Source organism: Cupressus sempervirens, chromosome 5 (genome assembly GCF_028749045.1).
Source record: "Cupressus sempervirens isolate cs-2001-9-10 chromosome 5, ASM2874904v1, whole genome shotgun sequence".
Lineage (NCBI taxonomy): Eukaryota > Viridiplantae > Streptophyta > Pinopsida > Cupressales > Cupressaceae > Cupressus > Cupressus sempervirens.
The window spans coordinates 544,883,102-545,027,280 of record NC_143122.1 but is presented as its reverse complement, the minus strand read 5'-3'; positions in this window follow the sequence as shown (position 1 = coordinate 545,027,280).

Below are 144,179 nucleotides of genomic sequence, written 5' to 3'. Positions count from 1 at the left end.
TCAATGTTTACCCAACTGTTATGAACTTTATTGGATTTTCCAAGCCTTTGGCATAGATTGAATTGTTATTTTAGTAGGAAAAGACAATTTGTTCACTAATAAGTAAATATATATTTTGTAATAGAAATATAATCCATTACTTTTCATTATACATATAATTTTTTCAAGTAATACAAATTGCATGAAATATTCAAGACATTGTATCTAACTCTTCTATAGTATATTTGGAAAATATTAGTCACATTTATATCTAGCAAATACAAAGTTTATAATAGAGGCTTTTTTCTTTTAACAATTGCTAGATGAGATAGCTGAAATGTTTAATGGAATACATTGGAGAAGTCATTTGTAATCCATTCTAGGGGATATATTCAAGGTAATCCCTTTTTTTCCCTTGCTAAAGTCACTTGGTCTTGTTGACATTTAGTAATGACAAGATAACATAAATATGCTTTATTTTACAACAAATAGAAATATTGAGACTCAATTATCCATTTTACAATAATGCTATCAAAACATAGTAAATAATGAACAAATAACCCTAACCACAATGTAAACAAAACATAGGAAATAATGAACATGTTACCCTAACTAGGGTTTGATTTAAGAAATGAGATCCCAACAAAGAATATTACTAAATGTATTTAGAGTAACATAATATGTTACGTAGTTGTTAAAAAGTGATACCTTTGACACAAAACACATAATTGAAACTAGGATCAAAGCATAAACTATAAAATAGATTGAAAATCATGAATGAAGGTACAACTTAATTAAATCAATCTCAAAATGTTATTTCACAAGTATAATAAATTAAACAATATGAATTAGTAGTGACAAAAAAAACTAAAAACAAACTTAATGTAAAGATTAAGAACAAATACAAAAGGAAAATACTATTAGTAGACACCTATGATTCCTAAAAAGAGATCTTCAAAACCTAATCTTGCAAACTATCCTCGCCAATTCCTCAAAACTATTCTACAACTATTAAGACAAAAATTACCTTCCAGTATTGTGCCTACCTTCTTTGACATAGGCTTTCAAATGAAACCCAAACTCTTTACCAAGTGATCATAAGACTAGATGTGACAAAATGAAGCTCTTGACAAAGATTTACATATCATGATTAAAGGCATGTCTCAATAGCCTTTAATTTCATATAATGCACTTTGGTGTTTATGATATATACAACACAAACTTAGCACAAAGTGATAAGTTTTGTCCTAATCAAAACATCAAACCTCATAACATAGCCAACCCAAATGAATATTTATTTTATGAACATAATCAAGTTATCAAATTCCTAAGTCACCTTAGTGACTTAATCAATTACAATGTTGATACAAACCCATATAACACCTTCAATGATGCTACTTACACAATGACTCACTTTGTATGTTTATGATTTGTCAACTTCAAGTGAATTGCAGGCATGTACTCTGAAAGTTTTGTTCATTTTTGCAACAATAGATATAAAATGAAATTTTGGCTCATTTTTGCATTATCTAGAATGATGATATGTGCATGTACTGAATGATGATTGTCTATATAGAGTACTCCAAAATCATCCCTTTCATACCTTTATCTATACACATGATGGGGACACAACCAAAGAACAGAATGGACACAACAAAAAAGGGAAATTGTATTAACTGAAAAATAAGCTAGTACATTCAGTACAGAGAGAATAAACTTCAACAAATGCCCTAAGGGCTTACAATAGCATAAATGTGGAGATAATTTCTCCTTTTAGTACCTCCTCTCAAACTCCACTCTGAACTGCCTTTTACAATGCCAAAAATCTCCTTAAATAGACCTCGAAGGGTTAAGGACTAGGAGGACATTCTAGAAAGTGCTAGTAGGCATCCACCAACCAAATAGAAGGCTCCAGAAGCTGCGTTAGAAGTCAATGCAAATCTAGAAGAATCCAGAAACGGTAACCAAACTTTCGGGAGGCATAACTTTTGAACTGTAGCTCCGATTGACGAACCGTTTACATTTTCGAAAAGCTCTCAAAGTGCTCTATAGCCTTATGACAAGCTTTTCTTGTCCCCCATTTTTTGGCCCTTTTTGAGGTCATTTAATGCCCCTAACCTGACTTTGAAGCATTCTTAGGAGGTCTCCAAAACCCAAAAATTTGCAATAACTTTCAAACCGTGGGGCCTTTTGACCTGATTCTTTTTCTGGAATGCTCTAAATTACAATTACATTCATCTAGCCAATTTACACCTCCTAGTTCACCAAAATGATGGCTCATTTACATACTCCTATTTTTTTGGGATTTACACGAACACTGATAGTGGAACTGTGAGAGTTGGAACCTTTATTTGACCCAAATGGGTATCCAAAAATGAAAACACATGAAATAGAAACTAAGTCTAAGTATATTTTTTTGGGTGACACAAGATTGCCCTTATACCTCTAGATGCTCTTGCATCAGACACCCAGGGTAGATTGAAAAGTGACCCTGTCACTTTATGAATGGTAGAGGAAATCCCAAATGGGAAACCTCAGCTGCTGAAGTCCAAGTTGAGTCCTCAATCGGTCGTCCTTTCCATTTGACCAAATACTCTTCATACTGCCTGTTTCTGGTACTCCTACCCACACGATGATCTAGAATGTCTTCTATCTCCTCCTTCTTAGAAGCAGGAATTGGACATGGCTCTAACACCAGCTCCTCATCTGCACCATCATCATGATACTCTGTTAAATCTGCAATGTTGAAAATGGGAGAAATGTGAATACCATCTGGCAGCTCCACCTCATATGCATTTCCTGAGTCATGTTTCTTCAAAATTTTGCAAGGGCCAAATTTCTTCATTTTCAGCTTGTTGTAAGTACCGGCTGGAAATCTTTCTTTTCGTAAGTGCACCATGACTAGATCCCCTACTTGGAATTCCTTATATCTTCTCCTTCGATCAGCCCTAGCTTTATACTCTTGATTCATCTTGGTAATGTGTGCTTGAACCTCCTCATGTAGTCACTTGATATGTTCAGCAAATTCCTTAGCTTCAACACTTGTCCTCTCCCCTTGTTCTATCTTCCTCAATTCTGTTGCAATCCTTGGGCTATTCCCATATACAATTTGGAATGGTGATTTTCCAGTACTCCTATTTGTAGAGTTATTGTAAGCAAACTCTGCTTGTTGTAGAATCAAATCCCATCCCTTGAGCTTATCCCCAACTAAACATCTCAGCAAATTGCCCAGACTTCTATTTACCACTTCTGTTTGGCCGTCAGTCTGTGGGTGATGCGTGGAACTAAATTTTAGGTCTGTTCTCAACTTCTTCCACAATGTCCTCCAGAAATACCCCACAAATTTAGTATCTCTGTCAGAAACTATACTCCTTGGAAGACCATGTAGTCTTACCACCTCTTTGAAAAACAAGTCTGCAATATGGACAGCATCATGAGTTTTGTGGCATGAAATGAAATGTGCCATTTTGGAGAACCTATCAACCACCACAAATACTGAGTCATTACCCCTTTGTGTCCTTGGCAATCCAAGAACAAAATCCATACTTATGTCCTCCCATGGCCTTGATGGAATAGGTAATGGTTGATATAGGCCAGTATTGTGACTAAATCCCTTGGCAACTTGACAAACCTGGTAACTCTGTACAAAATTTTTCACATCCTATGAAATTTGAGGCCAAAAATAATGTTCTCTAAGAATGGCAATGGTCTTATCTCGACCAAATGTCCTGTCATCCCTTCACTGTGTTTCTCCTTAATCAGATTTTCCCTCATGGAACTCCTTGGAATGCACAATTAACTACCCTTGAACAACATGCCATCCTAAATCAAATAGTCTAACCACTTGGTTCTATCTACAGCAACAGGTTCTTTACAAGCTTTCCATGCTTCAGCAAAATCAGGATCCTCGGGGTACAATTTCTTGAGTTCATCAAACCCAACTACTTCAACCTGCATTACTGTAAGCAACAACTGTCTCCTACTTAGTGCATCTGCAACCCTGTTAGATTTTCCACACAAATGTATAGCTCTACAAGAACTCTACCCACTTCATATGCCTCTAATTCAATTTACCTTGGCTATTTAGGTACTGTAATGCCTGATGATCAGTATACAAAACAAATTCCTTTGACAATAAATAATGTCTCCATTTCTTTAAGGCCTGAACTATTGCATAGAACTCTTGATCATAAACATAATACTTCTTCTTTGCATCATTCAATTTTTCACTAAAATATGCAATAGGCTTACCTTCTTAGCTTAATACAGCCCCAATAGCGCTGCCACTGGCATCACAATCCACCTGGAAAACCTTTCTAAAATCTAGAAGTGCCAACACAGGTTGTTCTATCACCTTCTTCTTCAGCAATTCAAAACTTCTCGCAACTGTTGCAGTCCATTTGAACTCTTTTCTATCCCCTCTTATTGTATCAGTTAGGGGTGCACATATGCCACTGAAATTCTTAATAAACTTCCTGTAAAAACTAACCAGACCATGAAATGATCTTACCTCAGTAGCAGACCTTGGAGTAGGCCATTCCAAGATGGCTTTTACCTTCTTTGGATCCATTTTGAGACATTCAGGTGATATAACAAACCCCAAATAGACTAACTCCCTTTTTGCAAAGATACACTTCTTCAGATTAATTAACAGTTTCTCTTCCCTTAGCCTTTCAAGGACACTATGAATATGTAGTAAATGTTCTTCCAAAGTCTTGCTGAAAATTAAAATATCATCCAAATAGACAATAACAAATTTTCCCAAGAACTTCTTAAGTACCTCATTCATGAAGCGCATGAAGGTGCTTGGGGCGTTCGTCAATCCAAAGGGCATGACTAACCACTCATAAAGACCCTCCTTGGTCTTGAAGGCTATTTTCCACTCATCTCCTTCTTGAATCTATATTTGATGATAACCACTCTTGAGATCTATCTTTTTGAAGTACTGAGCTCCACTCAAGCAGTCCATAAGATCATCCATCCTTGGCAAAGGAAACCGGTAGTTGATGGTTATCCTATTTATAGCTCAAGAATCTGTACACATCCTCCACTCTCCATCTTTCTTTGGTGCGAGTACTGCAGGTACTGCACATGGACTCAAGCTCTCTTGAATCAAGCCCTTCCTCAATAGCTCCTGAACCTGTCTATTTAGCTCCTTTGTTTCAGTAGGAGTCATCCTGTGAGTAGCCTTGTTAGGCAAACTAGCTCCTGGAATCAGATCTATCTGATGACTGATTTGCCTTACTGGTGGCAATCCATTTGGAACATTATCAGAGATAATATCTCCAAATTCCCCTAGTAAATTTTAAACTTCAAGTGGCATTTCACTACTACCTTCTTTATCTTTCCTAGGAATCAAAGCATAGCACATATGCTGATGTTTCATGCCATCTAAAAACTTCCTTTCATCAACAAGAAAAATCCTAGCACTGCTACATACCTTTTCACCTTCCTTTTTCATGGGCTTCAATTTGTGGCGAAGTCCATCCTTTGTCAGAGAGTATGTGTTTGCATGTCCATCATGTACTGCATGTTTATCAAACTGCCATGGTCTACCCAGCAATAGATGGCAAACATCCATCGAAATAACATCAGAGAGAACTTCATCATGGTAACTCCCAATTTTGAATTTCACTAAACATTGTTCACTTACCAGGACCTTATGATCATCTTTTACCCAAGCAATCTGATAGGGCTGGGGATATTTCTCCCTCTTGAGCTTCAACTTAGAGACCATCTCTTTTGATACCAAGTTATCAATGCTACCACCATCAATGATCACATCACAACATTTATCTTCACACTTGCATCTGCTACAGAACAAACTCCTCCGTTTTCCTGGTTCAATCTCACCACTTAGCAGGACTCTTTCATTTACCAAGGTCTCTCCTCTTTTTGCATCCTCTGAATGTGATGATTGTGCATCCTCATCCACATGAGAAACCCTAGCTTGGCCCTCAGCTCTCCTATCTGTCCTTCCTTGTTGTTGAGGGCATTCAAAGGCATGATGACCTTCTTCATTGCAATGGAAACAGCTACCACGGAAGCCTCCTCTTCCTTGTCCATGTCCTCTACCTCTTCCTCTCTGATTTCCAAAGTCTTGATCATGGGAGCGGTTGAAACTCTCATTCCTCTGATTCTTGCTAGTACCCACATCTTCATTTTTCTTTTGGGTTTCATTGCGTCCTCCAGATGATCTACTGCTTCCCCTTCCTCCTTGACCGCACCCTCTTTGTCTTCCTTCAAACCTTTTATTTAGCTTCTCTTCAACTCATAGGGCAAACTGGTATGCCTCTTCAACGTTGGTCATTCTTACCAGACTTAATTCATCCTAGATGCTAGGTCGCAACCCGCTGATATAACGAGCAACCTTCTCCTTATTTGCTTCTGCATGCCCCGCTCTAGTCAAGAGTCGGTAAAATTCCTCTGTATATTCTTGGACTGATCTTCCTACTTGCTTTAACCCATGCATCTTCTTAAACAAATCGAGCTTGTAGTCCACAGGGATGAACTGCTTCTTCAATTTGTCCACCATGCGATCCCATCTTGTGATCTTCTCTTTTCCTTTTCTGTTTCTTTCCAATTGGACCTTTTGCCACCAAATTTTGGCATGGCCTTTCAGTTTGGCCTTTGAAAACTTAACCCTATCTAGGTCCCTGATATCTTCATACTCAAAGTATTCTTCCAGTTCATTGATCTAATCGATCAACTCATCTGGTTTCAGACTTCCTGAAAGTACACCCACTTCAATTGTGGGTCTTTTCTCGAACTTAGTAATGGCCCTAAAAAGCCTTTCCTTTGCATGATTTAGAACTTCCCCTTCTAGTCCAACTTCATCTTCTTCATTGTCATCTTCACTTTCATCACCTACGGCCACAGTTGCTCCTCTACGGAGCTCCTCCTGCAATGCTTGTGCCTACCTTTGGAGGGCTCTAACCTCCTCAAGATTAATATCTCTAGCCCTTTCACCACACTCTCTTTGTGGAGGCATCTTTTTAACTCAAACCCACAACCACACAGTCCTGGTGCAAACTGCCTCACAGTCGGCGCTCTGTCTACACACTCAGGAAAACTAGCTCTAATACCACTTGATGGGGACACAACCCAAGAACAGAATGGACACAACAGAAAAGGGAAATTGTATTAACTGAAAAATAAGCTAGTACATTCAGTACAGATAAAATAAACTTCAAAACATGCCCTAAGGGCTTACAATAGCATAAATGTGGAGATAATTTCTCCTTTCAGTACCTCCTCTCAAACTCCACTCCGAACTGCCTTTTACAATGCCAGAAATCTCCTTAAATAGACCCTGGAGGGTTAAGGACTAGGAGTACATTCTAGAAAGTGCTAGTAGGCATCCACCGACCAAATAGAAGGCTCCAAAAGTTGCGTTAGAAGTCGGTGCAAATCTAGAAGAATCCAAAAATGGTAACCGAACTTTCAGGAGGCATAACTTTTGAACCGTAGCTCTGATTGATGAACCATTTACATTTTCAAAAAGCTCTCGAAGTGCTCTATAGACCTTTGAAGAGCTTTGCTTGTCCCTAGTTTTTTGACCCTTTTCGAGGTCATTTAATACCTCTAACCTGACTTTGAAGCATTCTTAGGAGGTCTCCAAAACCCAAAAAATTGCAATAACTTTCAAACCGTGGGGCCTTTTGACCTGTTTCTTTTTCTGGAATGCTCTAAATTACAATTACATTCATCTAGCCAATTTACACCTCCTAGTTCACCAAAATGATGGCTCATTTACATACTTTTATTTTTTCAAGATTTACACGAACACTGATAGTGGAACTGTGAGAGTTGGAACCTTTATTTGACCCAAATGGGTATCCAAAAATGAAAACACATGAAACAGAAACTAAGTCTAAGTATATTTTTTTGGGTGACACAGGATTGCCCTTATACCTCTGGATGCTCCTGCATCAACACAAGATCTTTCTAGTTTCTTTCTACTCACATGCCCATTTCATTTCATATGATAATTTAAAAATTGTGTCACATTGTGCCATCATATGATATTTCCTTACCTATTTTTTTAATTCTTTCATTCATTTAGGATTCATGAGTGAATATATATTTTTTCTTTTTCTATGCTCTTGTGATCTATGTTTCTATAGTGATTTTTTTTCAATGGAGAAAGAAGAAAGAGAGAATAAAAAGAAAGGGTCTTGTTGGCTATGTGTACAATCCTACACACCCATTTGATCTCAAATGATGATGTGTGCATATTGAATGCTGAGTGTCTATATAGAGTACTAAAAAAAATCCATTTCATACCTTCATCTATACACAATGTTATTCTAGTTTCTTTCTACTCACATCCGCATTTCATTTCATATGATCATCTGAAAGTTGTGTCAATCTAAGATAATTCATTTTTATGCATCATTGGTTTCATTGGCTTACACACTCAAAATTGTCCCTATTTTCCTTGAATTGTCTTCATTTCTCATCACCATGATAAGGAAAATTGAACATCAGGCTTATTATGTAACAAGGGTTTGATACTATCTTCTTTTATAATAGTTTTTTTTTTTGAAATTATGGAAGATTAGAGTACATTAACATGAATTTTAAATGAATATAGTTTGGTATTGAGTTTCATTGTATTTTTATAGAAAATTGATGCCCTAGCATGCATTTTCCTATGAAATCTCAGTATGTTTAATTCTATAGTACAAGGTTTTGATTTATATGGATGTATAAATGATTCCTAATTGTATGGATGTTTGAATGATTCTTGGTTTCATGTAATGATGGAAACATGTTTAAAAATCTGGATACAAACTTTTAAATGGTTGGAATGAGGCCCCATAAGGGATTTGAAGATATGATCAAAAGTAATTTGAGGTATAGTAAATTGCCAAAGGAAGATAGTCTAGAAAATTATTTATGACATCTTGTTGGATGGTTACCAATAAAGTTTGGGTTTAAGAGGTGGTATGTTTCCAATATAAGGAGAGTAGGGAAATAATTAGATTATATATGTGCAATGTTGTTGACTACCATAAAGGGAATATTAACAATTCCAAGTTGCAAAAATTATCATTAAAGTAGATTAATTGTGATATTTGGTGTTAAGAGAAACTTGAATATTACTAGCTGAATAAAGATGAATTAGTGGTCCATTGATTATGATATATGCTATAGAAATTTATGAACACGAGGAATAGGATAGAGATAGTCCTAAGATTTTGTGACAATTACATCTAGGAAGTGAGTAGTTTTGGAAAATTTAGTTGTCTTTACAGTTGGAAATGAAAGTGTAATTATAGTTACTATATGTATAAAATTGAGTTGTGGGGTTTTTATTTATAAAGATAAGTGAGATTTGATGAGAAATAGCTGGAATTTTTATGCCTCCACCTAGTTTTTCAATTCATTCATCCATTTAGGATTCAACAATGAATATATATTTTGTCTCTTTTTGTGCCCTTATGATCTGTCTTTGTAGTGATCTTTTTAAAATTGAGAAGGAAGAAAGGGAAACAAAAAAAGGAATGGTATTGCATAAATAATGTTATTTAAGCATTTTTAGATCAAGTTGATTGGTAGTGACACATGACATTCTGAGGGTTTAAATGAGGTTTGATATTATTATGTAGGTCAACCTTGGAGGCATTTTCTTATAACTAAGTGGAGTATATTTGTAATTCATTAATGACTTGTATTAGGATATGTTGTACTCTTCTTGATGTATGATCTCAATCCATGTAGTCATTTTTAGTTAGAATTATCCAAATGCACTTAATTACACCATTTAGAAGACAAGTTTGCAATTGTGGGCCATAGAAAAGAATTACAACATCTAAATGAGGATAGATGTCACACTTAGCAGGGAGAATGGAAATTGAAGACTATTGTTTGAAATTCTCAAGAAGAAGAAACTATCAAAGAAAAAGAGATATATGTATAGATCTAAATTGGTAAAGAGCTAATATTTTTGAGTATGTACAAATGATATAAGGGTTGTTTTTCAATAGATAAAATGTTGATTTATATAAGTTATCTTCATTTTAATTAGGTAGTTCCACATATTTACTATCTAGCACACATGTTTCCTTAATTGAGATCCATTCATTGATTTGGAATTTAGAAGTGGATGTCTATTTTGTCTCTTGATATGCCCTTGTGATCTATGTCTTTATATTAGTCTTTTTTCAGTAGAGAAGGAAGGGTCTCGTTACTCAACACACCTATTGCCTTCATTGAGACCGTTTAAGGTTTGAACATATAATATGTCTTAATCCTAAGATAAATTCTTATTTTCATTAGTGTTAGATATTTCAAAAGACAACTGATGAGATAGAATTCATTGATCAGTGAATGAAGTCACTGAGTCACGATATTCAACGAATTACAATATAGTGCTCGAGAAAAGAAGAGCTAAGAATTATAATTATGAAAAGTTATAATTGAGTCACAATTGTCACCGAGTATAAAAAGGTTAACCGAACATAGACATCACTGAGATTCACAAGTATTATCAAGTATTTAGGACAATAAGTGACAACATAAGTATCAAGCTAGAATAAAGTGTACATCAAGTTGGATAAAGGATACTTAAAAATTTGAAATGACACATAAGTTTATGTAGCAATCATATTGAATAGGAAATATGATTTATGGAGATTGAGGCAAAGATATGGAAAGATTTATTAGTAATTGTGAATTGACTATTTATTATTTCAAGGAAGAGAAGGCCAATAGAATGATAGAAAGGAAATCATGGAATAAGGACTATTTTGCATGATTGATTTCAATCTATGATACATTGTAGATAATTATAAAACCCTAATTAGGTCAAAGATTGTAAGAGATAAAATAAGGCAATTCAAGGACCTACATGGAACAATTTATTGTTGTTGTGGTTAGTGTGATGATGATGAGGGCTTAATACAAAAGGAAAAGAAGAGATTCAAGAAGAATAAGGATTTTTTTTTTTATTAGTCAGAAGATGTGATATATTAGTGAGTAGACGAGGGATCTGAACTAGAAAATTAAGTTGCATTATACAAATCAATTTGCTACTATTCTCTAATCATTCTAGTATATTAAATCCTTTTGCAAGGTAGACTTAATAGTCATTTGTAAAAAAAAATATTGAGTACACACTAGTACATTATTGTAAAATATTTGAAGAAGGAATATCCTAATAGATCTATTTGTATTACTCCTAGCAAAGTAAGTCACTAGAAGTGAGACCACATATTAGCCCTAACAAGGGACCCTCTTACTATGGTAGTGATGGATTTTTGGGTACCATCCCCACCATAATTTTCCCTCTAACCAAAGGTTTGTGTGTGACCAAATACTTGTGTTATGTGTGATGATTTTATGGCATATGTTTCATGGTTTATGAAAATTAGATTAGTCAAAGTTACTTTCATTTTCAAGTATTATGGTTAATGTTATATGCTTTTTGAGATGCAAAAAGAGACAAGGGCATTGGTAGATTTAGTTTAAGAGTTAACATTTTAGAGGATACTGATCTCAACATCCTACCTTAATTTTCATAATAATCCAACAATTGGTATCAGAGAAAGTTCTCTTATTAAGGGGTTTTACTACCTCAATGAAAAGATCTAAATCATGGAGAGGTATAAGCTTGATAAGACTACTGAGAATTAGAAACTTGAACTTTGGATGGCTCTGAATCAAATCAATGAATGATATGAAGGAGAAATGAAACTAATCACTACGTAAAAGGAAGGAAATTTTCCAAAAAAAGAATGACACAACATATCAAGAAGTGATTGAGGATTTATCTAATGGAAACATTTTTGATGAATCTGATGCTAGCATAGCTAATCTACTAGAGAAAAATCACAATCTTAAGAAGTAAATGAAATCAATGAAAAGAGAACAAGAGTTACAATCTACTAGGATGTGTCAAGTTTTAGGACAAAAGAGACAAGATAAATATGAGAAGTGAATAGTTGAAGAAGATAAGAGATAGATTACTGCAAGACTAGATGCTAAGGATGAAGAAATCATGAGGTTGACTCAAAATCACTATGATGTGGTAAGCCAACTCATCTATAAAAATCATGAGATTGCTAGAAAGATTGAATAAATTTTTGAACTAAGACTTGAGAATGAAAATCTAAAAAGTGAAATGCCATTAGAGAAAGAAATCATTAAAATGCTAAAGAGATAAGAAGAAATCATTAAAAATACTGGATGAACAACTAAGAGGACAAAGGTTACTGAGAGACACATCTATACTAGGTTATATCAAGAATTCCAATACCAAGAAAGGTGAATTGTCTAAGAAATATAAACAAAGGAATGTGTATACCAATCCCAAACCTAAGAAGCCTACCTATTATCATTATGGAAAACCTAGTCACAACAAATATTTGCAAGAGAAAAACTGGTAAGTCTAATGTTACCCCTAAATTTGATGGTTATTAGTATAATTGCAGTAAGTATGATCATCGAGCATATGAATGTAGATCCAATTTCCATTAGTCCCCTAAGTAGTATGAATTCAATGGTTATGCTATACTTATAATAAGTTGGGCCACAAGTCACAAGACTACTCATAGAAGGAGTCCAATTAGACACCAAGAAAGAGTGGTAATATAATCATTTCAGACTATAATACATGGTATAGTTGTACCACATGTGAAAAATATGGTCACATTATTTATAATTGTATGAGGTTAAGCTTTTGATGTAGATGACATGAATACATATAATGAACTATGTGCTAGAAAAATTAAGCAAGAATGTTTGATGAAAGAGCACAAGAAAAAGAAAGTTCTTTATGATGTGAAAGGCATTCTATTAGAAGTTGAGTAAGATATTACCTGGAATGAGAAAACTCTAGTCTTGGAGAAAATAATTCAAATTTTTGAGAAGGTAAATGAACCTGATGTGGACACTGAATCAAAGTTAATAGAGAGAGTTTAGAAGAAATTAAAAAATAAAGTGTTGGAAAGGATAGTATAGACACTTAAAACCATCCCAAATGCTATATTAATTCATTTAATATTTCCTTTGACATTATAGTTAATTATTAATTAATAAATTATATTTTTTCATATTCTTCTACTTATTTAATTAAATTTATTTGATTAAATAGGTTCATTTTCACCAATGTATTTAAATTTAATTCAAATACTCCCCCCTCCCCCAATGTGTTAAATTTATTTAATGCATAGTGTTCCATAAATCCCCTTTTAAATAAATTCCATTTATTCAAATCCCTCCATTCCATTAGATTCTCTAATTCTATGATTAAATTAAATCCTATTTAATTTAGTCTTAAACCTAGTCTACACCCATCACTTACATCCTTCTAAGCCTACCCACTACTTAATCCCACTTATTTATCCTAAACACCTTGCTAAATCCCTTTTATCTCCTAAGTGTGTGCTCACACATATGTGAGAAACCCTTCACACCTTTCACACCTCTTACACCTTTGTCCCCCACTCCTTCCCTTAAGGTTGCTCACACATGTATGAGAAAACTTTGAATGTTGACCTTTGCATGACTTGTCTCCTTAGCCCATGTGTCTCCCTTGTGCTATCTATGTGGATGCCACATGGATGCCACCTCCCCAAAGCCTCTCTCAAACCTATAAATAGAGACCTTGTCTCAAGCATTTGTTAATCTCCCTCATTTGCGTTGTTATCATGCTAGTATGATTCTAGAGTTTTTTAGAGATTTTATGCTTAGAACTAACCTTTGGTAGTTGTTTGCATTACTTAGATTTCTAGTTTGCATTAGCTTTCATGGTAGTATGATATTGGAGGTTTCTTTCTTGGATTGCATTTCTATCTCACTTCTAGAATCCTTGGAGAATTAGTTTAGTCATAGCCATTTCTTGATGGTATTTTTCATTCCTTTAGTCTTAGATTCACTCATCTCATTTTGCATATCATTTATCATTTGAGGGATTCAATAGTTGTGTTTGGGAGAGCATATCTACATCCCTCACACTTGAGCACACCAATATGGCCTCTTATGGGCACCCTTGTTGAGCTACTTTGAGGTTATGTGAGGACTTTTATTTGTGGTTGCATAAGTTGTTAAAATCAAGTTGATTTTAGTTGTAATTTTTATTCGTTTCTATGTTTTTATATGCACATGTTACAACTAACATTTTCTTGTTTATGCGTGCTCCCAACAGATTAGGTTTTTGCATATACATTTTGGCACACCCAATGGGATCCATGTCCCTATTTTACCTTCAAAAAACCATAACCCAGTATTAAAATCTATGCATAGTCATCTTCACTAGGACACAATATCGTCTGTAGAGACAATCTATCATCTCCATTGATCAACGTCTCTGTAGATCAGCGTCTACACATACCATCATCTGCATAGATTAGTATTTCCATCATTATTGCTTTAAATCCACCTGTCACTGCATTAAGCCTAAGTTTTAGCATCTCCAATTTTTTTTTGTCATTTGCGTGGTGGGCAACCATTGATGCTTGATATTTAAACCAAATTATCATCTATGATTTTTATAGATCAGTACTCTCGTGTACGATCCATATTTTGTCATCTGTTTTGTGTGTTAGTACTTTGTCATCTCCAAGTTTTAGCATTTGTGATTCTATTCTGTCGTCTGTGATTGACAACTTACCACGGAACTACTAATTGTACATGCCTATTTTCAGTCATCTACGAGTTTTGGTGTCTGGAGAACTTTGCCATCTGTGAGTTTTGACATCTGCATAGTTTTGTCATCTGCACCTGACATCTATTGTCTCTAGTTTTGGCAAATTAAATTAATTTTTAAACACTTAATTTGTTGACTGGTTGATTGGCAAAGATTTCTAACAAGTGTGTACTATAAGAAACAAGCTTTGAAAAACTTCTTTTTTAGTGATTTTGATCATTTAAAGGTTTATAGTGATTTTAATCACTTTGAAAATTTTATAGTGATTTTGATCACTTGTAGGATTAAATGGTGAATAAAATTGTATGAGATAATCACTTGTTTTTAAAATGTATGTTGCAAACTAATACCTTAAGACCAAATACGCTCTTGAATGCAATAAAGGTAAAAACATTACACACACTCTTGAATGACTTAAAGAAAATTTACACACATTTCATTGGAATGGATGATGCTCAAACACACTCTTGAATGAATTAAAAGAAATTTACACACATTTTATTGGAATGGATGATGCTCGAACACACTCTTGAATGCTATTGAGGAATAAACAAGCTTTTTGTTGGAATGCATGTTTAGACTAGATTGTGCCTTAAGAAAAATTGGCATGCTTTCATTGGAATGAATGTGTAGATAGCAAATGCACTCTTGAATGCCTAAGGTCAATGAAGCTTGCTATGAAACATTTGGACTTGGTGCTTAAAATCAATTCACTCAATTTTTAATTACTTAATGGAACTGATTTCATTTTTAGCAATTTGCTTATGCTCACGATTGATTTACTTTTGTTGATGAATCCTTTCTTTTTATTATGTTGTTGACATTGTCAAGTTGGAAAGAACAATGCATGCTTAAACACGAGTGTATTCAAAAGTATATTACAAAACCTAAAGCTACATTGGGAAAGAACAGGTGTCTTTTAACCCTGAGGCCACTTATATATTCTCTCCTCTCACGCCTTTAGGTGATCTTGAGTGCACAAGAAATAAGTGGTCTTGTTTATTTTTTTAGGAGGCTTGCTTGGGGATTTCATCACCCCTTAAGATGACCTCAACTCTAGTGTTCTAGTAGAGTATAAATATCGGGAGGTGAATTGAAAGACACCTCTCTTGGAAGTAAAATATTGTCACTCTTGGCTAAGACCCAAAGAACTTTATACCTTTGGGAAGTGAAGGTGAAGATTTGGGTTACCGTCTCCCCCCAGCTATGTGGCATTATTTTCTTTCATTTATAGATTTGGGCCTCACATACCTTGTGTATATTGAGTATGCCCTCTAGATAATTCTTGTACATCTTAGTGGTAGCCTTATTAGGATTTTTTATGTGTTCAGCGTGCTTGATTGTTTAAACATCCAAAACCAACACCAAACATCAAACAAGTTCAAAAATGAGTGAAATGGTGAGCTAAACTTTTAGTGAGTAAAATAGTGGTAAGTGGGTCTTCTTGACTCATGATTATTTTCAAGAGTTTCTATATTTGGTCTAACATTTGAAATTTGTTGAGTCTTCTAGTTACAATCTGTTCTAGGTTTGTTTTATTCCTGCCATGACCGAAAAAGTCAAGCCTAAGAAGGTGAAATTATCCAAACCATTTTCCTACAAGGGAAGGAAAAACCTAGCACATAGTGATAAACAATTCTAATATGCACATAGTGATAAACAATTCTTTGGAGTGAACCCAAGGTTTTTGTTCCCAGTGAGAGAAGATTGAGTTAACCACATAGTGATCATAACACTCCCATTCTCCACACCAATTCATCTTGGAAATCTCTAGTCTTTCATTTGCAAGATTCCTCTAAGAGAGCTTGATCATTTGAACCTTAATCTTTTGGCATAAGAACTTCTTTCGAGATTACAACTCTAGGCCTTTGTCCATAAGCAAACCATTTATCATAGTTACAATCATTTGTTTGGGATCACAACTCCATCTCCAAATAGTGGGTAATCAATTTGGTGTCTCATCTTGCCTAAAGATCACTTGTCCATCTTTGGTAGGAGAAATATACTCTATTATACTTGGTTTTCCAAATCAACAAGGTCTCTTGTCTATGTCTAGGTGATTGGCCACTTTATCATATAAGGTTTAGTTGCTATTTAACAGATCCTATTTTCTTCCACAACCTTCTACCCTCATTTTGGTCACAATTGTATGATACAAACACGATCTAACAAACTCACTTTTAATCCTATGTCTCATTTATTGGAATCACTAAGACAACAAGAGATGGAGAATACTTTTCCTCCATGATCAACCTCATTGGGGAATACATTTCCCCCTAGTATAAACTTTGGTATGCCTAGTTCCACATCCACACAAGAACCAAAGAATCCTTTCAGAAACACCACTCTAGGGAGTAATTCACATGAGGAAGAAGAAGTGTACCAAGAGGAAGATCCCATTGATAACAATAACATCCCTAGTGACATCCAAACATTTCTTTTAGATCCATACAACTTGGAAATGATGGAGAAGTCTATTAAGGAAAACAAGACTGAGATCTTCCTAAACTTGGTTAAATATGGTGTTAATGTCCCTATGAGTTTTGATGAGAACACTTTGTTTAGACAAATTACCAAGGGTGATGCTCCCGTATTACCAACTTCAAACACAGTCCAAACATCTGGCAAAGGAAAGGAACCCACAGTGATAAATAGTGCCATTCCTACATCTAGTGTTTCAACAAAACCAACGTTCTAATTGAGTGTAGAACATATTCAACAAATCATTAGTGCTATGCCCAACACTTCTATGCATGCTAGTATTCTGTAGTCCACCTTGACAAGTCCAATTGTAGGATGCTTAAACATTGGGCAAGTACCTACACAACAAATGGCAATTCCAACACAATCGATATATTCTTCTTATTTGCAAATTCCAACAAGTATGGTGAAAACATCTATGCCAATTCCAACAACTACATATCAATAAATTGGCCAATGTAGCATACCACTACCTCCACCACCTCATAACACATTTGGGAATCCATATAAATTTTGAGGTGGGGTTCATAAATTCCCAAAAATCACAAATGCAACCAAACCAAGATCTAGCCCAACAATTGCATGAACTTCAAAATTTGGTCCACACCATGAGCAAAAAAGGGGTGAAGTATTTCTCTTTTGAAGAAATTTTCCCCTTCCCATTTGATAGATCCATTAACATGATACTGTTTCCACCAAACTTTGAGATTCCTAAATTTGACAAATACATGGGAGAAACATGTCTTGTCACACATCTCAAAGAATTTTCCATCTTAGGTCAAGAAGTAGCCTATAGTGAGAATTATCTCAAGAGGCTCTTCACACAAAGTCTTGGAGGCCATGCACTTGAATGGTTACTGAACTTAGCCAAGGGTTCCATCACTTCCTTCAATGATATGATAGTAAAATTTGTAGCACAATACTCTTACGACATTGAACAAAATGCCTCATTAAGTGATTTGTGTAACACAGAACAAAGAAATGATGAAACATTTGCCAACTTTCTACAATAGTGGAGGCACCTTGCTAACTGCATACCCTACAAAATTGAGGATTCCCACCTTGTGGATATATTTATCAAAAATTTGATACTAGAGATGTCTTTCTACATGAAGATGGCTAGTCCTAAATACTTTATTACATTAGTCAAGAGAGGCAAGAACATTGAAAATTGACTTTTAGAAAAAGGTGCCATTAAATATTATAGCTTGTCATCCTCAAACAATGACACAAACAAAAATAGAAAACCCAAATTTTGGTCCAAAAACAAAGGTGTCACACATGATGGTGTCACCAATGTTAAAAGTGTACAAATGCTCCAAGGTAGAAATAGCAACAACAAAAACAACTATCGTAACCAAAACAACAACAATTCAAACCATGACAATCAAAATCAAAACAACAATCAGAATAATCAATAATCTCACAATCAAACATAGTTTTTTCCTTGCAACAACAACAATACCAACAATAATTACAACCATGACTATGATTGCAATAGGAAATTCACTAACTTTCGTGAACCCTTGAATGCCATATTCCAAAAAATAGTGGATCATAATTTGATGATGTGCCCCAAAACATGACCCTTTGATGAAAATCAATCCAAATCAAAATGGTATGGGGAAAATGAATATTGCAAATACCACCACATCAAGGGACATGACACAAACAAGTGTATAAAACTCAAAGTCTTCATTCAAAATCTTGTTGATGGTGGAGAAATTGAGGTAGAAGGAGGACCAACCTCTAAAAATGCTAAACTAAAGATATTTCAAAAGCCATTTCTTGACCACAATAATGACAATAACAACAATGGAAAAAATAATATGAACAATGTAAATCGAGCTTCTACATCAAATGCATTACACTATGACTATTCTACTAATCACATATCAAGATTTGACTCCTTGTGTGGTAAAATAGAAACCAATGATATATGTGGTTTTGAATCCATGTGTGGTTGCATCGAAGAAGTAGACACACATGTGAATACCCTTTTCCTACAAGTAGTTGATTATGGTGCAACCACTTAACAGGGAAAAATTACTTTGCAAGCTGCCACTCCCAACCCCACTAATCCATCAGTTCCACATGTGCCTACTACACCGTCCACTTCACAAAGACCCACTTCTCACTATGATGTGTTTTCCTTGTTAGGAAAGACTCCTACACAAATATCCATTCTAGAGCTCCTTACCACCTCACCCATCCATAAGGATATCTTAGAAACTGCTCTTTTAGAGTTTCGTGTGCCTAAAAACATTAATGCATCCCAATTCACTACCATGATTGGAAATCTTGCCGCAAAAAAACATCTTGTCTTTATAGATAAAAATTTCCAAGGTCCTTGTATAGTGACATAAGATAAAAAGAGTCCTTATAGATAATGGATCCGGTTTGAACCTTTGTACATTGAAGATGATTCATTTCTTGGGGCTTCCAGAAGACCTCTTAGATATCAATAAAAGGATAACAATCAAAGCGTATGATGAAAGAGAAAGAAAATCAAAAGGGGTTATCATGTTACCACTAAAGGTTGGGCCAACTATAATAAATATTGAATGCCATGTTTTAGATCTGGACTTGCCATATAACATTTTGCTTGGCCAACCATAGATACACACACTCAAAGCAGTACCATCTAGATATCATCAATGCTTGAAATTTCCCCACTAAGGAAGGGAGGTCACAATTCTAGGCAATGCTTTTCCTTTTGTCTTTTGTAAGAGATTGGAAGGTGCCTGAGCAAATTTTTGTGCAGTTAGTGAGATTGCTAAGGTTATACCTAGATCTCTCACCATAATAGAATCACCTTCCACAACACTACTAGAGTTATCCAATAATGATTCCAGTTCTTGCAAAGGAAAAGAGAAGGTTGATGATGTTAAGATTAATAATACAGTGAAGAAGGTTACTTTTGCTGACCAAGGAATGGGGGAGTATAAGCTCAAAAATGCCCTGTGTGTTGGACAACTACCACTCTCCCCTTGATCCTTTGGAAAACCTTCCCAAATACCACCTTTTACAAATAAGGATATTATGCATGTTAATAAGACCACATTTGAACATTGGGGTTCACTTAGTGATGAACACTTGGAGTCCAATATCATAGATTGGCTGTATTTTGATTGCAAAGATGAACCTATGGAATTCCCTAAAGACAAATATGTTAAGGCTCCTCCCATTATTAAAAATATGGGATATCATGGTATTGGCCTTGGGCCTAAGGAAGATGGAATTAGACAACCCCTTGAGGCTAATAGCTATCCTAAAGGACCTAGTTTGGGTTCCATTAAACTCAAGGTATCCTTTGCTGACAACTATTGTATGGTTGAACCTGATTCTCTTTGAAGTCCCCTTCCAATACATTGAGAATGACCTAGATAACCATGTCCATTCCAGTACCATAGCTGACCTTTCATCCCCCGACTTACCCCTCACCAACCTTGACATGATAGGTTGGGACCTTCAAGAAAAACCACAAGCTCTTGATAAATGTAACTCTAACGAAGCAGTAATAGAACTCTTTGGCCTTAAGAATCTCCCAAATTATGAACATGAGATCCAATATAGTGCGGAAGCCTACTTTGGTAGCCAAGTCAACTCTCTTAGTCACAAAAGTGAAAAAGAAAATAAAAATGAAAAAATAGAAGAAATATCCTCTAGTGAAAACTCTTTTGGAGCACTTTTGGATGATGAGAAAGATAAAATAAAGGATGCATCTTCTGGTGAAAAGCTCCTAGAGGCACCAGAAGAGGGAAAGGTTGACTTTCCATTTAGATCTTTACCACTAGAAAAGTCATCTATATTGAATGAGGACACAATTCTTGTCAATTTGGGTACAAAGGATAATCCACAAATCACCTACATTGCAGCTACCCTAAGTCCCAAAGAAAAAAAGGCAATGACTGCATTCTTACAAAAAGGTAAAGTCAATTTTGCATGGACATACAAAGACATGCCTAGTTTACACATAGATTTGGTTGTGCATCACGTAATAGTAGATCCCAAGATTAAACTTATGAAGAAAAAGTTGCGCAAGATGCATCCTGGGTAGCACTTTTGGTCAAAGTAGAATTATAGAAAATGTTAGAGGAAAAATTTATCTAACCTATTGATTATCTTGAGTAGGTTTAGAACATTGTTCCTGTAGGAAAAGCATCTGGAGGCATCTGCATCTATTTAGATTTTCAAGATTTAAATCTCGATTTTCCTAAGGATGATTTTCCACTTCGTAACATAGACATAATAGTGGATTTGACTGCTAGACATGAAATGATGTCTTTAATGGATGGTTTCTCCAGTTACAATAAAATCAAAATTGTAGCAGAAGATCAACATAACATGACATTCACTACCCCATGGGGGACCTTTTGTTACCAAGTCATGCTTTTTGTCTTGAAGAATGTTGACGCCACCTATCAATATGCTATGACTACAATATTCCATGACCTTCTACATGTCATAATGGAGGAATATGTTGATGACATCCTGGGAAAATCAAAGACATGTGATTCCCACATTGATGTGCTCACCACTATTTTGTAAAGGTTGGAGAAATATAAAGTGCACCTTAATCCAAAGAAGTGTGTTTTTGGGGTCAAATCAAGCAAGTTATTAGGCTACATCATGTCAAGAAGAGGAATTGAGGTAGATCTCACCAAAGTAAAAGCCATCATGGGAATGCCTCCCCATACCACATTGAAACAACTTTTTAGTTTTCAAGGAAGGCTACAATCCATCAGATCTTTTGTGTCCCAATTATCAGATAAGGTTCGCCCACTCCAACATTTGCTTCAAAAAGACACTAAGTTTCAATGGGATTGCCTATGTCAGAAAGCATTTGAGTGAGTTAAAGTCTACTTGGCTAATCCACCAGTTCTAGTCCCTCCAATTGTAGGCTAATCGTTGATCCTATACATTTTTGCCATTTCAGTTACCTTAGGCACTCTATTGGCATAGCTAGATGACAGAGATAATGAGCAAGCCATATACTATCTTAGTTGAACATTAGTTGGCTATGAACTAAATTACATTGCTATTGAGTGAGCTTGTTTGGTGGTAGTCTTTTACACACAAAAACTACACCATTATATGCTTAATCACACTAAGTATCTCATTGCCAAAATAGATCCACTCAAGTATTTGTTGTCAAAAGCTTCCCTCACAGGGCGAGCTGCAAAATGGGTCTTGATTTTAAGTGAGTTTGACATTGTCTATATGGATTGCAAAGCCATCAAGGGACAAGTAATTGTAGACCAACTTGCTAAAGCTCCTCTTGAAGAAGACCATCTTCTTATAGAAGATTTTCCAGATGACACCATTATGACTATTACCCCTAATACACAATGGAAACTATATTTTGATGGTTCCAACATGCAAAAGGGATCAAGGGTAGGAATCTTATTTATTACACCTCAAGGAGACCTTATTCCTAAGTCTTATAAAATTTCATTCCCTTGCACAAACAACATTGCTGAGTATAAAGGATTAGTCACAGGACTCTATCAAGCTATCAAGTGGAATATCAAGAGCCTTTTTGTCTTTGGGGATTCTTAATTGGTCATTAAACAAGTCATAGATGAATACCAAACAAAGTATGAAAAGTTGTTGCATATCACCAGATAGTTGAAGATCTTAAAAAAACACTTCATAGAGATAGTCTTTCAGCAAATACCAAGGACTAATAACAAAGTAGCAGATGTTATGGCTACAATTGCCTCCATGATTGCTATGCCTGCATATAGTCCTAAGTGTGAGTTTCTAGTTGAGAATCTTTTTCTTCTTACATATGAGCAACCCAATTCAGAGCTGGTGTGTGAGATTGTTGGTCCTGAGTCTCTATGGTATACCAACATTTTTGCCTATATTCATCACAAAATGATTCCCATCGCCCTCTACCCAAATCAAAGAAAAAACTTCATCTGTCGCATTGGCTGATATACTATCCTAGGTGATACGCTTTTCTCAAAACACTTTGATGGAACCCTCCTCTAATGTCTCAATTTAGATGAAGCTAGAATGGCATTAGAAGAAGTCCACCAAGGAATTTGTGGCACCCATTCCAATGGCCTTATGTTAGCAAAAAAGCCCCTTAGAATGGGTTACTATTGGCCTACTATGGAAGTGTATACTTACCATTTTGTGAAAAGATGTGTTCCTTGTCAATGGCATGAAAATTTGATACACACTTCCACCCAAGACCTTTAACCCACCATCACACCATGGCCCTTTTCCTGTTGGGGATTTGATCTTGTTGGTCAAGTATACCCAAATTTTGTAAATGGCCACAAGTATATTATTGCCACCACTGAGTTCTTCACAAAGTGGGTCAAGGCTATCCCATTAACCTACACCACTATAAAATAGGTTTTGAAGTTCATCTTGAACTACATTATTTGTCATTTTGGTATACCTCAAGACATCACGACTGATAATGGAACACCTTTCAAAAATCAAGAAGTTTCCACTTTGTGTAGGAAATTTGGAATCACCTAGAATTTTTCCACCAAATACTATTCCCAGGGAAATGGCCAAGCTGAAGCTACCAATAAAACCATTTTGAAAATCCTAAAGAAAACCATTGATGCAATTGGCCATGACTGGCACCTCCAAATTTCTCTCACCCTTTGGGCCTACCATACCTCCATCCATACCCCCACAGAAGCCACTCCATTTTCCCTTTTTTATGGTTCTGAAGTTGTCTTACCCATTGCAATTGAGCTCCCTTCCCTCAGAATCTCTCTCAAGAATCTAATGTCTGAAGAAGAATACTAAGTTGCTCACTTCCAAGAACTATAACTCCTCAATGAAAGATGCATCAATGCTCTAAACCACCTCTGCATGTATCAAAATAACCTTCAACTTCAGTTTCACAAAAAATTAGGCCTCAAGAATTTGAGGTGGGTGACATAGTTTTGTAGCATAACATGAGGAATCTCTAGAAATATGAAAAGAAAGGAAAATTTGAAGCTAATTGGCTTAGTCTATTTATCATTATAGCCAAATATGGTTCTAGGGCATATTAGATTGCCACTTTAGAGGGAGATCCGATCCCTAAACTTGTAAATATCTAACACCTCGAGTGGTTTTATGCTTGAGTCTTGTAGTTCCTGTACAATGTTGTTATAATTCCACAAAATACAAAAAAATCAAAAAATCAAAAAACTCCAAAAACATTCATAAAATGTTCTTGAAGAAAAGACTAAAAAGAAGAAAAAGTTCCTGAAAAAAATATTTTGGTCCGTTATCTATAAGGCTCATCTCACTTCACCCCTTTCCCACTGTTTCATCCCAACTTTGTGCAGAAGTCCTATCTGACATGCACTTTTCATGAACCTAATAAAAGACCTCTTGTTTGCAAGGCATCCATTCACTTACATCTTTCAAAAGATCTCTAGTTTGTAGGGCATTTTTTTGTTGAGTGTTGATCCTACACACCCATTACACTGAGCTTTTTCCCATGACAGTGACTGCAACAACACCTTAAAAAAATCACCTTTGAGACTTAATGATTCAAGAAAATTGTTCTTTTCACAGCCCTTGCCAACAAACATTTGCAATAACCAACATTAGACACACAAAATTTCCTAGGATGAATCCTTCCTTTACGTGGCAGTCAAACACTCACCTTTAAGCCTTAACGTTCTTGGCAAGGACTGCGAACTAAATGACTACTTGGTCATGCAGTTTCTTTTTGGTTGATTTCATTTTGTGTGTTAGGGGAAGCCTTTTATGGTGTGCCTCGATCTTCCATATTTTGGTATCACCTGAATAGCTCTCATTGACTACACGTGTTGTTTGTAGTATGATCTTCTTCTTTTTTTTCTTTAGTATGTATGTGTCAGTTTCAAGTTATGTTGATACCTTGTGCACTGGGGGAAATGGGTTAGTACACTTTCCACCAAAGATCCCTAAAAAGACTTCGGGTGTGCCTAGACCTCTCCAAAGCGTATATGACATTTGTTCCATCATGACTATGCAAACTACACTTATTATGCTAAAGTATCCATTGTGTTAAGAGTCTAGTCCATGCAAAGGAACCATCTCATTTATGCTTCTATAGCATATAATGCATAACTCTTTTTGCAAAATCAAACTAGGGTGTGCTCTCCCACATAAACACAACTAAATCACTATGTGTCATGTAGTTAGGATTCAGGTAGTATAGGATTTCATTGCGGCCTACTTGAGACAAGGGTTCTATTTATTTCCCCCTCCTATGCTATGCTACTTGGTTCTTATGGTCGAGGAGTTTTGACACATGTCCATTCATTAGGTTCATTCATTTTACATTTTCATATTTACATTTTAAGTTCAATCATTTCACTTTGCATTCATTAATGTCTTTTTTTGTTGCTGACATTTTAGGTTACATTCGTTGTCATATTAAATAGGCATTTTATTCATTATTAGATTTCATCATTAGTTCATTACATTAATTCATTAGATGCATACATTATAATCATCCTATTTAGTGGCATATACATCATAATACATTATGCAAAGCATATAGTACATCCATACATGTAATATAACACAATGGATACATCTCATATTTGCCATAAAACTTGCATCATTCACACATTAGGCATCATATATAAATCTTAGGCAACATAACATCACACACATCCTGCATCACAATGTCAGTATCCACATCATAGACATCACATGCATAAGCTATAATCATCCATATACATCAAGGCCCATCGAATCATGTCACATATATATCAAAAGAATAATTAGTATCTATGTATAGTCCATATACAAAAGAATCATGTAGTATCATCATGCATAAATGCATCATCAAAAACTCATTACATATGCACCTCTATGTCAAAATTTCTCACTATAAGAATCATGTCACCGGCTATGAGGGACCTACACCTCCTATATCCCCTCCTCATGGGGGCTTGTGCTATCTAGTTGACTGCTTTGACCTCTCTTAGCTCCCTATGGTCCATGAGCTAGATGCCTCTTAAAATTTTGGCTGCCATTGATCAGCAAGCATGATATCATGATATAGGGACCTATAGTAGGCCACCTCTCACATGATCTATGTCTCCACTCAGTGGGCTACCATAGCCTTCTACATCATAAGCATGGCTACCCTAGGTTGTACTACCTGTCAGGCCATATCACACTGTCAATAGTACCCATCCACATGTGCCTAGTGCATATCCCACTCTACTCATAGCGTGGCCACCTCCGATCATAGAGTCTCTATCTCAGCCAAATTTTCCACCTTCTCCTACATCCCAAAATTGCTAAACTGTTGAACATCTATCCTCACCTACAAGGCTACCAAGGTCTCTTGGGAATTGTCTTCCCTAGCTTGTTGGGTATGTACCTCTTCCTATAATGCCACCAAGGCCTACTAGGCACTATTTGCCTATGCTCGCTCCACCTGTATCTCACACAAGAGATGGAAAACCTCTTTTCGAAGACTATCTCACTCTTCCTTGACCATATCTACATCCTATGCCCCTGGTGGTCCCTATACATATGGCCCCTATACTTGTGGCCCTTGTGGTGGCCCCGTTGGTGTTGGTACCCTCCTTTGGTTGGCTCTGCACCCTCACAAACCCTACTGAGCCCCAATACTAGTAGTGGCACCACTGCTGCCTATCCACCATCCCCTACTCCATCCCCTCACTTGTGCCTGCTCTATTAGTGGTGGTGCTCTAGGTACCATTAATTGTACTAGCTAATGAGCCACCCACCACTGTGTATAGGCCAGTGTCATCCTTGCATCTCCTTTTTCCTGTCTATGCATCTAAGGCACTGGTTGCATCCTCTGCCATGATATCTTGGCCAACCTTAGGGTGGTCCTATGACACCATAGTGTGCCATACTCCTAGAATACCACTGGGTATAAAAATTTGTCTAGAACTGCATCCTGTGTCCTCCCAAACTATTGTTGCACCCTAGAGGGCATGTATCTCATCATGGCATGCATGGTTCACCCGATCAGCCAACAGTCTATTTGCATATATGGGAGGTATCTCTTATCCTTACTATCATCCTCTCGTCTAGCTATTAATACACTACCCCATCACTCCACACTATCATATGGTGTCCAATCGAACATAATGATCTCATCTAGACATCTCCTCTAGAATCTAATTGACTCGATGGAGGTATACTAGATTGATGACCTATATTGACATGCAAATGGCTCACCAAGCTGTCAGGTCTCTAATCTAGTAATGGGGCATGTGACACCTATGTGCTCCCATGACCACACCATAAGTAGTGTCAACCCTAGACCTATAGTTTGTTGTGTCCTAGAGGCACACATGTGCAGGTCATGGTATAGCTCAGCTAAGATGGTTTGACCCCAGCAAAAGACCATGCCATCATCTTGTAATAATGTGCTCAGCACCTATGTCCACCCAATCAAAAATCCATGTCCAACATGGTCTGGTATCATCCTACATATGAGTGAAGTGATGTACAAGGAAATTTGTGGCAATCTCTACTCCAATGCCTCTCTCCATGTCAGCCATGACCTCTATATAGTCAACCTCTACCTTTAGTGCCTAAAGCACTCTGAAAGATAGGGATTGAAACCCTCTAGAACATACTTAGAGTACATCTCGTGGATCGACACTCATAGAATCTTCTATACATCAAGCAAGGTAACTATCACCTCTCTAGTAGGTAGATGGAAACTAGATGTCAGTTTATGCCACTGCTCTATCAATGTTGAAAGCTATGTTGAATGTGCTCTCAAATTTAGCCACTCATGGACATGCTCTAGCCCACATAGTCTCACATGTCCCCACTCTACCTTTTTTAGTCTCTCACCTAGTACCATGGCCATCAGATAGTGCTCCTGTGACCGAAATACCACTGTTTCCATCTGTAGCATAGACATGCACATAGTTAGTATCCTCTATCTTATGTTGCCCTCAGTATCGGGCATCCTCCCCTATCCACCCCCAATCATCCCTACCTTCACTGTCCATCAATTTGTCCCAATTGACATAGATGTGAATCAACGTAGACACTGATTAGCATAGATGTTGGTTTGTAGAGATGTTAATCCATGCAGATGTGGATCAGCAAAGATAATGAACTGTGGAGATGCCAATCTAACATCTCTATCGGCTATGCAAACACTAGATTACCATCACAACTACCAAACTATTATCTACATAGATGATGACACAAAGATTATAATCTCTACCCTGGCTTCAACCCTCCTTTCCCCCCTTTGTCATCTGCAAGATGACAGGATGCTTCCTATCGTCTCCACAGACCTCTCGATCCCCATTTTTTTGTCTGTGTAGATGATAATTTTAGAGTATGGTTCATGTTCCTATGATGTTGGATTCTTGATCCTTATCTTGCAAAATTCTGAATGGATTACTTTGGGAAGGAAAAATGTAGATCTAGCCCACAAGTGTATAGGAGTTGCACATAGTGATTGTTAATGGTTATGAACCTTGGAGTGGGGTTGAAGCATCACATTGGTGGACAAATCAATAAATTGGGGTACAATATGTGAGCATGTGTTCAATAGATCATTGAAGAAAAGGCAATTGAGATCTTGCACTCAAATTGTTGAGTTGAGGCAGTTGCACCATAAGAAGGGAAAGATGTTATTGAGTAGGATGAACTCTAGAAGAGTGACATAAATATTTCAAGACCTTAGAGTTGAGATGAAGAATGATATCTAAAGTGTATTGACCAATTTGTAGAGGGATAGTGAGCCCTAGAATGAGTTTTTGAAGACTATTGAAGATTTCATGATGTTGACTTGGCACTTATTGATTGAGAAGTGGATTGTTTGGCCTACTGAAAAGATAATTTGAGAGAGGAAGATGAAAGTAAGGGTTGTAGATATGAGAGTGGTAAAGCTTGATGAAGTAATCACACCTATGAATGCTTTAGTTTCAAATATTGATAAGGGTAAGAAAAATATGGTTACATATAAGTTTCACAATTAGTTGATTGGACTAATCAATGAATTGAGGAATATTTTATTGTGGATGATAATGAGATTGTTGACTTTGGTGTTAAGGAGGTTGACATAGTTGGTAGTGTATTTCCTTTGGTTGAATCTAATAACTAAGTTGGGTTTGTTGATGAGTGAAATGTTGTTGAGGAGAGAAATAAGGGTATTGATGCTAATGGATTTCTTGATCAATGTGGGAATGTTATGGATATAGTTTTCATTTGTGATGATGAGCATGATGTTAATTGGAAATGGAAAACTAAGTTATTTTAGCTAGACATCAATTGGTTGTAAAGACCACCTAGAGGCCTTGTGAGAGAAGACATGTTCTTATTGGATGGTATTATTACTACTCAAGTTGATTATGTCAAAGAGGATATATTTGCAAGTGTTTCTATGGAGGTATGGAAAGAGGATTTGTATTCCTTTTATTAGGATTGGTAGTTGAGCATGAGAATGGACATACAAAGAGAGAAGATAAAAAATAAGGTTGTGGTGATGAAGAGGGAAGTGTATCACTTATCTTTCATATCTTCTTTCATATCATGCATAGGTTCCCAAACATGCACCCTCATGTTTGGACAAATGATAAACCTACCATGGGGTTAATTACTAAACACTATAACATGCAATACAAAGGAGACATAACTATAGATCTATTTGGAATGTTTAAGGTATTTCTAAAGAGATAAAACAAAGCTATGGAATTCCTAGATCGTTAATTGAAAGTATGCAGATATTGTTTTCTTCATGGTGGAAATTGATGTAACATGTATGGAGGTTGTTGAGTCTAAGGAAAGTTCTATTTTCTCTATGTGATATTAAGTAGAAAAGGATGTATTAGATCTATATATTGAAGTGATGCTTGCATCACCAAGAGACAAAGAATCAAAGAGATGGGAAACCTATAAGGAAATGTTCAGTCAAGTGAGAGAGCAGTTAGACAAGGGTGCCAAGAAGAGGAAAGTGGAGAAGTTAGTAGAAAAGATTGTTATGCAGGTAGGTATTACAAAAGAGGAATGGGATGAGATTAAAAAGATAAGAATAAGACCCTCAAGGCTAAGATATAAATCATAAGCATTGAACCTATAAAAGAATCAATTATAGGGATTTTTGATCTGCAAGATACACTTGAGATTGATATTAAAGAAATTGAAGTTACACCTAAATCTTTTCAAGAAACTAGGAGATCTGCAAGGACTCCTCCATTAGAAAAGATTGAACAACTAGTTATGGATGTTGAAAATAGATTGATACAAGTATGACTATGTGTTTAAATCATTGTTTTGTCACTGATGTCAAACCTGCTACTTACTGGTGAGACAAATTCTTAGTTGATTTTGAGTACTATCATTTGTTTGAGTGATGAAGAGGATTTCATCAAATGAGATAACAAGAGCACCTAGAAAAAAGGTTGAGTTATGAAAAAAGGTTGAGTTATGATATGTAAAAAGGGGTACACAAAAATTAGTTAAGATGGTGATGATATAGTGCATTGATTATCTATTTAATGTTGCAAAGGTTGGATACACTAAGTCTAGAAGAATAAGTAAGAAGAATTGAGTCTACCAAGCTTGACCAAGTGGACAGTAGGTGCCGAACAAAGTTAGTACAAGCCAAGAAGAAAATCAGTTGGAGCTAAGTGCAGTCAAATTTCAATGTATGTTGAGTGATACAATGTAAGCCAAGTAAAGTTTAGTTGATGTCGAGCACTAGTAAACTTTAGTGTTTTCCGAGTTATCTAGTGGATGATGAGTAGAAGAATAGTATGGAAGTCAAAAGACAACATATTGATGTTGAGTGCCAATATTCATGTTAAATCATGGATTTGATGAATCTAAGATGACTATTTTTTTTTCTTGAATTTTGTGAAGCATGTGGAAGATAACTATGATGAGTTGGTGGCATAAAATTCATGGTAAACCATTTTGAGGTGAATTCAAAAGGGATTGCAAAAGAAGTTTCTAGAAGGGACTAAAATGGAAAGATTGGTAGATTCATTGAATCCTACCTAATCCTACCTAACCCTAAAATGGATGATAATGGATGAACAAAAAAAATCTTAATTCTCTATTTATAGAGATGGTTGGTCAAAAGCAAGGTTGGTCAATATTTGAGAACATAAGTTAGACAAGAGGTCTAAGGTATTACTTCATTCAGAGACCAAATAGAAGAGATTGTTATTGGAAAGCAAAATAAGAAGGCTTAAGGGTATGGATGCTTGAAGGGTGAACAAGCTATCAGAGCTAAAGTGTGTGAAAGCCAAGTAGAATGGAGGACTAAAACAAAGATTTGTGATTTGCATGTGAGTTGTAAGTTGTTACAGATCAAGCCTTACTGTTACTTTCTAATCATTGTACTAGTCTAGAGTAAATCTTTTTTATTAAGGTTGAACTAACAGTCATTTGTAAATCATTTAACTGGGTGGCATTCCAAGTGAATGATCTAAAGTCCTCTAATAAGGCTCACTCCTAATAGGGTGATTAGAATCCTCTAACTAGGTCACATTTAACGGTGTGTATTGTAACATTTAACAGGGTTGGCCTTTCACAAGGCATCACTTTAGAAGAGTGAGAATGAGTAGCATGTTACTGGTGGTTTTTCCCAAATTAGGTTTCCACATTGAATCATTGTGTAAAATATATTATTGAATCTGTTATGTTTCATGCTTACATTTCAGAAAAGTTGATTTAACCTACAAATTTTAAGTGATTGTATAATCTAATGGATGCATATATGATGAATATATTTTATGGATATAGGTTCACTAAGCTATGAAAAGTTTTATTTTTACATCTAGATCTTGGATAACTAATTCACCCCCCTCTCAGTTATTTTGAAGAATTCCAACAATTGGTATTAGAGCCATCTACTTAAGAGGACTACTTTTAAGGTACTAGAAGCAAAAGATCAAGATGTTAAAAAGAGAGGTACCCAAGCTTAATAGAGACAACTTTCCAGCATGACAAATTTTGATGAAGCTACACCTAGGAGGTCTTGGAGACCATGCACAATCTACCATCATCAATGAGCATGTTGATCCTGCAAGAGCCCTAACTATTGAAGATATGAAAAAGGAGAAAGAACATGTTCAGGAAATGTTGGAGATTTCCTTTGTCCTAATTTATGTTGAGTTTGATGACATCGAGGGTTATGATAGTGCAAAGAAAATGTGGGACACTCTTCACACCATCTATGGAGGTGATGCAAATGTTTTGAGAGCCAAATCTAAAAGTCTTAGAGAAAATTTCAATGATATGAGAATGCAAGAAGGTGAGAATGTTACTCAATATTGTTCTAGGATAAAAGATGTTGTTAATGCTATAAGAGGATCTACTAGTAAGATAGATGATGACACTATATTAAGAAAAGTTTTGAGAACACTGCTACCCATCTATGCTATTAGAGTTTGTGTTATACAAGAATTGAGATGTATATCAGGTTCTAATTTGACTCTTGAAGGTCTAGTAGGTAGGCTCACTGCTTTTGAGCTATCTAATTGAGGATTGCAAGTTATCAAGTCAAGACATTCTACTACACTTTCTAACCATTGTATTGTGAGAATGAAAATACTATGTTTATAGGTTAGCTTAGTAACTATATTGGTTTAGCAGCCATATTTTCGATCCTTAACAAGATTGTAAATCCTTTAATAGGGTAGCATTCCAAGTGAATGTTTGTAAATCCTTTTACTAGGTCACTTTTAATAGGGTGTAAAGTCTTTAACATGACAGGTCTTTCATAGAGCAGACCATTGGAAGTGGTCAAACATTGTAACCTTGAACAATTACATATTATTGTAGTGATACTTTGTGGGTGTCATCCCCACCCCAGTTTTACCTTCTCATTTTGGAGGGTTTCTAGGTTACCAAATCTTGTGTTATCTATTTTCATGCATGTCTTTTACTTTCATGTTTATTAGATGAATTAGACGTATGTGAATGTTATCAGCTAAAATATTTTAAATAGGGTAGAGCTAGTTACTTCTTATTCACACCCCCCCCCCCTTTCTCAAAAGTAAATCTTCCCACTTGTAAATTTCAACAATTGGTATCAGAGCTAAGTTCTCACAAGGATAAGTCTTACAGCTTGGAGAAAAGATCTGGAAATGCAAGTCTACAAACTTGGGAAGATCATAGAGAATCAAGCAATTGACATACAAGTTGCTTTACATGCTTTGGAAGAAGCTAGAGAAGAACTGAGAAAATCTTTAAAGAGAAGAAGAGAGATTACCATAGCTGAGAATGATACATAGTATAAGGAGATTGACACCTCAAACCTATTTTCAAATGGAGATTCCAAAGAGTTTGTTGCAACAATAGCAGACCTAATGGAGAAGAATAGAGCTCAAGTAGAAAAAATCAGAACACTCTTGTGAGGTGACTAAACAGAAGAAAAGAGCCATTGAAGACAAGGCTATGCTAGAAGAAGACTAGAGAAACCTTGCCAATAGACTGGAAGAAAAGTCAATTGAGCTTGCAAGAATTTCAAACATCCAACTAGACACCCTAAGTCAGACGATGAATGCACATCATGAACTGAATATCAAGGATATTGAGATCTCTACACTAAAGATGCAAAATGAACAACTACAAAATGACCTAAAAAGAGAAAAGGAGATTGCAAAGAGCTTCAAAAAACCTAATGAGGCCATCAAGTACTTTGAGTTGCTACTAAAATCACCAAGGGCTAGTAATGATACTATAGGACTAGGATACATTAGCACTAAACAAGGAGAGTCATCCAAGACTATAGAAGAAAGGAGTAACAAAGGTAAGAACACTAAACCTACTTGTCATTTCTGTGGTAAAAAGGGACATACCTCTAATGTGTGTAGGAGCAAGAATGCCCATTAGCATGACAAACCTAAGAATGCAAGTCATTGTCATAAGTGAAAAAAGCAAGGACATCAAGCACATAACTACAGGACTAGGACTATCAGAACACCAAATTTTGAAGGTCACTACTACAATTGCAAGAAGTATGGACATACAGCTTTTGAGTGCAAATCAAAGCCTATGTGGACACCAAATTAGGCAGCAAGGGAAGGTAACCATGGACATCACTATAATTGGGACTAAAACACCAGGCATAACTGTCATTACTATTAGGAATATGGTCGCATTCCTAAAAATTTCATAAGGACACATTTCAAAGGGAACTACAACAGATGGTTAAGCCAAACTACATGTTTAAGTTGCTTGAAGGTTGTTCATATCAATAGGAATTTACCAACAAGGTCAAAGGCACCCAATTCAAAGAACAACAAAGGAAAAGAGAAGGTAGATGTTGAACACATCAAAGGAGAAATGTATAAGACATGGAAGAAGAAAGATGGGTGTAGCACATCAAATGAAGGGATCACTTCACCTAACAGGCTAAGTGGTCACACTTCATCAAACTAAGAAAAGAAAAGGCATGAGGGACTAATTTACAAAGCCTTATCATACATCAGTTCCTAAAACAAGAAAGTACTAAAAAGAAGAGATCAACATGAACAGGGATGCAAATTTAAAAATCTCAAGTTTTCACAAATGTTGTCGAGTTGCCCTCAGAAGCCAGGTAAAAATCCAGTACATGTTGAGTTGATCGTCAAAATAGAAGGAGTCAAATGATTAATGTGAGTTGAGCTAATTGTAGAAGCCAAGTGAAGAAGAAATCTTAGTTAAAGCCAATTAAAGAATACTCTTATGGAAGCTGAGTGGTGAAAAGGCAATGAAAGCTGAGTAATGTAGAATCCTTCAGAAGTTGAGTGGATAGCTATAAATGCACTAAGCATTAAATGTAATAAAAATAGGGTATATTATCACATTTTGAATCATTTTTTTATTGCGAACAAAGAGCAAAGACGAGAAAGAGTGCAGAGCAAGTCCAAAACAAAGAATCCAGTGTCTAAGTAGATTTCAATAGCATTTCAACACAATTTCATCGATCTTGATGTATTTACGTTTGTGTCGAGCTATGTAGTTTCATATTTTATTTGTGTACAAACCCTAGATTGAAAAAATGGCTTCTAGCTCTAGGAAAACTTAGGAGAAGGAACCATTTGAGGTCTAGCTAGTGTCCAATGAGGTCAAACAACCCAATTTTTGCCCAATACCAGAGGTAGCATATAAGAACAACCTAGCTAGAGCCCTATCCATCATACCCCCTAAGGTAGTTATGGTTCAGGATGTAAGAAGATGCTACAATTTCAAGACTGGAGCTATAGGTGACATGGAAATGAGGGAAGCCTATGAGAGACTATGTGAAAATGGAGTGTTAAAGGAAGAATACCAGATTGTTGAGAAGAAGGGGTTGACACGAGCTCTAGAATTCCCCACCATTTTCAAAACTAAATGGATCAAACTAGTGCTAAGCCGAATACATGATGAAATCTTATGGTTGGAGGATGGCCCAATAAAAATCACAAAGATAATTGTTCATAGAGTGATAGGGTACCCAATCCTAGATCGGCCAAAGACCCTTAGGAGTGATTCTAAGGAAGCAATTGAGAAAAATATTGGTGCTAAGTGGAACAAGATATGGATGATAATAGATACCATTCAAGACCCTCTTGTTGATTTTGTTATTAGGGTTATTGCACACAAATTCTACCAATCCAAAAAACTCAACAGTGTGCGTTGTATTGTAGTAGATGTAGGCTACAAATTGGTGAAAAAGGATCATACTTATGATCTTGTAGAACTATAACTACAACATATTAATGAAAATTTAGCAGCAATTAGGAGAACCAAGGGAGCCCAATGCAAATTTGGTGCTATTTTGATTTGTATATTATTTTATGTAGGGAATGAATTTCCTTCTTTTGGCAAAGTTCCATTGAAGACAAATAGGTCAATCATAGCTCATGTTAATGAATACATAGAGAAAATGGGAGCTAATTTTGAGACCTTAATGACTAGTTATTTTGAAGACTTCAAGAAGTCAATGAAGCAAAGGCTAAGAATTCTAGTTTCCTTAGTAGAGAAACATGTAAATGATGTATTTTTTCTTGAAGATATTGACTATACATACATTCAAGCTACCATACCAAGAGTGAGATGGTTAAGACCTCTTGGTTATGAAATAAACATAGATGAGGCATTAGTAGCAATAACTGCATTACTTGCAGAGGAAATAGACAAGGATGCACCACATTTTGGAACCTATGACATGGTGAGATAAAAAGTGGATATGGAGTTGAAGGTTTCCTCCACATTGAAAAAGAAGGATAAACTTGTTAAGAAGCTAAAGGCCAAGTTTGGGGAAGGCAATGTAGAAGCAACAGAAGAAGAAGGTGAAGAAGTTGAGGATGATGAGGAGGAACAAGGTCAGGGGCTACTTGATATAACCCAAGGTATGGGGGAGGATGCTAAAGAGGAGGAAGGTGCCAAGTAGGAAGCACCAAAGCCAAATCCCAAGAAAAGGAAAGCTCAAAACAGCTAGCTACATAGCCAAAGGGGATGAAGAAGGCAACAAAGTCAAGCCCAGCCAAACCAACTACAAGGGCTAATACCAGGGCTACAACTTAGGTGAAAAAGGAACAATAAAAGAAAAAGGATATAGAACAAGGAGGACCTGTAGAGTAGAAGAAGAGAAGAAATTATGTTGTACTTCCCAAATTAGACAAAGAAAGGACATAGTCTGATGAAGATCAATTCAGATTGGTAAGATGTTCTACCCAATCTAAATTGGAAAATATTTGCAATAACATTATAGATAATGTAAATTTAACTAGTCTAAAGACCACTAATTTCAATAAGTTGTCAAAGGAACAAAAAAACATAGTGGAAGAGTCCATCTACACAATAATGGCTAAGTTCAAGACCACCCCACTTGAACTAGACAATTCAATGCCTAAGGACCTAAGCTCATTAGTTGAAAATAAATGACAGTACTGTCTCAAGATGGAAAAGGAAATAAGGGAGTCTACATTGGCTCATGTAATGCTAGACCTAACAAAAGGTCAAATAACTAAGGCCAACAAATAGCATGGGAGAAAATTTGCACCCAAATACAGAGCTTTTAGAATTTTGCAAAACCACATAGAAGATGTTGTGCAAAAGTCCACACAAATGTGGAAACTAATTTATGTATTGACAATTGTAAAGGAAGGGCAAGAAGACCCTTTTGAGGGGAGAAATGATGAAGAAGAAGAGGAAAATGAGAAATATGAAGAGGTAGAGAAAGAAAAAGAAGAATAAATAGTGGAGAAAACATAGGGTGAAGAGGCAATAGTTGAAGAGAAACAACTAGAACAAAATGTTTAAGACACCCAACTGCCACCACCAAGTCCTCCACATGCAACACCTGTAAAGACTGTAATTGTCCAGGACGTTCTTGACACTTTAGCTTAGAAAATCAACCCATTAACTACAAAGGATCTCAAAAAGATCCTTCACCAAACCAAAATGCAATCACAACTATGTACAAATCTAGTTTTGGTGAGTGTTGAAGAATTGCAGAAGGTTGTAGAAAAAATTACAAGGGAAAAGGAAAGCGCACAAGAACCACCTACACAACCTCCCATAGCAAAAATATTTCAACCTAAAGAGAAATAAGTACAAGATAAAACTACTAAGGTTGATAATATAGTTACAACAAAATCAACTGCCGAGGAGCTAGCAAACGAACAAATAGGGCAAGATGTTCCTACTACACAAAGACAAGGTGCACCTCCTCAAATCATCATTATTGATCAAAGTAGTAGAGAAGAGGAGAATGAAGAGGAGAAAACCCCTAAAGAAAAGGTGTAGGAGGCAATGCAAACATTGGAAAACTTGCTCACCACAGGGACTCCTACTAAGAAGTTGAGCACTGATGTAGTACCATTGCAAATTTTAGCACCAGGCTTGAGGTCCACCAAGGTTGCAAGGGTACTTCACTAAGGAGAAGCTACACTTGATGAATAAATAGTCATACCTAGTCATGACACTAGAACAATGAATTTAGCATAGATAAATGAAGTGCAAGAGACACTTGAGAGAAGGAAGAAACAAGAGATACTCAACAATGAGTATAGATAGAAGCAAACACTTGTAGAAATCAAAGATATATTTCTTGATGCATTTAGCTTGCCAGTACTTGATGAAACCTAGCCCATCATGGAGAAACTATCCAACATAGTGGACCAAGTACAAAATCAAGACCTTGAAACTAATGTCAAATTATTAGAATGGTCTAAAAAGAAGTTTCAAATGAAAGTCAATGAGAAGATATCTAGTGAAATAACACTTTCACAAGTTGAATTGGCTAAGAAGATTGAAAAGCCAAAAACAATACTTGGGAATGTATTCTCATTATACTCCAAGTTGTGTGATTCATCATATTTCACACAAGAAACTAGCCAAAGGATACTACACTTGGAATGAAATCTCAAGATTTCTAGCACACGGCTACCTAAAGATCTATCTTAGAGTGAGAAGCATTTTGCAACTACGCTTCACACACAGAAAGAGTTAGCTATATTGATAGTAGAAGAGGCCAATATCAAGGCCAAATTGATACAAATTCAATCTTCCATTACCCCACATTTGGAAGTACTCCATAAAGAAATGACCTATGCAGAAAATATTCTAAAGAAAGATCCTAATCTTTCTACTTTAGAAGGCCTTGTACATCTTGTAGCAGAGATAGCTATCTAGCACAAATCATTAAAAATTGCTTTAGATAATTGGGATGCTTCTCTAAAAATGATTATGGAAGTAAATAAAATATTTTTGGTCAAGTATTCTATTCATTCTTAAGACCCTTTGACATAAGTGTCAAAAAGGGGGAGATAAGTATTTTGTAAATAAAAAGGGAGAGATATAATGTTTTGGGGGAGATGTGAATAAGAATGGGAGACAATACATTCTTTGATGGAAGTAATAAATAATATCCAAAGGGTGAGATATTCAAATTCACATTTTGACGAAGTAATAAGGGAATAAAGCTAAAAGGATGCAAAATTGTAAGAAGGTGTGAAAGTGGAATAGATACAGAGTACAAGCAAAAATAGGGTACATAGAAACAGAGGAAAAAGAATGATAAGGTAGACAAGGAAAAGAGTATCAGATACATTAGCATGAGAAAAATTTAGCACAAGAGTTTTGGTTACAGAATTGGCACATCGGCTTAGGGGGAGTTACAAGATTTTGAGGTATAGAATTTTTTTGAACAAGTTCTTTTTGAAGTCGTGTACATATGCCAAACAGAATATGTAGTATACTCATGTGGATTAGATTCACAATGTTTAGTTAAGTGTTTTTTCCACTCATGTCAAATGGGAAGATTGTTGGTCTCAGATTGGTTTTGACATTTGAGTGTCAACACACTTAACCAATTCTCAAGATGATGCTAAGTATAATACATAAGTCAAGCTACAGCGTGTGCTAAGCTAGAGAATTCAATAGGTGTCAAGTGAACTTTAGGTGTCGAGTGAAGTTCAAGTGCTGAGTGATAAGTGATGTCAAGTCACTATAGGTGCCGAGTAGAGTATAGATGTCAAGTGAAACAAAATTACTATTAGTAAGTGTCAAGTAACACAAAATCAACATATGAGTTTGCATCTTCACAAACTCAAATGTAAACCATTTTTTAAGACGACGTAGGATGAATCTTGAAGGATCTTGAAGATAAGATCAAATATTTTGCATTACCTATGTAATCAGCATGCAACCAATAAGAAAAATGGAGAAGGCATGCAACCAATAAGAAAATTGCAAGAATTAAGCGGGAAATGAAGATTTAATATTGGTGATAGATTCATACCTAACCCTAAGTCTTCAAAATCTTTAAAAGGAGGATGAAACCCCATTGTGTATGTACGAGAGAGAAGTGTATGGGTGAACTATAGCAAAGTGTAGAAGGGTGAAAAGACTTAGAGAAAAGTAGAACAAAATTGCAAAATCCAGTTGATCAAGAACAGAGTACTAGAGTTTCAAAGAGTGGCATATCAGATCAAGCAAGGATCAGAGCAGATAGAGCAGAACAAGGATCGGGAATCAACAATTAAGGATTCAAAGCTATTAGGTCAAGACATTCTAACATACTTTATAACCATTTTATTGTGAGAATGAAAATCCTATGTTGATAGGTTGGCTTAGCAGCTATATTAGTTTAGTAGCCATATTGTAGATCCTTAACATGATTGTAAATCCTTTAACAGGGTAGCATTCCAAGTGAATGTTTGTTAATCCTTTTACTAGGTCACTTTTAACAGGGTGTCAAGTCTTTAACAGGATAGATCTTTCACAAGTAGACCATTGGAAGTGGTCAAAATTTGTAACCTTGAACAGTTACATATTGCTACAATGATACTTTGTGGGTGTCATCCCCACCCCAATTTTACCTTCTCATTTTGGAGGGTTTCTAGGTTACTAAATCTTGTGTTATCTATTTTCATGCATGTCTTTTATTTTCTTGTTTATTAGATGAATTAGATGCATGTGAATGTTATCAGCTAATTTTTTTAAAATAGGGGTAAAGTTAGTTACTTCTGATTCTTCACCCCCCCCCGCCCCCGCCCTTTCTTAGAAGTAAATCTTCAAACTTGTAAATTCCAACAGTAAGTACAACTACATATACCTTGAACCATGTGCAACTCAAGAAAGTGTCATGCCCAAAATCTAGGGCAAAACATGCAAACATTTTTTTTTCAATTAAAAATAAATATTTAAATTCACTAAGTTTGATAAGTTAAAACAATTAATTAGAGACCTAACACTTGATATGCTTTGTTACTCTCGAAACATTACATTCATATAACATTAGTACTTAGCTTACTAGTTAACATATTTCACCATTAATTTAAATCCAAACATAAATCAATAAAAGTGTCTATTAAGTAATTGTCAATTAACATTATGAAGAGTTGATTCTGATGACCATTTAAATAATATAAACTAATTGTTCAACAAAATCACAAACTAAGATAGTGTCTATCATGAAATCAACGAATTTTATTATATCTTAAATTTATGATCTACAAAAAAAATAGAATAATATTAAATGAAAAAAATTAAAATAAACTAAATCATACAAAAACAATTTAGGTAAAAATAAAACATATCAATCAACCTCCTAACAACTTAACTAAATTTCCATTAACCAAATTCTCACTAACACTAACCACAAATCTAACATTTATTGATATTAAAATTTATATCACTAACCACCTTTTTATAATCACTCATAATACTAAATTTGATTTAAACCCTTTGAAATTTATCTTAATTAATATCTAAAAAGAAAATAAAATTAAATACTATAAATTTTATCTTCAAAAAAAATACTTTTAAATCGCTAAACAATCAAACATAACTAAAACAAAATTTAATTAAAACAAAAAAAACTAAATAAACAAATTCTAACCACTATTTTAATAGTGCTTAATGAATCTAATACTAAAACTAAACTATATTTAACATAAATTTAACTAATCTTAAACTACCACTAACTTAAATTTAACAATATATATTTAACCCAAAGAATTACCACAAACCATGCAAGGCTAAACTAAAAAATATATACGACCCACTAAACAACTAATCTAACCTACTCTATGTTTATCTAGACTAGCCCCCTTTCCATGGGAAACATGTCACAATACCCCTTCCCAACACATGGGCGCCTTCCAAGGCAACTCCCATGCAGCCCAAGACAAAGGAGCACAGGTTAAAGGAAGTGGGAGGATGATACGCCAGGTCTGGAAGAAGTACATAAAGGTAAAAAGATATGTTTAAGCCAAACATCAAATACTTGTCTCCACCCAAAGTTGCACTAATCCCAATGCTGACATGATCTTCGGGCAGTCTGCACATGGGCATGAGATCCCAAGGTCACTTGGTGGAGGAAATTCGTAGCCCAAGGAATAAGAAGGAACCATAAAGGGAGTTCAGAATTGATACCATCTACCGCCATTTATAAATTGACTTGCTAGGTAGATAGAAGGTGATGTGATAGGGGTGCATTGGCCAAGGAAGCCTTGTAAGCACCTACTAGAAGTGATGGTCAAATCAAGGGTGGCCAAATTCTTTTTAAGTTTTATGCACACATTTATATTTCATTATTACTTTGAAGCCATGACTCCCCTATCTTGCAAGACCAACTTGGCATCCATAGCTGTATTTATGCACAGAGAATTAATGATTTTATTTTTCCATGCGCTAGGATCATGGAGGTAATGAATAAGATGTCATAGGTGACGACTTGGAAAGGGGGAAAGGAGTATTAAGAGCAAAAAGTTTATTAGGTGAGTTTATGGGAAAAAAAGTATTTCTTATATATATATATATGCTTTTAAAACCAAACTTATTTATTTTTATATTTAAAGAAATTGATAATACATTTTTTAAAAAGGAATTAAATTGGAATATACTCTGTTGTTTCCCAAGGATTAAATTTTGTCTCTCATACAAATTCCAAAGAGCAAAATGCTCCTCGCTGTGTAGATTTTTTTTCAAGCCCCCCTTTTTTTTCTATTGTCAACTTTTGTTTTGCAAACTAATTCTATAACAAGAGGTGTATATATATATTTTTTATCAATTTGGTTTACCATTTGCATAGTTTAACAAGATGGTTGAACAATTCATTTTATCAACAATGAGAGATTTATTGTATCTCCTAATATATATGAAATTGGATTGAAATTTCGACATAACAAAATTTCTTTTTCTTCACAAAATTGAAACTCAAAGATTGCATAATTTCAAAACCTCATCATTTAATCTATTTTTCCACACACCTATACATAAATTGAAATAATATAAGATACAATGCAAGGAGGTTTTCTCAATCTTTTCTCTCTATTAATCAACCTAGTTCAAGGCTTCATCAGGAAAGAACCAGTAAGAAAACTTGACATCCTTGCCAATACATCAAAACTTAAATAATTTTTTTCATAATGTTACAATTTAATTGAATTCTCTTCTAGGTCTTTCACAAGAGGTCTTTTCCAATATCTTCAATGCATCAAGGGAATCATGGGAAAGATAAGAACTGACTCGGAGGTAAAACAACATATATGATGAACAATTCAAGCATGCATTCCCAACCCATTTTTGCACAATAGGTTCAACAATGAACCAAACTAGGGGCGGAGGTGGATTTTCTCAATAGGAGACATCAATCACCATACCATAACATAGCCCTTTCGGGGCTAAAACTCAAGCACTTTTGTTCTTCTACAAATGCCCTTTCGAAGCCAATATAACAAGGGTTTTCATTCCTTCGCTTCTTCAAGAATTCAAATTTTCATACAAGGTATGTGATGACAAGTAAGGGTCCATACACCCTACCCTCTTTCCCTCTTCTCACCATGAGATGAGAATCTACACTATTGAGGTCCAACTAAGGCCCTTACTCCATACTTGGCCACTTCTTCCCTATCCAAGGGTGAGTAATGCCAAAACAATCCCCATGAAATCCCCTCAAAATTTCAAAGTAAAGCATAAGAATGACATCCAAGAAAAATTCAAGATCCCTCCCAAAACACCCTCAATGCACATACAAGCAATACAAAGATCATCACAATGCCTTATGCATGAATCAAGCATGAAAAATAAGAAGAAACATGATCAAAAGAGTGAAGAACCCTACCTTCACAAAAAATTATGTTAAAATGACAAGTTGAGGAGAGCTTATCCTTCCTTTCCCTCAATCTTCAAACTTCTCTCTAAAAACTAGAGATTGGGTAACAACCCCAAAACTTCTCCAAAATGCCTCTAAATATGATCCTAACTCAACTAGACTTTAGGTAACCCCAAGGTGGAGTTTGAGTCACCAACTCATGAAGGAGACAAATCAATTTTTGCAATCAACCAAAAGTAGGGTTTTTGAGTGACCCTAAAAATCAACCAAAGAGGCTAAGGGGGTGGAAAGTACTCCCAACCCATAACTTTACCCCTAGGGTACTTAGATTTAATATTTTTAGGCCTTAAAGACTTAATAGAAACCAATCAAAAGCTAGGAGAACTTTAAGACTATATAACAACCTTCAAAGAAAGACAATGCAAATTAGCACAAATAGCAAGGGGTTCAGTTTCATCTTTCCATTATGTTTCTCTACTAAATATCCTACACACTCATTGCACACATCAGTAGTTCAAGAATTCACATGCATTTATGTAAATTACGTATCAAGAAAATCATGTAAATTTAAAACATCCATCTTTCTAATAATCAATTGTTTATCTCATTATACTCATATTTTCGACCATTACAATTGAAAAATCAAAGTGTTAGTTCTGCATTCATTTACTTCATCATTATACATGTTCATAAAGCATTTAATAACGAAATCAAATATATAAAAGTAAAGCATCACACATCATAAAATAGCATAATAATGTTCAGTGCATCAAATAATGTCCTAGCATATCGAGTCATGAGTATCAAAATAATAATGTATCAACTATGCTACGATGGGTTGGGGCAAGGCCTCACATCCTCCCCCACTAGGTATAAACTTCCTCCTGTAGTTCATCAAAAAGATATGGGTACTGAGATCGCATTCATTTTTCATCCTCCCATGAAGCCGTAACCTCATCATAGCAATCCCACTAGACCCTAACCTGGTCTAGCTCTTGACCTTGAAGTGCTAGGGTCCGTTGGGCAATAATACAGATAGGCTTCAGCGCTAACTAGTCATCTAACTCCACCTTCGAAGCATCCCAATATATAATATGAGACTCATCATAAATGTATCCTCTAAGTACTAAAATATTAAACACATCGTGGATGCATGACAAGCTAGGTGGCAAGGCTAAATGGTAGGCAACTGGTCCTATTCTCTCTAGGATCTCGAACGGTCCAACAAATCAAGGTGCCAACTTAGAGCCCTTTCTAAATCGAATCAGACTCTTGTGCGATCCCACCCTCAAGAACACTCTATCCCCAACCTGATACTCTCGATTTGTCCTCTTTGCATCGACATACTTCTTCTGCCCATCTCATGCCTCTCTCAAGTGTTGCCTAATCAGGGTCACCTGTTGTTCTATCTCCTTAACTAACTGAGGACCAATAGAACTCGATCCTCAATCCTATCTCAACTCAAGGGCATCCTACAAGGTCTTCAATACAAGGCCTCATAAGGTAGCATACCTATGGAGGAATGGTGCCCATTGTTATAGGAAAACTCGACAAAATGTAGGTATTCCTCCCACTTGACCTGATGGTGCATCACGTACATATTTAACATGTCCTCCAAAACCTGATTCACTCACTTGGTCTGACCGTTGGTTTGAGGATGGTATGCTATACTGAAATTGAGCCTAGTGCCCAATGTTGCCTATAACTCTCTCCAAAAAGATGAAGTGAACAAGGAGTCCCTATCAGAGATGATCTTATAGGGAATGCCATGAAGTTTGACAATATCTTGCAAAAACACCTGAGCTATGTTTCATGCTATGTATGTGGTACTCACGGGAGAGAAATGGGAAACCTTGGTCAACGTGTCAACTGTCACCAAAATGGCATCATGGCAACAAGACAACAAAGGGAGACCAACAATAAAATCCATAGATAAAACATCCCACTTCCACTCTGCAATCTCATGAGGCGGAAGGAGCCCACCAGGATGATGATGCTCTACATTCACCCTTTGACACTCATGGCATCTCAAAACTATGTTATCAATCTGCACTCTCATGCCTGGCCAATGATACAATTGTCTCAAATCCACATGTAACTTCTTAACACCAGGGTGCACTGCATAAGGTGCTATGTGAGCCTCAAGTATAATGAGCTTGCACAAACCCCCAATGGAAGGTACATACATACGTCCTCTATGACATAAGAGACCATTGAGCTCCAAAGAATACTTTGAATACTTCCCTTCCAAAGGTCTCTAAGAATGCACCACTTGACTAACCTCTACATAAAGCTCATCTACTAGCAAGCATTGTAGAATCTTCTCTCTCAAGTTAGTGCAAGTAGTCATAGATGAAAGCTCATGGCACCTTCTACTTAAGGCATCTGCAACTACATTCTCCTTTCCCTTGATGTGATAAACATCAAAATTGTACTCACAAAGGAACTCCATCCACCTTCTCTGCCTAGCATTAAGGTTCAGCTGTGTGAATATGTACTACAAGCTCTGGTGGTCGGAATGAAGCTCAAATCTATGACCTAGTAGGAAGTGTTTCCACCTCACTAAAGCATGAACCACTGCTGCAAGCTCTAGGTCATGAGTAGGCTAATTGATTTCATGAGTCTTTAACTTCCTAGACTCAAAGGAAATAGGTTGTCCATCCTGCATAAGAACTACCCCTGTACCATCCAAAGATGCATCAGTGCACACCACAAAATCCGAAGATGGATCTAGTACTGCAAGAATTGGTGCACTTGTGAGGGCTCTCTTGAGCTCTTGGAAAGATCTATCACACTTCTCTATCCACTCATACTTCTTTCCCTTCCTCTAAAGAGATGTGATCAGGTGTGCCAATCTAGAGAATCCTGCAATGAAGCGTTGATAATAGCCTGCTAGTCCCATAAAGCTCCTCACCTCAGTGACACTGGTAGGTGTTGGCCAATCCATGATGGCCCTAATCTTCGATGGGTCTACTGAGACACCATCACCTGATATGACATGACCCAAATAATGTATCTCAGGCCTAAAAAATGCACACTTCGACAAGGTTCCAAACAACTAATTCTCTCTCAACTTCTGCAATAACTGTCTTAGGTGCTCTTCATGCTCCTTCTCATCATGAGAATATATCAAGATCTCATCCAGGAAAAAAACCACAAACTTATCCAAAAAGGTATGAAATACTCCATTCATGAGGCTCATAAACATAGTTGGAGCATTTGTGAGGCCGAATGGTACCATAGTGAACTCGTAGTGACCATACCTAGTACAGAATGTAGTCTTAGGGATGTCAATATCTACAATCCTCAACTGATGATAACCTAGCTTGAGATCAATCTTTGAAAATACTCGAGCACCCTACAACTGATCGAAGAGGTCATCAATCCTAGGAAGAGGGCATCGGTTCTTGATGGTTACTTTTTTCAACTGCCGATAATCAATACACAAACTTAGTGATCCATCTTTCTTCTTTATGAAGATCACTGGTGCACCCCAAGGTGATACACTAGGTCGAATATGCCCCTTCTCTAAGAGTTCCTCCAACTGAATCTTCAGCTCACTAAGCTCATGAGTAGTAATCCTATATGGCACTCTTGATACTGGCTCCGCTCCTCGCACAAGATCAATATGAAAATCTACTGCTCTAGGTGCAAGCCTACCAGGGAGCTCTAAAGGAAAGATATCTACAAACTCTTGCAATACTGGAAAATCATCAAGGGATGTTTCCCCCTCTAAATCTTCCTCCCTATCACTGATGGTGATAGCAAACAACTGACATCCCTTTCACATGCACTATCTAAGCTACATAGTGGAAATCATACGAAGGGATGTGGGTCTCTTAACCCCAAGGATCACCCTAGAGATATCATCCTCATCCACACATTCCACCCTCTTCTATCGACAATCCATCTTAGTGTTGTGGGCATAAAGCCAATCCATACCAAGAACAAAATCATAAGAACCTAGAGGGGTAATGTGTAGATCAGACATCATGGACATGTCTCCAATCTAAATCAGGCAATTATGCACCATGGAACTAACTAACACTCTTGCTCCTAAGACTAACTCTACCTCCCAACTGACATCCTGCCTAACTGCCACTAGCCCGCAATGCTCCACAACATAAGGAGATATAAATGAATTAGTAGCTCCAAAATCAAATCAAATAGTAACCATGCTACCCTGTATACTACCTGTAGCCTCAATAATTGTAGCCTAATGCTTAGCCTGGCAGTTATCAACTGCTGCAAAAATTCTGTTGGATCTACCTACATCGCCAACTGTCGGCTCTAAAAATGCCCCTCTCTGACCACTGAAGGACTATCCCTAAGGACACTCTCTAGAAATATGACCCATGCCACCACAAGTGTAACATGTTCCTCATGTATAAGATCGTGCACCCTGAGGTCCAGACTACTGTGGGCCTCTTGACCTATTAGATTCACTAAAACCACTCCTAGAAGATTGTTAAGTCTTCACTGACTATGACTGTGGGGCCTGTACTTTCTGATCCTGTTTGGGACCCTGTGAATGCCACTACTTGGGCTTGGAGCCTTGATAACCCTGTGAGGGTTTTTTGTATTGCTACTATTGAGGTTTCTACTACTAAAACTATTGGCCCTTAGAGGACCCTACTATGTAGTTTTGATTCCCCTTCCAAGGGGGTTTCTGTTGGGTAAAGTTTCAGTTCTAAGATCGATCCTATGACTCTTGTCTACTCCAAGTATCCTCTAAAACTAAAGCTACCTCAACTACATGTCTGAAGGTAGTAGGAAAGGCCATACGAACTAGACCCTAAAGCGAGAAATTCAGGCCCATGATGAATCAATGCACTTGATGTTTCTCATCCTTCATGTATTCAACATACGAAAGGAGCTCAAGAAATCTACTCTCATACTGAGCTACAGTGAGGCCCCTCTAATATAGAGAATGAAACTCCTCAATTTGCTTCTACCTGAAGTGCTCAGACAGGTACCTCTCTCTAAATCTCTCTAAGAATGACTCCCATGTGAGGGTATCCATGCTCACTCCTCCTATAGTCTCCTCCTAATGCCACCAATTAGAGGCATCTCCTCTCAGCTAATGAACTGTAAGACGTGCCTTCATATTACTCCCATAAGGACATAATTCAAAGCACTGTTGAAGACTCTATAACCAGGCCTCTGCCACTGTCCCCTCTGTGGAATTGGTAAAGAGTGGTGGTCTGAGTCATATCAACTCTCTAATATCATCTCCTATATTCCTAGGAGGTCTATCAAGTGGTGGTCCTCTCTGATGTATCGAATCACCCTCATGCTCACCCTATCCCTCAACCTACCTCAATGGGGGAGTCCTACTCCTCTCTCTATCTCCGGCCCCACCTCCTCCAAGACCTTATGCTTCCCCTTTGAAAATTTGTTGCCCTAGCTGTACTATAGGTGCTATCCTCTATTGGACTACACCAATCAATGTCTAGATGGTGTCCAAAATGTCCTAGTTTAGGTTCGGTGATGGAGGTGGTGGAGGTGGCAGTGGTCCATCCACCTGTCCCGCTCTACCACCGCTCGCTCTGTGACCTCTACCTCGACGGTTGCTTCATGTAACAGGAGGCATCCTACACAATTAAAGTTTTAGTTAAGTTAAGAATCATAATGGTTTTAGGTTCCTAGTGTTGAAACATGAGCTTTGATACAAAAATGTTATGCCCAAAATCTAGGGCAAAACACACAGACAATTTTTTTTTCAATTAATAATAAATATTTAAATTCACTAAGTTTTATAAGTTAAAACAATTAATTAGAGACCTAACACTTGATATGTTTAGTTACTCTCAAAATATTACATTCATATAACATTAGTACTCAGCTTACTAGTTAACATATTTCACCATTAATTTAAATCCAAACATAAATCAATAAAAGTGTCTATTAAGCAATTGTCAATTAACATTATGAAGAGTTGATTCCAATGACCATTTAAATAATATAAACTAATTGTTCAACAAACTCGCAAACTAAGATAGTGTCTATCATAAAATCAATGAATTTTATTATATCTTAAATTTATGATCTACAAAAAAAATAGAATAATATTAAATGACAAAAATTAAAATAAACTAAATCATACAAAAACAATTTAGGTAAAAATAAAACATATCAATCAACCTCCTAACAACTTAACTAAATTTCCATTAACCGAATTCTTACTAGCACTAACCACAAATCTAACATTTATTGATATTAAAATTTATATCACTAACCACCTTTTTATAATCACTTCTAATACTAAATTTGATTTAAACCCTTTGAAATTTATCTTAATTAATATCCGAAAAGAAAATTAAATTAAATACTATAAATTTTATCTAAAAAAAAAAACTTTTATATTGCTAAACAATCAAACATAAGTAAAACAAAATTTAATTAAAACAAAAAATAAATTAATAAACAAATTCTAACCACTATTTTAATAGTGCTTAATGAATCTAATACTAAAACTAAACTATATTTAACATAAATTTAACTAATCTTAAACTACCACTAACTTAAATTTAACAATATATATTTAACCCAAAGAATTACCACAAACCATGTAAGGCTAAACTAAACAATATATACAACCCACTAAACAACTAATCTAACCTACTCTGTGTTTACCTAGACTAGCCCCCCTTCCATGTGACACATGTCACAATACCCCTTCCCAACACATGGGCGCCTTCTAAGGCAACTCCCACGCAGCCCAAGACAAAGGAGTGCAGGTTAAAGGAAGTGGGAGGATGATACACTAGGTCTGGAAGAAGTACATAAAGGTAAAAAAAGATGTTTAAGCCAAACATCCAATACTTGTCTCCACCCAAAGTTGTGCCAATCCCAACACTGACATGATCTTAGGATAGTCTGCACATGGGCACAAGATCCCAAGGTCACTTGGTGGAGGAAATTTGTAGCCCAAGGAATGAGAAGGAAGCACAAAGGGGGTTCAGGATCGACACCATCTGCCACCATTCATAAATTGACTCGCTAGGTAGATAGAAGGTGACGTGATAGGGGTGCATTGACCAAGGAAGCCTTGTTAGCACCTACTAGAAGTGATGGTCAAATTGAGGGTGGCCAAGTTCTTTTTAAGTTTTATACACACATTTATATTTCATTATTACTTTAAAACCATGACTCCCCTATCTTGCAAGACCAACTTGGCGCCCATAGCTATACTTATGCACAGAGAATTAATGGTTTTCTTTTTCCATGCGCTAGGATCATGGAGGTAATGAATAAGATGTCATAGGTGAAGACTTGGAAAGGGGGAAAGGATTATTAAGAGCAAAAAGTTTATTAGGTGAGTTTATGGGGAAAAAAGTATTTCTTATGTATATATATATGTTTTTAAAACCAAACTTATTTATTTTTATATTTAAAGAAATTGATAATACATTTTTTTAATAAGGAATCAAATTGGAATATACTCTGTTGTTTCCCAAGGATTAAATTTTGTCTCTCATACAAATTCTAGAGAGAGAAATGCTCTTGGGTGTGTACATTTTTTTTTCAAGCCCCCCTTTTTTTTTCTAAGTGTCAACTTTTGTTTTGCAAACTAATTCTATAACAAGGTGTATATATGTATATTTTTTATCAATTTGGATTTACCATTTGCATAGTTTAACAAGATGGTTGAACAATTCATTTTATGAACAATGAGATATTTATTGTATCTCCTAATATATATATGAAATTGGATTGAAATTTCAACATAACAAAATTTCTTTTTCTTCACAAAATTGGAACTGGAGATTTGCATAATTTCAAAACCTCATCATTTAATCTATTTTTCCACACACCTATACATGAATTGAAATAACATAAGATACAATGCAAGGAGGTTTTCTCAATCTTTTCTCTTTATTAATCAACCTAGTTCAAGGCTCCATCGAGAAAGAACCAGTAAGAAAACCTGACATCCTTGCCAATACATCAAAACTTAAATACATTTTTTCATAATGTTACAATTCAATTGAATTCTCTTCTAGGTCTTTCACAAGAGGTATTTTCCAATATCTTCAATGCATCAAGGGAATTATGGGAAAGACAAGAACTGACCTGGAGGTAAAACAACATATATGATGAACAATTCAAGCATGCATTCCCAACCTTTTTTTGCACAATAGGTTCAACAATGAAAAAAATAGGGGGGGAGGTAGATTTTCTCAATAGGAGACATCAATCACCATACCATGACATGGCCCTTTCAAGGCTAAAACTCAAGAACTTTCATTCTTCTACAAATGCCCTTTCGAGGCCAATATAACAAGGGTTTTCATTCCTTCCCTTCTTCAAGAATTCAAATTTTCATACAAGTTATGTGATGAAAATTAGGGGCCCATACACCCTACCTTCTTTCCCTCTTCTCACCACGAGAGGAGACTCTACACTATTGAGATCCAACTAAGGCCCATCCCCCATACTTGGCCACTTCTTCCCTATCCAAAGGTGAGTAATGCCAAAACAATCCCCATGAAATCCCCTCAAAATTTCAAAGTAAAGAATAAGAGTGACATCCAAGAACAAGTCAAGATCCCTCCTAAAACACCTTCAACACACATACAAGCAATACGAAGATCATCACAATTTCTTATGCATGAATCAAGCATGAACAATAAGAAGAAACATGATCAAAAGAGTGAAGAATCCTACCTTCATAGAAAGTTATGATAAAATGACAAATTGAGGAGAGCTTATCCTTCCTTTTCCTCAATCTTCAAACTTCTCTCTAAAAACTAGAGATTAGGTAACAACCCCAAAACTTCTCCAAACAGAAGAAGTATCACCTAGCTAGTTTTGCTTGCAAAAATCAACTTGTGGATTTGATTTTGCATTTGCTAAGCTCTTACTTTTGGTTTTCTAGTTTTTTAACAAGCTTGTAATAGTAGTTTTGCAATGTTGTTTTTAGTTTTTGTTACTTATTTTAATGCCCTAACCTTGTTTATTTTAAAGGAGCCTACGTGCTTTCTTGCATTGCTAAAAATAAAAATTGCAAAAAAAGGGCTACTAACATTTGTTAAAGGGTTGCCCAAGAAAAAATAAAAAGATTTTTAGTGTGTCTTCATTTCCTTTAAGTTCATGCATATACTAGTTTCATTTTTGTAGAAACATTAAAACCTATTAGTAAGGTTCCATTGTTAATAGGAGAGTATGATCTTCACCTTCTTGGTGAATCATAAATCTTAACTCATTATCGGTTCAAGAAAGTGGGTGACATATTCCACTTTTTTAATGGTCTTAATTAACTTTCTTGGTGTGTTTAGGGTAAGCATTGGGGAATAAGAGAGTATGCTCTTCACCTTCTTAGTGAATCAGAAATCTTGACTTAGTGTGGATCCATTTTTTCAATCTCCTAGTAAGATTTTACCTTTTAGAGGACCTGCAATTGGTAGAAAGATACCAATAGGAATAACCCGAAGTGGGAACAAGAAAAACCCAGCTAATCTGACCCACTATAATAACAAACCTCTTGACAAAGGAAAAATCCTTAAGGGTCATAACACTGACTTCACTTAGTGAGATTACTTGTGGGATTATGATCATTAGGAAATCATTAGGTGGGTATGCTTAAGGTACTCTTCTAGTCATGTGGTCTTTGTCCCATACTGGGTTTAAGATTGGTGTTATAAATGGAACCTTTACTAAACACCTTAGGATTTAGAGGCAACCCTATTTTTCCACTCAATATCTTGGTGCAAGGATTGATCCTAGTGGACTATCCAGATTACCCCAAGATTGTACAGTCACCATATGTGTTCCTTTAGATGTGGGTAGCCCATCTATGACAAAGCGAATATCTATTGTGGGAAACCACTTTGTGTGAGGTGAGGGAGCATCAAGTGTGGGCCAAGGTATTGAGTATTGAGTCACTTCCTTTAGGTAGATATTGCTTCAATGCATCTTTGAATGTGTTAGACCCATGGAAATTATTTGAACATACACAAATCTATAGTTTTATATGGTTTTTCTTTTCAAAAAATTTCAAGTGTTTGTATTGGTGAGGTTGATTTGTCCCTTATCCAATTGCTTGAAGACATGTATTTGCATCATAATTGCTATCAAAATTTTCTACTTTTCTATCAAAATTGAAACAAAACTCTGTTATCACAATCACCTTGCTACAATTGGTCAAAACATCCAGTCAGACTTAAGCCTTCTTAGCACGAAAAGTCACAAATTTGTCTTTACTAGTAAACTATCATACTACTTTTGTGAGAAATATCATACAATACTTCTAGCTTCTAGAATCTATCATTTACAAAATATATTGTACTACTTTTCTAAGAATTGTTGTCCTACTACTTGCAAACTATCATATTTTCTAAAACTATCATATTGTTTCCTGGAAAATGTCATACGAGATTTGTAACACCCCGATAGGGAACCCATGAGAAATTAATGTATAATGATGCTAAGTTTGCTAAACAATTTTAATTTTTAAAAGATTAAAATAGACAACATATAATAATGTGGAAACAATAACTCAAATACAAAACACATAAATACATAAGTAAAGAAATACAATTACATCTCTCAAGGGTTCCATAACATTGAATCACATACATGAGTTTTATTAAGTTTAAGTTTAATAAATAACAAGTCTATGTCATAGAAATTAAACTATGTACAAAATCACATGAAAGAATATACAAATACATATGATGCATACTCATCCACTACACATGTTGTAAGGTATGAAATGCTAAGAGAATATGCATCATGATAAGATAAAACATCCCATAGGATCTCAACAACGAGAGTACAAAATATCAAAGTATGAATATACAACATAGGTATCAAGTAAGAAGAATAGAACATATGCAACAAGGTACATCCAACATCAGTGTCCAACTACCATATCCCAAAGCAAAAATAATCACTACCACCTGACCTCATGGAACCTAGTGGTCCCACTCCCACCATGCTAAGAAGATAATTTGAAGTACCAAATAGATATAAATCCATAAGTCACAACAAGAATCTAAGTCTTAGGATCCTAAAAGTATGCTATCTCAAAGGTACTAAGTACACAAAGTATAATATAATCCCAAAGGAAAATAAGACACATAGAAAACCTAATATGCACATGGGAAAGTGTCATCGCATGAGATAACTCTAAGGTTACCCTGGAAATCTCTCAAGACTCTGGCTCCCTAGTGACTCTATGTGGCATTAGTATCCTTTCTTACAAATAAGACCTATTAATGAGGCAAGATCACAACCAAGCATCCTCTCTACTCCCATCCTATCATGTATTAGAACTTGAGGCATGGGCAACGTAACAAACTGAATCTTGTTAATTCATTTTAACCCAATTAATGAAATTGTTATCACTTATTAAGACTACTAACAATGACTTACCTAGGCAACCTCTTTAGGGATCTAGCCCTAATTGCAAGCCACTTCCCAACATACACATAGATAACCTAGGTTAATCTCATAAAAATGCTTCTCATAAAATTGTAATAATCACAATAGTCCTATATGAGAAACTGGAATCGCAAATATATCATAAATCAAAAGCCCTTATAGGTTACATCAAGAAAATCACAACACATGAGCTTACATAATAGGACTAGATCTCATCATAGAAACACATAAAGAATCCACTTGATATAATTCATTAGAAAACAAAACTCAACTCCCCGCCTCTAGTACACACTCCTATTTGACCAACAATGATGTTTCCCAAAAAAACCCTCACCAAATAAAACATAACACCGTAAAAGTTATTTAAACATGTGCATTATCAACTGTGTAGTTCTAGTATATGTTAATAACATTTGATTTGGGTACAGGTGAAGTTTGTGTTGTAAAAGTTTCTAGTAGATTTAGTTTTCCCAAGTTTAGGTTGGTAATAATTTAAGTTTCTTTTTTTTCTATAGTTTTCAGAAATCCATGTTTTCCTAATAGACTAAGTTCCCATTTACAATGCAAATTATTGTATTTCCCTTTAAAATAAAACTAACTTTATTGAAGAATTTGAATACCATTATCTTTCCTAAAGAAACAATCTAAACTATAATCAAATTGTAAAGCTTAATAGTATTTAAAATTTCAAAATACTATATTTAAATAATATTCAAAATTTAAGTACTATAAATGTAATTACTCTTAACCCAATTTAAAACTAACTAAATCTTGATGATTCATTTAATTAAAAGTAAATTTACTAAATTATAAACTAAATTATTTGAAGGATATTCTTGCTTAGCTCTATCTAGGGATCAAGCCTAAGGCACATGCAGTGGTGCTAAGTTAGTCATTGTGCTACCTTTTTTGTTGGAGGAAAAAGGAAGAAGGGGTATGAGGGTGGTGGCCCCCACCCCGCTAGAATATTCTCTCTTTTAATTTTTTTTATATACATTAAAAATCATGCCCCATAAAACCCAATTTGATTAGTGGTAAAAATAAATTACCACCATAGTAATAAATTTATTATTGTATTGTGTGTGTGTGTGTGTGTGTGTGTGTGTGTGTGTGTGTGTGTGTGTGTGTGTGTGTGTGTGTGTGTGTGTGTGTGTGTGTGTGTATTTATTTATTTATTTATTTATTTATTTATTTATAAACTTTTCGATTTATAGGTATGATGGCAAATTAAAATGCAAATAGTCAAATTCTATTTAAATAATAATCTGTTCTTGATTTTCAAACCCCACCCATGAATTACTTTTCTAATTTCGAGTTTTCTAATGAGGGCTTCACTCTTGTTTTTAAAAAATGTTTCAACTATGAAGAACAATCATTTTCCAAACAAGGGTTTTCAATTCCTCAACCAAATTTATGGCAACAATATCAATGTAAATTCTCACAAATCTACCATAGTAAATTTCTATTCTTATAGGCACAAAGAAGACATAAGTTTTTGAGAGATGTTCTAAAATTAATTTCTACAAAACCCTGCCTCAATATAATGCTCACAATTTTGTGAATATTTGTGCCCACTAAACTCCTATCTCCAAAAGCCCAAAGAAAAATTCTCACCTTTCAATTCTCAAGTTGCTCCTCTAAACTTATTTGTGGAGAATGAGCTACAATCCTTTATTAAAGGCCTATAACCCTAGTTAGGATTTTTGTTTCCCAAATGCCCTCTCACTTTATTAATTTTCTTATTATTTTATTTAATTGAAACTTTCATGCACTCTTAGTGCCTTTTATTTATTTTTTGTGGAGCTTCAACTTTTTCGTCTAGCCTCTTTGGTTAAGAACCAAGGACTAAGGTTATCCATTTCACCAAATTTGCCCAAGGAACAATCTTAGCCTTGTCCCTTTTAGATGTTAGGGGCCTTGCACTCAACAAGGCTTGATCCTTGGTGGGCTCTTTGTGAGCCTTTCAACTTCACCAGTAGACCAAGGGCCCTTTGACTAGTATATTTTATTTAAAACAGTACTTTATTTTATTATTCCCATTGGTTTTAATTTAGCAAGATGTTTTTAGAGAATAATATTATTATTTAAACTAAAATTAATATTTAAATCTTGTTATTTAAAAACATCATCTAAATTTATAGTAATGTCAAATTAAATAATTATAATTATGCCAAGTTTAACTTTAGCAATTTTAATTGTTATTAATTCCAAGATAAGACTTTTAATTAAGTCTTTTAATTCTGACTCCCTTTTTTAATTTAATTCTTAATTAATTAAATATATTATAATAATATTTCCTTCCTAAAATTTTCCTTTTAAATTATTTATTTACTTAATTATCATGTTTGGCTAATTACTCTCGAAGCCACAAAGTACACCACATACTCAGAAGAAAATTCAACAAAAAGGTAAAGCATAAAAATCAAACTCAAGGCTTAAGTTCTTGAATTCAAGTCCCTTTGATGAATTTTGAAGGGTAGAGAAACATGCATACTTGTCCTTCACCATTAGACAAAAAATGGTTCGGGTTTAGGATTTGAACTTGAAAACTATCTCCCATCTTTTACCATTGAGATACTACAATAGGGCACACTCATCCTGGAAATTCAAAAAAGTCGATGCTTGGTACTTGTAACCTGCATAAAATTTGAGCATGTCTGTATATATATAAACTAAATAGGAAATGATGAGGACTAATCAATTGTGTAGATGTCGACTAGCAGGTGACGATGACTCCCTCCCTCAAAAACAAAAAATAGAAAGGTAAAATAGACATGCGCACCATAAACATGCAAGTATGGAGTAAATATCCATAATCTATATAAAGCATCATCATGAATCTAACTATAATCATTATGTAAAAGTATTTAAATATCATCAGATGAGTAACCACGAATCATAATAACACATGAAATATCTCAAGTACAAAGTAGCTTATCTAATATATGATCTAAACATGAAAATAGTATCAATTAATTAGGTAACCAAATACCACTAATCAAATAAAATAAATATAAAAAATTGGCCTAAAAGAATTTAGTAATATAACATGAAGAAAACTAGAGGTAGGCACTACATGATTTATTGTTGTCCTACTATCATCATCATTGCAAAATTATATCACCTCATCTCTGTGCCTAGTTGGTTTAACTTCAACTTTTCTCTTCGATGACTTAGAGAGTTTGCACTTGACCATATTGCTTCTCTGGTTTGAAATTTTCATGTTTAGGATTATTTAGGTTGAAAATGATCGCCTTGGATACTTGGTTACATACTTGATTTGAAAGGTTGTTCACTTTCCATCTTACTTACTTTATCTACTTAGCTATTTGGCTTCTTTCCTAGCTCTTGACTTGAGTTATTTGTGTCATAAATTGTTTGGACAATTTACTTGACTAGTCTCTATCTCATTGTTATTTCTCATTGACAAGTGTACACTTTTATTTTCTAAGTTTGGACTCCAAGTATCTTGGGTTATCTTACTAAGCTAATAACTATCACATGTCGATTACAACTAGGTTCGAACATGGTCAAGGAAGTTGTCATTCTTTTATCTTTAAAGAACTACCCTCTCCAACTAGGTGTCCACATAAGCAACATTTTGAGGTTGAACTTATTTTTGAAAAAGTAGAGGAAGAAAAATATGCCACTAGATACGATCCTCTTAGCCACTTTGGTAGTTCCTTGGATACTCCACTTGAAGCCCTTAGGACTAGAGAAAAAAAATGTATCTTCACCATAAATAGGGAAGAGAGAAATCAACACTTAGACAATACCTTTTTAGATAGATGAGAAAAAATAGAAAATGGAAAGAAGACCTACTTAGATGCACTAGAAAGATTCAAACAAGAAAGAAAAATGGTTGTTAGGATGAATGCTAATGTGTTTGGGGAAGAAAATAATCACAAATTTAGGGAAAATGATAATACTCATGGCTTTAGAGATCATCACACTAATTCCTTTGGAGACCAATGTTCTAATGCTAATTATAGAAAGCCCTTTGCAAACTTTTGAAGTAATAGCAACAATACTCCTAGGACTCCAAGATCTCATCTTGATAGTTATGTGTCTCCACATAGACATTCCCATTATGGACAACCTTCAATTAGTTCACAACATGGAATTACATAGGTTAGACAATGATGTTACTAGATAATACCTCATGAAATTTCAACAAGATGACTACTTTCAAAGACTTGTGCTTAAAGATTTAGAATAAAATGGGGATCAATATTTCACATACTTGACTTCTAGATAATGGAAACTACCCCATGACTTTGATGTCCAAAGGATTATTCAAAAGAGAGAACTACTTAAATTGAGATATTTAGGAAGCAATTTCAAGACTTACAAAACAAGTTTGCATGCATGAAAAAGGAAAAAGGAAAACCTAAGTCTTCATTATCCATTGAATCTATGTGTGCACTCCCTTTTGACATGAGTCTCTACATGATGCCTATCCCACAAGATGTTGAGATCCCTAAATATGATAAATATGATGGTAATGGGGATCCATATGACCATGTCAGTAAATTCTATGCTCTTAGTATGGAATTCATGCATGATGACACATATCTTATGAGACTCTTCTCTCAGAGGTTGAATGGGCAAGCTATGGAATTTTTTACAAAGATCACACCTCCTCTTAAATATTTTAATGATCTTGTTCCAAGGATCATAAAAAATTATTCCTACAACATACAACATCACATTACTATTCTGAACTTATGCAACATCAAAAAAAAAAAAAAAGGGTGGTCCTTTTTTCACCTACTTGCAAAGATGGAAAAAGTTACATTCTAGGTAACCTTGACAAATTCCTTAAAATTAAAAGATTGACATATCTATTAGCACTCTTGTGCCCAAGCTATATCATGATCTCAGAAAATAAGTTTTTCTCACTTTTAAGGACATGATTGAGAGTGCATATTGCATAAAGGATGTTGCTGTTAAAAAGGGGGAGATAACCTTGAACAAAGACAAGACTAATAGAAATGGAAGTGGAAAAGACAATTAAATATTGGAACAAGAATAAGTGTGTTGTTAATGATGGGGTAGTTGATGTTCCTAAAACCAAAGAGCCTATCTTTAACTTGTATTATGCTATTCTATCTACTAAACAACAAGAGGTTGCAAAGACTAATGATTCCAAAAAGCCTAAATTCACATGAACATCTAAGCATAAGCATAATTTCACTCCTTTAGATGCTTCCTATATATGATGTGATCATGAAAACATTGTTGATAATAATATCATCACATTGTCAAACAATTCAAGACCTTAAGATCCCATTGTTAAGCCTCTATGGTGGAGTGAAGATCAATACTACAACTATCATAGGAATAAGGTCACAATATTGATAACTATGTTATTCCTGCAAGGAATCATATTGCTAATTAGTGTCAAAACTATAACCAAGCTATCATATTTCCTAAGCCATGAAGAAGGAGTTAAATGAGTTTTACTATCATACCTGAGCTCAATACTTACTAAAGTGACTACACATATCTTAAGAAAAAAAAATACCAAGAAGACAAAGACTACTAAGCTACACAAGAAGACACTAAGAAAATATTATACTAAGTGTCAGTATGTAAGAACACTTCATTTACCAAGTGATACAAAGGCTATATCAAAGTTTTAATTGGTAAAAAATTTTAGGTGGCACAATCATACCAAGTAGGGAAAATAGTTTACATTGATTGAGGAAAAGATTTGAAATAATTTTGTTGAAGAATGTGAATTTATTGTTGTTGATTTCAAGGTTGGAATAACCGATGATAATAATGGGTGAAAGAGGAATGAAATGACATACAATTCTAATTGTTGGTTACAATCAAAGATCAATTCTAGAAAGTTCCAAAACCTTAATTACATCAGACAACAAAAAATGCAAAAGAAAACTATGTAAGGACATGTCAAGAATAGTTTATAACTTGTTGATGGTATGGTGAATAAGTTGATGTTGTTGAATAAAGTATTGAAGTGAGAAAGAGACCAAGGTTTAGTACATTATGGTAAGATATCAGAGACAAAGACGATATAGGAAGGAATTGTAGATCTATCATAGGAAGAAGATAATTATAGAGCAAAAGAGGGATCTAATAAAGCAAGTAAGTTGCTACTATATAGATCATTTGTTCCTACTTTATAATCACTATATTAGTTTTCCAAATCCATTAAAAGGGTGGATATAATAGTATTATAGGTAAATCTCTTAATGGAGGACACACTTGAAGAATGTTGCAAAATCCTTGTAAAAGGTAGATCCTTGCAGATCTTATTATATACTCTTAAATTAGTAAGACACTAGAAGTGATAGAACTTTTTGGCCCTAATAAGGCACCCTCTTACTATAGTAGTAATGGATTTGTGGTTACCATCCCAACCTTTCCCTCCAACCAAGGGTTTCTATGATACCAAATAATTGTGTTACATGTTATGTTTCATGATCTTATGTGTTTATAATTAGTATATGTTGAATTAGTTCTATTACTTTTATTTACAAGTAAACTTGTATATGGCTATTTTCTACCAAGTAATAGAGGAAGGAAAGTAGATATTAACTATGTTAAAGGATAAGAGTTTTAGAAGAATTTGATTCACCACTCCCCCCACTCTTAGCATTCTATCTATCTAGTATTTCAATAATTGGTATCAAAGCATAGTTCTCTTGTTGAAGGTTTTACCACCTAAGAGTAAATATCTAAATCATAGAGAAGTACAGACAATATAGGACTATTGAGAATCATATATTAGAGTTCTGGATGGCTATGAGGCAAATCAATAAATTGAAGAACAACCTGAAGCTATCATTGAACAAGAGGAAGGAAATCGCTTAGTAAACCAATGAGTCAACCTGTTAGGAGCAAGTAATCGAAGAACTATTAGATGAAACTATGTCTGATGAATCTTATGTTGCTCTAGTTGATCTATTGGAGAAAAATAATAACCTTACTGAGAAAGTAAAAGTACTAAAACAAGAGCATGAAGCCGATTCTATGAGGTAGTATAAATTGATGGAGCATAAAAGAAAATCCAAAAATGACAAAAATATGATTGCAGAAGATAAAAGACAAATTGTTGCAAGTCTGGATGCAAAATATGAAGAGATCTCAAGATTGACACATAATCACTTTGACATGATAGACTAGCTACTTGGTGCAAATCATGAAATTGGCAAGAAGTTGGAAGAAAATGTTGAATTAAGGATTGAAAATGAAAGACTAAAGAGTGAACTAAAATATGAGAAAGAACTAATTTAGAGAATTGAAAGATCATAAGAAACTATCAAGTTATTGGATGAACAACTCGGAGGACAAAGGTGACCGAGAGATACAACTAGCTTAGGCTATACTAAGCACTCTAATACCGAGAAAGGTGAATCATCAAAGAAAGCCAAAAAAAATAATGTGTACACCAATTCATAGCTAAAGAAACCAACTTGTTATAATTATGGAAAGAATAGACACACAACAAATGTATCGAAGAGAAAAAATGGTAAGAGAAATGTTACTCCCATGTTTGATGGTTATTATTATCGTTGTAATAAGTATGGACATCAAGCATTTGATTTTAGATCTAAGTTTAACTAGTCACCTAAGAAGTATGCATTCAATGGGTTTTTTTATACTTGCAATAAGTTTGGACACATGTCTTAAGATCACAGATCACAAGTGAAGTCTAATTAGAAATTGAGAAACAAAGGTAATGCAATCAATTAGGATTACATATAATGGTATTCATGTACTGCATGTGGAAAATATGGTCATATTGTTGCAAATTGCATGAGATTACACTTTGGAAAAATATCTAGCAATTAGAGGAATTTTGGAATGGCATGCTATCACTATCACAAGGTTGGTCATCTAAGTAGGAATTGTGGGAATCAAGTAAAAGAATCCAATGAGGAAGATTCTAAAGGTAAAGGAAAAGTGAATGCAGATGAAATTCATGAACAAATGAACAAGAAGAGGATAAGGAAGACAAAAGAGAATGAGACATCATGTGGTGATTCCTCATTGAATGGATTACGTGAAACCTCCACCTCTAACTAAATCATATGAGGAGGTAAGGAACTATACTATTATTGGCATATCTTACATCATTTCCTAGAATGCAACTAAAGGAAGTCCATATCAACATATTAGATGATGCACACAAACAATCTATGAAGTTTGATAATTTAGCACTATTCATCGAGTGGGTAGGTAATTAAAGACTTAGTGCTAACCAAGAAAATGATGTTGCAAGAGTGAGTTATCATGGTTATCAAGTTGTATAGTGACATCGTAGTAGTAACCAATCTAATGAAGGAACAAGGCATAGCTGAGTTGTAAGTGGTAACTAAGTTCATTAGTGAAGGTTGAGTATGAGGTATGAAACATGTATTATTCCCTAATGCACTATTAAAAGTAACTTTTTACATACTTAATAGGAACATGAAATTCATTTTCTTTTACCTTTACTTCAAATAGAATAGAGAAAACTTGATTGATTTGTAAAGAACTAGTGAAATATGAGATTTGTGTGTAAGGAACTCAACTAAAATTTGAGTGTGATAAGGAATTTATCAAAAAATGAGTGAAGTATGGAAAGTTGTATTTACCAAAACCCTAGATTATGATAATGGACTCAAGCTCAACATTTTTTAGGAAGATTTCAAAGAAAAGATTAGTCAAATTAATTAGGAATGAATCGTATAAAGATCCCAACTACAAGTTACCCCCAAGATCACTGCATAAATTGTCAAGGTGGGTGCCCTATCTTTTATTCCACTTAGGGATTTATTGGTAAATGATGTTCATTCATTCTATCACTGCAAAATTGATGAAGTTTTTGATTTCAGGCTAAGAGAGATATATGAAAATTGTGTGAAATTGAGAAATTGAGAGATGAATTCAAACATTTAAAGAAGAAGGGTTTGGCACATGCCCTAAATTCTCATAAGGAATTTAAATTTGATTGGATTTGTATAGTTTTGAGCCATTTACATGACATGAATTTTTGGTTGGATGAGCCTGCTCCAATAACCAGAGATGTAATTCCTATGGTAATAGGTTATCCTATAATCGAGAACATTAAAACCTTGTGTACAAACTCGAAGAATAAATTTGAAGAAAATACAAAGGCACAATGGGACAATAGAGTTTTAAAGGTTAGTCCAATCAATTTGGAATTTAAATTTAGTGTATATGTTGTTGCCTACAAGATATTCCAATCAAGTCGACTGAATAATGTAGCTTGTATGGTTGTTGACCCAGCTTACAAAGTAGTGAAAAAAAATAGTAATGATCCTGTTGAGCTACAACTATGTCAACTCAATGACAATATGAAAAAAATCATAGTGGAACAGTCTAACACATGCAAATTTGGTTCTCTACTGGTATGTATTTTCTTGTATATGCAAAATTATTTTCCTGGTATTGGCCCTGTGAATTAGAGATAGATACTCTGTTTATCTATTAGATTAATGATTATATTCATACACTCAAAAATAACTTTGATAGTGTCATGAATAAGTATTTTGAGAATTTCAAGGAGAGAAAGAACCAAAGATTTAGGATTCTCCTAACAATAATTGAAAAATATCATGATAAAGTTTTTTTTGGGGTTGATATAGATAATAATATTGTGAAGGCTGTCAAACCTAGGGTTGCATTGTTGGAACCCTTAGAATATGGGGTTATAATAGATCAGGACACTAAGTCAATTGAATCATTACTTAATGAACCAATTAACCTAGGTATTCCCGAGTTTGGAACATATGAAACAACAAAGGAGAAGATTATAATAAATCTTGTTGTACCTTAAATGGAGAGGAAGGAAAAGAAGATAATATAGAAATTGGAAAGTGCATTTGATGAGGAAGATGATAATAAACCTCTGTAGATTATAGAAGGCAAAGGAGAAGATTCTACTAAAAATGAGGACAGATGCAAAGAAATTTTTATTGCCAAGCCATAATCCATGAAAGGAAAAAAGAGACCTTTGGCAACACAAATAAGTCTGAAGAACACAAGGTCAAGGACTCGTGTTGCACAAACTACTACTTCACCATTGAAGAAGGGTGTAGAAAGGATAACCAAGTTGCTACAGTCACAAACGAATTGAAAATAGAAGAGGAAGGAATCCCTTAAATCCTCAAACAAACCTAGAAAGAGACCAATCTGAAGAAGAAGAAAAATAATTTTAAAAGAAGATGAAGAGGAGGGAGTAGAGGACAATGAATGAATTGTATATGATGAGATAAGTAATGTCTAGGCTACTACATTTTTAGGCCTAAGACTGTAGATGAGATTGTGCATGCTCTAATGAAATTAGTGATCTGGGAACTTTTAAATATTACAAGTATGAAAAGATAAAGAGAATTGAAGATGTTCTAATTGTCATCGTGATAAAACTCAAGTATGCATCACTAGAAATAGGAGATCAAATGTCTGATTAATTATATATAGAATTGATAGTCGATGGAAATATGCACTCAAAACTAAAAAGGAAATGAGAGGAAGAGCATTGGCTAAAATTTATGCTCAATTTTGGACTGGAAAATATAATTGAAGCACTAGAGGAATATAAAAGTAGATTTTTTTGAAAAGCATCAAGCTATTTATGTTTTATCTAGATATTTGGAATTAGTTGATGAAGATTCTAAGATGATATGGATATAGGTGTATAACATCAAAGATCCACATCAAATAATTGATGTTAATGGTACTCAAACTGAGAAGAATGTTGAACTTGATAATCAAGATGATGAGTTTGGTACTATTACTTGACATGACTTTGCAACTTCAATGCATGAAATGGTTAAATATATTATTGGGAAACAATATGTTGTTACTATTGAAGATATACCTAAAGAGGACCCTATCAAGCAATTAAAGAAAGATGAAGATATCAAAATAGTAACCAAACTTAATAGTGAGGACTCTACATTTACCGAGGCTATGCATGTGCACATCCCTAGCTTTGAACTAGTAATTCAAAAAGTAAAGGCATTTCCCAAGGCAACAGAATAATATGTAAGTGATATTCTTGTTGGTTCATTACACATGTTAGTCGATACCACTATGAGTACAAAGGGACAGAAAACTAATGTAGAAATTGAGCATCGGGCTCAAGAAGCTGAAAGGGGACAAAAAAGAGAAAATACTATAGATGAGAAAAAAAATACCAAACATGCTCAAACAAGAGGAGACTCCATGGACCACAAAGAAGATATTTATGTTACAAGTTATGAAGCACTACTTCATAGACCTCTGAGTGAAAGAACAATTGGGCAAGACCAATTAAGGAACAAAAGATAGAAGGAATTTCTTTTCTAAGTCTATTTTTAAGTTTTTCTATTGATCCAATATTTTTACTTACAAAATTTTTAAGATCACCTAAATTTAAGGTATAAGATTGACCGAGCGAGGAACCACACAAAGAAGAGGTAAAAAGTCACTTACCAAGTATGGTGTTAGTACCATTTGTTCAACCAATTATTTTGGCTACTATAGAACCCTTAAAGAAGGAAGGAAAACCACAAAAAGAATCTAGAGCTACAAAGACAAATATCAAAATTCAAGTTCTTATGTCACAACCTCTTTCCGCAAGCACCAACAAAAGCAAGAAGCTAAAGAGAAAGAAGGACTCACAAGCAAAAAGGTCAAACCTAGTCACACTAGAGGGGGAAATTATCATACCAAACTTGGATCCAAAAACATTGTATGATGAACATATGACAATCTATACCAAGTAATGTGAGAGAAATAAGGAGCAAGCTAAATTGAGAAGAGAACATAAACAAAAGCAAGTATTGCATGGGGTAAAAGATATTGTGCTAGAAGTCATTGCAGATATTTCTTTGTATACTTCCTTAGGTTTCCTATTGTATTTGACCAAATTTGAACTACAATCAACGTTGGGTTTACATTAGAATTATTCTCACAATAGCGTCCCATAGAAAATATATGGGCTTTAATTATGGGCAACAATTTTAGTAAATCTATATTCTCTAGTTTTAAAAGTTCAATTGGTCTCTACATTGTGTAGAAATTAGTGTTACACTTCATATTTTCAACTTGAATGTGGTTTTATGGTGCTTCTAAAAATGAGAGCAATATGGGTGGATACGTGTGGAGTGGCAATACTTGCATATCAGCTTTTTTAAACATGGTAAAAACTCTTTTGTGACTTTCAATGTAGAGAATGTGTGCTAAACATGTGGATTATTTTTTGGCTTAGATGGATATAAGTAGAGTAACTATGCTCACATGATATGCCTGAATATGGTTGCATTGTTTTGTAGTTTCTCAAAATAACATGGAAATTGTAAACAAATTTGTTTGAAATTCTCATTTCTAGGTGAACTCCAGTAAAATTAGGCTAAGTCTAGTTTCATTTTTGCACCTATTTTGGAACAACACACTTTTTGATAGCTTAATTTGGTTTTGTGCCATTAGAGGTTTGCACTTGTAGTATTTTACATGTGTGCATTTTTTCAATCCCATTTGTGTATATTGTAATTATGAAATATCAATCTAGGAGTTACATTTTGAATGTTTTTCTTTTACTAGAAAATTTGAACAAGGTTTATCCTTTAGAGGAATTTCTTCTTAGATGAATATCTCTTCAGCATTGGTAGTCTCTTAGTATGTTGCATGTTTTTTCTTGAGTTTGGCTTCGTAGTAAATTTGTGACTTACAATTATATGAAAAACATGAACAAATTTTTGGAAATGTTTTCTCATGTATGCATGTTGGTTGTAGTACATGTGTATTTTGTAGAGTGACTATGCTCACATTATATGCCTAAACCTGGTTGCATAGAATTGTAGTTTCTTAAAATAACTTGGAAATTGTAAGAAAAAAGGGTCAAAATTTCTCATTTTTAGGTGGAAATATGCATAATGTTGATGCTTGTATTTTTTTGAATTTCTCTATACAGTGCATTTGAGGCCTTTAAATTCAGTTTTTTTCTAGATTGGTTTTACTATATTAAGTATTGGTGTTGTAAGCCTCCCTTTTTTTTGTGAATCTCGATAAAATAAGGTTATGTCTTGTTTCTTTTTTCCATCTATTTTGGAGAATCTAATCCTACTAAGACAAGTGTTGTCATTTGAGTATGTATTATACACATACACACTTGGAAACCTTAATTTTTTGCAGATGTTGCCATATGTACATTTTTCAATCTCTCTTTTATAGATTTTAATTATGAAATATCAAGCCAGGAGTTAACATTTAGATCATTTTTTTCTCAAAATATGTGTATCATAATGGTAAGAATATATGTGTTTCAATGTGCAACAATTTATTGCTTTAAGTATCGTAGTGATAAGAAAGGAGAAATGAGTCTACATTTCATCACAACAAAAAGTTAACTTTACACCTGGATCTTGAAGGCATAATGTCAAAATATCCCTAGTCAACACTATTGACCATATAGTCCATTTATATATGACTCTATTCTTCTCTACTATATTTACTTTAATAGTTATTTAATATGTGTTCTAGAATGCCCAGGAGATGTCATAGATTGCAATTTTACTGACTGAATTCAAAAACAAAAATTTTTAGTTGAAAAACAAAATTAATATCGTATGAAGAAATATAGGAAGACTTAACAAGTGATTCATGAACAATAACTTAAAATGTAGGAAAGTATATTTGGACATGTTAACATTACAACTGTACATTGAATGCCATATATTTATAACACAGTTAGTCAATACATGATATCTACATGTAATCAATGTGTCACTATGTCAATGTCTCCATTTAATCTCCATTCCATAAGTCTTCATACGAATCTCATCTAATTGCTTTATTTTGAAACATTTGATTATTCTTTTTCTCTTCTGTTTAATTCAAATGGAAGTATAGAAAGCCCGAGAGATGTGTAGGATTGTATATCCTTGTGCTGCTTGCAAAAATCAATGAAGAAAATATGGAGATAATTGTCCACTTGCTCCCTATTTCCCAACAAACGATCCTTATAAGTTTTCACTAGTAAAAAATTATTTAGAACTAGAAAGATTGTCAAAATCCTCCAAGTACAGAATAAATTTTTTTATAGGGTGTAGTAAAATATCTCCTCTAAAATAATTTATTTTCTTTGATTTGATGAACATAGTAGTCTTTAGTATTCACTCTCACATAACTGCCAAACTTCTAAAGTGAATTGTTTAATAGGATCCAATCATAGTAGATACAAATTACTAGACATTGTTAGACATTGATAGAACATGAAACTAACTAGACAATGCTAGGTCATATATGTTGGTTAGTTCATACTCAAGACATCTTGCTATGGTTGAGTTCTTATTCAGCACTAGTGACCTACTCTCTCCAAGATAATGGCATTGGGGTGTGGTTTCATTTTGGTCCTTCAATCACTTCTAATTATTTTATTTCTATGATTATAATCTTTTATTTTTGTGATTATAATCTTACCTAAACTTGGTTATACAATAAATAATAATATTTTATTTATGTGATTATAATATTTTATTTATGTGATCCATTTTCTTTAGCACTGTTGATGTCATACAAATTATTGTTGATAAGAATGGACAATGATGATGTTGAAGTTGCCCAAACACCTTCTTTGAATCTAGATGCTAAAACACCTCTTTCTTCCAAGAAGGTATTTTGGAAGCCACTCATGGAGCATAGGTTTTTAGACTTGCTCCATGAACAAATCACTCTTGAAAGGAAAGGTAAGGGATGCTTTAAAAAGGAAGCCTGGACAACCAATGAATGAAAGTTCAATGTAGTGCTAAACATGAACTTGTGCAATGATAATTTCAAGAACAAACTGAAAACCTAGAAGCAAGGGTACAAAATAATGAAAGAGTTGAAAAGTATAAGAGGCTTTACATGGAATAAGTCAACGCAATCTATGGATTTTGATGACAGTATTTGGGAAGAGCTCTTGAAGGTAACATGCTTGTTCAAATGTTTTGTCCTTATTTAAAACTAAGTTATTAGCAATGATAGTCAAATAAGTAATTAAATATTTATGTGAACATGTAGAGAAAGGAGTTTTAAAATGTTAGAGTCTTCAAGAGGTGGTCATTCCAATACTAAAATAATTTAGCCTTGATTATGGGAAATGATATGGATGAGGGTGCAACAATTGCAACAACACAAGAAACAGAAGAAGGGCACAATATGGATAAGACTGTAGATCTTAATGATGATTATGGGGATATTCATACACATGTTCATGCTAATGTTGATTTGAATGATGAAGGTATGAATATTCCAACGTCAAGTCAGTATAGTGTAGCAAATGGAAAACATGCTCATTCAACATCACCATCAAGCAGGTAGATCAAGCCATGTTAATGGTTCCCACTTTTTGGCCAAGTTTGACGCTAAAATAGATAATTTTAACAAAAACTTCATTTTCAAATGCATATTATTAACAAACCTTAAAGAATTTGATGATGGTGTAAACTAGTGATTTTTAGCATTTTCTATCTATTTTCTAACAATATTTTTAATTTTTTTATAATTTTAGTTGAAGTCCATCTTTCCATCTCCTTTGAGAAATGGTTTATATGAAAATTAATATTTTCAAAAAGTGATGGGTGTTTTGATCAACGTAACTTTTCTTTTAAATATGACAATTACAAAATTCTTTCAAGGATAGAATAGTAACATCAATATCTAGCAAGTTTTGCTAGTTTTGTTCAATTTTGTGAAGAATTATAGGGTTTTTATAGTGACAAAGTGAAACTAATGATAATTTTGACATAGGTTGTTTTTAATCAATATATCTTGATTTGTATTTATTGAAATGAAATTTTTCTTGCCTTTCTAGAAAGCTTACACACATAGCTTTGATGATCTTTTTTTTTTTTTTTTAAATTATACTCTACTTTTATATTTTTCTAAAGCTTCAAATGGAGATTTCTAAAATGACAAAAAATCTATATTTAATAAAGCTAAAAATAAAACATCACAATAAGCATAATATATGTTAAAAATGTATTCATTGAAATGCTTATTGAAAGGACAACACTTTTCTAAATTTTGTTTCAGAATTTAAAGTTATTTGGCCCTTGTTTGAGCCCTCAAAAGAGAAAAGATTGATAGAAATTATGACAAAATTAAAAAATTTCATTTTTAGAGGCTTCGCATGAAGCCTTCGCACGAAGTCATCAAGGTGGTTTCTCACATTTTGATGGGGGCTTCATGTGAAACCCATTGTAGTTGTTTCTTGGTCACAATAGTGGTCGTGGGGAAGTGCCAATGGGGCTTTGAATGAAGCCCCTTGTCAGCCATGGGGGGTTCAAGCAAAGCCCCCTATTAGCTATGGGGCTTCATTCGAAGCCCCCTGCTATCCTTTTGGCTACCCAAGGGGCTTTGCTCAAAGCCCCTTGGCTACACTCTTGGCTTTATAAATTCATTTTTGGTGGAAAGTTCTAGTGATATATTGGTGGTTTTAATGGGCTTCACATGAAGCCCTTATGGTTTTGTATGAATCCCAAGGCTTCGTGTGAAGCCCTTATGGACTAGTGGACCCATAGGGCTTCGAACGAAGCCTTGGGCTTAATGCAGAGCCTAACCCACGTGGCTTCACATGAAGATATGTGGAGGCTTAGTGTAAAGCATTTTCTTCACTCGAAACCTCTAAAATAAGAAAGTTCTTCTTTTCATCCACTTTGTTCATGATGAAAAGTGGAAACTAGTAACATGGCCCAACCAGGTCAAAGAGGAAGAAGGATAGTATTGTTGGAAATAGAGATGGAGTAACTGAGAGGGGAGGGGTGAATCGATTACCACAAAATAAATCCACAGGTCCTTAGATGTCTTAAAATATAGTTGCTACTGATACTTGGTAACCACACAAATAAATGCTGAAACTTGATAGATGTTCTGTTAACTTATTAAGCATTTAAAGTGTTTAACATGCATGCATAAAGAAATAACATGAACACAAGAGACACCAGATTTAACGTGGAAACCCAATTTGGGAAAAACCACCAAGTAACTAGTTACCAATTTTCACTCTTCTGAAGTGAGCCCTGTTAGGAGTCAACCTTGTTAAAAGTTACAAAACACACTATTAGGTGTGACCCTGTTAGAGGATTTAATCACCTTGTTAGAAGTGGCCTTGTCAGAGGTCTTTAGAACAATTCAACTGAATTGTCACCTTGTTAGAGGATTTACAAAATGGCTATTAAACCAACTCTGTTAAGAGATTTTGAATCACTGTTACAATGATTAGAAAGCAACAATGAAGTGATCTGAAATATATGCAACTTATCTTTGCTGAATACAGATCTTTGTTCTGCTTTACTAGATCCTCACTGATCAAATATAACTTTGCAGCTCCATAAGCATATATAATCCTTCTTCAACATTCGCTCATTCCATATCCATACATTCACACTCTTATGCATCCAAACTCTTACATCTTATGAATTCGCAACTTGACCTTTCATATATACCTTATAGATTGTCAAGTCGGCTCAATTACAAGTTACAACAACTGAAAAACATAAATCAGTTAGCTGCAAACATTGCACAAAACAATTAAACTTAATTCTTTAGAATAATAAAATTCTTCGCTGCCCAACCCAACTCGGTGACCACTACTCCAGAATAGTTTCCTCAGTGTTAACCAAGTGAAGCTCAATAATCACTGCAAACTTTTCAACTTCCTTCAGAGATCAAGTTAACTTGGTAAACACTGACCTTCCTTTGTTTACTGAGTTAGCTCAGTAAAAGCTAACTTTCTTTTTGATGACCGAGTCAACTCGGTAGACATTATCTTTCCTTTTGTTAACCTTGGGAGCTCGGTTAACATCAACTTTCTGCTACAAATTCCTTTGATGCTCGAGTGAGCTTGGTAAGAGCTAAGTTTCTTTTGTGCTATTCAGGAACGTTCGGTAGACATTGTAAATTGCTTTGCTAACCGTCTGAGCTTGGTAGACTCTGTCTGATGGCTGATATGACATTTGTGTAACATCAAAGACAATACACAATTAACAATTGTATCCAACAATCTCCCTCTTTGGCATTGATGGTAACACAACATGTCATAGTAGAATGAAATTTGAAAACAAGTCTTTCTCTTAGATGGCAACACAATATGTCAACATAACAATTCTTCCTCTAAGATAGAAAAACTCTCCCTCTTATAGTAAGCTCCCTCTGTGAAGGAATTACATAGCAAACTCTTTTATCTTAAACAAATTTCAGAGAGACATGACAATAAAACTCTCCCTCTTTGACAGCACATGCCAAAGACAACTCAACTCAAATGAATTTTAGTGTACCTTTAGTACTGATTCATATGCAATGTTTCCTAGTTATGTTGCATCAACTGATAGATTTTCAACCTGGTATGAGTTGATGCATCACTAAAACTTTATTTTAGTGAACTTCAAATAGGGGAGTGACCCCTAACTTACCTCTTAGATACAAGAATGCATCCTTAGGTAATAGTTTTGTGAATATGTCAAAAATTTGTTCCTTTGTATGAACATATTCCAATCTGATCTCCTTATCTTGCACCAATTCTCTGACAAAATGATATTTTATTGCAATGTGCTTAGTTTTGGAATGCATCACTAGATTCTTAGATATGTTGATTGCACTTGTATTATCACAGAACATAACTGGTTCTTTGATTTCCATCTTCATGCCTTCCAACAACTATTTAAACCAAACAATATTAGAACAATTTATTGTTGCAGCAACATACTCTGCCTCTATTGTAGATTGAGATGCACAATTCTATTTTTTGCTTGTCCAAGAAACCAACCTCTTTCCAAGAAAGAATGCACCTCCACTTGTACTTTTTTATCATCAAGGTTTCCTGCCCAATCAGCATCAGTAAACACTTTCAAATCCAGATTACCTCCAAACTTATACCATAAACCATACTCTTCAGTTCCTTTCAAATATCTCATTATTCTTTTGATTGCCATAATGTGATTTTATCTTGGTTTTGCTAAAAATCTTGCTACAATACCAACTGCAAGGGCAATATCTGGCCTAGTATGAACTACATACTACAACTTTCCAATCATGGATATATACAATGTTTGATCTACTTCTTTTGATTCATCTTCCTTGGTAAGTTTTAATTCGGTACACATAGGAGTCCCAACTAGTTTACAATCTTCCATTTCAAACTTTTACAATATCTCCTTGATGTATTTTGATTAAGTGATGTAGATACCATTTTTATTCTGTTGAATTTGAAGACCAACAAAGAATTTGATCTCACCAAACATAGACATTTCAAATTCCTTGTTCATTTGTTCTGAGAATTCTTTGCACAGATCATCATTCCCTGTGAAAATAATATCATCTACAAATATTTTTGCCAAGACAATCTTATTATCTGGTCCTTCCTTAATATACAAGCTACTGTTATCATTAGTTCTTTGAAAACCAATCTGAATAAGATAGTTATGCAATATTTCATACCATGCTCTAGGAGCTTGTTTCAGATCGTAAAATGCCTTGTGTAATTTGCAAACCATGTTCTTCTTATCTAGATCAACAAAACCTTTAAGTTGTTCAATGTAAACCTCTTCATCCAGGATACCATTGAGGAATGTTGACTTGACATCCATCTGATAAACTTTGAATCCTTTGTGAGTAGCATATGCTAGTAAGGTTCTGACTCCTTCCAATCTTGCAATAGGAGAAAAAGTTTATCCATAGTCTATTCCTTCTTCTTGAGCATATCCTTTGCATACTAGTCTAGCTTTGTTTCTTGATACCTTACCATCTTCATCCAACTTGTTTCTAAATACCCACTTGGTTCCAATCACATTTTTATCTTTAGGCCTGGGTACAAGAGTCCATGTCTTGTTTTTCTCTATTTGCTCTATTTCTTCATTCATAGTCTCAATCCAACTATCATTTTCTAAAGCATCTTTGATATTTCTAGGTTCAAAATCAGCAAGTATACAAGTACCATTCAACTTGCTTCTTGTCATGGTTCCTTCAAATTTGTCTCCAATGATTTGATCTACTGAATGTTGTCTCCTGACATATTTAGCTAATACAGGTTCCTTTCCTTTTGAATGGATTTCATTATTATCCTCTTGCATTTCAACTTCAGGTTCTGTCTATTCTAGCTCGATAGATATTTGCTCAGTAGATGTTGGCTCGGGTCCTTCAGACTTGGTAGACACTTGCTCAGTAGATACTTGCTCGATAGATACTGAATTTAACTCAATTTTCTGTGACTCGGTTTGAACTTCCTGTAACTTGGTTACAAATGACTCGGGAGTAGAAGATTCCTGATTCTATGATGTAACTGGTACTGTATCAGGTTCAATGAAGACAAACCTTCTATAATCTTCTGGTTCCCTTTTGCTTTCTTTTTTAGTCCTTTATGCAAACTCATCAACTTTCATATGTGCACTTTCTATGACTTGTTGAGTAGACAAGTTCAAAGATCTATCTGCCTTACTTTTGCATGAGTATCCAAAGAATATACCTTCAACACCTTTTAAATCGAATTTTCCTTCTCTAGATTCTTTCAAAATGTAACATTTACTTCCAAATACTTTAAGGTAACTTACATTAGGTTTATAGCCATACCATAACTCATAGGGGGTTTTGAATGAGTCTTTCTTTAGCTGTACTCGGTTCAAGGTATAAACTGCACTGTTGATAGCTTCCTTCCAGTATTTGATAGCAATGCTCTTTTCAATCATTAAAGTTCTTGCACAATCCATGATGGATATGTTCCTTCTTTCAGCTATTCCATTTTGCTGGGGTGTTCCTGGGGCTGATACTTGTCTTTTGATTCCTCTTTCAATGCAAAAGTTATTAAAATCATGTGAAATGAATTCTCCACCTCTGTCTGACCTCAAGCATTTTAATCTTTTCCCTGTTTCCTTTTCTACTCTGGCCAAATACCATTTGAACTTTTCAAATGCTTTTGATTTGTTTCTTAGATACATTATTGTCATCATTCTTGAGTAATCATCAACAAAAAGAATGAAGAACTTTTCTCCAGTATAGCTTTCAATTTCAATGGGTCCACATAAATCAGTATGCACAATTTCTAATATATCTTCAAACTGATAGTTTTTACTTTTAAAACTAGTCTTTCCCATCTTTCCAATCTGACAATTTTTGCATAGACCGACCTCAAGTTTCTTTATGTTAGGAATGCCTCTTACTTTCTTGAATTTTCTTATCTTTACTAGATTATCAAAGTTCACATGACACAACCTTTTACTCCATAACTAACTTTCTTCTACTTGAGAAATGAAACATGAACATTCACCTAGTTCAAGATAGAACAAGTTACCTTTAGTTTGAGTACCTAATCCAATCAGCTTTCCTTTGCCATCCAGCAGTCTTGCTTTACCATGCATGAATTCTACTTTGAATCCATTATTGAGTAACTATGCCACACTTAGAAAATTATGCTTTAGTCCTTCTACCCAATAGGCATTATCACATATAAGTTCCTTGGTTAGAGAGATTCTTCCTCTTCATTTTATACAACAAGGTTCATTGTTACCAAATCTTACACTGCCACCTATAATCACCTAAAAATGGTCATCTAGAATATTAGCCCCCTTTTCAACATTTTGGCTAAATTAATTTAATCATTTACCTAGACCAAATTGCTAATAATCAATTTATTTGATTATAACCTATAGTTTGACTATGCTATTCTAAGTTCATTATTTGATTAAAAGAACATGTCCCCTTTTAATTAAATAAAAGACCCCATTCTTCTAACCCACTTAAAGTGCACACATAAAGTCCTTTTTCTATTTTGCAATTAAAAGAAAAGGCTTTGTGACTTTTGTCTTATATGACAAGTCAACTTATATTCTATTGGTTGACTTGTGTGTGCACATGGATCACTCCTCTTTTTGAATTCCACCGTTGATCATCCACCATCTTCATTTTGATCTCTACCGTCCATACAACTTTAAAAGGGAGAGAGCTTTCCCCCTCTCATCAATCCTCATTTTGAATATTGTTATGCTGTAGGTTTTCTAATAGGTTTCTTTGGAGGTTTTTGGAGAACTTCTATTCCTTGTCTACATTCTCTTATACCATAGCATTTTAGGTTAGATTCATGTTGCATGTTAGTTTAGCTTCTATTTTGTAATAATCTATCTCACATAGCTTAATATTTGGATTGTAACACTCTCATCCATGCTTAGAATAGCTACATTTGGCATTCTTATCTTAGCTTAGTTTCCATACTTGCATTGCATTCTTGAGGAATTTCTTGAAGATATTTGCACTCTTGCTCTTGTCTCAAAGAACCTCCCATTGCATGGTTTACTAGCAAGAAGTACATTTCTAAGGCTTGGTTGAGAGCCTTCATGCTTGAATACTAACTTCTTGCACTCTGTGGATAGGGAGCTCTAAGCCAGCATCCAAGCATTCCAAACTCATGGAATCATTTGGATAGAATGGTTTAGAGTGTGACACAAATCAAGTGTACACCACCATCGTAGTCTTCAAAGTATTCAAACTTAGTTTTGTCACCAGTCATGTGATGAGAACAACCACTATCTATGCTCCATGTATCATTTTTTCTCATATGATAAATGAGTGCCATTTCCCCATCATTATCAGATTCATCTTTCACAGCAATGTAGACAATTTCATCTTCTTCTTCATCATTAGAATCATTAGAATTTTTAGCCATAAAACATGTTTTCTTACCTTTATCCTTGAATGATTTGAAATCTTTCTTGCCATTCCATTTGTGATCTTTTTTTTCATCTTTATTCTGCTTGTTTAGACACCTAGCAACAATATGACCAACTTCTTCACATGAAAAACAGATTAGGGGTACTTTACATTTGTATTTTCCTCTGCCTCGAGAATATTTCCTTGCTAGAAGGGCTTCAATTACTTCAAGATCACTGTCTGGACTTTGGTTTGATTCATCTTCACTTTCTGACTGAGATTTCTTTTTTCCTTTCTCCTTGAGTGAAAGTTTGGCTTCAAATGTTGATTCAATGTTCTTGGAAGCTAGAACGTAGTTATCAAAGTTGTCTAGTTCAAATGCAGTCAATCTTCCAACTATAGCCTCTAGATTTATCTTATGATTTGCTTCACATCTTCTTTCTTGAATTGCAAAAACTCTGATTGCATAAATGGGAAGCAGAGTTCTGAGAACTTTACTTATAACTGTCTCTTCCTTGATATCTCCTCCAGATGCTTTGATTGCACTGACACATGCTTTGACTCTTTCAACATATTTTGCAATTTTTTCATCCTCTCTCATCCTCATTTGATCAAATTATCCTCTTAGACTTTCTGCTTTGGCTCTTCTAACATTATCATCTCCTCCATAGATTTCTTTCAATTTTTCCCACATTTCAAAAGAAAATTTGTAGTCCTTGATATCATCAAATTCTTCATAACTTAGAGCAGATGTTATATCTATCATCATAATGTTGTGGGTCTTCTTTTCAACAATATCATTGACAAATAGTGTACAACTGGTTTTGCATATTTTTCATCAAAGTATTTTAGTCCTGTATCTCCAATAGAAGCTAGATGAAGTCTCATCAACCCTTGCCATGCTGAGAAGTTGTCTCTGTTAAGTCTTGGAATTTCCCTCTTATAAGACATCCTGATCTTTAGCTTAGATCCTTAAAATCTTATCCTGCAAGCACCAAGAGCTTTGATACCAATTGTTGGAAATAGAGATGGAGTAACTGAGAGGGGAGGGGTTAATCAGTTACCACAAAATAAATCCATAGGTCCTTAGATGTCTTAAAATATAGTTGTTGTTGATACTCGGTAACTACACAAATAAATGTTGAAACTTGATAGATGTTATGTTAACTTATTAAGCATTTAAAGTTATTAACATGCATGCAAAAAGAAATAACATGAACACAAGAGACACCAGATTTAACATGGAAACCCAATTTGGGAAAAACCACCAAGTAACTAGTTACCAATTTTCACTCTTCTGAAGTGAGCCCTGTTAGGAGCCAACCCTGTTAAAGGTTACAAAACACACTGTTAGGTGTGAACCTGTTAGAGGATTTAATCACCCTATTAGAATTGGCCTTTTCAGAGGTCTTTAGAACAATTCAACTAAATTGTCACCTTGTTAGAGGATTTACAAAATGGCTATTAAACCAACTCTGTTAAGAGATTTTGAATCACTTTTACAATGATTAGAAAGCAACAATGAAGTGATTTGAAATATATGCAACTTATCTTTGCTGAATACAGATCTCTGTTTTGCTTTACTAGATCCTCACTGATCGAATATAACTTTGCAGCTCCATAAGCATATCTAATCGTTCTTCAACATTCGCTCATATATTCAATATTCGCTCATTCCATATCCATACATTTGCACTCTTATGCATCCAAACTCTTACATCTTATGAATTCGCAACTTGACCTTTCATATATACCTTACAGATTGTCAAGTTGGCTCAATTACAAGTTACAACAACTGAAAAACATAAATCAGTCGGTTGCAAACATTGCACAAAACAATTAAACTTAATTCTTTAGAATAATAAAATTCTTCGCTGCCCGACTCAGCTCAGTGACCACTGCTCCATAATAGTTTCCTCAATGTTAACCAAGTGAAGCTCGATAATCACTGCAAACCTTGCAACTTCCTTTGGAGATCAAGTTAACTCGATAAACATTGACCTTCCTTCATTTACTGAGTTAGCTCGGTAAAAGCTAACTTTCTTTTTGATGACCGAGTCAACTCGGTAGACATTATCTTTCCTTTTGTTAACCTTGGGAGCTCAGTTAACATTAACTTTTTTCTATAGAGTCCTTTGATTCTCGAGTGAGCTTGGTAAGAGCTAACTTTTCTTTGTGCTATTTAGGAACGTTCGGTAGACACTGTAAATTGCTTTGCTAACCACCTGACCTTGGTAGACTCTGTCTGATGGCTGATATGACATTTGTGTAACATCAAAGACAATACACAATTAACAATTGTATCCAACAAGTATGGCTAGTTCCATGGATGGGATGTCTCATTCGATCGATAGGCTAAATGGGACCCTCCTTCGACCTCAAGTTATTAAATTGGGCAAAGAGTGTAAGCTAAAAGATCTACATGATGTCAATCTTGCACAAAAAGCCATTGGTGAACTTGGTATTACTACTTTGATTGCAACATTTTACACCTTTATGGTTGATCCTAATAGAACCAAACAGTTCTTGATAATGAATGTAGAGGAGAGAACATAACATGTTCAAATAAAGTTTCTAGGGCTTTAGTACCTTTATTATTGTTCACATACTTTTAAGATCAATTTTATAACTATTAGATGTTAATTAATTCTGATGGTTCACATCCCATTTAATGGATGTGAGAAAGGATTTCTCATATTTTTGGCAACTGTATGTTAGATTTTTGGATCTGAATATAAAACATATATTTATGTTGACATTGTTTAGTTTTAATGATATGAATATAGTTGTATTGTTTGATATTGCAATGAGTTATTGGAGATAGTTATAGTCATTGTTATATGTGTATTCATTTATGTATTTGCATATTTCTTGGAAACACAACATTTGATAATCACTCAATTAAGCTTTGATTCTCTTCTTTTAATTGGCGCAATAGAAGAGACAATATTAATGTTGAACAAAAAAAGTCATAAACAACAATTAGAATTAGATTGTCTTTTTATATGATGAATCTTGATGGCAGTGGGCTTGAGCCCATCATATTTTTGCTTAGGATCTAATTTTATTTTATTTTCTATATTTATGCGTATATTTGGGATTTCTTAATAGTTGATTTGCACTGTTATATGTAAAAGTAGTAATTTTCTCATACTATTTGAAAAATGGGACATCACAAACTATTGTGTGTGGTAGTCTTGGCTGTGAAATTCCCACCACAAATACTATGGTGGCATTCATTTTTAAGAGAAATTTCTCTTGATGGAAGTCTTGGTAGGGATATCCATCTAGAATCAACACTACTTTTTTTTTAGAAAGGAAAAATTAGAATATTTCTAGGCATATGAAAAGAACAAGGGCTGGAAATGGTTTACCAAGTAGGAAAGTGAAAGCCATGTGGCTTCTCTGATATTGCTTTCACCATTGTTTCTTGGTGTTGGGTGGATGGGTTTTTTTAGGAAGAGAAAATGAGTGTAAGTTGACTAATTCACCATGCATGAGTGTAACTATCTTCCCTCGTGAGCTACTTGTTTTCCTTGTGAAAATACTATGACAAATTGTTGTTGTAGTTTTATAGCAAGATGTTTGGCTCTCTAGGCAATATATTCAACACTTTCACATGTCTTCTTTATGTTGCAACTACAACATTTTAAAAATATAAAGTTAAACTCTTTACAAATGTTCATATCATGTACTTGTCTCTGGCTTTGCTTCAAAGTCCAAAGTCCATATCCTTTCAGCTACACTTCTTCTTGTGATTGGAAATGTGGAAGGATTTATTCCAATAAATAATGCATCATTGACTAGAAATATGCATTCAAAACTCGTGAAACTTTGAAGATAAGTCATTTCTATAAGAACCCTATAACAAAAACAAATCCAATCAATGTTGCTACCACCTCTATTATACGGGACACTAAACAAAGATGCAAACCCTTCTTCATCCCACTATTTCCAAGATGCAAATCTGTTACTATTATATACCCAACATATAAATATAGAAAACAAATTGAGATGGGCAAAGTAGATGCCAGATGGGTTTTTCAAATGTGTAAGGTGTAGATGAGTTTGATAAATTTTACTTTCAAAAGAGTGATATTTCAAGATCATTTTAAGATTCTATGCTTTAATACCTAAAAACAACTATATTTGAGTACTTTTTAATTTTTCTGTGAAAAATTGTATTTACATATTTTTATTTGGCATTCTTTTTTTTTTTGTATTTGACGTGCAAAGTTTACTAGTTCTTTGTCAAGTTGGGGAAGATGATACATGAACCAATTTATATTCAATTGAATCTTGTCTAGCACCATGGAGTAAAGCATAGAAGATGAAGAAATATTTTTGTTAGATTCCATCACCAATGTTTGCAACTCAATCCAGAAATAAATTACACCACTATATTTATCTGACAATTATATTGACTACATAGAGTTGATCATTCTGGAATCTTCTGATTCTCTTATACTAGTTTTTACCATACAAAATACCTTCATTTATACATGAACTTTATAAAACTCAATAACTAGGATAAACTTTGTCTTTTGAAAGTCCCATCTTTGACAAGGATAACCAACTATACTCCCCTTTTTAGACATGTACTTTTGATTCATGAAAATCTTTGTTATTTATACTTTATTCATTTTTTTGCATCAAAATACAAGGCAAGCTCTAAATATTGAAAATAATTTTTAGAAGGTTAATAATATTTTACTAGGATTCCAGTCCAAAAACTTCTCAAGAGAGATGAGAAACTCTCAAATGCCTTTCAGCAAATGTAGAAAATGTTGGAAATCTGATTGAAAAGCTCATTGTTATTGAAGATCAAAGAGGGAGATTGTTGTAAAAGAATGTTTTTAATCATTTTTTTTTCATTGATGTCAAACCTATTATATGTAGGGATGATCTTTGCTTATAAGATCCAAGTACTATCACTTAGTTGATTGATGAAGAGGATTTGATCAACAAGATGTAACAAGAGCACCTAAGAGAACGGTTGAGTTATGATGTTGTAATGAAGTGCAAGGATCAGTTAAGACAATTGTCAAGTAATGCATTGATGACATACTCAAAGATATAGAGGTTGGTCACACTTAGAAACATTGGAGGAAGAAGTTGTAATAAGGTTAACTGCAAAGCTTAAACTAAGATCATTAGTAGGTGTCGAGCAAGTTAGTTGAAGCCGAGCAAATTTTTAGTATAAGCCAAGTAATATACATTTCTACTGTGTTGAGTGAAGATCAGGTGCTAAGTGATCTTCATGTGCTAAGTGATCTTTAGGTGTCGAGCATCAGGAAAAACATAGTTGATGTCGAGTAACACAGTAGGTGCCAAGCACCAGTAGTTCAATATTGTTGAGCTCTTGCATTATTTCAAATGATGAAGATTTGCCAAATCTAAGCTGATATAATGGTTGCATTAAATTTTATGAATGAGTTGGAATATAAGGATGATGAGTTGTTGGCATAGAATCCTATGTAAGCCATTTTTGGGTGAATTCTAAAGGATTATTCAAGAAGTTTCTAGAGGAAACAGAATATGGGTTAGATGCAATGAACCCTACCTAATCCATGTGAATTGAAATTGAATGATGGAAGAATCGAGCGGGAAAAGGATCTCCAGGACTTCTATTTAAGAAGGCATAAACCAAGAAGCAAAGAGCTACTGATATTGTTGCTGCTGAAGTGCCAATATATATCAAGTGGTTGAAAGGGTGTCAAGGAGGACATGTCTAGGAGAAAGAAGAGTACAGAGGCTCTACTTCTACCAGTGGTCATGAAGAGATGATTGCACTGGTACATTGAGTATAGAGACTCAAGGAGACAAAGCTTGAAAGAAAGGGCAAGCTATTAAGAGTTGCAGAGATTGAAGGCCAGGCAAGGGTATGAGCTGAGAAGTGATCTGAGATCTGCAAGATAAGTTGTATGTTGTAGTCAAGTCAATATTTTCTAATACTCTCTAGCAATTGTATTAGACATGAAAATCCTATGGACTTAGGTTGGCCTAACAACCATTTGTAAATCCTTTAATAGGGTGACATTCCAAGTGAATGTTCTAAAGTCCTTTAACTAGGCCCACTTCTAACAGGGTGGTTAAATCCTCTAACAAGGTCACATTTAAAAGTGTGTTGTAAGCCTTTAACAGGGTAGGCCTTTCACAGGGCATCACTTCAAAAGGGTGAAAATTGAGTAGCATGTTACTGGTGGTTTTTTCCAAATTGGGTTTCCATGTAAATCATTGTGTCATGTGTTGATTTCATGTGTGTTATACTTGCATGTTGATTTACAGTAATTTTTTGATTAGATAAGTTAAAGCTTGGATGAAAGAATGGTTGAATTGGTTCACTACACTTAGTGAAAATTTTGAATAGGACATTTGGACCTTGAATAACTGATTCAACCCCCCCTCTCAGTTATTCTAAAGCAATTCTAATAGAAAAGTGTTGAGTAGTTGCCAAATATCGTCAAGTTCTACTTAATGTTTTAAGCACTGGGATTGAATTTCCATAAATTTCTTGCAATAAATCTCAACTGTCTAAAAGGTTTTGGATGTTTACGATTGTATTTCTAGAAGCATCCAAAAGCTTCATTAAATATTATTGATACAAGATTGATTCCCTCATCACATTGTAATAAGTTTTCATGGTGCATTGTTTATTGATATAGGATTCATGGTTGCAAGAGATGCAAGAATTCATGATTGTCAATGTCATATTGGGTCGTGCCTAGTAAAAGTGTTGCGCATGAAGAATAATCCCAGGCACCAGTTTTGGTCATGTCATGAGAGAAAGAAGGTTATTAATGACAAGTTATATTTTGTATGTTTCAAAGTAATGACATGTAATCTATTTAATATGAACTAATGTAGATTTTGTATTATAAGGGAATGATGGTTGCAGAAATTTCAAGTGGGTTGATGATGTCCTCTCTATAATTACACATGATGAAGAATATGAGTGCAAAATGTGTAAGGTACGAGAGGTGGTGAGGTCTAACATTGCTTCAACCAAAATTGAAATGCATGATGAAGGAATGAGTAAATGCACTAGAGGCTGAAATGATTTTTTTACACTACCTTCTATGTGTAAGTATTGGCATTCTATGTGTAATTATTGTCTTGTATGTTGGAACCTCATGCGACAATGAGCTTAATAAAGATACAACCTTGCTACATATTTTATGAGTTACCCCGATATTTTTATTTTGTATACAAACATTTGGCATAAATTTTGTGATGCCATGGCAATTTATAAATTAATGTAGTTTTTTTTTTTTTTTAAGGTGGGTGGGTAGTATTTTCCTTGTGTAGCATGGTTTTAATTAATAACAAGTTGAATTACTTTAAAAATCATGTGATGTAATGTACATTTAAATCACATTTTTAATCAAGCAAAAATGATATAGTAAAAACACATTTATTTCATGTTAGAATTCTTTTTTTAAAGTAATGCTTATTTTTATTGGTATTCCAATTCTACAATGTGCAACCAAACAGATGAAATGTGTATTATCATAATGAATTCTTAGTCAACCAAGCGATCCCAAATCAAATTCTCAAAATTTTAATCTAGATTTTAAGTTCTAGAATCCCAAATTCAGCATTCCAAATGTCAATTATAAAATCATATTCCAACAACCAAACAAATAAAAGCATTCTTAGTTTAGTTAAATCAAAGACTGATTGTACTCCAACAAAAGGATCAACCATGATAGCAAGTAGGCATGCCAATTGGCTACCTTAACTCTTGTTAATATGAAATTTATTGTGTCATTCCATTTTTTTGTGATCTTAATCTTCAGATTATTTTTTAATTTAGGATACAACTAGTCTAATTTATGGCAAGATTCTCATACTTTATTTTAGCCCTTTTTGCTACACAAGTCAGATTTATGGCAATATTTCCTTAATGGTGTTTTCTCATATTTTATATTTGAGCTATATTTGATGTATTTGAGACTATGCACTATTACCTCGAAAATGTGGTTCTCAAGAATAGACCCATGTTACCCCTGGATTCAAAAGAGGTCTCTAACCGATAAAATTTTAAAAAGATATAGTATACCACATAGGTTTAACATAGAATAGTTTGTCATCCATAACATACCTTTAGGGAGATTTGGAGAAAATGACTGTTGTATATAGTATTATTTAAAAATCAAAGCTTTCCAGTTCATGCCTCCTCAAAGATGTGCATTGTCTATGATGCCCTCTGAAAAGTGGTTGGAACTTGGGACTGTTGAAATTCTTTTATTTCATTCATATAAAAGTATTAATTTTATTTTTAGATGAAAGTGAAACACATACAACTTGGCTTATAAGAGCATACCAGGTGCTCTATTATCTCTACTTCTCTTCACCATCTAACATTGAAAATGTTAATCTTCAATTTGAAAGAGAAAAGTGGAAGTGCCCAAAAAGTACTAACTTTATTTGTTGTGTGATATTGCTATCAAAATTTAAGTGTGTAGTTTTTGAGTCAAACTCATTGACTCATGTTTCAAGAGTAGTGAGTCTCACACGAATCCATCTCTCATAAGAATAAATGGAACACTTAGGCCCTTTTTGGTAACAAGAATTTGCTGAGAATTTGAGTGCATGAATTCTTACATTGGCACATTTGATTTTTGGTTGTGAAATTTGAAATTAGAACTAGAATGACAATATCCTTATTTTGATCTAGAATGAGCATCCAGCTCTTCCATCCAAAAGGGTGGAATAGGAATAGCTATTCCTATTCCACTTTTTTCTTAACCATATTGTAATTTTTGCTGGGTCCACAGATGGGTAAATATCATCATTGAAATGATTTTGACTTAAGACATTGTTGTGCATATCATTTTCTTTGTTTGTCTTCTACAATCTTTGTGTTGACTAGAGACCTATGTGTCATTAATCCATCGTATATGGAGCTTTCATCTGATGGAGGGGATCCCAATTTGAATTGATGGATGCTTGAGGTTTTGGAACTTGAATCTTGCTTCTTAGAGTGGTGATCTAGAATGCTCGTTGATCGAAATCAAAAAAAATGTATGCTCTGCTTAATGATGTGAGATGTAGATTACCATTACCAATGCACTCATTGTAGGAGATTGGAGGCTTGCAGTTTTGTTGGTTTTTGCATGTTAAATCAATTTTGCATTTGAAAGAGTCCAAAGATCTTTGCAGATGATAGAAAGCCATCACATGTGGCTCTATTTCTTCCTTGAACATTGGTGTTAGTTTACTTCCAACTCTTGCAACCAAACAAAGAAAATAGGTTTCCTCACTCCTCTTCCAATTCAACCAAACAGGTCCCACAAATTATTTTAAGAATGCGTGAATTCATGGAATGAACTTATTCGAGCATAGTTGATTACCCCATTCAACAATTCATGTAACCAAATAGACCCTTAGCATTCAGTGGATCTAGGTGATGCTCACAGAAGTGAAGCACAAAGGCTTCTGGGAGGTTACCCATCCCAATACTACTCAAGGATTAAGTAGTTTCAATTTTTTATTTTCTATTAGAATTAGGGTTCTATTTGGACTGAACACATGATTTGAATATACCTACCATCATAATTGTCATACCCTCTACTTGGCCATTCAAGTAGCATACAAAACTAAATGATTAAATTATCTACATGGTACACCACATGTAGAATGTGCACCCTTGCCCTAACAAATACAAAATTCAAGTAAGAAGAAAGACATAATGATTCATTGCTATTAAAAATAATTAGAATTTCAAATTTTGATAATAACATTATATATCAATAATCATTCATATGAAATAAAAAGAAATATTTTTTAAAAATAATATCTATTATAAGCATCACCTAGGTTCAATGAGTGCTAAGTTTTCTAATTAGTGCATTACTACTCTTGAAAAATGAGTCAATGAATTTGACTCAAAAACTACACATTAATATCCAGTCATCCTTAAACATCACACACCAAGGGATCAATTAAGCTTGGAAAAATAAGTTAACTTTGACTATTTAACACTTTTAGCCTGGGAATCAAACCTTATGTGTGATGCTTAAGCCACCCTGTAACATCCTAATAGCAATATCAAAATTTGACTTGCTATCTCCTATTTATTAGGTGTCCCAAATAAAATTAATTTGCTGTGACTTTATTTGTTGTCCTAGACAAAATCAATTTGCACTGTCAAGGAAATAAGCTAGTAACACTACATATATCATGATAAGTGCTTAACATTTTGGGCCTTTGAAAGTGTCTCACTAGTTAATATCAATAGACAGGCTAATTAAATGACCAACATATCAGAAATAGGAGAAGACAGAAAAACCTTGGGTTGCTTAGGGTATTCACTACTTTCATTGATGTTCTTCTTAGCAAATCCACAATATAAGGAACTTCAATAAACTGGGGACTCTGAATTTGATTGATTTATCCCTATCGTAACTTTATCTAACTTAACCTACTCTATATAATGGGAATTTTTAAGTAGCTTTTAAAAGGCACCAAAATATTTTAAAGTCCAAGCACTTGTGCTACCTCGGGACAAACAATTGCATGAAGTGGGTAAATCTTGAAACACATATCTGATAGTGTAAACGACACTAGCTAAGATTTTGTGTATATAATTGGCTATTTAGCTAGTGCCAAATAAGATGCCTAAAACAATGGGGCTTGTATTTTGAAGGAAAACATTTGAATTACTCTTGTAGCCCCCAAAAAAATTCCTATGGGACTTCTTGGACCTAGAAAATAGACCTATAACCCCCCTAATGGTACCCTTACCTTAGCTTTCAAATTTATTTCGATAAACACGATCCTCGCCCTTTTTCTTTTTGTGTAATGTTTATAAGCTTGAATGCCCTATATGATGATATCTCACTATGACTAGAATCATCTCAACATCTATGGTAAAACTTATCAGTCCATATTATAAGTTGTTATTCTAAATATTGAGTACTCTTAAGCAGAACAAATTTGATTACCCCCTATGCTATTGTTTAAGTGCAATTTGTACTTAAAATTAAGGAATTGGAGTGTTCCCATGCCATAATCATGAGATTCTATCCTTATTTTTGTGGAGAAAACCCTCCTTATCGTTTAAAAATAAGTTTTGGGAAAAAAAGGGTAGTTGCAATAAGTAGTTGATGCTTATTGGAAAAAATAGCATATGACTCTACAAGTTATTTTTCCTCTCTTTTAGTTTCTCCTATTTTTCTTAAAACATATATCTACAGTTTTTTAATTAAAATTTCATTTATGCATTCTATTTTTAGATGTATGCTAAGAAATCATTGATCATGGGGCCACAAGTTCCACAAATTATTGTTAGAAATGTTGAGCAACAACTGCTAGCCAAAATAAACTTCAAGCATTATAAAGTTTATAAGGCAGAGGCATGCTTCCATTTTATCATAAGTTTCGAAGTTTAACAACTTTATAATTGTCCTCCAATATCATTGGAAGCAAATTTTTAGACCCTTCAAGTATTATAGAGTTTATAAGGTAGATGTATGTTTTCTTCTTATTGGGAGTTCCAAAGTTCAACACCTTTATAATTGTCCCCCAATATCATTGAAGGAAGAGCGCTAGTTACTTACTATCCATGTTTCAATTGTCATTCATTACATTTGAGGAATTAAATCCTATTAGAATATTATCTATGAACTAATAACCATCCATATTTTCAGAAAAAAGTTAATAGGGGAAGAACATAATAGCTAAGTGCATTTCAATATCTGTGCACTACATTCGCAAGTTAAAAGACCTTAAGAAAATCGTTTATGAGCCAACAACCCATTTTTGAAAAAAACAAAATAGAGTTGACATTTATATTAAATTGAACAAGTTTGTTGATACCAATAGTGCATTATTAATGGCATATTTGTGTAGAAGTTGCATTATTGGGGCATTTGTAAAATAATGTAGAATCAATTGTGAAAACATTTTTTTTGTCTAGACAAATGGTAATAGTGTAAATAGGCCATGAATTTAGTGAAGCTTTAAAAATGACTACTTTTTGACCCTCTAGTGCTTAATGAATTCTATAGGGAGTATCATTACTACCTAGAAGTCAGAAAAGTATTTTTTAAGCATTCAAGTTGAATACAAAGACAAAAAAAGGAATCATTGAAATTCAATGTATAGTTTAGGCTCTATGAGTGCCAAAGTTAACTATAATCTAGCTGCTAGAATGTTTCTCCTTATTAGATCAATTGTGCAATGTTTATTAGTGTACAATTCTTGAGTATATATCCAAAAGTATTGGATCAATTGTGCAAATGTTTTGGTTGTGAAAGAAAACATATATTGGGGCAATAGGGAATATTTTTCATATGATACTTTGATATGATCACTTTGTGACATTATATGCGTAGGTGCATTTCTCTTTACTACATAAAATTTATAACACTAGCTATAAGTCTAGCTAAGCTGCAAACACGTATTAGGGAATGGTGAATATGTTTTAGATGATATCTTGATATGATCACTTTGTGAACTTGCATGCATAGTTGATCTCTCAATCTTTGTCTTTACTATACATAAGTTATAATAATAGTTATAAGTAGCTAAGTTGTACATGAAGACAATTAAAAAAATCATTGAAATCTAATTACCATTTAAAATATAATTTTTTTAAACTTTTTTGTTTTCAATGTTAGTTTTCCAATTAACTTAGGATTAAAATCAATAACTTTATATTTAGAAATAAATTAATTCACCTTAAAAGGATGATTACTCAGGAATATAAGATAAGTGTGTGTTAAGAATTGATAATCAAGGTTTTTTTTTTCACTTGTGGATAATTATTATAGATTATATTTTTGTCATGCAATATGTTATATAATTTTAATAGTTCACAGTTTGTAAGAGTATTTTCAGAATTCATTTTAATTTTAGTGTAACGAGTTTATATAATTTACTTGAGGCTTGGTTTTGTATCTTGTGTTTTTATTTATGCCTTTCTTGAGGTTTATCTTTGGAAGGAATATTATTTTTTGTTCTTTTTCTTGAGGATTAAATAAATTAATCTATTCAAATTGTAATATCTAGAAGATGGTATTGTATTGTGCTCAGAATGCATGATTCTTTGGGAGCTCAAGATGACAATTGCTATTATTTATGGATTTGATTGTGTAAAATTTTTTGCATTAATGTTTTGGATCACACTCTGTGATCCATCACCATGATGAGTAAAACAAAGCATAAGGAGTAAGTGAATAATCTAGAAATAATAATAATTGATTTCATGGATTGTGGAAATCTACTTACTCTTAGCCCATTATTCATTATTCACTCACTTCTTATTCTATGTTTTGCTCATCTTGATTATGGATAATAGAGTGTGATCCAAAACATTGATGCAAAAAATGTTATACAATTGAATCCAGAATTAATAGCAATTGATTTCATAAATTGTGGAAATCTAGTTACTCTTAACTCAAGATGAGTTTATTGCATCTTCACACCCCTCTATCTTCGTATTGTGAGATATGCCTTTGTTGCACACTATTTTTCCAAAGAAGATTAAATCTAACATTGATGAGATTGGAATCACATTTAATTTGTTCATTAGCTTCTTTTAATTAGATACATTATGGATGTTCATCATTGTCTACTTCTGTAAAAGCCACTCCATTCATTAGTTTGTTTAGCTAACTATGCCATGAGTCACGTGGTTTCAGATTCTCTTTGACAAGAGTTAAAGTTGGCTTTCATCTTTTATTGGTAGAGTTAAACCACATTATTCTTTGTGAATACAAGAATGCTAACTTTACTTCCTTTAGGAGGTAGAGATCCATAACTACATAATTAAATTGCTTATCTATCCTAATTAAACTACTTGAAGACAGTGGTAAAATAAGAGAACATCTGAGAAGAATGATTTAACTAGCACTTGCATCAATTGAGGTGTAGTGGTTTAGTCTACTGTTGTGTTTTTAGTAATTAAAGTTCAAATTTGTTTAGGCTCCAATACATTTGGCATGTTCTAAATAAGGAACATATATTAGCTTTTTTTTTAATAATATTTTTAGAATAAACTATTAATCATAGTAAACAAGCCCTATCTCAAAAATCATGGTATTAGTTTTAATTAATTGATTTCATATCATGATTTTAATTTAAAAAATGACTACATACATATATTTATTAGATATCATTTTACATTAAAAGAAATCTAATAATAATATGTAAAATCAAATTTGAAAGATAAATTTTTAATTTGTATAAATTGTTATAAATTTTTGAAAGAAATATATTATGTTTAAAATATAAAATAAAATAATGAACAATACATAAACAAGAAAATATAAGAAGGAATAATTAGAATTTTAAAAAACTTAGAAAATATAATCTTAGTGTGCAAAAAGAAAAGCCATTTACGGTAGCAATTGCGGACAAATATTTGTTTATAAAGTAAACACATTTCATTCTACTCCAAAAAGAAGACATGCATGGGGAAATGCCAACAAAAAATCCAAGGGTTGCAATTTCTTCAACGTCTTGCATCTGTATCTGTTATTTTTTAGCGTTGAATTCAAAAGAGAGGTTGTTCAGATAAATGTTTACAACAAAATTTTCTATAACGCCAGATCTCACGTGAGACAATTATGGTGGGGAGTTCCTCCCTAGAAAATAACCTATTGGCTATAATTATTTGTTAGAATGTTATTTTTCTAAGATTTTTTTAGACAGAGGAAATCTCCAAAAGCCTTGAACAAAAATACAATTATCAATAAGTACATATTGCCTCTTATATCTACAATCATCCCTAGACAATCATAAATTTAACTAGAAAGAGATTTATTTGGCATACTAGATTAGGTTTATCCTAGTTGGTCATTACATATCTCATACATCCAATGAGATTTTCTTAAATAAGCAATATGATGCTTTCCTCTGCATTAGCATGCATAACTTTTTAATTGCTTCCACTAACCAATATTATTAACATTATAATTGTGTATATGTATGAACCAATATTAGTATTAGTTCTATAAAAAATTGATTCACTCACAACATTTTATATTATTTGGGGTGGCTAGCCACTCAAGGTACCACTTTTAGGCCACTTTTAGGCTATATGAAAGTTATTTATAAACAATAACACAAAGTTATTCATAGGATAGTAGCTTGGTCACTTTGAGATAATCATGGTTTGGGATGCTCAACATTCTTTCCGTGTTGGAATTTAGGTTAAGCCAATACCTTGTTTAGCTTGCAATAATGTAAGTTTTCTTAATTGTCTTATAGCAAACACTCAAAACCTCTTATGGATATCTTTCAAATTTTTTTCCTTGTATGAGTGAGATAGTGTTGAGAATTATGTCTCAACCTTGCAAGCTTTTTTTCGAAAATTCTAGAATTTGTTTGTGGTAGTTTTCCATGTTTATGAGTTGGAAAAACGTGTATGAGTTGTTAAAAATGTGTCTTGTCCCTAGTACAATATGTGAGGGCTATTTTTAGAGTATAAATAACTCATTATATGACTTTTATGAGGTCTAAACTAGAGGGGAAAATTATAGACAAAAATGTTATTCTTGGAGTTACAAATGACAAGTGGTTAACATGTGGCATGGTTGTTTTGCCCATGGTTTTGCCCCATGGTTTTGTAAGACCACAAATGGTTCCCAAGTTATAAATCACTATAAAAGGAGGGCTTGGGGAGGTGTTTGAATCATCGAGTTTTGGTTGCAAGACAGGGTGCTAGAAGGAGTCTCTCTGAGTCCAAGTTCGAGTCTAAGTTCTGGTGATGCGCTCTTGTAAGAACTTGCATTGCAAGTGTATTGTAATCTTCTTTATTTGAGAATACATTGTGTGGGTTTTGGAGGGTGGGGTTTTTCACTTGAAAGGGTTTCCCCACAGTAATCATTATGTTATGTATTCATTGTTATTTTAATTATATTATTATGCATTTCTTGAGATCTTTGCAATAGTTAGTTGAATTTGCATAATCATCCTCTCAAGATTAGTATAGGAAGTGATTTCGCACACCTTTGCTGTAGTGCCTCTCCCATTTGAATTCTGTAAGTCATCATGATGGATGCACCCTTGCTGATCTTTTGTTGTGATGGATCATGATTGTGACCCTGAGTGGTCTACACCGTTGAGGTGTTTAGATTTATGTTTCTTTATCAGTTGCTTTGATTATGCTTTTGACTAATCTTTGAGACTATGATGTGATTTTTGGTTCACTGAGGTTTGTGCTAGTGGTTACCAGGATCGATGTGGTACCATGAGGTTGTTCCGTGATTACCCTGAGATGTGTGCAGAGATTGCACTATGTTCTTTTACCATGTTACACTAGACTAGGTTCCTATAGCAGTGGATAGTCATGTTTATGACTATGTTTGCTTATGTGTTTTAAATGCCCTTTTTATGCAGAGTAATCAATCATTATTAAATTCTTAAGTAATTAGAATGGATTATTCTTGTTGGATTCTTTGGTTATGTGCTGCGGACATTTACCTTGTTACATTTCTGATTAGAGAGATATTTGTTACTCATGTTATGTTTACATTTGAGAGGACCCAAGGGTCAAATGTTACTCTTTGATTCCAGTATCATAGATATTAGACTACTATGTTGTTCAGTTAATCATATTGCATGATGATGTTATTTTGAGATGACAGTGTATTTTATGATGATATCTGGTTATCTGGTATTTGGACATACCTCTGATTTTGTTATGTGATGGATTTAATGCTATGGTTATTTACTTCATTCCTACGTTGTTATGCTTTATGCGAACGTGAGTGATGTAAATAGATTATTTTAACATAATTAATTAAATGGCTAAATTAGGTGATTTAATGCATTTATTGCTTCGGCTATGTTATTATATACAATTGCACTTGATCGTGTTGTTTAGTGTGCAGGATTTATATCCCTGACAGTGGCACATGGAGTTAGTGATTTAGCCATTCATATTTTACCAATTTCGTCCTTGTATGGTCGATGTATCCTTAATTAAATGTTTAATTTAAACCTTTCGGTGATTATTAAATCCGAACTCTTTGCATTATGTGATTAGACCAGTAGGTGTGTCTGTGCATTTAGAGGTTCGCATTGTCGCGAAAGTTGTTGAGGAGATTTATGTGTTTTTGGGTTTTCGGGCTTTTTAATTGATTTGTTTTAATTTCTAGCAGCTTTGCCATAGATGAATTCCTATATATAGGAATAGCCTATTTTCGTTTGGGTCGATTCAGGGTTTAATTGGATTGGCTGGTTAAATGCCCTAATCGATTATTCACCCAAAAAGTGAATAAGTATCCAAAGAGGAATTTAATTCCTCACTTCTCACTTTCAAATTGGAAAGTTAGAGAGTAAAACCCAAAATCCTCTTCATGAGGATTTATTGTTTTGTTCGTTGTGGGAGTTACAGGCGTGGGATCGTCGCGAGGTTGGGCTCGTTGGATCCAGCTCGGGGAAACCTTGGATTGCCGCAATTTTCAGCTACTTCTGCGGGATATTTATTTTATGGTTCGGATTCCCGTTTTGCCCTTTTGGCTGTGAGGTAGGGCTTTCCTATTTTATTGTTTCTACTTTGTTTCTGCTTCTGTTTTTGGTAGCCGTTTGTTTGGAGGCTGAGAACTAGTGATCCCCTCCGTTTCTGTATTCTAGTTCTACCTGGTTGGGCGGGTATGAGCATTCCCCTATTTTTTGGGATGAGGGTTTGGGATTTTGCACCATTATGCTGGCCGTTTTTGCATACGGTGTTTGATTCCATTTATTTTTGGATTTTTGGGGTTTTTGAACCCAAAGGCCAAATGGGTTTTAATGTTGAAGTTTTTCCAAAATTTGAGATTTTTACCTTGTTTTGTGTGCCGCCCTGTTTTCTCGAGTTTTCTTGGCACATTGTGGTTCGTGGACCTGGATGATCCGTTTGGATATCAGTCAGACCACTATTGCACTTTTATGTTGCATTGGGATGTGTGTTGCATCCGTACTCCCGACGTGTTCGGTTGAGTGATTTTATACCTATTATGGTTTTTGTTGGGCCTTTGCTTTTGTTTTGTGAACACTAGGATTCATGTAGAATCCATACTCTCGGATTGAGGCCGGTTGAGTGAGTTCATGATGTTTGGTCTTGTTGCATCATTGGAATTCGTGTGGAATCCATACTCTCGGATTGAGGCCGATTGAGTGATTTAATGATGTATGGTTTTATCGGCTTTGGGATTCATGTAGAATCCGTCCTTCCCGTGTTGCTTTCAGTTGGGTGTTTTCTTGCATTATGTTCTCATTCCTGTCCTTGTGTTATGATCTTCATGATGGTGGTGTGCCACACACGAGTACGTGAGCGTACATTTGTTGGGTGACTTGCGAGGCCCGATCTTCCGTGGATTTGTCGGAAGTTATGATCATTGGGGTTGGGATGGGAGTATGCATGCCCACGGGCACTTGTCGTAGGATGAGCATGGGTAGGGTAGGGTAACATCTAGAGGGGGCTTCTATCTCGCAGCCCGACGATCATGGCGTCATGGGTTGGCAAAGGAAACTTTAAATAAGTGATAAATAAATAAAATGTGTGATTGTTAATAAAACTTAAGATAAGTAAAATGTGTGAGCACCCGATTAAGTTCGAGGACACAATGTGTGAGCACCCGTTTAAGTTTGAGGACACACGATCCGAGCTTGGGCTTTTTGATGCCAAGCGACTCTCCAAGATGTTAGCCCCTACATAGTAGCCTATTGAGTGTCTGACCAGGACCTGTACTCCTTGCATTGTCTTAGGTTCTTGGTTGCAGCCATCATACTGTCTGGCGTGAGTGTTAGCCATGGATGTTGTGTTTTATGCGTGTTTGTGGTTGGATCATTATCTCCATCAGCACGGCGGGTGTGGACCTATGGGTACCATGTGGTTGGGAGGTGTAGCTACCTTCACCACTGCTAGGGATCGGTGTACAGAGACGATCTTTTGTCCTAGTGCGACCGTTGCTGGATGTCTTCACTTGGTACTTCAGGTTCTGGAGTATACTTTTTTGTGATTTATGCTTTCATTGGGATGCTTGTATATCATGTTTAGATGATGTTATTTTATTTGACGCATTCCCTTATTATGATGTTTAGCATATGATTAGATGTTGTGAATTATTGTATTAGCATATCTGTTGCTTATTGTTGTTTAGCATGTGATAGGTGATGTTATCTACTGTAGGATTATCTTATGCTTTACTACTAGCATGTTAGATTTCCTTATGCTTATATTTTTGCATGTTTTAGTAGTGATATCCCTATTACAACAGTACTGACGATTTGGTCGGTGGCTTGGGATGTTACGCGCCAGGGATGGCTAGGATCCACGATGGTCTTATGATGCTATTGACGGTTGGGAGGAACCGCGTACTTAGTTTGGTTTTTTTGTTCCTAAGATGTATTTTTGTACATTGCGATGTTGCTTTTGTTCTCTACGATGTTTATTTTCAGTGTGTTCTTTGCTGTTGTAGTTTAGATGGTTTGGTGTTCTTCTTTCTGTGTTGTTCTTGCACTCGAGTGTTCATTCCTCGAGCCTTTGTGGATCCAGTACTCCCCAGTGTGGAGGTTCTTTGGTTGGTTTTTCCCCTTTTTGAGTTCTAGAAGTGTTTTTACTTTCTATGGGCGACATTTGTTCAGCATTGTGTGACACTGATAAAGTATCGCACGCCCATAGAAAGAATGTCGTACGATACTATAAAGTGTTGCACGCATTACTGGAGAAGTGTCGTACGACACTGGAAGAGTGTCGCACGGCTTTATGAGAAATGTCGTGCAATACTTTTCCAGTATCGCACGCCTTCTTGAGAAGTGTCGCACGCAGTAAAGGAGAAGTGTCGCCCTCCCTTAGTAAAAAGTGTCGCACGATTTTTGTGAAAAACCTGCGCGTGCCATCAGCTGGCACTTTTCTTCGTGATCCGATCTTTTTGAGAGTGGTTTTGGATACCCTTTTGGGCGTTCTTCGACCCTATGCTGTTGCATTTTGAATTATGTCGGTTCCTCTTGTAATCGAGTTTTCGTGTTTCTGGTTTAGTCTCTTAGGGTTTAAAATATATCGTTTAAGTATAAGTTGAAAGTTGACGTATATTTAATTCCTTATACTTAAGATATATTTTAATATATGCGACAAATCATTTGAGATAGGTTTCAGACCTCTTGGAGATAAGTTATGGATTCTAGGAAATTTCAGGGCTTCAGAAATCCAGACTTAGCCAATTTTCAGGGCTTGAGGATTTCGGGCTTAGCCAAATTTTGAGATTCTGCATTTTACCCCAGCTTGGTGTTTTGTTGATGAGTGGTTGTTTCTTGTGCCCTCATCATGTGCGTTGTCATTGCTGGCTTTGGTTGTGTGTGTCAGTTTGGTGGTGGCATTTGGAGATTCGTTGGTTGTCGGGATTGTGTTGAAGTCTTCCGTTGCGATCTTTGTGATCCCTGTATGATGTTGTCTTGTGCATTCATACTTGTAAAAAAAAAATATCTTGGCTTGATTTGAATCCTTGTTTCCAAGGATCTCCGGGCGGGGCATTACATCTGGTATCAGAGCCCATGTTCAAACATTGGGATCTCTGTGTTTATGTTGCCCATGTAGTTGTTGCTGTGTTGGTTGAGTGCAAGTGTCTTGGTGAGAACTCGTGATCTTTGTTGCTTTGGTATCTACTTGTGATGGACTTCCTTGTCCAGTAGATGCAACTAGAGGAGTGTGTGGAGGAGGAAGTGAGTCTTCCTAGCCTTGTAGGTGGGATCATTGTGCCTTGTTTGGTTGGTTGCGTGTGTGACCCTTTGGATGGAACCACTGATTGTTGTCCATGTGTTGGCTTTGAGTGCCTCTTTTTGTTTCTCCTTGTGGAGTTAGGTGCATTGTTCCTTTCTTTCTCCTTGTTGTAAGTATATAGATGAATCTTATTTGTGATTCTTTATTTTTTTGTTATAAGAATAAAATGGTTCCTTTCATTGAAAATGAGTGTTTATTGCGAATCATTGCAAAGTTGTAGTTTTGCATTACATCCTTGGGTTAATGACTTAAGTCCCCAATCCGATTCTTCTTAAGCTTATGCAAAACTGTATTAATTTGATGAATATTGAAATGTTGCATTGCATGGAAATTATTGTTGTCTGCATATGCATGAGGTTACCAATGGTATACTACTCGATGTGTGTGAGTGTGTTCTCTAATGATCCTAGGATGATGTATTCCTTAGCCTTGTGTGGTGATTTATCCCTCTTGTGTGACTGTACTAAGTCATCACTTGTAATGTGATTTGTTTGATGCCTTATTTTATTTGGCTGGAGGTATTTTCCTCATGTTGTTGGGCTAGCATTGGTTTTCAGTATTTTCCTCTCTTGGAGTAGTCATAAAATTTTATCTATCGCTCTCTTTGTGGCAGTTGTCACAATTGACTTATTGTTGAAATGAGCTCTTCTTGGTACTTACTGTTGGAATCGGCAATTCTCCCATTTGGGCTTTTTATTATGTTTCATGATGACTATTCTCGATGTGTTTTACTACTGCCCAGTTGTGTGTTGTGACTCTATCATGTTCATCTAGAACCTCTGGTAGTACGTTCAAGGGATAATATCATGGAGAACATGCTAGTGTGTCTTTGTTAGATCTAAAGTTGTTATTGTAACTGAATGGTTTAAATGGTGATTAAACTTAATTTTATTTTTGAAAGAAATTGAAAGGTATGTACTTGTTCTATGGTGACTCTAGGACCCTTGCTTGAAATATTTCAGTTCATTATACATTAGTGCTTATGTTATGCTTAGTTAATGATATTATGAAAGAAGAGTAATGATGGTTTCAATGTGTGGATTACCTTTCATTCCATGCCTTATGTTGTTCTGGGCATGTGTGCTCTTGTGTGGATTTGGACATTTCGTCTGTTGCTTGTCTTGGTGACCAAAGCTGTTGGTTTTGTCGTTGTTGTTTTGATTTGAGTGGTGGCTCAGATCGTAGGTCTTGGTCTCTCTTAGCTTCTTCATGTTGTAGTCCTTGTCGATATCTTTTCGATGCTTTTCAAATGGATTCAATCCGAGTCCGGTTGTGAGGCTTTGGCTTTTGGAGTTGTTGATCGATGTTCCAAGTATCTTTTTGAGTAGAGGCCAATTCAATCATGACATATCATATTTATGGCCATTGGAGAAGTTTAACTCCTCATGTTATTCATAACGGAAGAGTATCTTGTCTTCATAATCTACTAGGTACCTGTTGGGGTTCGTGCTTGGGTTTTGTGTTTCCTACTGCACTGACCCACCCTTGTGAGGTGTAGTGTGGTTTGTGAGCATTCCTTTGTTGAGGATGGTGTTGCCTTCTCTTTTGGGAGTGACTCAGTTCTTTGATGAGTCTAGATTCTCCTTTCTGGATGTTGACCTTGGCACAACTCTGTATTCTTTCTCTCTTGAGAGAGTAGGCTAGTGTGGTTATGCCACTAGCTCAGTTAGTGTTCTCTTGTGAGTATGTTGATGGTTGGGGGAATTGTGAGTTCCCTAATGCATCTTGGGCTGATTTTGTACAGAGGTTGAGAGTGACTCCCTCTCAGTCCTATACTCTGTAGTATCCTTCTCCCTAAGCTTATATCTTCATGTGGATTGTCTCAATCAAGTTTTCTCTTTAACTATTGACTTGAGGCTAGAGATTGAGTTTAGCGGTAGTTTGGGTGTAGTTTTCCTAGCATGGTGCTGGAGGGACATGGTATCATTGGACACATGTTACCATCTCGTGAGTTGGTATGCAGGCATTTGATGTTTGTGTCCACTGACACAAGTCTTTGAACCTTGTGAGAAGGTGATATCTTGTCTGGTTGGGTTGTGTTACCCTAGTTCCCAGTGATAGTTGAGCTTTTGTGTCGTGGTGAGGTGTCGTGCTCATACGCTTGGTGGTGAGTAGTCCTTTGGAGTGTGTCCTTTTGTTGGTAAACTTTCATCCTCTTTGTTCTAAGGGTGAGTTTAGGTGGATTCCAGAATGATCATGTGTGACATGATAGTATTCTTGGGAATTTTGGGATGGTTATTCCCCATGATTCCAACTTTTGTTGGAAGAGCTTAGTGTTTTGACCTAGTTTTGTGGTCATGTGGTTGGTGCATGTTGTAGTTGGGCACCTGTTGATGAGGTAGAGAGGGTTTTTCCTTACCTTGTATTGTTGACTCTATGGCTAGATGGGTTCTTCCTAGAGCATAGAAGGTTCCTTGTTGGAGGACCTTGTGTCTGTGTGACACCCATTCTCTCGTGGTTAACCTATTTGGGGGTTAACATGATGGTTGGAGAATGTTGGAGTGATTTGGGTTTGACTTGTATAGAGTTGTTGAGTCATTCCTATTGCTCACTTTTGATTTTGTTCTTGGTGTGTTTGGTTTCTATTCTTGGATTGCAGGCTTCCAGGAGTAAGCCTAGTCTTTGGGGGGGATGATGTAGTGCCTCTCCCATTTGACTTATGTAAGTCATCCTGATGGATGCACCCTTGCTGATCTTTTGTTGTGATGGATCATGATTGTGACCCTGACTAGTCTACACCGTTGAGGTGTTTAGATTTATGTTTCTTTATCAGTTGCTTTGATTATGCTTTTGACTGATCTTTGAGACTATGATGTGATTTTTGGTTCACTGAGGTTTGTGCCAGTGGTTACCAAGATCGATGTGGTATCATGAGGTTGTTCCGTGATTACCTTGAGATGTGTGCAGAGATTGCACTATGTTCTTTTACCATGTTACACTGGACTAGGTTCCTATAGCAGTGGATAGTCATGTTTATGACTATGTTTGCTTATGTGTTTTAAATGCCCTTTTTATGCAGAGTAATCAATCATTATTAAATTCTTAAGTAATTAGAATGGATTATTCTTGTTGGATTCTTTGGTTATGTGCTGCGGACATTTACCTTGTTACATTTCTGATTAGAGAGATATTTGTTACTCATGTTATGTTTACATTTGAGAGGACCCGAGGGTCAAATGTTACTCTTTGATTCCAGTATCATAGATATTAGACTACTATGTTGTTCAGTTAATCATATTGCATGATGATGCTATTTTGAGATAACAGCATGTTTTATGATGATATCTGGTTATCTGGTATTTGGACATACCTCTAATTTTGTTATGTGATGGATTTAATGCTATGGTTATTTACTTCATTCCTACGTTGTTATGCTTTATGCGAACGTGAGTGATGTAAATAGATTATTTTAACATAATTAATTAAATGGCTAAATTAGGTTTATAGTAGAAGAACACAGGTTTATTTCCTTAGGAGTAAAGCTGAAGTTTTTAGTCATTCAAAGAATTTAAAGCAATGGTTTAGTTACAGACTAGAAAGAAGATAAAGTGTTTGTGAATTGATAATGGCAGTGAATATATCTCTAATGATTTCGTCAAATTTTGTAAAGATTGTGGTATTAAGAGAGAGAAGAAAACTCCATATTCTCCATAGTATAATGGAGTTGCAGAAAGAATAAACAAGACCTTAATGGAGAAGGCTAGGAGTATGTTGAGTGGAGTTGGACTGGAGCAAAAGTTCTGGGCTGAAGCTATAGCCACTACCTGCTACCTGATAAACAGGTCCCCTACATCGACTCTTGTTGATAAGACACCAATGGAAGCATGGTCGAGTTGTAAGCCTTCACTTAAACATCTGAAAGTTTTTGGTTGTGAGGCATATGCTCATGTTCCAAAGGAAAAGCAAACAAAATTGGACAATAAAGTTGTCAAATGTATCTTCATCAGATATAGTTATGGTGTGAAAGGATACAAGCTTTGGGATCCTATTGCACAGAAGGTATTTTATTCCAAAAGTGTTATTTTTAGAGAAACTAAGCCTTCTTCTATTATAATACAACCATAATAGATGGAAGTAAAAAAAGATGTGATTCAACTACCTACTACACCTAAGAACGTTGAATCAAGTCCCTTAGAAAGACAAGATGTTGAAGATAGCTCTATGAATTATGAATCATTAGAGGAAGAGGGAGAACTTGATCATGAACATGAGCCTGAACCAAATATTGTTTGAAGGTCTAATAGATAGAGGAAAGCACCAAAAAGGTATGGATATTCCCCTGATGATTGGAGGTGTATATTTTCTTTGAATGCTAATATTGATGAACCAAAATCTATAGAAGAGGCTCTTGGTATGAATGATTTAAAGTCTTGTAAAATAGCCATGGAAGAAGAGATGGAAACTCTTGAGAGGAATGACACATGGGACCTTATACCATTTCCTGAAGGATGGAAGTCTATTGGTTGTAAATGGGTGATCAAAAGGAAGATGGGTTCAGATGGAAGCATTGAGAAGTATAAAGCACAATTGGTTGCAAAAGGATACTCTCAAGTTGCAGGAATTGATTATGGTGAAGTTTTTTCTCTCCTGTAACAAAAATGGCAGCCATTCAATTTTTACTTTTTATTGCAGTAGCTTATGATCTAGAATTTGAGCAAATGGATGTGAAGATAGCTTTCCTTCATGGAATTTGGAGGAACAAATTTATATGACACAGCCAAAGCACTTTGTGGCAAAAGGTAGAAGTCATTTGGTTTGTAAATTGAAAAAGTCCTTGTATGGTTTAAAACAAAGTCCTAGGATGTGGTACCCAAAGTTTGATATATATGTATTGAGTTTGGGATTTGTGTGATCCAGACCTGATCATTGTATATATTACAAGTGTGATAATGTTCATTTCCTGGTTATTGCCTTATATGTTGATGACATGTTGTTTATTGTCAAAGGAAAAGGTTTGATTATAGAATTAAAATCTCAACTCTCAGCAAAGTTTGAAATGAAAGATCTTGGTGTAGCAAGGCACATTCTGGGAATGGAGGTTATAAGAGATAGACAAAATAGAAATCTTTGGCTAGGCCAGAGTAAGTATGTTGGTACTATTTTGAGAAGATTCAATATGCAGGATTCCAAACCATTGAGTGTTCTTGTTACTATGGGAACAAATCTTTCTAGCTCACAGTGTCCTACATCCCCATTGGATATGGAAGAGATGAGTTGAGTATTGTATCAGAGTGTTGCTGGAAGTTTGATGTATGTTATGGTTTGTACAAGACCAAACATTTCCAAAGAAGTGGGAGTACTTTCTCGTTACATGTCTAATCCAGGAAGAGCACATTGGGATGCAATAAAAAGACTTTTCAGATAATTTTAGGGTACCTCAAAGTACTCTATATGTTTTCATGGAACAGGAAATGAGCATTCCTTGGATATTCAAGGCTATGTGGATTCAGACTAGGCTGGCGATGTTGATAGAAGAAGATCCACCAGTACATATGTGTTTACATTGTTTGGTGGTACAACTAGTTGGATGAGCAAGTGACAAGCTATGGTCACTTTGTCCACTATAGAGGCAGAGTATATGGCAACTACTCATGCCTGCAATGAAGTTATCTGGCTAAAGAGATTGTGTTCAAATATAGAGCTTAAACAGGGTATAATTTATAGTGACAATCAGAGTACAATCTACTTAGCAAAGAACCCAACATTTCATGCCAGGACCAAGCACATTGATGTACAAAATCATTTTCTGAGAGATATGGTAGAGGACGGCAAGATGAAGTTGGAGAAGGTGGAGACTTTGGTGAATTTTTTTGATGTATTAACTAAGCTAGTGAGCATAGAGAAGTTCATATGGTGTTCAGAGTCTATGGGCCTCTTAGTTCCTAGCAATTAAGTCCATGACACTTTGGATCCCCTAACTCTTGCAAGGTGTTCGACAAGTGGGAGAATGTTGAGAATTGTGTCTCAACCTTACAAGCTTTTTCCTAGAAAATTCTAGAATTTGTTTGTGGTAGTTTTTCACATGTTTATGAATTGGAGAAAGGTGTATGAGTTGTTAAAAATGTGTCTTGTCTGTAGTAAAATATAGGAGGGCTATTTTTAGAGTATAAACAACTTATTGTATGACTTTTATGGGGGTCTAAACTAGAGGAAAAAATTATGGATAAAAATGTTATTCTTGAAGTACAAGTGGATAACATGTGGCATGGTTGTTTTGCCCATGGTTTTGTAAGACCACAAATGGTTTCCAAGTTGTAAATCACTACAAAAGGAGAGCTTGGGAAGGTGTTTGAATCATTGAGTTCTATTTGCAAGATTGGGTACTAGAAGGAGTCTTTCTGAGTCCGAGTTTGAGTTCGAGTAGTAGTGATGCACTCCTGTAAGAACTTGCATTGCAAGTGTACTATAATCTTCTTGATTTGAGAATACATTGTGCATGTTTTGGAGGGTGGATTTTTTCTCCTAGAAGGGTTTCCCCATGGTAATCATTGTGTTATTTGTTCATTGTTTTTTATTAGATAAATAGGTTCTACAGGGACCCTGAAACCCAAGAGTTAAAACATTAACAAGGCTAATAATAAGCTTGAAAAGCCTAGCCAAAAAAGTTCCAGTTCAAAGGCTGAAAATAATTACAAGGCCCAGCCGACAAACAAAAACCAAAGAAAAGACCAGGAACAGAAACAACAAGAAACGACCAGGGCAAAAGCCCTTACAAAAAGCCAAAAAAAGGCATAGATAGAAACAAAAGAATAGGCAGAGGATTAGTCCTTATTCTTTCTCTCCAGGCCTTGCATGACCTGAGCTGCCTCATAGGCCATCTTGATCTCCTCAGCCTCTTGTTGGTGTGCCCTTTGATCCTCCTGGTCCTGACCATTGTTGATGTTGTCCTTTATAGTGTCGACCCCCATTCTGGCTTCTTCCCTATCTTTACCATCCTCATCATCCTTCATAACTCTATCTTTGATCTAGCTCATTAAAGATATGATGTTGCTATTAATGGAGCTTAGCATCAAAATCATCTAATTTGAGAGATTATGATTGTAGATTTTAAGGGTGTTAATCCTTCTCTCTGCCAGACTAAGCCTCTCACCATTGCCATCTCTATTATCAAAGTCCGCTCCATTCCTATTATCCTCCATATGACCCACCTACTCTTTGACCTCCTCCAGCTCATGGAAAAGCCACTTGATTGATCTAAAGTTATCAATCATGCTATTTTGGGCATTGTTCAAGAGATTCAGCCCGGTTTCCCTAGCTTTGTCCAAAATAGCCACAATCACCAGGTCTATGAGTTCTTCAACCCTTGTCTCTTCTTGGTTATCCACAAGGACCTGCAGGATCATGGCCTCTCTAAAAATTCCCATTTTCAAGGACCTAACTTTAAAGTTTTTCCAAGCTTTCCTCATGTTATTTACCTGCACCTTCCCACCCTCAGTCTCAAAATCTAGATTTTGTTCCTCAAGCTGTGCATGAATATGGATAGGTGAAAGAGGTGGCAAAGACATGTCCCATTCTTGCTGCATAATCTCATCCTCCAGACCCTCCCTCTTGAGTTTCTTCCCTCCTCGGTCATCCTTAATTACCTCCTGTGTCCCCATTTCCTCCTCTTCCATCTCCACATCCTCCTCCTCATCACTGTCCTCCTTCACATCTTTCACAGGATGCTTCTGCCCATGATCTCTAGGACTTTTTCTACTGGGGGTGATGGAGGAAGGCGAGTTCTTGACCTAATCGATGGCTTTTTTATCATCGAAACAAATCATGTCATCCTCAGAGCTAAAGCTCTGAATGTCATTCAAGTATGAAGAGAAGTTGGAGCTTCCAAAGATCACATTCTCAGTATGAGGTGGATCCTTGCTTAAATTCTAAGCCTTAAAATGCTCATGCATAAGCAATAGGAGCCCCTCATGCAACGCGAGGTTATTAGTAGGCTTCTTTTTGAAGCTAACCACCGCCTTGCTCAAACAAGTTAACAAGTAAAAAGGAAAAGAAATTTTACTGTTGCGCCAAAAATGATTCAAAAGAACAAAGTGATGGGTACAAGACCTATCAAACCTAGGGTCCAAAGTAATATACTCTATAACAGTTGTTAGAACATACCTCCACAATTTCCTCATGGTATCAGGAACATAGTACGTGTCAATCTTCTTCGGGGCTTTCAGTTCCTTCTCATCCTTAAAAAAATCTCGCACGGCATTAGGTGAGAGATTCTTGTCCATGAAAAACTTAAAACCCTCAATCAGGATTTCAGCAATGGTCAAAATCACCTCCTCAGTGATCATGAAAGAAACCCCATTCACCTTCACTCTGCCTTCCTTCCATGAACCAATCATACTATTGGTCACCTCCTGATCAAAGCCATGCAATTTTGTAATGGATCTAGTAATCCCGCCCTGATATAGCTGCTCCCAAACTTTTTCCCTGCTCTTTCATTTCTCAATTTTGCCTACTGGCTCCTTTGTACACCTTTTGCCAACCATATCTGCACTCTGCACACCCTCAATTCTCATATGCACCTCACACTGCAATATATTGGAACCTCTGTGAATAAGCAGAATGTAGAAAGAATTAACCCTTCTATTGTTCCTATTGTAAATGTAAAAAATGACCCACAAAGCATGTTGACTAGTCTGTAACAAATTGTAGCAATTACAATTTCCTATGCTAACTTTTTCGGAAGTACCCTTTCCCCTTGATCCATTCATACTCATAATTGCAAATTAATCTTCTTCATACTTCCTTGGATCTTGTCTAGTTCGATCATGCTTTTAACATCCGCCAGCAAAGTATTTCCAGGATGTCATATCATAATTTGGCTTGCGCTGGCCCCTATATTTTCAAACTTGTCAGCAACTAGGTTAGCTTCCCAAAAAATATGAGTGACATGGACTTTGTTGAATTTGGCAAGAGTCTCACGAGTCTCATCAATAAGATTCACAATCGACCATGATGGCTAAGAGTTTACATTAATACATTTTATAATGTTGTTTGAATCCCCTTCAAGCCAAATATTAGTAACTCCAATTTCAAAAGCCAGTTTGACAACATTACACGCAGCATTCGCTTTCGCAAAGTGGTTGGTTTGATAACCTAGTGGGAGGGAAAAAGCCACAATACCATTTCCATTTTCATTCCTTATTATGCCTCCACTTCCCGAGGAGCCAGGATTTCCCTTGGACGCTCCATCAAAGTTGGCTTTATGCCAACCTTCTGAGGGGAGAAACCACTTGGCTTCCTATTTTTTCATCTTTCTATCTTTTTCCTTCTCCTTTTTTCTGCCACCTAATTCTATACCTCCCCCTTTCCTTACTGAATAGTTTTCCTTAATGTTAGCAAATATTTTATTTCCTATCACTATCGCCAGCTCCTCTTTATCTCTAAAGATTATGTTATTTTTGTCCTTCCAGATGCTCCAACAGAAATGAGGTAGGATCCAAGAACTTAATTCCTAAAGTTGAGACCTATTGAACATACATTTCCATTGTCAAAAGAGATCCAGGAGGTTAAAAGGCACACACCAACTAAAGCCCAGGTCCTGGGTGAGGAAAACCCAAACCTCCCTAGAGAAAGAGCAATGAATGAACAAATGATTGCCAGTCTCTATCTGATTTTTACATAACACACATCTGCTAGGCATAATATGACCTCTTTTAATGAGGTTATCTTGGGTAAGAATTTTGTCCTGTAGAGCCAACCAATAGAACATATTAATTTTTGAAATGAGGCCAGGAATCCAAGCCCTCGACCAAGGAGGAATCTCTTTTAATCTCCAAAGGGTCGAGTACCCAGAGGCGACAGTATATTTCCCATTGGCGTTATCTCCCCAGACCAACTCATCCCTATTGTTATTTTGGGCCATAGAGTTAAGCATAATCATAATAGGGTTAAGATCTTTAGAAATGATGGAAAGGTCTATCCATCCCTAGTCATTCCTGTAGTTACTAACTTTCTACTCAAAATGGTTGATGCAGTCATTCATCCAAACCTCATAGCTGGGGTTATTCATAAGGGGGGCCTGAATAAGCCAGCTTTCGGACCAGAACTAGATATCCTCCCCATTTCCCAATTTCCAAGAAACTCTAGAATTTTCCAGGTCCTTGGCTTTTAAAAAACCATTCCAAACAATGGATCCTCTTGGGATATCTTCGCTGAAGAGGGTAAACTATTTAGAGGGTCTCTTAATATACTTGTTTTCCATTATGTCTCTCCATTCCCCTTTGTTGCCAAAGATACGCCATATTTGCTTAGCCAAAAGAGCCTTGTTTAGGTGAGTTAGCTTCTTGATGCCTAGACCCCCATATTTCTTTGGGAGGCAAACTTTTCCCAAGCAACGAGAGGATACCTTTTATTCTTTTCAGCCCCCATCCATAAGAAGTCTCTCTGAATTTTTTCCATTCTCTCAGCAAATTTCACAGGGATCACAAAGAGGCTCAAAGCATAGATAGGCAAGTTAGGAAGGATGGATTTAACCAGTTGGCATTTTCCAACTTGGCTAAGAGAGGCCCCTTTCCAACCAACCAACTACTTACTAAATCTATCCATAATGTCGTTCTAGAAAGAATCAAGAGGATTCATGCCCAAAGGAAGCAAAAGATAGGTAAAGGGAAGCTTCCCCACACTGCATCCCAAAATTTTGAAGATTTTGATAAAGAAAATAGAGCTCTTATCCCAGTTGATGAGCTGCCCTGACCCTCTAGAGTAGATATCCAAGATGTCCTTCATAGCCTTAGCCTCCTTAACAGAAGCCTCCCCTCCCATTATGGTATCATCAACAAATTGTTGATGTGAAAAAGGGGCACTTTTAAAAGAAGGTTTAAAACCTTTGATTCTCCCTTCCTTCTTATTCTTCTCAATAAGTCTGCCTAAACATTCCGCCAAGATAATGAAGAGAATAGGCGAAAGAGGATCCCCCTGACAAAGGCTACGAGAGGATTTGAAAAAATCAGAGGGGGGTCCATTAACTAAAACTGCAAGAGAGGAAGTAGACACCAGCTAAGATATTAGCTTACAAGTTTTGTCATCAAACCCAAAAGCCTTAAGCACCCTATCCAGGAAAGACCAGTCGACCCTGTCATAGGCTTTAGAAAGGTCTAGTTTAAGTAACATCCCTTCCCTTTTTCCAGCTTCCATAGAGTGAATCACTTCATGCACCATCATTATGGAGTCTAAAATTTGTCTGCCCGGGACAAAACCAATTTGTTGATGAGAAATAATCAGAGGGAGGAGTTTGAGTAGCCTAGAAGTAAGAACCTTCGAAATAATCTTGTAGAAAGAATTGCAAAGACTAATTGGTCTAAACTTGTCCAAGGAATTGGCTCCAAGAATTTTAGGAATGAGAACTAAAAAAGTAGAGTTAATCTCCTTAAGAATGCTTCTTGCTCCAAAGAATTCATGAATAGCCAGAACCACATACTTCATCAAAACAGGCCAAAATAATTGGAAAAAGAAAGACGGGAAACCATCAGGGCCAGGGGATTTATCTGCCAGTAGAGAGAAGAGAGCTGCTTTAACTTTCGACACAGAGGGAATGGCTCGAAGTTGTTTATTGTGGTGAGGAAGGATGACCTGAGGGATACAAGAGACAATGTCATCCTGATCCACTTTGGAAAGCAAAGGATCCCAAGACAATAGGAAAGAGAAAAAAAGAAACAACCTCGATTGATATTTCCTCATCCTTGGTCAGCAATCCCTGTCCTTTCTTTAAACCTGTGATTCTGTTGTTTGCACGATGTTTTAGAGTAGTGAGATGAAAAAACTTTGTATTCTAATCTCCCTCTTTGAGCCAATTAACCCTTGATCTTTGTCTCCAGAAATTCTCCTCTTTACTGATAATATTGTGTAAATCTGAAAGGATAGACAACTCAACCTCCCTGTTTAACTCATCATACCCATCCTCCTGAATTGAGGTTTGGATAGCAAAAAGATTGTTGGTTAGGACTTCCTTCTCAAAGAATATGTGGCCAAAATTAGACTTGTTCCAAGCTTTAACCATCCTTTTAAGATTGCTTAGTTTTCTTGCTACCTTGTACATAGATGTGCCTTCCACATCAATACTCCACCAGAGCTTAATCTTGTCTAAAAGGTCAAGGTGGGAGGTCCACATTTTTTCAAAATGAAAAGGGGGAGGCCTTTTGGGACCTATAGGAACAACTGAAACGGAAATAGGGGAGTGGTCATAACCCACTCTGGGAAAAATAACTAATTTGCAAGAGGAGGTCTTCAGCCAAACAGGATTGATAAGAGCTCTATCCAGTCTGACCTGAATACAGTCCTGACCAATGCATTTATTTGACCAAGTAAAGGCACCTCCCATGAGGTCCATATCCAAAAAAGCCAAACCATTAATGAAGTTTGCAAGGTCAGTTTTGCTTTCCCAGTCCGGAGGCAGACCTCCCTTCTTCTCCTCATCCAACAACGGAGTGTTAAAGTCATCCATAATAATTCCTTTCTTTAAATTTTTTCTCTGCACTAGACTTTGAGCTCTGGTCCAGTAATTCTTTCTTTCTCTCTTATTGCTAGGAGCATAGAAGTTCATCAGGAACCAACATTCATTGGAAGGGAAATGAAAAACTTTGCACAAAAGAATATTACCATCATTGTAGACCGCTTCCATTCTAAAATTTTTGGTATTAAAAAGGGTCAGCAGACCTCGAGAGGCACCATCAGAGTCCGAAGCCTCCCCACTCATCAAGTTGCTAAACTTAATCTTCCCCAAAAAATCCTTTTTCATCTTATTTTCCTAGATCATCAAGATGTCTGGTCTCTAATCTCTAATCAGGTTCCTAATAATTTCTTGTTTATGGGCTCCATTAAGGCCCCTATTATTCCATGATATGATCTTCATGATTAATTCTTGGAACACTCCTGAAGAGTTCTTTGGCACCCATTCGCCAAGCTTCTTTTGGTCTCCTCCTCTCTGGCTTCCTTCTCAGATTTTCTACCTCTTTTGGCCGCTGAGCCCACATCCGGTTTGCAGCTGCTTCTAGTCTCCACCAGAGAGGCCTGAGAGGGTTCTCTAACATTTTTCTTCCTGGGCTTTGGGGATTTTCCCTTCATGCCAAAATTCAATGACTTGGAAGCCTTGAGGGTAGATTTTGGATTGGTTGGAAGAAACTTCCACTGGTCTAGTTCTTTAACCAAAACATCCAACTTTCCTGTGCTAGTCCCTCCAGCTAAAGAGGAAACAAGATTTTCCTCTGGGTCTTGATAGACAATAATATCCCTATTAACTCTATCATTCTCCACCTCTAAGGGAGCCAAGGCTAGCTTACCCTAAAAAAGTGGAGACCTTAATAACACTGCCACCTAAGCAGCCTGCTTCGGGGCTTTCTTGCCTTCCTCAACTCTAGAAACCAACCTTCCCTCTGCCAGAGCACCCTCAGTCAATTGGGGTTGAACAAAAGATTGCTTCTCCCTAATAACATGAGAGGAGATCAGGGTAGGCATTGATAGCTCAGCCTGAGGACCTGTCTTATCATCTGTGCCCTGAGGCAAAGTTGATTCAAAAGGTTGCATTTGATTTACCTTCTTTAAATCTTCTACCACCTTAAAAATTTTCGAAAGCAGACCCTTCTAGCCCTAAAAGGTAGTCTTTTTTCTCCAGACTTTCTTGACCCTATCAAGAGAAGTCACAGAGGGATTCTTCTTCTTAACTGACTTTGCTTTCGGGCATTGAAAAGCTTTATGGCCTGTCTTAAAACAATGATAACATCCAAATGGGACACTCTCATAATCCAACTTCTAAATATGAGTGCCAAGTTTGGACTAAAAGCACACCACTTCAGGCAAATCATCCCCTTCCCTAACACCTATATAGATCCTTGCATAGGTCAGCCTACTCTTAGAAGCAGTAGTTGGGTCTATGGAGAGAAGCTCTCCAAAAGAACTGGGCACACCCATAAACACATCCTCACTCCAGAATTTCAAGGGCAGCTCAAGGAGTCTAACCCATACTAGAGCTTGTGGAAAGAAAGATTCATTTAAATCCAATTTAGAGGACCATTTTTGCAGCACCAGGGTAGCTCTTCCAATGGTCCAGGGTCCTTTACACAAGATGTTAGCCATATCCTCTTTACAAGTGAAATCAAAAGAAAGAAACCCCTTTTCCATAGCAATAACACTGACCTGCCCTTTCAGACTCCATTTCTTCATTGTAAAGGACCAGACAATATCGATGTTTGGTCTCTGACCCATAAACTTCCCCACAAGTGTGGTAGCCATCATAGCTATGTTATGGTCAACAATTTTGTCTAGAATGGCAATCATGCACGATCCCTTTTCCAGACCAGACACAACCTTAACTAGAGGGAAAGAGGACTTACTTGAAGGCTTAACACCAAAGAGTGAGGCCCATTTCACTAGGAGATTCCCTAGTCTGTCTACCTTGGATAGCGATTCTGGCACATGCTGGGTACCACCAGCATCACATGGGACCCCATCCCCAAACTCCTCCTCTCCATAGTTAGCCTGGGTACCATCTTGCGTGCCTAGATTCTGAGATCCACCTCCTTGAGATTTCTCGCCCAGTGCCAGGTTTGAAAATTGAACAAGCGCTTCTTGATCTCTCTCCTTCTCATTCCCTAGTCTACTCCCCTTACCACCACCTGCACGTGGGTCCCCATCCCCAGACTCCACCTCTCCACAGTCAGCTTGGATTCCATCCTGCGTACCTAAATTCTGAGATCCACCTCCTTGAGATTTCCCGCCCGGTGCCAAGTTTGAAATTTGAACATGCACTTCTCGTTCGCTCCCCTGCCCACTCCCCTTTTTCCCCATTTTCACAATCTCATCATTGGCCTATTCAACGTTATGTGTTCATTGTTATTTTGATTATATTATTATGCATTTCTTGAGATCTCTGCAATAGTTAGTTGAATTTGCATAATAGTCCTCTCAAGATTAGTGTAGGCAGTGATTGCGCACACCTTTGCTTCCTTACAGATAGGTCTATATCATGAGTTTATCGAGTAAAGCCAATGCTTTCTTTAATTTAAAGTTTGCATACACAAGCTTCCAATGCCTTCGTTTAGCTTCCCCACACAAGTTCCTTTTCTCGCCTTACACTCTCAGCTTTCAAGTTGATATCACAAGCTTATCAATATTCTAGATGGACCATTTGACTTTAGAAGTGGCTTTAGTAAAAGTATGGAATTTTTAGAGTCATATTAATAAAAGTACAAACTTAACTTTCTCTGGCTTCTTTTTTAAATATTAAAACTTATTTTTGAGTCAGTAGACTTTATGTCTCACGAAAATAACTTTTTGAAAATTAAAGCTATCAGATTTCCACAATCCATGTAAATTGTTATTAGTTTTCTAGGAATGATTGTGTAAGTTTTTTTGTCATCAATGTTTCTTATTCAAAACTAAACTAAGGAAAATTCAAAAACATGAGGGAACAATGAGAATAAGAAACGTTGATGATAAAAAAACTTACGCAATCATTCCAAGAAAACTAATAACAATTTTTTAAAATTGTCATCACTCTTGCTAAAAAGTTTTTTTTTCCAAGTATACAATTCAATTATTTTCTCATTATTATTTTTATAAATTAACAAATGATTTCAGAAATAGAAGTTAATCAATGTTTTCTTTTAGAAAATTCAAATTTGATTTTGGTTTTCTTAAATTGATTTAGTTTTTTGTTTTTTTAATTTTTTGAGTTAATTTTTTTAATTAGTTTAGTTTTTAGTTTTTTAAATTAGTTTGATTTTTAGTTTTTTATAATTATTTTAGTTTATTTTTGCCCGTCTTTATCTATGTTATTTTTTCATGTAATTTTCTTATTAATTTTTCATAATAGATTTTTTATGCAAATATTATTTTAGATGATCATTTTGTTCATATATGATGAACCAAATATAAATAAATAACTTTTTAACTCAATTTAAAATATTTTTTAAAATTTTATTTTACTTAAATTGAAAATTAATTGTAATTTAATTTATTCACATTAAATTATATTTTAAAATAGTACCGATAAAAACAATCTAAGCAAAAAAAAGTCCTATTCATTTTTTGTGCTCTCATTTATGGAACCGTCTCTATGGCTGTTCTCTCTCTTTGCTTTTCTTCCTCTAAAAAATCTTCTTTGCTCTTGGCATTTTATCTCCTTGGTAGCTCCATCGTTTCATTTTAAAATGAAGGTAGTATGACATTTGATAGATCTTAATGATTTTAAAACATATAGCTGCAATCAATTTCAAAGGCTTCTTTAGGCATCCAAAATTTTATTTTATAAAGATCTTGTAATCAATGTACTCCATACGTCAATAATGTTATTGAGGGATGACGCTAAGAATTCAATAAATTTCCATATGTTTGTACATGTTTTCAAGTTTTGAAGTAAAGAAGTGGTGGAAACAAAATGATATTTTATCATTGAATGTATACAAAATTAAGATTTTAATGACATCTACAAGACCAAATAGTCTACTGAACCAAATAATCATAGCCTAATTATTTCTAAATATTTATTATGACCTCTATAATGAATTTTAACAATCAAACTAAAATTAAATTGATCTTATCCTCTTTAAATATACTTATTTATTCAACATTGAAAAAATATTTATAATTATTATTTTAAAACATCATCTTTCTTTATTCATTCATTCATTATATTTATGCGCGGGATAAGATATGCCAAATATTTCTCTTGGAACCCCAACAACATGGTGAAAATATAAACCAACCAACCAAAAAAGTATCGCGCTCTCCGTATGCGTGGATTACCCAACGTTAAAGCTTAGTCGAGCATTGACCAAACAAGTTTGGAATATTTTATGCCCATAAAATATTTCAAGTCTGAAGTCTTCATCGGAGTTGAATGTTAGAAAGGTGACATTAGACGTTCTTCATGATGGCATTAGAGTTGCTATTTGCCACGAATTGTCAAGTGCATGCATCTAATAGGAAGCGTAACCACAAAAATTATGCTTCTAGGAACCCCTTGTCAAAACCAAGGATTCTTGGAACAGTTCTATATTTGAGAGCATTTTAAGGATTGGTGGGCGAGGAATGTGAAGTTTCAAAGGTGGAAATCCCTCGGCTTTGTCCGTCTTGATTCGGAAAACTATTATTTTGCAAGTCATTTTCTTTTAAATTAGGAAACATGGACTCATCGTTCTTTAAGTGTGTACAAAGGGGCTGGTTAATCTCTAGATAAAATGCATTAAATATTTTTTATTTATTTTTTAAAAAGTTTAAAATTTATCAAAATAAATGATTTTGTTTTATTTTTTGTTGTTGTTTTCGACTATAAACTATGTAGATCATGAAGGTCAAATGCTGAATTTTAAAAAAAATCTATGGTATTTTTTATTTTTAGATCATAAGTAAAAGTTGTTTATGTAATTCATATATGATCTTTAAAAGTTAAAATTTTAAATTGATAAATATTTTTTTTAAATACATTTAAATTTAAATAAACATGAATGTGAATTATAGGTTATGTTACTATATAAAAATATGTTATAAGTTATTTAGTTAATGACAAAATAGATTACAGAATTTTTTTAAAAATTAATTTAGATACTATAATTAAGCATTAATAGTATATTATCTATTTTAATTGTCTTATGTATATTGTTTATTTGTATAAGTGTCTTAAATCAATATTATTCTATGAAACTTGACCAAAGAAGAACAAATCCTTGACTAACATGCTTTTACATAAAGTCTTTATATTCCCCCACTTCAAACAAAATTATCAAACTAAAACTCATTTACAACACCAATCAATTTTTTACTAAGCCATTTCTATAAATCAAATTATTTTATTCATGTCAAAATTACTTTCATAAATGTCACATTCCATTCTAAATTGTCCTTATAATTTCGACTCTGAAATTCTAATAGAAATCTAGTTAGGGCATGTTTAATTTTATTAAACGAGGACAACTAACCAAACAACTAATCTTAACTTTATTGCCTAAGATTTTTAACAATAATTTAAATGATAAAGCTTATTAGATTTCTACACTCCATGAATTATTATAAAGGGTTTCTGGATTCAAAGTGTATAATTGTTTAGTACATCAACATTTTGGATCATAAAATTGAATCTAAGTTTTTCATTTTGTTTATTTGGCATTTAAACATAAAATTAAAGACCCATATTCTTAAATACAAAATTCTAAAACTTCATTTTAATTGTTTGATTATCTCTTATTAATACACTTATGTAGTAGGCATGACATTTTTTCAATGATTTTTTTTTTTTTAAAGTATCATAATTTTATAGCAATTTGTTATGTTGCGAGAGTTGAAAAGCTATGGTGTTTCAAAAAAATTATGTGCACTTTGTCTCCACTGTGTAAAAAACTCAAATGCCTTATAAATTTTTTGTGAGGATATTTAGATCTAGTTATTTAAAAGACACATCTTTTGTAAGTCAACTTCATTTGATCGAAACGAAAAGGACAAGTGGAGGAAGGAAATATGTGCAACTTATTTATTGAATGTGAAATCCAACAAACACTTTTTTTCCCTCCAATAACTTGTGGTTGTCCATATTATGGATAACCTTGTTATATAACTTATGCTATATATACTTATAAAGATCATGTTGTTGTTGTTGTTGTTGCATTGTAATGCATCTAGTAATTGTATCTAAAATATTGAATAATATATTGCCCTTCTTAAGAGTGGACATAAACTTTATGATGTTGGAATTCTTTAGAATAACTAAGAGTTGGGTGAATTAGTTATCCAAGGTCCAGATATACAAATAAAACTTTTCACAATTTAGTGAACCCATATCCATAAAACATTTTCATCATACATGCATCCATTAAATCATACAATCACTTAAACTTGTAGCTTATTGTCAAATCAACTTTGCAAAAATGTAAGCATGAAACATAACAGATTCAATAACACATTTGTCACAATGATGTAATGTGGAAACCCAATTTAGGAAAAACCACCAGTAACTTGCTACTCATTCTCACTCTTCTAAAGTGATGCCCTATGAAAGGCCAACCCTATTAAAGGTTACAATGCACACTATTAAATGTGACCTGGTTAGAGGATTTCAATCACCTTGTTAGGAGTGAGCCCTATTAGAGGACTTTAGATCATTCACTTGGAATGTCATCCGATCAAAGGATTTACAAATGATTGTTAGGTCAACCTTAGTCCAAAGGATTTATCCTAGACTAGTACAATGATTAGAAAAGTAACGGTAAGGCTTGATCTGATAACAACTTACAACATACTTTACAAATTATAGATCTCTATTTTAGTCCTCCATTCTATTTGGCTTTCACACACTTCAGCTCTTATAGCTTGTTCACCCTTCAAGCATCCATACCCTTAAGCCTTCTTTCTTTGCTTGCTAATAGCAGTCTCTTCTCTTAGGTCACTGAATAAAGCAATACCCTAGACTCTTTGTCTTGCTTAGGTTCTCACACATGACAACTTTTGCTTCTAACCAACCATCTCTATAACTAGAAAATTAAGATCTTTTGTTGTTCATCCTTCATCATCCATTTTAGGGTTAGATTGAATTAGGTAGGATTCAATGAATCTACCTATCATTTCAATTTATTCCCTTCTAGAAAATTATCCTTCAATCCTCTTTGAATTTTCCTCAAAATGGTTCATCTTGAATTCTGTGCCACCATCTCATCAAGCTTATCTTCCACATGGTTCACAGAATCCAAGAAATCAAACTTGTCAGCTTAGATTCATCAAATTCATGATCTTTCTCATAACATTGGCACTCGCTATTAACTTTCTTATGATGCTCGACACATATTGTGTTGCTCGATATCCACTATCAAAACACTCGACACGAACTAAAGTTTACTAGTTTGTGGCATCAACTTTACTTGGCTTACACTGTATCACTTGACATACATTGAGTTTTGACTTTGCTCAGCTCCAACTGGTTTTTTGCTCGACTTACATTAAATTTTCTCAACACTCACTATGCAGATTGTTAAGCTTGTGGACACAATTCGTTTAACTTGTTCTTCTAAATTTAATCAGTGTATCCATCCTTTGCAACCTTAAGTAGATTATAATACGCTATAATATCACTATCTTAAATGATCCTTGTACTCCTTTTCCATATCACAACTCAATCTTTCCTCTAGGTGTTAATGTTACCTCATTTGATTAGTTCCTCTTCATCAATCAAACAAATGATAGTACTCAAATCATCTAAGTAGTTGTCTTATCAGCAAGTAGCAAGTTTGACATCGGTGACAAAAAATGATTGAAACACATTATTCACACTTGTATCAATTTGTTTTCAACAATCTCCCCTCTTTGGCATTGATGGCAAACCAAACTTAATCAGTACAACCAACAAAATACCAAAAATAAAATAATTCCTTGTATTGAAATGTAATGCCCTCCCCGGAGATCCTTGGAAACAAGGATGAAATACAAGAAAGATAATTTTTTTTTTTTTTTTTAAGTGTAAGTGCACATGACAACAACATACACGGATCACAAAGATTGTAAAAAAAGACTAACAATCATCCAAACACCAACAAATCTCCAAACGCCACTACTGACCAAAACATAAACAAGAAAACATAAGAGATCAGCCAAGCTAAAAGACAAATGCTGAGTCCTGAAAATTGGCTAAGTCTAAAATCCTGAAGCCCTAAATTTTGGCTAAGTCTAAATTTTTGAAGCCCTAAAATTTCCTAGAATCTTTATCTTAGCTCATAGATGTCTAGAACCTATCTCAAAAGACTCATCAAATATATTAAAATATATCTTAAGTATAAGGAATTTTATACTTAAACGATATATTTTAAACCCCTTAGGAAAACTGTTTTGAACTAGGAAGGTATAAAACTCAAAAAGGTGTCCAAAACCAACTTCCCAACTTTCTTCGACAAGCCTAAATAGCCCTTTTTTTCATGCGAGACCATAGAATACCAGATTCTCGCACGAAGAAGTGCCACACGTCATGCAAAGAAGTTTCTTTTCATATGAAGAAGTGCAAAATGGCATGAACAAGTGTTTGGTCATACAACCAAAGCACCCCAAACTGGTGTAGGGTTTCACGAGAGAAAGTGCCAAGCCACACAAAGAAACCCAACACATTGCACGAAGACTTGCATCCTCACACGAGAAAGTGCATTCTCGCATGAGATACCAAATCAACATGCAAGAACAAAAAGCAGAAAAAAGCTAAGAAATCTAAAAATGAAGTTCCTCCACACCGACGAGTACCAAATCCACATTTCGAGGCAAGAACACTCAAACCATAACTGAAAGACAGAAATCTAGAAATAACATGTAACCATCTAATCATACATCGAAGTAAAGGAATAAAAGGGAAACATCGCAATGTATAGAAAGCAACATCACAGTGATCAGTACAAACAAGCTAAGTACACAGTTCCTCCCAACCATCAATAGAATCATATAACCGTCATGGGCCCTAGCCATCCCCCGCATGTAACATCTCAAGCCACTAATCAGATCGCCAGTACTATTGTAATAGGGATGTCACAACTAAAACATGATATAACATAAGCATAAGGAAATCTAACATGCTAGAAGTAAAGCATAAGATAATCCTACAAGTAGATAACATCACCTATCACATTCTCATCATCATAATAAGGAAATGCGTCAAATCTAACATCATATAAACATGATATAAAGCATTCCAATTAAATCATAAATCACAAGAAAGCATACTCTAGAACCCAAAGTACCAAGTGACAACATCCAACAATGGTCGCACTAGAACAAAAGTTAATCTATGTACATCAGTCTCTAGCAGTGGTATAGGTAGCTACACCTCCCAACTACGTGGCACCCATAGGTCCACACCTGCCATGCTGATAGAGATAATGATCCAACCACAAATAGATGCAAAGCAAACATCTATGGCTAACAGACATGCCAAGCAGTATGATTACTGAAATCCAAGACATAGACAATGCATAAACTACAGGTCCTAGTTAGACATCTCAATGAGCTACTAAGTAGGGGATGACATCATGGAGAGTCATTTGGCATTGACAAGCCCAAGCTGGTACTAGCAACTCTCCACTTCCCAATGGAAGGAGCACATCCCGAATCATTTTGTTATCTTTAAGTTTTATTACCACCCAATGTTTAAATTTAGTTATCACTTGTTTACAAAGCTTTTGCAAGCCAACCCTTGAGAAATAGTACCGAACTATGAAGATAGAAGCCCCCTCCATATGCTACCCTACCCTACCCATGCTCATCCAATAATGAGTGCCCATAGGCATGGAAATTCGCAACCCAACCCCAATGGTCATAACTTCTGAAAATACCATGGAAGATCGGGCCCTGTAGGTCACCCAAAAAATGTATGTACATGTACTCGTGTGTGGTGCACCACCATCACAAAGATCAAACACAAGGACTGGATGAGAACACGAAGCAGAAAGTCCCTCAACCAAAGATAGAATCAAGAGGACGAATGCAACATGCATCCCAATGCAACATAAAAGTGCAATAGTGGTCTGACAAATATCCAAACATATCATCTAGGTCCATGACCCACATTGTGCCGAGAAAACCTAAGAAAATAGGGTAGCACGTAAAATGAGGCAAAACCCCAAAATTTGGAAATTTTTTGAAATTAAAACCCATTTGGCCTTTGGGTGCAAAAACCTTAAAAATCCAAAAATAAATGAACTCAAACACCATGTGCAAAAATGGCCAGCATAATGGCTCAAAATCCCAAACCCCCATCCCAAAAATAGGGAAAACATTCATATCTAACCAATTGGGTAGAACCAACAAATAGAAACAAAGGGGAACACTAGTTCTCAACCTCCTAACATATTGCTACAAGAAATAGAAGCTGAAACAGAGCAAAAACAATAAAACAAGAAAGCCCTACCTGACAGCAAAAGGGACGAAAACTGAAACTTGCACAATAAAATAAATTGCTCATCAAATCTACTGAAAATCATGGCAAAGCATGGTTTACCTGAGCCAAATCCAACAAGACCAACCTAGCAAAGATCTCACGCTCACAACTCCCAGAACGAACAAAGGTCCAATCCTTCAAAAGAGGATTTTGGAAAATGCTCTCCAAATTCTCAAATCCAAAATAGAAAAGTGAGGAATTAAATTCCTCTTTCAACACTTATTCACTTTTTGAGTAAATAGTTGATTAGGGAAAATAGCCAACTATAGCAGCTAGACTTTGAATCGACCCAAATGAAAATAGGTTATTCTTTGTAATGAGAATTCACCTAAGCCAAAGCTGCTAGAAATTAAATCTGAAAATATTTAAAGCCCAAAAACCCAAAATCATAGAAAATCACTTAACACTTTCATGACAGAGTGAACCTATAAATGCACAGACACGCTCACTGGTCTAATCACATAATGCAGATGAGTTCGGATTTACTAATCACTAAAAGATTTTAATTTAAACAATGAAATAAGGATACATTGACCATACAGGGATGACATTGGTAAAATATGAATAGCTAAATCACTAACTCCATAAGCCACTACCAAGGATATAAATCCTACACACTAAAACACAAGATCAAGTGCAATTGTATATAGTATAATAGCTGATGCAACATGTATTAAATACCTAAGTAATCCATTTACATCACTCATGTTCATAAAAAGTGTAAAATTACAAGACTGAAGTAAATAACCATAGCATAGAAATCCATCTCATAACATAATCAACAATATGTCCAATAAACCATATAACCAGATATCATCATAGATCTACTGTCATCTCAAAATAGCATCAACATGCAAATATGATAAATTGAGTAGTAAAGCATCTATGGTACGAAATTAAAGTATAACATTCGACCCTCAGGTCATCACAAAGTACATAAAATAAGAGTATCAAGAATCTCTTGAATCAAAATAGACAAGGTACAGACTCCAAACACGAGAGACACTACATGAAATCTATCCCTCTATTAGCAACTTTCATCTTCTAAATAGATTATAAAATTTTGTTCTGATCAACAGACAATCAATCAATTCATCCTTATGACTCCCTCTGAATCACTTCTTATATCTCCCTTGACATTATTTCCCTCTGACTAGGTATTCCATGTTTCTTTTGTGTCTTCTTTCTCCCTTTCTAGATTGTTGGATTGCTCCCTTTATTTATGTTTGTCTCCCTTTATTTGTGATTTTCTCCCTTTATGATTTTTCCCTCTTTGACAAAAATGCCAAAGACTTGTCATCTTAATATGCAGATATGAACATTTTTAATTTTTCCCTTGGTCACCTAGCTTGTGACTAATTTGTAGCTCAAGCTCTTTGATTACTTTAGGCAACTCCTAAAGTAAGATCCACTCCATCAATGTGTAACATATGTCAATCATCTTGTTTGATGTAGGGCAATTCTCATGCTTCTTAAATAGCCTTTGATAGGAGTGTCACCCCTAGCTTACCTCTTAGATACTCATGAGCATCCTTAGGTAATGCTTTTGTGAAGATATCAGCTATTTTCTCTTTTGTGTTAATATATTTCATCTTCACCTCTTTATCTTGAACTAACTTTCTCAAGTAATGATACTTTATTTAAATGTGCTCAGTCTTTGTATGCATCATAAGATTCTTTGATATATTTATAGCACTTATATTACAATAAAGTTTCACAAGTTCATTGATTTCCTCCTTCATACCTTTGAGTAGTTGTTTGATCTATACAATGTTTGTATAATTTACTACAATCGAAAAATATTCAGCTTTAGTAGTAGATTGAGATATGTAGTTTTCTTTCTTGCTAGTCCATGTAACCAACCTTTTTCATAAGAAAAATGCTCCTCCACTAGTGTTCTTTCTATCATCAATATTTCTAGCCCAATCAGCATTAGTGTAGGCTCTCAATTCAAATTTCTTATTTTTCTTATGGTATAGACCATAGTCTTCTATTCCTTTTAGATATCTCATTATTCTCTTAACAACCATCAAATGACTTTCCCTAGGAGTAGCAAAGAATTTTGCAACTGTCTCAACAAATAATGTAATATCAAGTCTGTTGTGTACTACATATTGTAATTTGTCAATCATAGACCTATACAATGTTTGATTTACCTCAACTAAATCATCATTCTTTGATAGTTTATGTCTTGTCACTATTGGTGTGCTTACTGGCTTAGAATCTTCCAATCCAAAAGTTTTCAATATCTCCTTTACATATTTTGACTGAGTGATATGTATACCATATTTCATCTGATGTACTTACAAACCCAAAAAGAACTTGAACTCTCCAAACATAGACATCCCAAATTCTTTCTTCATTTCATTTGCAAAAGCCTTACATAAAGTATCCTGACTTCCAAATATGATATCATCAACAAATTTTTTAGATAGTCAAATACCTTTTCCTTTCTCTATCTTCAAGTATAGATTGTTGTTATCATCAGTCCTCTCAAATCCAATCTTCACAAGATAATCATGAAGCCTTTCATACAATGCTCTTGGTGGTTGGTTCAAATCATATAAAGCTTTGTGTAGTCTACATACCATGTTTTTGTTGTTAGCATCAAAAAATCCTTCTAGTTGTTCTATATAAACCTCTTTTTCCAATATACCATTCAAAAACGTAGACTTAACATCCATTTGATAAACTTTGAAACCTTTGTATGCAAATTAAGCAAATAGAGTTCTTACTCCTTCAAATATTACACTTGTTTCTATACACCGACTTGGTGTCAATTACATTTTTATCTTCTGTTCTAGGAACTAGATTCCATGTCTTATTTTTCTCAATTTGTTCAATTTCTACTTACATGGTTTTACTCCAGTCCACATATTCTAAGGCATCTTTCACTATTTTAGATTCATGAATGTTAAGAAAACATGTATCATTTCTCAACTTGTTCCTTTTCATTGGTCTAACATATTTATCTCCAATGATTTGTGCAGTAGGGTGATGTCTCTTAGTAGACTTTGACAATTTTGGTTCTACTCTGCTTTCCTTATTTGGTCTCTCAACTTCTAAATCACTATGTACATCTCTATCAAGTAGTTCAACATCTCTTTCATGTACACTAATCTCAGAATGAGAATGTGCCTCAACTTCAATCTATAACTAGATACCTAAATGGAGCTCAGTTCCTGAATGCAACTCGACATTCATAGTATGTGACTTGGCAATCACTGAAACTTGCTATTGATTTGCAACTTGATTTACAACATCTTCATCAATAGGCATACCTTCATAAAATATACAAATGATTTGTATTCTTCAGCCTCATGTACTTCTGTATATTCATCAAATTTCACATTTGCACTTTCCACAACTTTGTTAGTGTTAGTATTTAAACACTTATCAACTTTACTTCTTGTGGAATAGCAAAGGAATATACTTTCTTCACTTTTTGCATCTAATTTACCATTCCTGAAATCCTTGAGAATATAATACTTGCTTCCAAATACCTTAAAATATTTTACATTGGGTGAGTATCCATGCCATAATTCAAAAGGTGTTGAATGAGTACCTTTCCTAACTTGCACGCGGTTCAAGGTATAGATAGTTGTACTTACAACTTCTCTCTAGTATTTCAACGTAACAATTTTCTCCATCATGAGCATCCTAGCACAGTCTATTATAGATATGTTACTTCTTTTAGCAAATTCATTTTGTGGAAGGGTCCCATGAGCAAATGTTTGTCTTTTGATTCATCTGCCATTGCAAAACATCTCAAACTCTTTTGATGTGAATTCTCTTCCTCTATCAGATCTCAAACATTTCAAACTTTTTCCTATTTCCTTCTCAACTCTTGCTAAGTACCACTTAAACATTTGGAAAGCATTAGATTTTTGTTTCAAAAACATAATTGTCATCATTCTAGAATAATCATCAACAAATAGCATAATGTACGTATCTCCTTTGTAGCTTTGTACATCAATTGGTCCACACAAGTCAGCATGAAAAATCTTTAATATTCCTTTAGAGGTATGATTCTTACTCTTAAAACTCAACTTTGTCATTTTGCCTAACTGATATTTTTTGTGAATTATATTGTCAAGTTTCTTCAACTTAGGAAATGTTAGAAACAATAGTCCACCAAGATAACTGAGAGGGTGGAGTGTGTGAATCAATTATCTAACACTTAATACATTTATTTTCTTTAAACAAACTTAACCATTCAACCAAATTAAACAACAACCATAATGAAATGCACATAGACAATTACACCAGATATGTTGAAACCCTTGATGAGAGGGAAAACCCCTGCGGGAATGATGCCCACAAGATGATGTACTAATATAAATATTCCTTGTTAGAGGATGGACCTTGTTAGGAGTCTATTACAACATTTAGTACATAGATTCCATGTTAGGAGATTCCAACCATGTTAGGAATTGTGTCAACTCTATTAGAAGTTGTAGTAAAATGTATGCAAGCAGAGCCCATTGCCCAAACATGCAATTTCAACTACAAGAAGAGCTCACTACTCAAACAAGTAATTTACTATTATGTTCTTCTTTCCTTTGTTCTATCAACTAAATCAATGACTGTCAAACCTTGTAGACTAGGTCACAAACCTCAAATCCAAATATCAAAACTTGGATCACTCAGCAAAACCTTGGCAATGAAGTTTCCTTCACTTTCACACTGCTCTGCTCAACTTTGCATTCCGCTCTTACTGTTGCTTATCATCAATCAAAACCATACCATCTCTACCATGCTAGATAAAGGGAAATGTTCTTCCTTTATACCAATTCTATAAAACAATTCCTTGAGTTGGCTATTAGACCTTCTCAATAATCATTGTAGGACCACAAAGAACATGTTACACTTAGCGATAACATTGATCTTCCACTTTACAACTTGAATAACTTTTTGTACATGCAATATCATGATGAGAAAACTTAGCCACATCATCACCAACATATCTTCTACAATTCCTCAACCTCAATTCTCAAAATAACAAATCTGCTAAGAGATATAATAAGTTTACCAAATTATGTCTTTGTAAACTCTATCTCAGAACATACATCACCAAAACTTTTATAACTTCTTCTAAACTTATCATTTCTTCTTTTGATGTTAATTTTGTACTAGATGCTCAAAATTATCTCCCATAACCTCGGATAGTTAGAATACTCAACCAGTCATTCGTACCAACTTGATCTGTTTGTTGTTTTTCTATCAAATACCACAAAAAACTACTATGTTTTCACAAATAGTCATGAATGTAACATATTATTATAGTAACATAGCTACAATACATGTCTTCTACACATCCTCAACCTTGATTCTCAAAATAACAACTCTGCTAAGAGATATAACAAGTTTACCAAAATATGCCTCTGTAAACTCTATCTCAGAATGGACATTGCGAAAACTTACATAATTTCTTCTAGACTTTTCATTTCTTATTTTGACATTAACTACATATATTAGATACTTAGAATTATCTCCCATAACCTCAAATAGTTAGAATACTCAACTAGCTTTCTGTACCAACTTGATCTTTATGTTGTTCTTCTATCAGATACCATAAAAAACTATTATGTTGACATCAATGAAAAAATCAATCATGAATGTAACATATCTACAATACTCCCCCATAGGAATATCATCAGCATTCATTCTTGCAACAATATCCCCCTTTGGCATTGATGGCAACATAGATGAAAAACATCTAGTTCCAAGAATACCAACAAAAGACTATTCATCTTATTTCCAAATTCTCTTCATCAATCATTCTCCCCCATTGATATACCTCAATGTGATTTCTGTCAAACTATCATTTCAAGTTGTGCTCATGCCAAACTTCTCCAACTATCATGTTGTACATGTTGTTGTTCTTCTCCCCAACATGATGTTTTCATGCAATACTTCTCCCCCTAGTAACCAACTTTACTGCATCAAAATCTACAACAACTAATACTTTCTTAACTTTAGTGTCAAAAGATACTATTCAAAACAATATCCAACAAGAGTCCTAGATGACTCTATTCATCACAAGTACTCCCCATACAAGAAGCATCAACATTCATGCTTGCAATAGGAAAACCTTTGACTCTTCTCATGTTACTGATACTAACCAAGTTATCAAAATTAACATGACATAACCTCTTGTGCCATAGCCACACATCATCGAATTATACAACTAAAAAAGTAGCATCCTTTATATCAAGGTACAATAGATTAGTTCTAGTTTTATGACCTTTTCCAATTAGTTTTCCATCAGTATCATATATCTTATCAATCTTGTTCTTAAACTCAACCTTACAACCTGAACTATTTAGTTGTGACACACTCAACAAATTATAGTTAAATCCTTCAACATAATAAGCATTCTCATATAAAATATTTTATATGAGTTTGATAGAACCTTTTCCTTTTATTAGACAGGGTGCATCATTACCAAACCTTACACTATTTCTATCATAATAATTCAAGGTAATGAACTTACTTTTATCTCCAATCATGTGATGTGAACACCCACAATTAATGATCCATCTATCACTCTTGTTCACACAAGACACTTGTGTAGTTGCCTCATCCTCATTAGATTCATCCTTCATTGTAACATACACCACTTCATCATCATGATTGTCAGATCCATCTTTTGTTTCCTCTTCAAAAATGTAGCAAGACTTCTTGCTTTTGTCTTTGTAATCTTTGTTGTCTTCATTTCTTCTACTTTTGTACTCGTCTCTGCCTCTGTAATTCTTATTCTCTAGACGTCTAGCAGCAATATGACCAACCTTATTACAATTGAAACATGTGATAGGTAACTTGCCTTTACCTCTGTGAAATCTCTTTGCTAGTACTGCTTCAAGTTGTTCTATATCCTCCTCTTCTATATCATTATCACTGGAAACATATTTTACCTTTTTCTTCTTCTTCTCATTAGGTTCCTTCAATTGTAGCTTGTCTTTGAAAGCAAAAAAAACATTTTCAGATTTGAAATTATCAAAATTAGATAGCTCAAAAGTAGTGAGCCTACCTACTAGACCTTCAAGAGTCAGATTAGAACCTAGTACACATCTCAGTTCTTGTATTGTAGAAACTCTAATAGCATAAATGGGTAGTAGTGCTCTCAAAACTTTTCTTAGTACAATCTCATCATTTATTTTACTAGTAGATCCCCATATAGCATTAATGACATCTTTTATCCTAGAGCAATATTGAGCAACATTCTCAGCTTCTTGTATTCTCATATCATCAAACTTAACTCTAAGACTTTTAGATTTGGGTCTTAGAACTTTTGCATCACCTCCATAGATGGTGTGTAGAGCATCCCACATTTTCTTTGCACTATCACAACCCTTGATATCATCAAACTTGGCATAACTTAGGGTAGAGGTGATCTCCAACATTGCATGGTTGTGTTCTTTCTTCTTTTTTAGATCTTCAACACTTAGGGCTCTAGCAAGATCAACATGCTCATTAGCAAAGGTAGATTTTGCATGATCGCCAAGACCTCCTAGGTGTAGCTTCATCAGACTTTTCCATGTAGGAAAGTTATCTCTATTAATCTCAAGGTACCTCTCTTTTTGATATCTTGATCCTTTTGCTTCTAATACCTTCAAACTAGTCCTCTTAAGTAGATGACTCTGATACCAATTGTTGGAATTCTTTAGAATAACTGAGAGGGGGTGAATTAGTTATCCAAGGTCTAGATATACAAATAATTTTTTTCACAATTTATTAAACCTATATCCATAAAACATTTTCATCATGCATGCATCCATTAGATCATACAATCACTTAAAATTGTAGGTTACTGTCAAATCAACTTTTCTTAAATGTAAGCATGAAACATAATAGATTCAATAACACATTTGACACAATGATTTAACGTGGAAACCCAATTTGAGAAAAACCACCAGTAACATGCTACTCATTCTCACTCTTCTGAAGTGATGCCCTATGAAAGCCTAACCCTGTTAGAGGTTACAATGCACACTGTTACATGTGATTTGGTTAGAGGATTTCAATCACCCTATTAGGAATGAGCCTTATTAGAGGACTTTAGATCATTCACTTGGAATGTCACCCAATTAAAGGATTTACAAATAACTGTTAAGTCAACCTTAATCCAAAAGATTTACCCTATACTAGTACAATGATTATAAAGTAAAAGTAAGGCTTGATTTGATAACAACTTACAACATACTTTGCGGATTACAAATCTCTATTTTAGTTCTCCATTCTGCTTAGCTTTCAGACACTTTAGCTCTGATAGCTTGTTCACCCTTGAAGCATCCATATCCTTAAGCCTTCTTTTTTTTCTTGTCAACAGGAGTCTCTTCTCTTAAGTAACTGAATGAAGCAATACCCTAGACTCCTTGTCTTCCTTAGGTTCTCACACATGACAACCTTTGCTTCTGACCAGCCAGCTCTATAAATAGAAAATTAAGATCTTTTATCATTCATCCTCCATCATCTATTTTAGGGTTAGGTTGGATTAGGTAGGATTTAATGAATCTACCCATCATTTTGTTTTATTCCCTTCTAGAAAATTCTCCTTCAATCCTCTTTGAATTCACCTCAAAATGGTTCATCTTGAATTCTATGCCACCAGCTCATCAAGCTTATCTTCCACACGGTTCACACAATCCAAGAAATAAAATTTGTCAACGTAGATTCATAAAATTCACAATCTTTCTCATAATGTTGACACTCAGTATTATTTTGCTTCTAATGCTCAACACATACTGTGTTGCTTGGCATCCACTATCAAAAAACTCAACATGAACTAAAGTTTACTGGTGCTCGACATCAACTAAATTTTACTTAGCTTACACTATAGATCACTCAGCATAGACTAAATTTTGACTTTGCTCAGCTCCAATTGACTTTTCACTTGGCTTACACTAAATTTTCTTAGCACCTACCATGCAAATTGTTAAGCTTAGCAGACACAATTCTTTTAACTTGTTCTTCTAAACTTAATCAGTGTATCCATCATTTGCAACCTTAAGTAGATTATCAATACACTATAATATCACTGTCTTAACTGGTCCTTTTACTCCTTTTCCATATCATAACTCAACCTTTCCTCTAGGTGCTATTGTTAGTTCATTTGGTCAAATCCTCTTCATCAATCAAACAAATGATAGTACTCAAACCATCTAAGCAATTGTCTTACCAAGAAGTAGTAGGTTTGACATTAGTGACAAAACAATGATTGAAACACATTATTCACACTTCTATCAAATTTTTTTCAATATATAATTCATATGAAATGTTTGTGAGCAACCTTTAGTGAAATTAAATTCTTGCATATTTTCTCTAAGATTGTTTTAAAATCAAGCACAAAAAATCATGCGATATTGTTGTTGATAGCAATATGGTTAGGCTTCAAGTGAGATATTATAGAATGTGAGACTTGACAATCACTTAGTTTCTCTCCAAAAAATCTTGACTCTTCATATTCTAGATATTGTTGTACGCTTTCTTGTGTCAAACCTAGAAATGGGTGGGGAGTGTTAGCATGAATCCTGATGATATTCCTATGAGGGTGTATCTTAAGCATTGTTGGAACATTTAGGAGAGTAAAATTTTGCAGTCATGATTATGTTAGTCATTGATGTCAACATAGTATTATTTCTATAAATATTGTGAGAGTACTAGACATAGAACAAGGTCATACATATTAAGTGTTGATGGTCAGGTCAAGCATAGTCAAGGACATGTTCTATAGTGTATCCTAATGACATGCTCAAGTACACGTGTAGGAAGTCAAAGATGTGTGAGAATTATTTGTGATTTACAAAAGATAATGCCCATACATAGTACCTAAGAAGTTATTTATGGTGTTTAGATTGTATCTCTTGATTATAGGGATAGAATCATGATGAGAAAAGTTAGAGAGTGATAGTAGAAAACCTAATGAAGATGTTAGTGAGTATGCAATGTCCAAGGTTGTACGTGCAAAAATTTGTAATCATTGAGCTAACAATGTTTTCTGATTATGAAAAGATGTAATGAATTGTAATATCTTATTGAAGTCCTATTATAATTAATTGGTAAAGACTCAAGGTTGACTCAATGAATTATTTTGAGGACATGGTATAAAGGAAAGTTATTTTCCTTGTGATGAACTATGAAATGTGTGAAAGAAGTAAGTGATATGTGAATTTGGTGAATGTGAGTAGGCGATCAAAGGGATCATTGTGATGAAAAGTTGGAGATTTAGCATTGATATTTGTGAAGCATTTGGTGTGGTATTAGAACAGTTAGAGGAGAGAGCAAGAGTTTGAGTTGCTAACATCAGTTGCATTTCTATTACTCTAAAAGGAATAATAAAAAGACTTCTTGGATAGTGAATTCAGTGGTCTTTCCCCTGAAGTTTTTTGGACAGTGGGTCCATATGTCTTCTACAACTCCTAATAGAGTTGGAATCTCCTAATAAGGATTCAAGGTCTCCTAATAGGGAGTGATATGTATTGAATGTATTTCATTGGCTCCTAATATAGTCTATCCTCTTACAAGGAACTTATATATTAGTACATCATTTTGTGGGTACCATCCCCACCGGAGTTTTCCCTTTGATCAAGGGTTTCCCTAGTTAACATATCTGGTGTTATTGTGTATGTGTATTTTCTTATGGTTTCTAATTATATTGATCACATCTTTAAGGTTGATACAAGATATATTGATTTGATTACTAATTCACCCCCCCCCCCAGTCTCCTCTCAGTTATCTTGGTGGACTTTACTTTCTAACAATTAGTATCAAAGCATCAAGTCCTTGAAGGAAAAGCTTAACAACTTAAGGAGATCTATGGTGAGTTGTTTTAGAAAAGAAAGTCTGGAGTATTACAAAGTTAAGTATGATAGTTGAAAAGAGGAAGATGAGAAGTGAGATGAAGGTATAATTTTTCTTGTTTGTTGGACATGTAAAGAATTTGTTCATTTTTATCCAAATGTTCTAAGAGAGTAAAGAAGACTAGAAATCCTTACAAGCCAAGAACGCCTGAGGATTGTCTTTTTGATGATAAGAAATTTTATGTAATATTAGAATAATTATTAAATGATAGTGATGATGAAGATGATGATCTTGGATTGGTTGAGAAAGGGGAAGTAATAGAAGAGATGGCTTTAGTAACTATTGCTAATGATTACAATTCTGATGAAGAAGTTAATCCTAAGCCTAAACTAGAAAATGTTGAAACTTTCTAAGAGACTAAAAATGATTTGCAAAATGACATCCATGTTGTAAAACAAAGAGAAGAACCAAGATCTGAACCTAGAGAAAAAGCAAGAATTGAGTCAGTGATACCTACACCAAACAAGAATTTAACAAAGAATCACCTAGCTGATCAAATTATTGGAAGCAAATCCAAAGGAGTAATGACAAGAAAGATAGTTCATGAAAAATTATGTTTTATTTCTCAAGTTGAACCAAAGAGTTTAGATGAAGCATGTAAGGATGATTATTGGATTCAAGAAATGAAGGAAGAACAAGATCCGATTGTGAAGAGTGAAACATGGGAATCGATCCCTAGACCTAAAGATAAGAATGTTATAGGAACTAAGTGAGTTTTTAGAAATGAGATGAATGAACAAGGTGAGGTTGTGAGAAACAAAGAAGGATTGGTATGTAAAGGATATTCATAGAAAGAAGGTATATTATATGAAGAGACATTTGCACCTATTGCTAGAATTGAACAAGTAAGGATGTTTTATGTTGCGAACAAGAAGTTCAAAGTGTATCAGATGGATGTGAAGTCAACATTTCTGAATGGAGAACTTGAAAAAGAAGTCTACATTGAGCAACCTAAAGGATTTCCTTTGATAGAAGAAGGATACATGGTATGCAAGTTGAAGAAAACATTGTATGAACTAAAGTAAGCATCTAGAACTTGGTATGTGAGGTTGGACAAGTATTTGAATTTTTTTGGATTTGCAAAGGTATTGTAGATAGTAACTTGTATTTGAAAGAAATTGACAATGGCTTATTGATTATTGTGATATTTGTAGATGATATAATATTTGGAGGTAATGATGAAGCAAGTGACAAATTTTATGATGAAATGAAGAATGAATTTGAGATGAGCATGATTGGTGAGATGAATTTTTTTTAGTTTTACAGATTGTGTAGAATGGTGATGGTATGTTCCTATGACAGACTAAGTGTTTGAAAGACCTATTGAAGAGATTTAGATTAGAAATTTGTAAGCCTATAAGTACACCTATGATAACTAGTCATAAGTTATTTAGAAAATATGAGACACCTACAATTGAGAAGAAGAAGTACATCTCCATGATTGGAGGTTTGCAATAACTAACTCACATGAGATCATATATAGAAAATGTAGTTAGTATAGTAGCAAGATTTAAAGTATACTTGAAGTAATCATACTATGCGGCAATAAAAATGATATTCAAATATTTGAAGTGTACACTTGATGTTGGGTTGTGGTACGATAGATCAAATGAATTTACTCTATGTGCATATACTGACGTGGATTAGGCAAGTAGTATGGATGATAGAAAGATTACAAGTGGTGGAGCATTTTTCCTTGGAGGAAGATTAGTTTCTTGGCTAAGCAAGAAATGAGATTTTATTTCATAGATGTTAGTCCTTATTTTTTTTTTAAAGTCACCATTTGGTCCACCTATAATTTTTAGTTCAATGCATTAGTAATTGAATCTCCCTAGTCCCTAGGTTTTCTTTAAATGTTGAGTTCATGGTTCAATTCCTTTTTGTGCCACACTTGATGTTTTTGATGTAAACACTTTTTTCATAGTTCAAAGTTTTAGAGTTTCTTTTCTCTATATAATTGAACCTTGAACTCATTGTATCTTTTGCAAAGGGTTTGAAATTCTAAACTTGTTTGTACCGGTTGAATAGTATTGAACTTGGTTCAACCTAGTTCAACATGGTTCAATAATCTAACATGTGTTTCACATCTAAAAAGTCTATGGTGGAGCCCTCCTCAACAATAGACACTTGGAAAGATATGGAATTGTCACCCAAGTGGATGATAGTATAAAATAGTGATGATGTCAATTTGTTCATGGTGTACTAAGAAGTGAAATGTTGTTATGCCATGCAATTAATCAAAGGATGCTATATCATTCATGTGAATGGGTGAACTCATGAGTAGGATGGCATAAGGTGAGTAATCAACATCCCACATGAGAAAGTTATCATTTATTAAAAACATCATGAGATGTCCAATTAGATGAATTTCGTAACAAGTAAATCATTCCTCAATTTTTGGTTTTAAAATTTTTTTATTTTAAAAGGACATCATTGCATAGAGAGGTAAAAAAAAATTCAAAAACAGAGTGATAAGCATGGAGAACTGAGGTTCAACTAGTTACTTTCTTTTTTGGTTTTTGAATATCCAAGGTATTTCTAATCTTCCATTCAATTCCTATTCTATGTTGTGAGATTTGGTGTTATGAAATTGCTTTTGGGAGCTATGGTAATTATACTAGTATGGAGTGTAAGGGCCATGTTATAACAGATACTAATTTGAGAGGTATGCTTGTCAAATATTTCCACTCCCACTACATGGTTAAGGTAGAAGAAACCTTTGCATTTGAAATATTAAATAGTGGGTTGATGATAGTTGTTGCCTTCCCCATTCCACTATTTACTCTGAGTTGATTATGGAATGTGTCAACCATTATGACTTGAAGAGTTAGTGCATAAGAGATAATGAAGGGAAAGTGTTGTTACCAATTAACAAAGAAAATATAGTTTCCATCTTTAGGATTCTAGAGAAAATATTCATTGAGTTCTCCCCCATCCAGTCTTTAGCTAAGTTCAAAGAAGCTCCTAAAAAATGCCGCAATGTCATTGTGTGTAGTTGGACTAATTTTTTTTACAAGGGAGGGTCTCGTCTTCTGGTCAGTCTAAACAAAGATCACATGAAGCCTTTATTCATGACTTGGTTGTAATGTTACACCAAATTAGGGAAATGGGTCTAAGATTCTAGTGTTTATCTTCTCCTAGTTAGAGTTTAGCCCTTTGAACCATCCAATGGTTCCTTCCTTCCATATCCTCTCCACCAACCTTGGAAACCAAGACCCTTAATTCAACTTGACTCCTAGGTATAGTTGCATTGGTGCAAGAACAAAACCAACTTATTTAGGAACTAGTCCTACTAGCCTTTGCTTACCTTGTTCCTTCCCCTAGAACTCTAAACCCTTGCTTAGGATCTTTCTCACACAAGTCTCAGGTCCTTCCTTATGTATAAGATACTTTCCATATCCATTTCAAACCTTTCAAAAACTTATGTTCATGTTAATCACTTTTCTATTACCATGTACAAGTAGGGCTAATTAGACCTAATTTGTATTAGGTCTATTTTCACTGTTTTGATCAATTGCTATATATTCTTCCACACAACCCTATGGAAGACCATATTATTATGAAAGCTATCACTTAGAACTTCAAGAGTACAAATTTTTAGAGCTTCAAGTTACCCAAAACCCTAATTTCTCTCAAGCCCTAGTTTCTAGGTTAGTTTTTAGGCCTCTAGACTAGTCATAGAAAAAAGCATCCTAGAGGTCTTCAAACTTCACAAAAACTCCTACAACAACCCTATCCTTTAAGGGGACTCACTATGGATTCCAAACATGCCATTGAGTTGGTCATATCAGATCATGGGTGCACTCTCCAAACAAATTTTCTCAATGTCCTAGCTTACCTACTCCAAATAGTCAACCTAGGGCATTACTCCAAAATTAGGAGATTAGTTGCACAAACAAAAATGGAAATAGAAACACAGTGCACAAGACCTAACCTAGAATTTCACCAAGTTTCATTCATTTTCAACTGTGGAAGCTTTGGTTAGAGCTATTTTAATGGTTGTAACTCTACAAATAGAAATTATAGACCTAGACACCTAAACTGCAATATAACTCTACAACCTGAAAACTTGAACATAAACCTAACAATGCAAAAGAATGATAAAAAAACATTAGATACTCCCATGAAGTTAAATTGGTCTATCTAATCTATACACAACTATACAAGAATGAGAAAACGCTAAAAATGCAAAGGAAAACTTAGTAAAGCATCCATACAAATTGAGCACAAATGTGGCCTACAACTAAACTTCATTCTACATCCAAAAATCTTCATCCCATGCTCAAATACCCGAGCATGGGTGGTTACAACTACCCATTTCTTTATTAGCAACTTCTTGCAAAAAGTTGCAAAGTGTTGCTTGAGCAACTTTTAGCATTTCTTTCTTTTTGAGTGTTTTAGGGAAGTGGGTTCTCCTAGACCTATCCTAGGGCCCTAGTTAGGACCTTTAGGACTCTATAGGAGACCACATACCCTAGTTTCTCAAACTTAGCAAATGTTGACCCACTTGACAATATTTTGTCCCTATGAGCAACTTTTTCTATTACAAGCATATTAGGACCAATTTGGACCTGTTAGCCAAAATGCCCCCCCTGCCAAATATCTGAATTTTGATGCCAAAGCCCACCTAATGGTCACTTTCCATATTTAAATTTTTTAATGCCAATGGAAATATGAAATAAATGGAATCAAAACCTTATGTATTTCCATATTTTCATAAGTTTTCTTTTGGCACTCCTATAATTTTTGGTGACATCAGATCTTGCATAGATCTATGATGGGCACTTTCCCACTTCCTAAAAGTGAATGACCTTTATATAGAGCAAGCAAGCACCTCACTACCATGTGGCATGTGGGTCTATTTTCTCTTTGTGGGCCATAGAAAAGGAAGCTATCAATCAAGTTGGCATATGGAAGGCACTTCATTGGCCAAGGTATTGACATAGGTTGTTAGTGGACTACATGTTTCCATCCACTGTCAAATCAAAGATGATCGATGGTGGGCACTTTCCTGCATTATGGAATTGCAAGATGTTTAAAGAATGCAAGAATATGTCTGATTACCATGTGTAATTGTGTGTCCAAGTTCTTCAGTGGGTCATCTTTTGACTTTTCTAACATGTTGGTGTTCATTGGCATTTTGATTGGTTGTCACTTTCTTGCATTTTGTGTTTTGTCAGATTCTCTGACAATGCAAGAAAGCAACTTTCTACCATATGAACATGTGGGGTCAGCTATTCTGAAGGGTTCCAAGTAGGTGTTGAGGTGGAATATGTTCCAATTATTTCTTGCTGATTTTCCAAAGGTTAACGTGCTTGATGAGGTGGATACTGAGTGGTTTGTGGGCCCAAAAGGTAAAAGGATAGGCATAGTAATAATGAAAATTTTCTTCAATCATTGATCTTTCGTAGATTGATAATCAACACTTTCCTACATCATGGAATTGAGAGAACTTTAGACATTGTGGGGAAGCACCCAAAGGACACGTCTTTGTGGGCCTGAGGAGATACCACTGCTATTAACATTGGTAGTGAGTTGGTAATTTTTGTTGACCGTCATAGTTAAGTTTGAGAGTGATGCAATTAGTTTAAATGATATGGTCAAACGTGCAAAGACCTCATGAGGTGGCAGAAAGATAAAATAATATTAGTCCACATGGTGCTTTTTGGTTGTAGAACTCGGTTGACCTGTTGACCTTGTTGACTCATGAGCTAGAAACAAAGGGAAGAGATGTTTTCTTGCACAATATGATCTTCATGATCAATTCCAACCACTTTTCAAGGAATGGCATGGCTTGTGAACAAAGGAAAACACTCCACCATCTCTAGTTTTATCCATCTACTTGGTCAAAGTGATTTAATTGCATTGTTTATGTCTTCTTAGGGCTCTATTTTTGGAAAAATATTAGATTTCATTATATTTGAATCTGTGCCAAGATCAGATTTTCTCTAGATCTATATGATGGTTCCCTATAATCTTAAATGGTAGTGGTTGAGTTTGGTTTAAGATAGAAAATATCTTAGTTATGCCTGAGTTATAAAGGCAGATTTTGTAATCTTTGAAGAGGTCAACTCTTTTCTATTTTCTTGATATTGCTCTGCAAGTTCACTATAAATTCCCCTTACCTCTGAACCTATATGACATTCTACTTTATCTCCTCTAGACATTGATGTATTGTACAAGACCTATTTGCCTCTCATTAGTGTATTATGGATATCTACAATTTTGCATAACCATATCTCCTTTTTGCCTATGAATGATATGTAAATGAATTATCTTCTTCCTTATGTCATTTATTTGGGTTTTCTGATCTACATGTGATTGTTAGATTAAAACAAGTCTTGATGTGTATATCTTTTGGTGTCATGATGGTTCAAGTGTGCATGTATGGGTAGCAATTCCTTCTCCCTTTTCCTCGCCAAGAGTAGTTAGGTGCACCTTGATAGTAAAGGAATTTGGCCTTCTTTAAAGACACAACCTCACAGTTCAAGTCCCACAGCTTGGAGGTTGTTTCCATGTTTCACAAGGTTGTCCTTAGGTAAAAAATTTGGACAAGGGTGCAAAATTTTGTGACAAATTTTTTTGGCATGCCCAGTGGGACAATATTCTAGAAGATTTCAAGTCTAATGGTGTCAAAATTGAAAATTTTCAATTTTATGCTGAGGAAATAGTGTTGCCCTCATTATTCTAGGCCTTCAAGAGGCTCATTTCTAAAGCACTTGGAGACTCTACAACCTTCATCTCTAGTTTTCGGACCAAATTTGCAGTGATTCATGCCCAAAGCTAAAACAAGGGCATCTTCTAGAGGTGAATTTTAGCATCAAGAGCTTTCATTTTCAAATCCTAGAAGGAAGAAAACTAGATTGTCTTTATCACTAGTTAGGAGTACAAAGGAAACACATGCCCCTACAAGATCCATTTTCACTCCTCTTGTTGTTAGATCTCAATCTAAAATACCATCAACTCATATCAATAGATCACTTTCTTATATGACACAGCCTAGAGCTCACTCTTTTGCTACTTTTAGTGGTGGAAGTCCCCAATTGCTAGCTCAAAGACATGACATGCTAGTATCAGCTCTCAAAAGTATACCGAATTTCACTGGTGATTTTTCTATCTCTCCCTTAGAACACATTCAAGAGGTTGCAAATGTTTGTAATATTCATGATATATCTGACAATGATGTTGCAGTTAGGCTTCTAGCTTCATCTTTAAAAGGGAAAGTGCTTCAATGGTATAGAGGGTTGCCTCATAACTCTATAATAGATTGGGATGGATTAGGAGCAGGATTGTGTAAGAATTTTGAACATAAGAGTGATCATCTATCACTTTTGGATCAACTAACTATGATTAAAAGAGCACCCCATGAGTGCATGATTGATTTTAACTATAGATTTCGTAAGACATGGGATAGGATTCCTGTACAACAAAACCTCTTCCTAGTAATGCTTTCTTGCATTATCTCGAAGCTCTCAATCATAGAATTGCTACCACATTGCAGATCTATGGAAGAAATACTCTACCAACTACATATGAATTCACCATAAGGGTAGAAAATATGTTGATCCAAAGTGGGGAGCTATCTCTAAGGCCTCTAATGCCACTATTTCCTGACATGCCTACACATCAGCATGTAATGGCTCCCATCCCAACTACATCTACATGTCAACTTCTTGTTGTAGCTCCAATAGCTTCTACATCTTTCAATTAGGTAGATAAGATTGAGGCCATGATGCAAATAATGATGCAAAAGATAGACAAAAAGCTACAAGATCAAAGTTCCAATCTAGAAAAGAAGCTAGAATACAACTTCTTAGTGGTGCAAAAGATGAACAATGAATTGGTGACTCTAAAGAGATAACAAGCTCAGGGTAGTAGGCCTCTTCATCCTTGTTATCAAAATCCTACATACAGGCCTCCAAATCAAAATCAAGGTTATGCCCCACATAATCAGAATAGGCCCATTGGTAATATCTCTGCTGCAAATGCAAATACAAACCTTAATAGGGCTTTGGTCCCTCAGAACAATCTGGCTCAAGATCAAGACTTTAATCCTTCTTGTAATTATTCATATATTTGCTAGATGTGCCAGAAGGTAGAATCTTTGAAACAATGCAAGGTAGGAGAATCCCCAAAGGAGATGTCCTAGCCCCTAGCTATATAACCACATAGAAAAAACACAACAACCAGAAGCAACAATGCAAGATTGGATACCAAATTAGAACACTTGATTTATAAAATATAACTAATTACATGGAATATTCTTGGGTGCAAGGCCTTCTCAGTTAGGGCCAAATACATACAGCAATTACAAAATTAGTTCTACAAGATTCCTCAAGATCCAACTCACAACACTAATCCTAGCTAGTCAAGATCTGTAACATAACAACAATCTGGAAGAAACCACCAAGCAAATCTAAACTTGTGCTCACAAGCCCACCAAGAAATCTCCTTGATTTCTAGCCATAGCCCTAGCTTTGTTCCAACTAATCCAAGATCCAAGTGTAAACTACCTCTCATTCGATGCTCTATCCACACATTCACAACTCCATCACAATCCTGTTGTAAACTACCTCACATTCGGCACTCTATCCACAGACTCAGGAAAACTCACCCTTCAGCTACTCCCATAGTCACTTCTCCTCCAAATGAATGAACAAAAGACTCCACAAGACCTCCTACTTATAACCAACTAAGCCAAAAGTAAGCCTATAAAAAAAATTCAATGCCCATACAAAAATTAAATGCCACAAGTAGGCCTCCAACACAAATTAAATGCCCAAATCGATATCTGAGTAAAATCATGATATCTCCTAGCTCCAATTGAATAAGAACTTGTGCTTCAAAATATAGGTAGTAATTTAGGTCCTCTAAAACCCTTTAAGTACACATAGGCTGATTCTCCAAGGAAAAGTGTGCATCCATCCCGAAAGTCACACACAGAAACTCATCATGCAGTATGTTAGAAATTGATACTTTAGGAGAATTGCCATATCTTCCAACTTATAAGGGATTAGAAGTTGTGCCTTGGATAAAAAATAGTACTTTAAGCCCTCTTTAATCCCTACAGTGTGTAACCTCTCATTCATTGTGAAAAAATAGTTAAATGGTATGCAACAGGCACCCAAAAACCAGAAAACACAATTCCAACAGCAAGGTAAAAACAACTCAAACTTCAACTCAATCCATCCAATCTCTATGCAATAATGAGGAAAGGTTCCCCAATTTTTCTCCAACAAATTCCTAACCATGAAAAATATAACTCCACCAAAATCCAATCTTGATGCTCCTGCATTAGACTCCCCAGGTAAATAGAAAAGTGTGTCTCATACTTTGATGCCCAAAGAAAGATATGCAACCAACTTCATCTTTACCAAAGGCTTCCACTTCATCAAAGTTAATAGAAAAAATTTGAAAATCCACCATCTATGCTTCATCCACTAAAAAATCAAAATTAAATGCATATCAACAACCCAATCAACATGCTCACACCCAAGAACACACTAAACATAAGGCTTCATCAACAAATCCTTATCCACATTAGCAACTAGTGAATCCACACCAGCAACAACAAACTCCATATCAGTAGCAATATGTAACTCCTCAACAACATATGTCAAACTCTCAACACTGGCAACCTCATTTCTCAATAAGATGCTCTACAATACATAACTCACCACCAACAGTAACTGGATCACCCATGACCAAGTGCTCTGCAATTTCCATGTCAGATCTAATCGACTAATCATGAAAACCAATGTGTATCCCAACATCAACAAGGTTAGGAATATCTTTAGCAAAAACCTCCAAATGCTCTACAAATTTTGTATCAGACTTCACAAACTGATCAACAAAACCAACCTCTTCCACCTTGACCTTGTTATGCCATATTCTCTCATGAACAAGTCTCTTAACGAACCAAACAACTCTCTTCTAGATTGGTAAATTCCAGCTCCACAAACATATATGAAATGCCTTCCTCATCCTATCCTTATCTCGATCATCCAAACTAGTTTCAAACTAAGCAACCACCTTCTTAGTTTGATCAGCCAAACTAGCTTCAACCTGAGCAAACATCTTAGAAAAATTCCTCTCCACCACATCATAGAGATTCACAATCATCTTAGGGTCCAATCCTCTTAGAGCCATCTCCCAAGACCTCCATAAACCCTCTGCAATAAATCCTTCCCACACTCCTTGTGGCAACCTTGAATTTTTTTCAAGTTAGATCACAACCTGCAACCTTGCACAAACAATTAGGAAACACATCACAAATCTAGGACCATGGATTTTCAATCCACAACTCTCTACAATCATGCCTTAATAAGATCAGTCTTCCATATTGCATCCATCAATCCATTTGTAAGGCCTTTTCAATTGCAAGTTAGAACCACAATCTTCCACCTTGCAACCAAGAGACCTAGGACTCTAGAAAGAAAATCCACCACTAGATCAAGATCAACTTAGATCTACTTCTCCAACCCAAGTCCTAGTTCAAATTGCCTCAACTTCGACAACCTATCTACATGCTTATGAATAAACTTCACTCTAATACCACCTGACATAATACAAGGTAGAAAAGTCCCTAAAGGAGATGTCCTAGCCCTCAACTATATAACCATGCAATGAAACCACAACAAAAAGAAGCAACAGTACAAGTTCTAATACCGAATTACAATACTTGATTTATAAAATATAACTAATTACATGCAATATGCCCGGCTATAAGGCCTTCCAAGTTAGGGCCAAACACATACAGCAATTAAAAAATTAGTTATGCAAGATCCCTCAAGATCCCACTCACAACACTAAACCTAGCTAGTCTAGATCTATAATATAATAGCAATCTAGAAGAAACCACCAAGGAAATCTAAACTTGTGCTTGCAAGCACACCAAGCAATCTCCTTGTTTTCCAACCATAGCCCTAGCTCTAATATAACTAATCCAAGATCCAACTATAAACTACCTCTCATTCGACACTCTATCCACACATTCACAACTCCATCACAATCTTGTTGCAAACTGCCTCACATTTGGCACTCTGTCCATAGACTTAGGAAAACTCACCCTTCAGCTACTCCCACATTCACTCCTCCTCCTCCAAATGAATAAAATACTACACAATACCTCCTAATTATACCCAAAAAAGCCAAAATTTGGCCTAGAATACAAGTCAAATGCCCATACATAAATTAAATGCCACAAGTCAGCCTCTAACAAAAATTAAATGCCCAAAATTGATATCTGAGTAAAATCAGGATATCTCCTAGCTCTGATTGAATTAGAACTCACACTTTAAATAGTAGGTATTAATTTATGTCCTCTACAACCTCTTAAGTGTGAAAATTCTAATTCCCCAAGGAAAAGTCTGCATCCATCCTGAAAGTCATGCATAGAAACCTATCATGCAGTCTGTCAAAAATTGATACTCCAGGAGAATTGCCATATCTCCCAACTTATAAGGAATTAGAACTTGTGCCTTAGATCAAAGATATTAGTCTAGGCCCTCTTCAATATTTGAAGTGTGGAGCCTCTCATTCATTATTAAAATTAGTTATATAGTCTGCAACAGGTACCTAGAAACTAGAAAACATAGTTCCAGTAGCAAGGTACAAATAGTTCAAACTTCAACTCAATCCATCCAATCTCTATGAAATCATGAGGAAAGGTTTCCCAATGTGTCTCCAACACATACCTAACCATGAAAAGGATAACTCCACCAAAATCCAATCTCGATGCTCCTGCATCAATCTCTCCTAGCAACAACTACACAGGACCAAACTATAGAACAACAATATCGTGCTAGTCAATCTACTGATGCTTCTTATCTACAGCAGCAAGGTGATTATTATTTTATGAACCATTAGCTAGAGGAGAATTTTCATTCCAACCATGATAACTATGATGTCGTAGCTCATAATACTAGAAGCAAAAGGAGAGCATTAGAGGATGCTCCATCCTTTTCATTGAATTAGGCTACAAAGGCTATCCCACATGCCATAAGTGCAAATGTACAATACAATGTTGTTGCTCCATTGCAAAATCAGAACAATAAGAAGA